This window comes from Fusarium keratoplasticum, chromosome 13 (assembly GCF_025433545.1).
Source record: "Fusarium keratoplasticum isolate Fu6.1 chromosome 13, whole genome shotgun sequence".
Lineage (NCBI taxonomy): Eukaryota > Fungi > Ascomycota > Sordariomycetes > Hypocreales > Nectriaceae > Fusarium > Fusarium keratoplasticum.
In genome coordinates, this window is record NC_070541.1 from 665,669 (window position 1) to 774,600 (window position 108,932).

Here is a 108,932-nt window from a genome sequence, read left to right on the forward strand (position 1 = left end):
TTTCCAAGACGTTGGAACCAGTGCACCAAGTTGTTCAGGTGTCGGCACTACCACCGAACCGTCCTGACCAAGGCGTCGGCGGCAATTCCAGGGCGGGGTCCGTACAACTGGTAGAGCATAATGACTTGTGTTGCGGTAATCTTGGTCGTTGGTGAGGAAGGGCAAGGCACCAGCTGCGTCACAGATGGATAAATCGAGTTGGCCTCCCAGGGTTTCAATTTCCCCTCTCACACAGATGAATGCGTGCAAGATCAAATCATGGGAAAGAGAAATATAGTAGAACTAACACGCTGTGGCCGAGCGAGAAGGTGGTGTCGATGAGATGAATCGCCCGGTGTTCCACTCGGCCAGGGGCCCTCATAAGCGAGGCAACTCCAAGGCAAATGCCGTGAGGTCAGAGCGCGAATGTGGGCCTCGTGGCGTCAAGATTCCCTTTCATGAGCCTCGCTTATCAGATTTAGCTGGGGTACGTGAGCTGAACGACTTGGCAACCATGCCCTGCGGCCTCGGCTCCGAGATTCAACTCCCGGGAACGCCGGAGACGATTTCCCAGACACTCTGTGACTCGTTTGGATTATGCAGATACTGGAGTATATCCCTCTACGATTGCTTATTGTTTGGATAACATGGAAAGGATTAACCTGAGATCCATCCCTCTCCAATATTCTAGCACCTTGACTTGGAACCAGATCAACTGCGTGAATGTTTCAGCCGGCCATGGATCTGGGTCCACCCTTGTGGCGGCAGTTCCGCACTTTAGCACCAAACCTTCATTGTGTACGCAAGCCTCATCGGCTCGCTTGGCTTTTCTCGGTTAGTGGCTTGCCAAAAGCCTGTCAACCACGATTGACATATGACTAGTAACACGGTTATGCCAGGGCGCTGCTCCCTGCGTCAAACTAAAGCTTGCTGTGAACCATCTCCACGTGCGTCTACGCGGAGGGTGGGTAAAGGTGCGAGATCGGTCACTTGTTGATTACCAAAAATCTGAGGAAGGAGAATGTGTTGGACCACCCCAAAAGGCACGTGGACCCTCCTCACCAGGGGTAAAAGGGAGTAATAAGAGACACTGATGCCTCGATCGTGCTTTCTGGGCCCAATGACATCGAGGACAGCTCTTTTGTTTGCTGAGCCGAGAGACATTCTTCATCATGTCATCTGTTGACCAATACCTAGGGCATGTCGTCCCTCAGAGCTACAATGCTGGATTCATAGCTCTCAGTTACCTGGTCAGCCTCGTCGGGGCGGCATCGACACTCGAGCTGATCAACCGCCGGACCGGATCGAGAGGGTTCTTTAACCAGTATGTCAACCTGCGGTAATACTTTGGTGCTATGATGCTGATGCGATTAGCTTGCTCTTGGTCAGTTCAGCCATCACCATGGGCGGTATATCGATCTGGTGCATGGTGAGTGACTCAACACTATTGTGGCTACCTATGTACTGATAACCCGTAGCATTTTATCGGTAACCGGGCCATCGACCTAGCGAACCACGAACGCGACTTGCAAGTGGCATACTCCAGTGGCTTTACTGCCGTCTCCTTTTTCGTCCCGATCGTTGTCCTCTTGGCCGCCTTTGTCGCCATTGGTACGAATAATTATATCTCCTGGTGGAGAATCATGATAGGAAGTATTCTCTGTGGTGCTGCTATCTGTGGCATGCACTACCTCGGAAACTCGTCCATCAAGAATTACACATGTATATATCGGCCAGCATTCATCGTTGGCGCAGCTATCATCGCCGTGTTCGCCAGCATTATTGCCCTGTCTCTGTTCTTCGTATTTCGAGGAGTATGGGCTCATTCGTGGTGGAAGCGATCCTTGTCAGCCTTCATTCTCGCCGGAGCAGTGTCAGGAATGCATTGGTGCGCGGTCGTCGGGACCCGGTACCGGCTTGTCAACATACAGACCAAGAATAACGAACCCTCGAGGATTGCAACTGTCATTGTCGTCATCTGTCTGGTAAGTGTGTCCAAGCTCAAGGGCAGAATGTGGCTAATCTTTTTAGTCACTTGGTGCTTGTCTCATCCTTGCCGGCTCCGCCGTTCTTCGTGCCCGGAAGATGAAGAAGTCGGCCCTCCGAGCTCAGCAAATCACATTGGGCACTGCAATCTTTGATAAGCATGGGAGGATTCTGGTTGATCCTGACGGTCTTATGCCCAGTGTGGCCATCACAGACTCGTTCTTGGAGAAGGTATGGGATTTTTCGGATCATTTCCATCACCGGCATTTTGTCTAACACGTGAGTTACAGAATAGTAGGGAGGGTTTCAGCAACACACATCCCATTTTCCACTGGCTTTTTCAGGCCTCACGAAACTGGAGCGGAATTTCAACTCTCTTGGACGGCATGAAGCACCATCTTCATCAGCTACCGCACTCTGGTGCCGATAAGAGCGGCATTCAATTGATCAACGAGCACGGCGAGATGATCAAAGATTATGATGCTATCTTCCGCGAACTTTTCTGTGTAGCTGCTCTGACCCTCTCTGAGCAGTTAGGTGAGCACATCACCTCAATGGGAGTTCTCTGGGATGACGTCCTGTCTACTGGAGCATACCGGACGAGAGTTATGCCGAGACTCAGACGACCACGGAGTCCCATCTCAGACAGCGAAAGTACAGCCAAGGAAGAAGACCAGGCCGGTGTCGATGCGGCCGAAAAGGGGTTTCCGGGTTACCAAACAGAATGCGGACGCGGATCACTGATGCTCTTGGTGCGTCAGGTTCATACAGGCCGTGACGCTGAGAGGTTAACATCGGCCGGTTTCCGGTTCGCCGAACTGCATCAAGTGAGCAACTTGATCCAAGCCAGCATGCAGATCCAGTCTGGTGATTTTGAGAAAACACTACGGGGTCTGGCAACGTACGCCGCCCAGGACAAACAACAATCCTCTGGATCGTACATCGGGCTGTTTGCCATTCGCGCCCGGGTTGATTCTCGTGGCTTTCAGGTGCTGGTTCACAAGGGGGCTAGGCATGTCCTCCCCTCCGAGCGTCTGCACATGGGAAGTATGGACAAGTGGCAAGTGGATTTCTTGAGACAATTCCAAGGGATGCCGGTTTCAAGTCTTGTCCCCAGGCTCTTTGACGACGACGTGGCTCCTGCATCCTCGAATGAAAAGGCCTTTGCCAGACAAATGGGTGAAACCATCAAATCTCTGCGCACGTCCATCAAAGATCCTTTATTTGAGCAGGCAGTGCTCTCCCCGACAGTCGTGCACCTACCAGGCCACGAGAGCCAGGCTGAGGCGGTCATGATAACTTTGCGACTGGTGGTTCCTATCCATTCGGTCCTATCGAGCCCCGACTGCGAATTTGTGCCTCTGAGCATCTTGAAGATGCACCAGGCTTCCGACGGGTGGCATCAAGAGTTTACCCGAGGCGTGCACCGCGAGTTCGGGTCTCTGGTCCAATCTCGTCGTGCGAATACTAGTGAACAGGGTCGTCGATCACGAGCATTCAGCTTCTGGCCGTTCGCATCTTTGAAGACTTCTTCAACAAGAAATTTGAAGAGAAATCCGATGATGGCACTCACAAAGAATCCAAGCTCACCAGTGTCGGCACGATCCAGCTCAACCGTCAACCTATGCCCACCCAACAGCACCAGCCGACCAAGATCAGTTGACACAGTGGATGAGCTCAACAAGCCCAAGTCCCAGGATGACTGGCGAACGGCACCGCCATCTTATGGAGGTATCCTGGTATTCAAGGAGGTGACAGTCAACGTTGACAAGAGTGAAGGAGGCCGTGGAGATGGAAAAAGTCAGGATACGATGGTTATTGAGACGTCAGATGGGCTTCACACAGCATCAATGTCAAGCATCGAGCTGCAACCGATGACCAATATAGGTACGGATGCTCATATCGGGTCGCAGGATACTGGAAATGTGAATGGGAACATGTCTAACACTGTGACATTTGTTGATATCTTGTTTGCGGAAGCAGTTGGGAGTGGTTTATAGTTTAATAGTAGAATAATAAGTAAAGGAGGCAACCCTCATCCATGAAAACGACGCCCTCAACAGGATTGTTATATGCTCTGGAAGACATATAATTCCTATTACTTCCTCCACGTCAAGTCCCAAGATCAACACGACCTAAGATCAAAACGGCTGTAATTTGTCAGCCTTATGCCTGAAATGCGGCCATGTTCCAACTTTATCTTCGAGACGCGGAGGAGCAGCCTCATTAAGTTCGCTTCAAGCACTTACTAACGGTGGGAATAGCTTGATAATGACCGGCGAGGTCCGTGGGCCAATAAAAGAGGCACTAATAAACTGGACTTTGAATAGTTTAGTCAGCGGCCTTCCCGGTCAGCGGGTATGATCAGTAGCATCAGCGTCACACAGCCCCATTGAATCAGGATGCTAAACTACTTCCATTTTTGGAAGTACGGGCAGCTTCATCTTCGCCAGCTCAGAGTTCCCATACATCTCACCCTATATGCACTGACTTGGATCACCTTGGCCTCGCTCGAATTGCATGAGTCTAAGGCAACGAGGGTTACAATGGAATCGTACACGATGCTATTGGTTTCACTGTGCCCACCATACTGACTTAGCGGTGACTTTAGAGTGGGACCTGGGAGGCGCACGGGTACCCGTGCGCCCGTTCGGCCCCCTTGGAAGCCCGACCAGAGTCACCCGACCGACTTCAACCTCCCTCGCCGATCGGTGAACTCACTGGAGGGCCCGTAATCACAGGACTGTGGATTGAGTTACTGTGATTTGTAACTCTCCTATCTTGTTCCTCGGCTCAAAGAAAGTAGGATCGGCTTGACAGTGCCAGTGAACACGAAAGGTCTGCAGGATGAAAAGTTAATGTCACGCAAATACGCCATCAGCTTAGCCGCCTCCAAGGAGGAGAAACAACCTGGTGAGACATTTTGAAGACGGAATAATACGCCAATATCTTCATTTCTTGGCCTGGAAAGACCTTGACAAGAAAATCCCGCCTCTCGTCTGAGTCAGATCGGGTTATCGGAGTACGGGCATCATACGATCGCATATCGCACATGGATGAACAAAGCCCTGGAAAAGCTAGATTACTTTTTAGGTAATTCCCGGAACTTGCCATGAGTAGGTTGCCTGGGCTTATTAGTTGCGGTGGGATCATATTTCGCCGAGCCTGACGAGCGGTAAGGGCTCTTCAGCTGAAGCTGACGTCTAGGGAACCTGGGCACCCCGCAAAATCCCACGCGTGCACCCGAAGGCAGTGCAACGGTGAGCCGAACCGCTGTCTGGGGTTGGTCCCATGTGACTTCCATCCGAGTCCGGAGTCTGTAGCTCGGGTGGGGGTACCGAGTTGCATAACGATCCCTACTAGTGTATAGTATTCACTGTGGAGGGATCATGGAGATGGTTAGAGAGCAGTCATATGCCCAATTACGAGGTCTGCCATCCGGAAAGGGCTGATCCTTCACGCAGCACAAGCCAGAAGATAGGTGGTCCCGGCTTCCTGCAAGGGTCGGATAGCGATTGCCGTCCCCTTTCTTGGCTGAGATGCTCAATACGACCAAAGGCCTCGATTTGATGATCCTAGAACACCCTGCCGGCCTTAGTCTCCAAATGTTGATCGCTGCATACTGGCGCCAAAAGCACCCTGGTTTCCCGCCCCCCGAAGCCTCAACACCATGATCACGGTTCCTCAATTCCGATACCAGAATAGGCATCTCAAGTAAACTAAGCATCTGGCTCTTGGCTGGATCTGGCAAAGTTCTGCGAACCATTGCCCCTGTCTAACCGGAGTTTGCCAAGCGTTGAAGGAGTCCATTGAACCCCGCTCTGCGAGGACGACATTCGCTTTACACATCCTCGGATGAGAAACGCACGCTGTGTGAACGACGTTATTTGCTTGTGAATCTCTAATATGCCTGATGAATTGATAGTAACTGACCTCAATCCGAGACGCTTCAGCATGTGAATATCGAAGTGAGCGTTCTCCAAATTGTATAAAAAGCCACGTCGGTGTTGTGTAATCAGAAAACTTCAGCACACATCATCCTCTTCAGATAGACAATCCAACTCAATCGACTCTCATATTGAGACCTCTGTCATGATGCTTGTCCTATCTCTTCTTTCCATAATTGCCTTTACGGCAGCTGGCCCAGTGCCCTCTGTTGATGAGAATACTCAGGTACTTGAGCATCGAGGTGAGCAAATTGATCGATATGAAGCTCCAACGAATACGAGCTAACATATAGCTTAGCTGTGACAGTCACGACGCAGGATCTGTCAAACTTCAGGTTCTATCTCCAGCATGCTGATGCTGCGTATTGCAATTTCAATACAGCAGTTGGCAAACCAGTCCACTGCGGTGCTGGGAATTGCCCTGATATTGAAAAGGACGCTGCTATCGTTGTCAGTTCGGTAATGTTAGTCAACTGCCCCAAGATCACGAATAGTAACATGAGGACCATGACTCACAAAGCTTTCTAGTGGTACGAAGACGGGCATCGGTGCCTATGTGGCAACTGACAACGCTCGTAAGGAGATAGTTGTCTCTGTACGTGGCAGCATCAACGTGCGAAACTGGATCACAAACTTCAATTTTGGTCAAAAGACCTGCGACCTTGTTGCTGGCTGTGGCGTTCACACCGGCTTCTTGGATGCTTGGGAGGAGGTTGCAGCCAATATCAAAGCTGCTGTCTCCGCAGCGAAGACTGCAAACCCGACTTTCAAGTTCGTCGCTACCGGACACTCCCTCGGTGGTGCCGTCGCTACTGTTGCGGCTGCGTACCTGCGCAAAGACGGCTTTCCTTTTGACCTCTACACCTATGGCTCTCCAAGAGTAGGCAACGACTTCTTCGCCAACTTCGTCACTCAACAGACGGGCGCTGAATATCGCGTCACACATGGTGATGACCCCGTCCCACGTCTTCCTCCTATCGTCTTTGGATACCGTCACACTAGCCCAGAATATTGGCTTGACGGTGGCCCACTTGATAAGGACTACACCGTGACCGAGATCAAGGTTTGTGAGGGCATGGCGAACGTTATGTGCAATGGTGGCACGATAGGTCTGGACATTCTTGCGCACATCACCTATTTCCAGAGCATGGCCACTTGTGCACCAATCACGATCCCATGGAAGAGGGACATATCAGATGAGGAGTTGGAAAAGAAGTTGACTCAGTATAGCGAGATGGATCAGGAATTTGTTGAGCAGATGATTTAGGCTCAAGAGAGAATTAGTCTATAGTCTTCCTTGCTGGCAAACAACTAGTAAACGACCTCTAGACTTAGTACTAAAGTTAGTTTTTAGAAAATATATTTTGTTTCTTATTAATATAAATTAGTAAAATATTTTATTTTTTATCTTAGGTTTATTTAAATATAATATAAAATATTATAAAAAGTCGTAATATTTTATTAAATATTAATAATATAAGTAAAATATATATAATAATTATAATAAGTTTGTATAAATAAAAAGTTTTAAGTATAATCTAAGTAATATAATTTAAGTTATATTTAATAATATACTTAAGATATAAAATATAACTAAGTTATTTTAATAGCTAAGGTAGCTTATATATAAAAAAGTATAAATAAAATTTTATTTATTTATAATTATTTGTTTAAATAATATTTTTTAAGCTTAATATATAATAAAACTAATAATTTTAATATTTAATTTAAAAATTAATAAAAATAAAAATTAATTTCTTTAATTTTTAACTTAATTAAGTTATTATATTAAGTATTTTTACTTAGCTAATAATATTATTATTATATTTCTTTATATTACTTAAAATAGGGATTAAGATATTTAATTAATATCTTAGTAATTTTTTTAATAAAGGCTCTATACCTAAAGCTAAAGGTCTTAAAAAGCTTAAATTAATAAGGTTTAGCTATATAATTATTAATAGCTTTAATAATATACTAAAGCTAGCTCTATTTATAATAAATAGCTTATATCTTAACTAATTAAAGAGATTAAAATCTAACCCCTTTGTATAATAGCTCTCCCCTCTAATATTAACCTTTTAATTACTTTTATAATTCTTAATTACTTAAAGAGGTTAAAATTATTTTTATTATTTTTACAAGGGGAGGTTTAAATATAACTAATAATAACTATAACTAACTAATCTATAACTAATTAATTAATTAATAATATATTAATAATTATAATAGCTATTTTCTATAAAGACCTTTAACTAAATAATTAAAATAAGATAACTAATACCTATTAATATATCTTTTAATATAACTAAGATAACCTTAGCGAGGAAGTTTATAAGCTTTATAGGAGAATAAAAAGTATTTATAATAAGCTATAAGAAATAATATTAAATAAATACCTTTAAAGTATTATATTAAATAAAGGCTTTAATAATTTAAAATATATTAAACTTATAATCTTTAATTATAATATTTTTTTTTATTTAGCTTTTTTTTATTTAATAATAATATTAATGAAAGGATTAATTTTATTAAAAAAAAAGCTTTTTGTATTAAAAGCTTTTAAAAAAAGGCTAAAAGAAAAACAAGTTCTTATTAATAAGAAAGATTAATTCCTTAGGGACTTAAAATATAATTAATATATAGCATAGCTTATAACTCTTATTATAAGTATTAATACCTATTATAATATTAAATAAGAGGATTAAAGAAGTCTTATTATAGCTAGCTAAGATCTAGCTATATAGCTATAGGCATAATTATATTAGAAAATAAGGACTATTAGTATTATAGGTTTTAGAGGGATTAGTTCCTAAAATTAGTATTAGAGTTTTATAAACCTAAAAAGAATTAATACTAGGGCTTAGTGCTAAACTTAGAGATAAATAGAGGCTTATAGGTTTAATTAATTAAACCTATCTAATTAAATATAAAATATATATATCTTAGCTTATATAAATATATAAATAATAATAATTTTAATATTAAAAATACTTAATATAATTTCTAAATAATATTATATTAAGATTAAATATTATATTATTAATAATATAAATTATAATAATAAACCTTATAAATAATTATAACTTATTAAATACGTAACTTAAGATTATTTTATATAGCTTAAAAAATAAAAAAATATCTTAGATTTAATAAAAGCTTATAATATATTAAATAATTAAGAAATAATTAATTAAATAATAAAGATATAACTTAAGAGATTTTTATAATATTTATATAATTATAATACTTATTTATTATATATATTAAGCTAAAAGGGATTAATAAAATTAAAATTTATTTTTTTAATCCTAAGACTAAGTTTAAAAATATTTATCTTATCTTAGATTAAACTTAAAAAACATTAATTTAAAAAATATCTTTTAATATATAAAACTTATTTATTAATATTTTTTATATACAAGCTACCTTAGTAAGTAATCTACCTTAGTTATATTTAATATATTAAATATATTATTAAATATACTTTATATTTTTTACCTTAGAGTATATAACCTAATTCTTTACTAATATAAAACTAATATAACTAGGTTTATTTCTTAGAAATATCCTCTTATTATAAGTTTAGCTTATTTTTATAACTTTGGCTTTTATAATTTTATTATAATTATAAGACTAAGTATAAGAAGTATATCAACTAAGGAAATAGCTAGTTAACTAAAAAAAACTAAGAAAAATACTATTATTTTTATAGAGATTTTTAATAAAAATAAGTCCCTAAGTTAATTAAAAAAACTTAAAAAGTCTAAAAGTATTTAAGTAACTTAAAATATAAAAAAAATAATTACTTATTAAGAAATATTAAATAATAAAGTCTTAAGTTATTTAAAAAGATATTTTTTATATAATAAAAAGTAACTTTTTTCTTTATCTAAAAATATATAAAAAAAAAAGATATCTTTTTTCTTAATCAACCGGCTATTTCCTTAGTCAACGTACCCCCTGTGCTTAGTCCTCTAAGTGCAACCGAGACCAAGCACGGGGGACCGGGCCGGTCTCTAGGCCCCCTTAAGTATTCTATAAAATCATAAGCAAAGGGTTTTTAATGCCCTTTCACCGTTTAACCCGAGTTGGTTAGGCGCCGTTGTCACTAAAATAATCGTTTTGCTCAGACGTCGCCACTCAATACACATACGTGACGTCAACACGCTCTAACCGATCCGTTGCGCAGAAGGGTAATACGTCACGCGACACACCACAAACCTGCTTACAATAATTATTTAATAAGCTCTGAATTATCTCTGATCATCGTTCGAAACATTCCTGAAGTCACACTACAACTTGTTTGTGATTCTAAGGATTCTTCCTTTGTCCTTTTGTTACAAGTGCCTTCACTATGTGGTCCTTTGTACAACGCCGCCAGATCGCCAAACAGGTGAAGCTCGACCTCGGAAAAGACCCTGCGTACCTTGAGAAAGGGAGAACGTTGGGTCAACGAGAACGACGCAAACCTTCGCCTACTAGCGAGGGACAACCCGAGAAACAGAACCGCCAAGACAGCCCTGGACAAGGAGACCGTGACTTCATCCTAGTGCGCAGTGAGGGAGACTATGACCCTCTAAATCCATTGAACTGGACAGTCCTCGAGAGAACCAAGACCATTTTCATCTTATGCTTCCTAATTATTACCCAAGCATGGGCTGGTGCGGCAGAGTCGATGGGTAACTTGGCCGCCAGCCAAGAATTCCATGTCAGCAAAGTTGCCGAGAACTTGGCAACAGCCGTTTATCTCTTCGGCGTTGGAACTGGCGCCCTCTTTGTTGGTCCAATTTCAGAAACCGTGGGGAGAAACCCAACCTATCTAGTGGCAACCTTTTGCTACCTTTGCTTCGTCCTCGGGTCTGCGCTGACGCCCACATTCGGTGGACAAGTCGTATGCCGATATTTTGCGGGATTATCTGCTAGTGCTACGCTCACCATCAACGGTGCAAGCGTGAACGACCTGTTCCGCCCGGTCAAGAGAGCCTTGGTCTTCCCAATTGTTGCTTGGGCGAACGTGGCAGGTAAGCCAGGCTTGACGTGAAGTTTTTGAAACCTTGGTTCGCTGACTGCCTTAGCCCCAGTCATCGCACCCGTGGCGGGCGGTTGGATTGTCTCTAACCCAAAACTCGGCTGGCGCTGGACCGAGTGGGTGACGTTGGTTATCTCTGGCGCAGCTTTCCTCGTCGCGTTACTGTTTCTCCCAGAGACGTACTTCCCGCTTTTGCTGGACTGGAAGGCAAAGGAACTTCGACGTCTCACTGGAGACGAACGTTACTCTTCGGAGCATTCACAGAAAGCGTCATTTTGGAAGCAACTACGGCAGACTCTGCCGCTCCCCATGACTTTCTTCCGTACCGAACCAGTCATCATTGTTCTCGGGTACTACCTGATCCTGCTCTACATTCTGCTTTTCACTTTCCTCTCGGGGTTCGACTACATCTTCAAAGAGACCTACGGCTTATCTCCTGGTCTCCAAGGGTCCTGTTTTGCCTCTATCGCCGCGGGCTCAACTGCATTCGCCTGTTGCACTCCCGGCCTGTATAGTTGGGCACGTTGGCACACAGAATTTGTCCGAGGGGCCCCCTTGAAACCAGAATTCAGACTGTGGCCTGCAATAGTTACTGCCCCATTGCTTCCAGTTTCTTTATTCTGGCTCGGCTGGAGTAACTACCCTACAATATCGAAATGGAGCGGTCTCGGCGCTTGTTTTGTGTTTGGCGTCGTGTTGACGGCTGTTTATGTTAGCAGCTATGAGTACATAACTGATAGCTACCGAGATCATTCGGCGATTGCGCTTGCGAGCATCACGATGGCGCGGTACTTGATTGCTGGTGGTATGGTCATGGCGGCACGTCCTATGTATGAGGGAATCGGAGTTCACTGGACAATGACTCTCTTGGGTTGCATTGCTGTTTTGTTAACACCAGCACCGCTTCTGTTTAGGTTGTACGGACCCAAGCTTCGGAAGAAGAGTCCCTACGCAATGACAGAAACGCACCCCTAAATCTACTTTACCATTGGCTTGGGAGGCTGCAAAACAGGTTTTTCTTTATTTTACCAGCCGTGATTGCATGATATGGTACACCCAGCCTCCAGTTATTAACATAACAGCTAATTTCTAGTAAATCTCTAGCACATCATAGCATCATATCCCAATGCCCTCCGATAATAACAACCTCGCAAGTGTCGCAGGCACCATGAACGCATGGCTCCAATCTATAAGCCAGTGACGCCCTAGGAGAGGGTCAAAGGACTGACTGTTCCACAGAGACCGCATTATCAAGCCTCTCGGGGACTAGAATTCACTTAGTTGACTTGGAAATCATGCCCCTACTAGATAACGAACCAGACAGCCACAAGCACTGCATAAGTGCCACCCCACTCAGCAAGATGATCGTTGACTCTGAGAGCTCTATCGTCTTTTGATATGTGTTTACTATGTCGTGTGGATGTCAGCGAATGGTTGCGCTATCCTTTTCCATAGCAATACTGGACTTGTGAGTCTAACGACAAACACATCGTCACCACCTACCGATTCTCTGACTTGAGGCTCGCGCATGTTTGTTGGCCTTCGCTCGGGAGCCTTTCCGATATCGTTACCGGTGCACCTCCTGCTCGCACTTCCTAGTCGTCAGAGTCGAAGTGGTTCTGGTATGGGGAACATTATCTCTCTTGTTTTTTTTTTTTTCCACCTTTAAGACGCCATTGCAAGGTATACAGCACAGATATTGCTATGCTGAAGAAGATCATGAAGCAGATGTAGCTCATGCCTACATGAGAGAGGGCTAAGCTAGACTATTAACTGGACAACCTGGAGAGAAAGATGCAAAGACTAGCTGTCGTGTTTTTATCGCTACAGTTTCCATACAGCAAGATGGTATCCAAGTCGGCTTCTGTGGCCATATCAACGCCAAAAAAAATAGACTCCAGATATCCCTGGCGTTTCGTGGCCAGTTTGACAGCATCAAACTGTCCACGCAGGGCGAGTCTCTCTCCCTCTCTCTCTTTTCCTTTCGTGAGATAGAACTCGTGAACAACGCGCTTTATGTTGCTGTTTTCGGCAAGAGTCTCTTGGGTAGATCACTGCAACTTAGCTTGTGAGAACGGAAGATTGACTGGGTGACTGAAGAACAATTACCGTGAAGGTACTGGTTTTGAGTGGTTGTCCATCTTGTCCCGGGCCTTGTTGCTCGGCGGGTTGAGTGAGTGGCTCAAGCTTCGCTATTTGCGGATTGTCGTTTCTCTCAAGAAACGTGACTTGCTGTTCTGAATGCTTATCTTCCCGCTCATCGTGACCTTCGGGTTCGGAAAAGGGGCGGGTGCTCTTGACCGGCGTCGAGGGAGGAACGAGAATCTGAAGCCGTGCCATGGGCGAAATAAAGGTTATTGATAGTGCCGTGGTGTGCAAAAAGATTGATACAAAGCTTAGCTTCATTCAAATATGTCATTAGCTAGTTTGGAAGAAGGCACATTAGCAACTGACGCCCCGTGGTTTTAGATGTTTAGGTGGTGCAGTAGTTGACTTCCTATTAAACTGCGCTGGCTCGAGACGCTATTAAATCCACCCCCATGCGCCGACTCCGACTACCTTACCGATACAATTATTCGCACTTTCAACACATGACTGTGCAATTCACCATAGTGATCGGCTTTGTCTATGCAAGTGCCTCCGACTATGCCTCCGACTAGTGACCATCGACGCGTACCAAGGACCAGTGGCCACCCTTCAACTCGCCTGAGGTTTCAAGACTCCCACTTCTCAATGTCTGCCGACATGTGTCCTTGGAATATGTATTCACATATGCTGACATTCAGTATGCTGGTCGCCACCTCGCCCGTGCCCACTGTGCATGGGCACCCGGTGCGCACTCGACACGGTGGCACCTCTCTACGTCAACTCGTGTAACAATAACACTGCGACGGCCACTTGTTTTTGTGTGCTCTATTCCGTGTGAGCATCTACGGGTGATTCTGCAACAAGACTCAACTAGCTTGAACAAATCTCAGCCACGATACACCAAGTCTATGACCAGCCACAACCTTCCAGACTGAATATACCACGCCTGAACTAAGAAGTGGCCAGCTGAGCCGACCAGACGATCTCAGCGGGCTGTTTCACTTCTTTCAATGGAATATTCTGCACTGGTCACAGCTGCAACGGATAACAACGCTGCCGTGGATCACAGCAAGGCCGTCATGCATTACACCATCCTCTATTCTACAAACAGATCCATGATGTCCATTGAGACAAAATACTCTGAACATGCCCCCTTGGGCACTTTTTACACCCACACTCTTGAGTTTGTTTTTGCATATCTTTCTGTTGCAGGAACAGCTCTACAGCGAAGCCCTATATTCTAGGACTAATGGGGCAGGAACTTCATCATCACCGACTAAAGTGCAATTTTGACGCTCTTTGGATCTTGGGTTGTGTTTTTGGAACACTCTATGTTGATAGGCCGAAAATTTTGGAATAGTCCTATATAAGTATGATTTTGAGGGATCAGTTTAGTTTCTATGGCAATGTGTTCTTTATTATAGTTGAAACTCGGCCTTTGATGGGTTAATTGAGCCAGAAGATCGTAGTTTCTATGGATCAATGTGGTGCCCCTGAAGACACCCCATTAAGTGGTCTATATTCCTAACAAACGGCAGTGGTGATATAAGCATGTGGAATTGATGGAGTGAGGGAGGAGTAAGGCAGCCCGATCTTTCAGAATGTGCGCACTTCGCCAGAGACTGGGGAATTATCAACATCATGTCATATTCAATACTGTAACTATCCCCCTCATGTGACGACTAACACCTACCTCTAAATAGTACACCTCTTACGCCTTATCTGTAATACTTTCGTTCTTGCGGATCCCAGTATCAGTCTTTTGCGAGGCAGTATCCTCAATGACACCATTCAGTATCGCAGAGCCTTCAAACCTGGTGTTAATCTCTTCAAGCTCTAGTCCCTTGGTCTCAACAAAGGTAAAGTAAGCAATAATGAGGAACGCAAAGTTCCAGGATGCGTTGATGAAATAAAACTTCCAGCCCAGATCAGCCATAGCATAGGCCATGGCGAAGGAGGCGAGAAGGCTTGAGGCATTCGTCAGCTTATGTCAGGAATTTGAGACTTCTTAAATAGTCACAACTTACCCAAATCCAGAATCGAGCATGCGGAAGATAGCAATGCCTGTAGCACGGAGCTTGAAGGGCGACACCTCTGTTGGGTACAAACTTGTCATGGGCGTGATGGAGAAGGCGTAGAAGCCCTGAAAGACAAAAATGACAGCAATGGTGCCATAAATTCCCGAGGTATTGGTGCTCTCGCCATAACCTATGGGCACGGCTGTCAGGGCCATATTCGACCAACCAGCTGAAAGGACTCACGTTTGATAAGACCGCCGATCAACAGCAGCGTTGCTGTCATACCGCCGACACCGATAAACGTCTGGATTCTGCGACCAAGGACGTCGAGCATGAAACTGCCAAAAATGGCTACAGCAAAAGACCAGCAGTTAATGATGACCTGTACTTGTGTTTGGGTGACCGGATTTGTGATGCCAGCTTGGCTGAGTATCTTTGTCAGGTAGAAGCTGGACATAATTGTCAGCGACCAAGGCACGTCGCATTGAAAGTCCTTACTCACGAGATGATAAAGTTGCCGAACATGTTAATCATAGGACCGAAGCTGCAAAGAATTGCAAGTCTCCGCCTGTTTGCCTTGGTTGCGATAATCTCTCTCCATGGATTGCGAGTATACTCCGCCGCCTCACGGACAATAGTGGCCCTGACGTCGCGTAGCTGCTCCTCTGCTTTCTGTAAGTCCACATTGTCCTTGCCTTGCATGATAATCAACACTTCTAGGGCCTCCTGGTTCCGGTCGTGTGCAATCAGCCAGCGAGGAGACTCTGGCACAAACGGAACAATGAGGACAGCCAGCGCGCTGGGGACGAACTGAAGTAGAGAAGGCAGTCGCCATGCCCAAGTACTCTGGATGTTCTGACTGCCGTAATTAACAATGGCCGAAGCAAGGCTGCCAACGTAGTAGCAGGAAAAGAAGAGTCCCAGAACGCGCGCACGTCGGTGAGGCGGAAGCAGCTCACCGAGCAGCGTCGGTGCAGCTCCATTGCTAATTGCAGAGCCGACACCGACGATAAACCTCGCAATGACAAACATGGGCACATTCTGGGAGGCAGCCTGCAGGATAATGCCCACAACACTGATGGCTGAGGCGACGTAGATGGCACGTCGACGACCAAAGTAGTCTGGGACAGGCTGCATGAGAAAGGCACCAAAGATGCCTCCTATCCACATGGCAGCATTGTTGAGGCCCTCGGTAGCGGTGTTGAGATGGAAGTACTCTGAGTAAGAGGGCAAGATCAACAACCCATTCATGACAGACGAATCATATCCGAGGGTCTTGATAGTCATTAGCAAGAGATTATATAGTAGTTCGGCTGACTTACTGCCGAATTGACAATAGTGACAGCGAGTAGCAGGGGCATTAAAACCCTATGGTCCGCAGGCACCAGCCTGGAGACATGTTTTCGCCCGAAGCCCATCCTCGTGGCGGTAACTGAACTTGGCGGAAGAAGAGTTGATGGTAGAGCTAGAGACTTAGGAGTTGGTCTTTTGCAGCCTGCGGGGATCCGAACACCAGAAGCAGAGTTATTAGAAGTATCTTATACTTCACAAGCATGACTGTTCCTATCTGTAATTTCTTATCGGTTATTGGCTACAAGGGGCGTTATTATCTCTGGGGTAGAGATAGAGTCTTATCTGACAGATGCTTATCCGCATCCGGAGTAGATCTCTGGGGAACCCCCCACAGACCCTGGCGAAGCTTGGGTGAGCTCGGGTGAGCTCGGGCGAGCTCGCCCACTAGTTTACCTTGTACAGCCTCTCCACGTACCATAAGATCTCGGGTATTTTAGGCCATTGATACGAGTCCTTGGGCATGAGTCAGGACTACACCGACTCTATTTGCTTCAGGACCATACTCAGTTTGAGTTACAAGCGCAAGCCCGCCAGTCATGCCCGCGTCTATTCGAGAGTGGCCCGCATGGGCAGAGTACACCAGTGAAGACGCTGCATCAGTTAAGGACCCAGAGTTCTTGGCTATCAAAAAGTCCATCATCGCAGAATACGGCGCCGAAGCCCTCCGCAAGAGCTGGATCAAGGTGTGCAAGCAGCTCGAGGCCATCACCGATGAGATTGCAGACAAGGGAAATACAATCATTCCTACGTTTGAGACCTCCCAAGTCCTCGATGATGGCTTCACGGCTGTTCAAGAGCAGGAAATCAAGCGAATTGGCGCCTTTGTCTGCCGGGGCACCGTTCCAGCAACTGAGACGACATCCCTTTACAGCGACTTGAAGCAATACGTTGCAGACAACAAAGACTCCATCCAGGCTTGGCCGGCAGAAAGCCCATCGATGCTTGTCCTATACAACTCTCCTACTCAGAATGCCCTACGTTCGCACCCGAACCACCTCAAGCTCCAGCGCAAGCTAAACGAATTATGGCACGACTCGACCGATGAGACATCCCCAGACCCTCTTGTGTACCTTGACGGCGTTCGTGACCGCGCTCCGGGACAGCCATTTCTTGGCTTGGGCCCTCATATAGATGCAGGGAGTCTCTGCCGCTGGGCGGACCCGACCTATCGCAAAGTCTATGGCAGCATCTTCTCCGGTGAACCAGACAACCACGACCCATATGACCTTGGCGTACGTAAAAACGCAGACCAAGAGCTCTACAAGGGCATGGCACACTCGACCGTCATACGCACGTTTCAGGGATGGACGGCTCTTACGCCCACAGCCCCGAGAGAGGGTACTATCATGGTATACCCTAACATCAAGACTGCCATTGCGTACGTGCTACTACGACCGTTCTTCACTCCGCCCCAAGATCTGGCGTACATCATGGACTCTGAGAAATGGACGCTGAACGATTCGACTGGCTGGTTTCCTGGAACAACAAAGCCTGACAGCCAGCGACTTAGCCGGGCGTCGCATCCTCATCTTAGACTGGAGGAATGCATGGTGTACATGCCCCAGATAAACCCAGGCGATACCGTATGGTGGCATTGCGATGTATGTCTTTCTAATCCCCACCTACTTGCGTCGCTGATCCTTTATAAGATGTGTCATGCCGTAGATACCGAGCACCTAGGTCAAAACAACGCATCGGTCGCATTCATTGCCGCATGCCCTACGACCCCTGTGAACGAATTATACGTCAAGAGACAGCTGGCCGCTATTTTGGGAGGACGCCCGGCTCCAGACTATGCGGAGGGTAATGATGATCTAGATGAAACTGCAATGAAAGGATACGTTGGCCTGGGAGGACTCGGAGATGAGGCACGTCGAGCATTTGGCTTTCACCTTCTGGGCACTGCGTAACCCTTAACTGGATTCTGTATATCCAATTTCATATTTCATACATCTACCTAGTCTAAGCTACCGTCCGTGTGACTGCCTTGAACCATGTTCTCTCGTAATATCCTGGCTGCATGGTAGGCCACCGCGCTGTGCTCCTTGATATTATCTAGTAATTCAACAGCGCCTTGTATCGTCTCGGTATACTCCTCGTCCTCGGTACATGGGTCGCTTCGGCATTCGGAGAGTAACGCTAGAGCAGATGCGAAGACGTGGTATGAAAGTGCCCTACTTAATCTTGAGCATTTGTTAGTCAATAGGATTGCAAACGTACCATTGCTTCCGCATTGATATAGGCTGATCCCAGTTACGGTTTATCCAAACGATGCTCATGGCGGATCTAACGCTGATTGTTCTCGCCCAGTCATACTGGCCTGGATACGAAAGCCACTGTTTCTGAAGCGTACAGTTAATTTGGAGGCGAAGATGCAACAACACGAGGGTGAGGTCGAAACGTTGCCACTTGATCCAAGGTTGTGCTAGTTCAAGCCGCCTTATCTCATCGTTTCCATCGGCATCAGGCCGCAAATGTGCCGGCAGGGTATCTATGATCTCTGCTAGCTCTTCGTCTGCCTTCCTAACAACTTGGGCCATCTCAGCCAAAGACGCTGGACCAGACCGAATAGCCTGGCGGAAGTAGTAGAAAATTGTGGATGTCCTTGCCATAAAGATGTGGTAGTGAACCGGGTGGGTGACGTTCTCCTCTTCGTCTGTGGATGTGGCGGACGGTAGTGGAACGTCAAAATCAGCATCATGAACTCTTGGTGGTCGATAAGACAGGGTTAACCTAATCATCTATCAGGAATGGGATAGAATAGAGGATATCTCAACGGTTGTAGGCTTACCAATCACATATAACAAGCGTCCACCACAGTCGATGTTGTCCTTCTGCGCTCAAGCACGATGAAGCCATCTCAGAGTAGCCCTGGTCTAGGCCAATCCTTTGAGCAATACGTATTGTAGAACTCCAAAGATGTTCCCCTAGTTCCGAATCTCCTCTGTTGTTGAAGGAAATGCCCAGGATTGCTATAGCTTGGACAGAGCGTATGCTGGGTATCCGCATGAAGTCGGCCTTGTGCAGGCAAAATATGGCAGCGTGATACCAGTTCGCTGAGGCTTCTTGGTGATTGATGCCTACCGGCGGTGGAAGACGAGTGAGTAGACGTACGGATCTGGAGCCAGAGGTGCTCACCGTCTGGGAGTGGGAGGTTCTCCGCTTCAGCGTCATCCATCATCAGAAGCGCTGTCTGATAATCATTAGCTTCTCAACCTTATGGCGTAAATCACATAGATAGACATAGGAGGCCTTACACTCAGAACGCTGAAATAGACTGCCATCCATGAAGCATCAGCTTTGTCGAGCGATGAATTCTCTTCCATGCTTCCCATAAACACGGTGCACTCATTACCAAAGTGCGGATACTCGAGTGCATAGTGCACCCACGAGTTCCAGATCCTGTCGTAGGCAATCAGCCGGTCGCTACAAGCAGGGCTTGGTAGGATAATGTCGTTCCAGTGTAAGATGGTTGAACTGGCGCGTGTCTCTGGAGTCGTGGAGATACTCTGCCAGAGTTGTTCTTCGAGACCGTTACTGTACTGGAATTCTTTGATGCTTTCAAGTGTTACTGGCCTTGCGTTGCTCTGAGGAAGCTCTCCTCTCTCAGCTCTTAAAACACTAATCTCTCGCCGTAATCGCTGATTCTCACGTCTTAGTTCCTCATAGGTGAGCACATGAGGACCATCTTGCCACCTAGACGCAGTGAAATTAAAGGATTAGCCAAGCTCAACCACGTAATTGGCTCTGGCTACATACATTGTCACCTCGCCGCGTATGATAACCATCTCCCTCACACAAGCGTCGGCTTGTCCCCGCTTGATACAGCGCGAGCATGGCACCGACTTGTCACACTTCACCTTGCGAGAGGCACACGACAAGCAGCTGCGGGGTGCACGCTGCGTCGTACGGAGGGACATTCCGGTGCTGCTCATGGCTGAGTTCTCCAAGATTAAGCAGTTAGTGGGCAAGGATACGTGAAGATAAACGACACCTAAAATCTGGGGTTCAATCCGGCCGAACTCACCCGAGGACGGTCGGTGATCTAATTGGGTGGGCAGATAAGACCGACTGCTCTTATCGAAGCCGCCGGCATCCGACCAAGGTAGCGTCGGCACATGCCGATGTCAAGGCCATCAATATAATAGTGGAATATCCAGCTTTAGTTAGAGGGCATTGATCTCCGCCTACGCCCTTCACAATGTCCTCAACTCTGGTCTTCCAGGGGACAATCATTCACTCCCTTGATCCCGAAAATCTTGAAATCTTGGAGAATGCGACACTCATAGTCCACGACGGTCGCATCACCGGCTTGTACAAGTGCACCGATGAGATGCCACAAGATGCCATCCCTTCGGCAGCCAAGCTCCATAAACTTCCATTTGGAGACTTTTTGATTCCGGGCTTCGTTGACATACACAACCATGCTCCTCAATGGCCGATGCGCGGTCTCGGCCAAGGTCTTCACATCCTGGATTGGCTTAACGACGTCACTTTTCCCTTTGAGGCACGCTTTGCCGACCATGACTACGCATCTAGCATGTATGAGTATACTGTTGAGGACTTTTTACGTCACGGAATCACTACGGCATCATACTATGGGTCGCGACATGCAGAAGCAACACGAATCCTAGCGAATATATGCCATAAAAAGGGCCAGCGCGCCTTGGTGGGGAAATGCAACATGGACAGGAATGCACCAGACTACATCTGTGAAGAGGATGCATCTGCATCCCTTCGTGAGACCGAAGAGTGCATCGGCCATATCCGATCCTTGAATGGGAATGAGGATGCTCTAGTATCACCTGTTGTGACGCCCAGGTTTGCCATCTGCTGCACACCTGAGCTACTCCAGGGTCTGGGCGATATGATTCGGGGCGACGATACCTTGGCAATGCAGACACATTTCAACGAAGCTCAACAGGAGATAGACGCAACCAAGGCGCTTTTCCCAGAGTTTGGCGGGAGCGAGGCGGACCTATACGAAAGCTACGGGTTGCTTAACCGCAGAGCTATCCTAGCCCACTGTACCATTATGAACGACTACGAAAAGGAGCGGCTCAAGGCGCTACAGTGCGGCATCGCGCATTGCCCGATTGCCAACATGACGGTTGGAGGAGGCTTCATGGTCGCGCCGATAAGGGACTTTTTGCGCCGCGGCATCAAGGTCGGTCTGGGGACGGATAGCGGTGGTGGATGGGCTTCCCAGATGCTTGCTGTCATACGCCAGGCCATGATAGCATCAAATGCACAAGAGGTCTTGTCCAAGGGTGGGGATAAGACACTATCACTAGACGAAGCATTCTACCTCGCGACAATGGGTGGTGCGAGGGTCCTCTGTCTAGAGGAAAGAATAGGCAGCCTTGAGGTTGGCAAGGAACTGGACGCTATCTGGGTGACGACGACGATGGGACTGCAGTCGGCCATGGCCCCGCGAGATACCCAGGACTCACCGAGAAGGATGTTTGAGAAGTTTATTATGACGGGTGATGATCGGAATATGGCTCATGTGTATGTCAGAGGTCGGCGAGTAGCTGGAAGTAAGTAAAAGTGCTAGTATTATATAATGCCTGTCCTAGCTGCGCGGCAGATTCATTAGTAACTCTAGTAGGTTTTTTATACAAGAATATGCGAATAAATAAATATAATGAATTTATTACATTTTAATAAATCCTGCTAAAGCTGGGATTCTTCTCCTTAAATTTCTTCTCGCCAGACAATCCACTCAGGTCCGGGGTGCAGGTGCCAATGCCCATCCTGAGACACAGGAGACCGCTTGGTGGTTACCTTTGGCACAAAGAATGGTCTTGATATTTCCTCTGTATGATAGGGAGTCAACCCGTACCTCACGCCCCTTGCCAGATCGCTATAAACACGTTATCAGGAGGGGAGTAAGCCTATAGCAACCAACTGTAGCCACATCAATTTTATCCAGGTCCCGGAGTATTCCCTCCCGGTCCCGGCCCTTGACCTCTTCATTCATGGGTTTCGAGTCTTGTGGCAGGGTCATATCGACACACAGGGATGTCACCAGTCACGACGGAAACAGGAGAAATGAGGCTGTTGTATTTTTTGGTATAACTGAAGCGCGGCCCTTGATGGGATAACTGAGTCAAAGGATAGAGGAATGAGGCGATGGCTGATATCGATGAGGTAATGCCCGCAGCCGCCGCTTCATCGGTAATTCACCATAATGAGGATAGCCCTGCTCATGCCGTGAAAGCCGTTGATGAAGAAGGTGACAGGGGAAAAGAGAGTGGGAGGTTAGCTAATGATCTATATGATTTCCGGTTATCAAGCAGGCACGCGTATGCGTCTCAAGCATTCATACAATAATAACTCCGCATAGCCACACGATCCATCCATGAGTCATTAAGGCGATCTCTGTCTTTGACAGACTTGATCATTCTAGCCATTGGGATCTGCTCAATAAGTGTCATTTCTAAGACGACGGGCTTCAAATTGGGCAAAATAAGTGTCTCCATCACAATTCCGCAGACTCCGACCCCGGGCATTTATGCAGTGAGCGATATGGCTAAAAGTCTTGACCTCATACCTAACATGCTAAGCTTCCCATGCGCCCAGTTTCGGCCCCCAGGCATCGGAGTCCAGGGTCCTCCTGACCGGGTCCATGCCACCGCAAAAGAGGATCCTCAAGGGCCCATTAAGTAGGGACCTGACAACGGCGAAACCATATCGAGTTTCGGTGTTGCCTTGAATACGGATTAATCATCGGCGATCACGGCCTGTGAAGCTTTAATGTTATCGGGCGCGTGCGTTTCCAACTGGCCGCAGCAAGTTCGCTAGCGATGTATTTACGGTGGTCTTGTTGTTGGACAATCGCAGTGCCAAGGCTGGGGACAATGACGGTGGTCAAAAGCAAAGGAAATAGGGAGACCCGATCGCAAGGTTCGCGGCTTTGTCAGCAATGCCGATCTCGGTCGTGATTGCAGGTCACGTGAGGGACAGAATCCTGTCATTCGCGAGGGCAGGTCACTCATGTGGGATGGGTACATGGCTGATCTAGAAAGGTGAAGACCAACATACCTATATGGAGTTGATCAAATAAATCTTGAACGGAGAGCCTGCAGCAACGAAAAGTCCGTCCACGCGAGTAGTAGCCTGTCTTCGTAGAGACTGACCAGCGTCAAGAGGCTGGTCTGTTGGGAGCATGTCAAAAAAAACAATCTGAGCCTCAATGATGGCATATTAGTGGCCAATCTAGATATCTCGTCTCTATCTAAAGTCTTGGACACCTACCAAGGCCAGTTCTTCATATCATTAGTCCTGACTGGAGGCCAGGCCTCGTCCTGAACAATGCTGCGGGGACTCTCATCCCGCCTGCGCGTCTTTCCAGCCTGCGAAGCATCCTCGATGTGGGCCCCGTGAGCAACGGAGGCGTCAATGACGTTTACGATTCACGATAAGGAGCATTTACCAGAGTTGTCATCGTTCACTCGCATATCGCTGTTGAAGGCGACGGATCTTGGCCAAGACCTTGAGGCGCAAGAGGCCCGTGAATAGCCTCAAGCATCATCTACTACACACATATCCGGGTTCGGGCTGGGTCTTCTCGTCGGACAAGCGATCGGTCCGTGTCGGGTTGGCATCGACGTGCTGCTGTTTGGGGAGCTGCGTACGGTAGCAATCGGGCGTTGGCCTAGCCGGCTCGCAATCAGACCTGGTGGACGGTCGGATACCGGGTAGGTGGTCGAAGCTGAGAGGGCAGCCAAGCAAGAAAGCCTCGCTGGAACTGACCGATAGCTACCGACGCGGAGCCGAAACTTTGGTCAATGTGTTGGGTGTATTCAAGAAACTATAGATGGTAGGCGAAGCTTGCACTCGTTGAGCCATGCTAGAAAAAGGGAAGCTGTTGTCATTGCGGAGGTGAGATAGAGAATGAGCAGGACGGGGCTTGCTCAAGGTAACAAGCTTGAAATTCGAAGCTTAATAGATCATGCCATATTTCTCGGCAAGTCGTAGGCCCGTCTCCAAACGAGAAACTCAAGCCCATTGCCAAAAATCTGTTTCTGGGCAACTCCCCATTGGGCGCATGTGTGTCGGCGCCGGACGACCGAAGATCGCCAAGGAGCTAATTCAAGGGGGGGTACCTGAGTCACTTCATAGAGACAGATATGGGATAGGGATATATATATGTTCTGCGTCCCCGCCGTCCATCCAGCTATGGTGGCTCGCCCATCATATACCGCACATCACCCGGGCGAATGGTTTAGTGGTATAATACTCCCTTAGCAAGTTTCTTCAGAAAGATCCTCGCCACCTCTGGGAGTGGTCCAGGGTTCGATTCCCTGTTCGTCCAATTTCAGGTGGTTAAACTCCACTGTTATCCACTCTTTTTGCCCTCCTGAAGGGAGGCGAGATGAAGCCAGCCAACATGCCTCAAGAACCTCGAACGGTGGAGTTTCTCTGTCCAAGGAGAGGTCTTATTCTCCCCTAAGGTACTGAAATAGGTTGCCCCAAATCTCTGCAATATCCGCGGACACATATTGTGAAGTATTCATTTACGCCGTCACTAGTATGCTCCCGGTGTCAGGCTCAGGATCAAGTCACTTCATCCGGGCCCCATATCAATAATGTAGTAATCGCTATGAAGCATATGGGACACATAATGGTCCAAACCAACTATTTAAGTCTTGATCTTAGGCGTCAAACTTCGATCGAGTTAACTACCCAAGCTCACTTGACCCGAGACGCCGATGGGGCCGCAGCGGCTTAAGTTTCGCCCCCAGAGAGCTTGTCTTGTGGCTAATGATATAACCCAGCTTGTATGCAGTACCTGCTGAGAGGCACCTTTTATTTTTATCGCAACGGCTTAACGACAGGGCTCTTGAAGCATGCGGTCATACTTCTATCAATTTTTGACGCTGCAATGACCTAAGGCTTGGTGAAGCATGGTTGATGGGGGGAAGCTGGCTGCTAGATTTCCATTGCAACCAATCTGCCTCCGGGCCGGACTCTATCGATGTGATACTCTGTCAAGGTGATTCCTGAACTCTCAATATCATCGAATGGCATCTTACGGTTGCTAAGCATCTTCTACTAGGCTTATCCGGTCAGACGAGGCTGCTTATCGCATTCCCCTTGATCGGCTCTCGCGAAGATACCTGGCAAAACAATTATCGAGACACTCGTGACGTGACGGTCTTCTGGCTCAGTTATCTCATCGAGGGCCGGGTTTCAACTAGAACAAAGAACAAAATTTGTTTTGAGCATGTCAATGAAGACGGCGCTGTCTGTTGGAGACGCCAGGTGAACTCTGGAAAGGCTCCCCCGAACCTGCTTATTCGCGTGTCGCGTGTTGGTTAAGATCTTCAGATTAAGAGCAAGTCCTCCAGGGGTAAATTATGAACGAAAACACGAACACAAGACGAATATACTAATTCGACCAATGGACCGAAAACATGTACTGTCTGACGATCCCTATTTCCTTCCATCTGCTCAGACCAACACGGCATCTGCTGCCAGATCACCAGAACCCATCGGTCAAAGTTCGCGCTTCCAAAAACCCACCCTTACAGATCGCGTACAGTCCAACTCGGCGTCCAGTGATGTATTGGCAGCCCATCTATTTGACCCAACTCATTGATTAGATATTCCAAGACCTCCTCGGCGTCCTTGCCCACGGCCGGCATCCCACGTGTGATAAAGGGTGAAAGTTGCTGCTCGAAGGATCCAGGTCCGTCTCCCATGGCTTGTCGAAGCATAGCTCCGAGTTCTTCCCGCTCGTCAAGCCTGGGTGCGTAGAAGTTGTTCTGGTCGTCGGCTATCAAAATGGGTTGAAATATGGACCGCACGCCCTTTAGGGCTTCGGGCTCGGCTATTGGTGCGTAGTCTTGAATCTCCTCTGCCATGATTCGGTAGGCAGTAGCGAGATTCATAACAACGAAAGCCGACCAAAATGCATTGAAAATCCCTTCACCAGTGATGTCGTTGAAATTGTGCCACGATCCATTGCCACCCGCCTCAAGGAAGACTGGCATCAGCTGCTCCCAGTCTTGAGGAGTAGGCAGCACTATTGTGAAAAGCCGCCGTATCCCCACCATGTCCGCCAAATTTGTCGGTGCCTGTGGCCCCGACGTTTTATCACTTCTGTTGTTTTGTCCGTCTTCGTCACTGTCGTCGTCGTCGTCCTCCTCCTCATCGTCGTCATCCTCATCTGGGAAGTCCTGCCACAGTTGACAGCTATTGAAATACCAAGAATACAATTGAGAGGCCACGCGCTTTCCACTTTCTTGAATTTCAACCTCTGAAGACAGATCTGTTTCATCTTCAAGTCGCACGAGCCGTGTAAGAATTTGAGTAACAAGGTCATCCGCATTGTGGTCTCCATCAAAGCGTCCTTCATTAACGGGGTAATAAAAGGAAAAACCACGGATGACGGCTGGTATGGAGTCCACAAAGATCCCAATGGGTAGCTCCTTCAGTAGCCCAAGCACGTAGGATAAATTCTCTCCTTCGGCGGCCGTCTCCAAGAATTCTGGTTCTAATAACGTCGTCGAGGGTTTAGGATATCCTGGATAGCTCCAGTGGATATGGTCTTAAAACAAACCGGCATTTTGCCAGCTTCTCATAGCGCTAAGAACTAAATCTCGGTGGGTTGTTTATATAGCCAAGGAATTACTAAAAGCGGCCGAAAACACCGTGAAAAGGTAATATCCCTAGTCAAAGCGACGACTATATATCTTACCCTTGGTAGTCAAAACTAACTCTTCATCGGGTTTATTATATAGAAAGCAACCTTTGATTGACATAGCCCCTAGTAGCTTAAGTGTCGGCTCAAATCTAGACCACCCACAAGCGTTGAGCGAGTTGGCGCCAAATACGGTATCTATGAAAAAGTCGATGGCACACCTATGTACAAACTGAATTCACTTCTGACTCCAGCATTTAAGGTGTTTGGGGCCTTCGCTAAATTCATTGTCAGGGTCGTCGAGTACCTCTAGAAGACCATGACAAACAAGCCGTAGCTCTCTCTCCGCCTTCGAACATATAGTGTGTACCTGTGCCGCCGTGATGTTACGGCCTGTTTGGGGAGTGGGAGCTGCGGACCGCTGGCCTTTGAGGGTGACAGGCTGCGGCCAGAGAGCTTTGACTTTACGGCTGGCCTGAGAGCAACGAAGGAAAGTAGCGGTTGGCCAGAGGGAAGCTGGATATCCATTGCAGATTAAACGTCAACTCGATGAGGGTCCCCTGAATCTAGTGAGGTTCTTCTGTCTCATATCATGCAAACCCAGTGCTGAATTAAGCCAAGCCCGCCGGCATACAGGGTCCAAGGATATTTAATGTTATTTGCTCTAAAAGCGCGTGGTTTATTTTCTCCCCTGTTTATCATCAGGGCCTTAATCCCATTCTCTAATAGCCCCGGGGCCCGGGCCGGCACCGCCCCCGAAGGCCGACGAGGATCAGGTGGCTTGCGGGGGATCTGGGGTTGGCGGGTCACCTCCTCATTGTCAGGATTCAGAGGTGTGGTGGAGCTACACGAGCCGGATAGTAGACTATGGTTGGGCTGGACTTGGACGGAACCGGCTGTACGTGTACTTATATAAGGTGAGATTGCTTCGACAAGTCTTTGAGTCCGCTTCGCAAGGAAGGATATCCTCTATCCCCTCTGCTACTCATATGCCTCGGTGTTTTGTTTGTGGCCTATTATCTCCTGCTGATCCATCAACAACACCAACATGGCCGACTCAAGGTTTCCAGACAACCAAGACTTGGAGGGTGAGAAGCTTGGTTCCAAAGTGGAGGACCACCAGATCGAGTCCGTCCACGACGAGATCCTGAGAGTCAACATCCAGGAGCCCTCAAACCGCGCCATCACCTGGAGGCCCAAGGCCGCTCTCCGCCTTCTTGTCGTCATCGTCATCCAAGGCCTGAATATGCCACAATATCTTCTCCGCCCTACAGAGTAGACGAGCTGACATGTATCTGCTCACAGGTGTGGCTGCCTTTGCCATCGATGGCAACATCATCGGCGGCATGTCCGCCCTACCAGCCTTTCGGGAGCACTTCAACGTCAGCACCAGCGGTAGCGTCATTGCCCTCGTCCTCGCCGCCATGTCCATAAGCAACATCGTCGCCAGCTTGTTCCAGTGGCTGTCTGATCTGATCGGCCGCCGCGGCGTCAGCTTCATCGGCAACATCATGCTCGTCGTCAGCTGCATCCTCCAGGCCACCGCCCCGAACCGTGCTGTCATGATCGTGGGCCGTGTCTTCGGCGGGGCCGGGTGTTCGCTGAGCGCCACTGTCGGTCCTCTTTACATGAGTGAGGTGGCCTCCTCGGCTCATCGAGGCCTTGCTGTTGGCCTGTACTGCTCCTGCTACAGCACCGGGTCCATCATCATCGCCTGCGTCCTGCTTGGCGGCTCCTACATGGAAGGGAACTGGACGTGGATGATGCCCATGCTCTTCCAGCTGGCGCCTCCCGTCATGGCTCCCAGTGCCGGCGTTTTGCGTTTGCGTTAACAGCGTCATCGTGGTATCCGAGTTGGCCCCAAGGGCATTTCAATTCAGAAACAAGATTGACTCTAAAAAAATATGTATTATGTATGCTTAGACATTCCCGCATCGTTAACCATATCGATCAGAGACCCCCACGTAGCTCCATCAAACATATCAAACATCATATCTGCCCCGTCAAACTGGCTTAAATTCTGATCAAAGTTCTGGCGCCTGTCTGGGAAAGTCGTGGGGATGGGTGCATGATAGGGCCCCAAGACTCGTTCACTATTTGGCATGCTTAAATCCGGGAGGGATGTGAAGGTGTCGAATTGAAAGGAGTCGTATAGACCTGTGGCTGACTGGTAGTCGTTGAGATCGTGGTTTAGCGTGTCTGGGTTGCAGCAGTCGTTTCTTGGGAAGTTGTCGTGCCGAGTATCAGGGCCGTTTCGTAGGCTTGACCTTGGGAGAGGGCTGTTCGCTGTTGATGGATTACGGGCGTTTGATGATCCTCTAAGGGCTCTGGATGGAATTTGTGGTGAGGGTTGGGTTTCAGAGCGGAGACGCGTTCTGGGACTCTCTGTGGCACGTCGTTTTGTTGAACCAGGTCCAATGCTCGATGGCCGACCACTATGAGCAGGTCTACCTGAGTAACCGGATTCAACGTCTCCTTCTGGTCGAAAGCGTTTCCGCTCTCTGGTCTTTACCTCAATGCTCCTCAATAACATGGACAAGACCTCTTTACAATCCTTTGCCATACGCCAGCGATGGGTCATAGAAGTTAAGAGACCCAAGGCGGACGATACCCCACTTCGAGAGTCAGCTAGATAGGAATAATAAAGAGAAATACATACGATATGGCCTTGGCTGGACTATATGACTGGAGCCATGTGGCAAGAGCCAAAATGAGGCCACTCATCCAGACAGCCGTCATATACCCGGGCCAGAATAAAGGTCCCCCAAGGCCCGAGTACTCTCCAACTGTCTCGATGATACTGCTCGCAGCCCCGATGCATACCTGCAAGCCGGCCCTGAATTCGGCGCTCGAGGGATCGAGGGATAGTGTAGGCCTGTTGAGAAGGAGTACGCAGTAATGATACAAAACAAAAGGGAAGACTGTTGGTTCTGGTGTAAGCTCTGGATTTTCCTGTTTGGCCCTTGAATCGAGGCGTGGTTGAGTCAAACTGTTTCCCCATGCTGACACGTCTGCTTTGAGGAAGAGGACAGTCTGATCGTCGGCTCTTCTATCTGGTATCGATTTGTGGAATATCTCGAGTAACCTTCCTACTAGCTGGGAGTACCGCACGTGGTTTTCCAAAACGGACTGGGTTTCTCGGCGGTGCTGGAGAATGGCCACTGTTCTCCTCGATGGCCCGTTTGGAGTCTCAGTTGGGTTCTGCCCTAGGTCTGCACTCTCCTCAGGCGAGGGATCTCTGCTCTGGGCTCGCAGTCGTGGAGATGCTAGACGTCTGTCGGGGTGGTTGGCCGGCAGGTGAAGAATCAGATTATCCGCTGCAGCAGCACTCGACGGTGAAAGCACCGACTGCGCAACGGGTTCATGCAAGTCTCGATGACCGGGCGCACAAACATCGATATCAGAATCCTGTATTCCATTCGGATGCCCTAGGGACTGGCTCAGAAACCGGTCAAGTACGTAAAAGCTCCAGAAGATGCGTTTCCGCATATCCCGGTCTTCAGGGGACAAGTGCCAGTACCGGAATGGACAGCGGTGCATGCCCGTCTGAAATATGGATCTTGAGATTAGCCCACCGACGGATGACGCGTGCCGGAGGGACATTGTGGATATGAAGTAGACCTGGGCGGCGAGCAGGGCTTGGATGGAAGGGATGTCGCACTGGAGAGCGAGGAGGCCTAGCGTGGGGAGGAGATCAGAAGCCGAGCGGATGGAGATGGAGGATAGGTCAGGGATATTGTCACTCTCGAGGCGAGCGATGTTGAAGATGCATTTGAAGGTGACGAGACGGCTGAGAGGTGTGGTAGATGTGTCGCGGTAGAGGGCGTCTAGCTGGGAGAGGCATTCTGGTCCATGGAGGAAGGGGACGAGGGGATGCCAGATGCGGAAATATGTCAAGACTAATTGCCTGGCTATGGCATAGTCAGGCAGTTTGCTCAAATCAAAGGATGGGCTTGCAGTTGCTGGTTGGCGTTGATCGTTCGTCTGGGTAATGCCGGCTTCGCCTGATGCTCCAGCCTCCAGCCCCATGTTGCGACCGACCTGCTCATCTCCGCCGACGATACAGTCCTCTGGTGACGGGTCATTGAGCAGCCGTTCTCCATTTTCGCTGGCGTGCTGCCTCTCTTCTGATTCTGCATCCGGGGTGGTGGCGAATGCCCTGCGAACGGTGTTGATGAAGTAGACGCCTGAGGAGCTGCCAACGTATTGGCTGTCGCCGTTCTTGAGGGCTCGGAGGCTTCCAATCTCGGGAGTCATTGCGGGTGGCCGCGGAGGGGATTGGCCGTTGAGTTTTCAATGTCTTTGGGGCTGTGAGAATTAAAGATTGAGATGAGAGGACGGTAGTTGAGAAGTGTGGGGAATTGGTCCGGGCGGCTCCGGGGCCGGCCGGGTATATGCGGTCGCTCATTGCCATGTAGGTGAAAAAGCCATGTATGAAAATGACAGGAGCTTTCTCGCACCTGGTCCTTTGGCAGTTTTATATGGGCCTACAGTAAGTGATATCACAAGGTACAGCCGGTGATCGGAGGGTTAGGGTTATGAATTATCATCATGACTGAATTAATTAGAGCATGGACTGACTCTGAATTTGAAACAAGAAACATCATTGCAGATTAATCATCCTTGACGTAAACATACAAGATCCGTCCTACTCGTGTTTCATGGCCCCTTTACCATAGGTAAGCACTCTCATACCCTCCAACGTCTCTGGAATTTTGATATCCCGTACTCCGTGTTGGTGTTTGCCCTAGATGCGTCATTTGAGACTGGCTTGTCCCTGCTTCTTGATGTATTGATAAGGTAGACTCTGCCCTCGAGCTTTCACCGACTCTGGCATCACAATCCTCTTGCTGCGCGACGGACAGCTGGTGAGCGATCGGAGACTCAACACCAGGACTCAACTCATTCAACCTAAATTCTGAGGTATCTGCATCTTGAAGCGTAGTCTTTCCATGCTCGCTGGCGACGTTCGTATCTATCAACGCATGGTCAATGGACTCATATTGCCTGGATGGCGTGTCATTCGCAGCAGTCGACATCCGATCGGCCCACCAGCGTCTGGCATCTTCAGCCGAGTTGAGGGGGTAGTTGCTCCAATATACGGGCCCAGCTTTGTCTTTCCAGGTCAGTCCATGTCTGTTTCCGACATCAGAGGGCTCGTCGAGGTTTGCACTTGGCTGCCTATCTTGCTGTAGATAGTCGTAGGCAGACATGAGCTGTTCATCTGATACTTGCGACATCAGAGCGAGTAGAATGGCTTCAGTCTCGATCAAGCGCTTCTCAATAGTCGCGGTGTAATGTTTTGGAGGACCGCTATGGATCCATGATTAGCCAAATTCCACGGTGATTTCTATACCAGACGCTGCAGCCTACCGCTTCTGTGGCTGAGGCCATTGGCACTGAACGTCGTTGATGCGGCATCGAACACACTGAGGGCTATGGAGATGAGCCAAAGGCGTTTAAAGTCCACTGTACTTGAACAGGACGAACCGATCTCCACTGCACTGTACATTATGTTTAGTGGCTGCTTCGCCAGCAATTTCGACATGCCAAAGCGCGTACCTTTTGCTTCCTGGACCTGCAGGCCTTGCACGCCCCGCTGGTCCGGATATGGTTCGGGCCCTGATTCTTCATGGGTCGTTCTGTCATTGTGGCTGCCGGCTGATTGTGCGAGCGTCTGTCGGGGTTGCGAGCGGACAGATGAAGCGAAGGGAATGATGAAGCTCGGTCAAGAGTTTTGCCGCGGATGAAGGGCTGACCTCGGCTCGGCCCCGCACGGCGATCTCGGCATAGGGTGGGTACCATTGAGCGGAGGTTTAAATGTCCGAAGAGTTCAAAGTAGGTTGGTAACAATCACGGAGCATGCAATCCCACAATATGATCCATTCTCTGCACTTTTTCTTGTCATGCGTAGATACAGAAAGCCATCGCCACAGCGGAGGCCTCGAGCAGATAGGGAAGAACCCGGACTTCTGGAGAAACTCACAAGAAATAACAGGAATACACTAGCCAGTGTGTCGTTGCCGAAACTGATTGTACCTCTACCTTGGAGGCAAGCGGAAATGTTCTTTTTTTTGGCTGGCGTAGTGGATAGCCTTGACAATATCCTACAGCCACGATCCTCGTTAGACATGGCACTCATGTATACGAAGAGAATGTTTGTGCGAATAGTGGTCGATCTTGATCCATTGCAGCTGCTGTCTATATCTGGCTAATGCAATAGTAGAATTAGGGTGTGTAGATGGAGGGAGTACGTCGTCTCTGCAGAAGAAAGTAGGTTATGTGTACTTTAGCACGACACGTCGTAGAGGTCACCTTAGGCCTTCACTGAGCCTCAGCCATGACATGCATAACCTTTTCCCTCTACGGCATTCCCCTGTCATCCTATCTACCCTAACTCACCTAAACAACCAGCACAGGATTTCGACCTCACATTCGATTCTGACCTGAAAGGATAAAATCGCGAGCTGGCAGAGGTTATTTGGAACCATTTCCCGCCAAGCCGGGAGGGGTCCAATCTGGAATAATAGACCCCCGTACCTCAACATTAGGCCACCTCATGGGCTAGACTGCACGAATTCTACACCCTTTCTCACGTTTCCTCTTAGTTCTTCCACCGCAATCTTCAGAAGGCCGGCCTCGTAGTCTGACAACGACCCAACTGGATAAACAGATGTGGCGCCGTTGGGCCCAAAGCTGACCGGAAGAGCAAAATAATCGACGCCAAGCTCACCAGCAACCGCCTCCCCTCCGGAAATACCAGGAAGATAAACATACGCAGGCTCTACTACCCCTGATTGGCCTTGAGAGGCCTTGATGATAGCCTGGGCAAAACTGTGTTTCCATTGTTAGTAATGAGTGGCATTTGTATCGAAATAGGAGGATCCCACCGGAACCCAGCGTAGGCCATACACGTCGTTGCAGACCCGGCGCCAGCTTTGGCCTTTACGATCTCATCGCCGCCAAATTGAACCCCTTAGCCGATTGGTTAGCTATAGTCATTTTATCCCATGGTGATACTCACTGTATGTAATGGCCTCAATTTGCGCCTGGCTTAGTTCCACTGGAGGTTGAGATTGGCTAATCAAGGGGAGGATGGTTGCGCCGGAGTGGCCGCCCACTACCGGAACCTTGAGCTCCTGGGGGTTGATATTACGGAGGATATCCGTAACAAACTTTGATCCACGAACAACATCTAGCGTGGTTACACCGAAGAGCCGTGTGGGATCAAAAACGCGATGCTTTTTGAGCACCTCGGCTGCTATCGGAAGCGTACTGTTGACCGGGTTGGTGATGATAGAAATGAAAGCCTTGGGGCAATAGCTTGCAGCCCCAGCCACCAGGTTGGCGATAATTCCGGCATTGGTCTTGAAGAGATCTAGTTTCTAGTTAGCCAGGTCAGAACATATTGGAGCCTGTTCCATCTCACCATCACGTGTCATGCCGGGTTTTCTCGCAATTCCTGTCCTGAATCAGCCTTCTGATTTTGATTTGATAAAGGAATAACTACCAGCTGAGATTATGACAAACTCGGCGCCCGTCAAGGCATGAAGGAGGCCATCATTGTCTGGTAGATACCCCTTAACAGTCGAGGGCGTGTCAATGTGACTCAAGTCAGTCGCCACGCCAACTGCATGGACGACATCATACAGCCTCAAATCAGTGACGAGAGGGGACTAGGGAGAAGAGCCCATTAGATTGCACTCTGTTGCGGGAAGGGGAGAGGTGAAGGAGGTGAACCGTACAGACTTGAGCAGCAGGCTTAGCGGCTGTCCAATCTGTCCTGAGGCGCCCAGCACAGCGACCTTGACCATGTCGAACACAGAAAAAAAAAAAAAAAAACGCGGAGAGAGTTGGCTGTTATTGTGTCGTGTTTATTGAGCTCACAGCTCAGAGCTTGCTCGACTCGTTCACCGTGGACTGCCGAGCTTTATAAAATTGACATGGAAAATTCTAAAAGCGTCAGAAGCCGTGCTGCGCATGCATGCAAGAGAATATCAGGGCCGGTATTTGAGACAGAGTCATTTGCTTGGTGGCGGGTGAATATTTGACCGCAGCGGGAGATGAAGGAACTATCCCGGCTCTACTATTTGGCCGCCGATTAATTGTTTGAGCGCCCCAGGTTCGGAAGATGAAATGAAGAGGCAGCTTCGTCTTCGTTGTTTAAAAGAATGGCAGAGCAGATGACCCCCAGGGTTTCTCGGCTCAACGAATCTCGACAAACAACCAAAAAACGGCACTGAAGTCATGCCCTGGGGCGTCCGCTGTCTTGAAGAAGTTGCCAAGGTTTTTAGTATCTCTCTATAGTTCATAATGAATCCGAACACAGGGTTAGAGAACAAGTGTGAATTGTCGTGCGTATTCCTGTGCGATATGGTTGCTTCATTCACATCAGCTTTTCCACATTAACGTCTAACCGCTATGATGACAAGCCCTCGGCCAATTGCTCGGGGACAATCGTCAGCAGTTCCTCCCCACATACTCCTCGCCTGGCGTTTTCCATAGCTAGAGACTCCATCTCGGTCAATGTCTCGACGGTGTGCGTACCCAAATGGGGTACCAATATCGCTCGGTCATTCCTGATTAACCGTTCATTGATTTCTGGTTCCTTTTCGTAAACATCAAGACCAACAGCGGCGATGCGGCCGTCTTCTAGCCCGGCCGCCATCGCTGCCTCGTCGATAATCGCCCCGCGGGCTGTATTCACGATGACCACGCCTGGCTTCATCTTGGCAATCTCGGCCTCACCGATCAAGTGATGAGTTGCGGCCGAAAGCGGGATATGGATCGATATGATATCGCTCGTCCTCAGCAACTCGTCAAACGATACGTATGGACAACCGGCAGCAAGGCCAGCTGACAGCGGTTTGCGGTTATGGTAGATAACCTTTAGACCGAATGGTGCCGCTCTATGCTTAACTGCCCGTCCGATCCGACCCATGCCAAGGATTCCCAATGTTTTCCCTTTGGGGTCATGGCCGACGTCGATCCCTTGCTTAAATTTGCCCTCCCTGAGTGATTTCAGAGACGGATTAAGTCGTCTAACGGCGCCCAGAAGGAGGAAGATCGTCAAGTCCGCAGTGGCGTCAGTGACGGGGTCCGGAGCATATGTGACGGTAATGTTGCGCTGAGTACAAGCATCTATATCAATTTGGTCGTATCCGGCACCGGTATGGCAGATATACTTGAGAGATGATGGAAGATGGTCAATGAGCTCCTTGTCGAAGTTTCCAGCAACCTGTCCCAAGATTATTCAGGTCCTGGTCGCACACGACGGATTCTTAGCTCTTACCGCTCCGCTGGCAGAAGTCCGATAGATGGCCCTAATGTCTCCATACCGATCCTTTAGGTCTGCAAAAAGCTCTGCCCGAGACTTGCTTGTCACCACCTCTGGTGCTGCAACGGCAGAGAGGGCCTCGTATGCGGCCAACGCATGGCGCACTGGGTTAAAGAAAAGAATGCGGGGTTTTAAAGGCGTCATGATTCGTGGTGTGCGTGTGCTTCCAGTATTCATTCAACCGACAGGGACGACTACACAGGCTGGGGAGGTCTTTTGTCAGTGATATTTGAGCTTGACCAACGGAGATGTCACTCGGACAGATGAGCCGACATACTGCGCAATGAAGGGACCCTTTCCATTGTCGGCTAAACTATCTCGCGATGCTGACGGGCTGCAAATGACACGGGCCCGATGTTCGGGAAAAAGATCAGCCGCGACTTACGAGCGGATGCTTGCTCGTTCGACCAAGATAACGTCCCGAAAAATGATTTCTTGCTACCGCCCGAATGCCTCAGATGGAACTTCTCTCTGGTCTTTTTTGCCTGAGAGATGACTTGCCTTCGCCTAATTTACTGGCATTCTGTGTAATGCATCCATGCCGTTTTGGCGACCGCGTATTGATATTAGTGAGGTTGACTTGCTCCGGCGTTTGATGCCGCACGTCGCAGGCATCATCCTGGGTCCTCTGGTGTCATTGTAAGTCGGGCCGCGATGAAATCTGGACAGAGGGCCTCCTTGAACGGCTTAGGGGGGCCACAATTCCCCATGGGAAAGCTGCCAAGTGTATGCCAGTCAACTTCCGTCGTGGTGTGTGAGGGAGAATGCTCCGATACCCGACCTGGAGATAAGGAGAGAGCTAACGCCTGGTCGTGTTTCATACAATTCTTTTCCCTGTGGTAAGGTTGGTCAGCGCTCCTGATTTCGTCTCCGCTCTTTTTCGTCAAGCTGGCGACCTGAGCCGAAACCAGCGTGAGCTCAACCTGCCCCTTGAACAACCTAAGAGGCATGCCGCAGAATCACTGTAGTCTGGAAATCACCGGCCAAGTTCTTGTTCACGTCTATCAAAGGAGTGTCTGCAGAGGTATTGCGTTTGACTGCGCCGCCGAACGGAATTTGGAGTCGTTTCAACGGGAGCAGTCGCCTTGGTGAAGAGAGGTAGAGTCTAGTTTCGCGCCAACTTCGAGATAAAAGGACCTTTGGAAGCTAGCTGCAGTCCCGGTGGCTTGTTCCCGTGGAGGCTGAAAGTTGCGGATGGGGAAGTTAACTTTTGAGACCGTTCTCTTTGCTTCCCCCCTCTCTTGCATGTCATACACATATCAGATGATTCTGTATATGAGTGATTAGGCAGTGCGGAGTTTACGGCTCAGCTAGCCAACAAGGTTGCCATAGAGACTTGGCTTGGTTTTTTTTGCGCACAGCCTGATGGCAGGACCCAGCTATTCGCTTGAGCTTGTAGCTATGCTTCATACTTCAACAAGACGTCATGTCCTTCTTCGAACTACGCTAGGGCAGGCCTTTTGAATACCACTCGCAATGTATGGCAAAGTTTTGTATGTCTCATCCTTGTTGAAGTCCCATTATCATGGCGGTCGCTTATTCGTGTGGTTCTTGAGGCTGAGAAGGGCGGTCTCGATGTTGACTGCGCACATTGTCCGACTCCGGGCGATCTTTTGGAAACGCTAGAGTTACTCCAAGCTCACCCTTCGGCGCCAAATTGAGAGTTGTCGGAGCCATACCCAGTACCCGCTCGTCCAGTCTGTGATGGTGGCGCTATTGCCCTATTGGGTGCTGCCGCTATCATGGTCACCTCGAAGCCTTCGTCTTGTGGCCAAGCCGCCGTAGACTCGACATTTTCGGATGCCGAGGACACCTGATTTACTTCAACACAACACAGGTCCTGGAAGCTTGAATACGGCCTCATGATGAACGTGATGCAAACTGCGACGTACATGCTTCTTCCTAGCCATGTTCAAGACACGGGGCGGAGGAGGACCACTCAGGGCTGACGTCTCAGACAGTGGCTCGGAGTCCTATCAGTCTGAATAACACCATAATTGGAAATCCCCGGAGAATCCCTAAGTCTTTCGCGTGACAGGACCAACAGCATGCTTTACTGCCAGTCCGACCACCATTGCCAAAGTCCACAGCATTCATCATGTCCTCGACTGCAATCTTGCAGCTCATCCACAGTCCATTAGGCGATGGAGTGCACTATACATATACTTCATCGCAGTGGCTGGATCATGCTCCATGACCCTTTCGGTTTCGATCTCGTAGAGTTGAAGACATCAAGGGCTGGTGGTGAGGCTGGATTGAGGCGTTGATGAGTTCTGGGAATGCCATATCTGCAAGAAGGAAGCTTGATGGCCGAAGAAGTTAACAACGGAAATGAAGGGCGATCGATGTGTGGCTCTATCACTTCTGGGTGCTGTCGCTCTCTAGTCATCACTTGACATATCGAGAGTCGCTCTCAATGTGTTCTTTGTTATAGTTGAAGCCCGGCCCTCGATAGGATAACTGAGCTAGAAGACTGGAGTGTTTAGTATGCTTCACACTGTTCGATTAGGGGAGTTAGAGCAAATGGGTTCTCAATGGTCAGCATGTTTCAAATCGGTAATCGCCAACATAAATGCCTGGGCCTACTAGGAGAACACGTCCCATAACATTATCCTACTCTTCTAGAAGAACCTCCTATTGCGGACAAAGATATTGGGTGTTTATGTCAATGCCTCGTCGACTAGACCGAAGAGTCTCAGTGTTTGTAGAAAATACATTGGATATGGTTGGTGTGTTGAGCCATGAACATGGCCGGCTTCAACCCTTTCTTGATCAACAATATCCATTTTTGCTTCCTTGGGAGAACACATCTAGATAGGTCTCCCAGTTTTACACTTAAGATGTCGCCGTTGATCTTAGGGCGTCTCCGAAAGGAGGCACTGGGGACGTGCTTGAGTCGTCAACACATTCCATTCACGCCCTTTTTAATCAAGTAATCAGCTGCGAGCGACGTATGAGATATAGAGCTTTGATTTCGGGAGTAGAGGTTTTGAAGTTATCAGATTGCTCGCCTCTAGGAACAATAAAGTCGCCGGGGCGCGTGTTGGCAGAGAACCCACGAAGAAGGCGTGGCCATCTCGCAATCAGAAGATTACGCCCCTTTCTTTGCTGCTAGGACAGTGATACAACCACAGCTGCCATTTCGTGGTTGAAATGGGTCAGATGTATAGGAGGTGTCGAGGAATTTAAGTGTGATGGACAGGCCATTGTGTTAGCATTGGGAAATGATGCTAGGATGTGTTGAAAATGTGTTCTTTATTATAGTTGGAGCCCGGCCCTCGATGGGTTAACTGAGCCAGAAGATCGCAGTCTTGACCGAGTTCTGCAAGATAAAGGGTTGAAGACAAAGTCACAATAGTGATAGAAATTACGGAACCAGGAGATTATGGCGGTGCCAACCAAGCTACAGCCCCTATGCTATAAGTAGGTTCTCATATCTTAGCTTCCTAGGCTTGCTATTACTGCCAACTCTGGCCGAAGGCTAATAAGAATAGATGAAGGAGCCACATCTCCTCAGTGGTTATCAAGACACTTTGAAGCACAATAAGACAATACATCGGGCGTTACTCATGGAGCGACAGCGGGAGAGTGAATCTGCCTTGTTCAGGACAACTAGGTCATGTCATTGAGTGATTCGGGTGACTATAAGCTTAGCTTGGTTAAGGGCGGGCTTGGCCCAGCGACGCTTAGACCTGTGTCATCAGGCTCGTACTATTGTAGTTATTGTGGTGATGAGCCTACAGAATGATGACCCTGGCTGTGTTAAGATCACCTACTGCTAGACGATCTTGATTCTAAACCTGTTCAATGAACGCTGCGTGTAGTTGGGGCCCGGCGCAGAGTGAGCTTCCCCAGCGACGGACGTGCGTGAGGGCCAATTGCTGAAGGAGTCAAGATGACGTTCCAGGGTGGCGACGACGTTAACCCTTCTTTGCTACTCACTAGCGTTCTCAATCTGGCTACAAAAGTTCTGTCTAACTCATCAGATCCCTCCAGGCAACCAGTGACAGCCACTCACAAGGACCTATAACGAAAGTTTGAATCTTTCGCAGTATTTGGTTGGTGTATCAAGGCCCTAAAGTCACGCAAACCCTTTTTTCTAACACCTACCCGCCCCCAACTCTGTTAGAGAGTATCCTCTGCCGGTTAAGCGTCACATCCACCGCAGCAGCTCACCCCTATGTAATGGCAGCTAGTCGGAATACTAAGCGGATAGGTTTCCGTTCCGATATCTTCTAAGCAATAACTCCTGAAATGTGTGAACTTAAAGCTCCATGATCGAGTCACGGCCTGCGAATCTCTGCCATCATCATTGTCTGGGTGCCGTCAACACTGAGCCAACTAGCTGACGAAGTACCTCGACACAAGGTTTCCTGCCGTGCCACTACGTTCATATTGCAAGTTTAAACGCTGGCAAGTTCTCGCCCACTGGTGTTCAGGGCGCCATGGTCTATATGCTCGCTGTCCTCTGTCTAGGTAAAGAGCGCAAGGCTCTGTAGCAAGTTAACAAAGTGGCGCTCTTGGGCTGGTATTACGTCTAGGTTCCGCTGCACTTCGGAATGATGCTCTTAGCCCTGCAGCAGGGAGGGAGCCGCCCTTTCTTTGAGCCCAAGTACTCTTTTTGCTGGGTGTGGCAATTTGGAGGGAATGCCCACCAGGTGTACGACTTTCGAATGCTTCGGGCACTCTCAAACTGGGTGGTAAAAGTTGGCTCTTGCTAATCGCGGGTGTTTGCACAGCCTACTTGCAATTGTAGGCGGCTCTATAGTGGTCTACCATTTGATCTCTTGTTGGGATCTCTCAATGGCTAGACAAAGTGGATTCCTCCTCGAGAAAGTGCGGCGGGTTTACGCTGCCACAAAGGGCGAGGGCACGCACACGAATATGGACAACCGGAGCTTGCCACGAGAACCCAACTGGCAACGCTGCAACGCCCACACTCTTCGGCCTCATACCGTAATAATTCAAGCTCATTTATACACACGGTAACAAAACCAATTATTCACACCCTCAAGCCTTTAGTGCTATTGTCAAGGAACCATCTAATCTCTATTGGCAGCATCACATATATAGCCATTAGCTCATCAGGGGCCACCTGAGGCAAAGGGTGTCATTCTCTACTCTCACTCCGCGCTATGATCCTGTCACATCTGTGTGTCGTCCTGTAATGACTGATAGCATCTTTTGGAGACATCATTGACGATAAGGATGGTTCTGTTACCTTACTTCATGCCATATTTCTATGCTTCACCTTGCTCTATAAGCGAGTTCCCCGCGCGTTCGGTATAATTGGTTGTTTTGTCATCTCAGGCCGAGGGTAGGCGGCATCGTTGAGAGTATTGATTTTCTGATAGCTTCTGCGCTCGTACTATCACGGTAATCAATTTAGAATGGTTTATTTCTTCATTATATCATCATTACTCCATGTAATTAACATATATGAATAACACTTGTCCTGTTATGTAGCCCCGAATGCGTGGAAACCATCGCCTTCTACACACAATTCGACAATGGTGGAGGTATGAGTGTTACAATGGTGGCCCTACGTGAAGATTTTCGAACAGCAATGAGTAGGTTGGCTCAAAAAGTTCCTATAATTGTGATGTTTGAGGCTTACACTGATTGAACCTGACCGTACGTCTGAGCCAAAACGGGTGTACAGTTCGTGTGGCGCTGATTTCTTGGATCCATAGACAAAGTTTACACAGCTCCATATGATACCATTTGCAACCGTAAACTCGATTTCAATCCGGGCCCCGTTCTAGAGACTACCGATTGACACTAGATGAGGTCCACTGGAATGTACTTTGTCCAGTCACCCTTGACCTTGAGGAAATCCAAAGGTTCCATGTGCTCCACGGCTCCTCCATAAGGGCGACTGACGGAGTAACCAAGAAACCTCTGTACCTCGGTGGGATATTTCTCTGCCACCTCCCAAGGAACGGCAAGATACTGGTTCTCTTCCTGACGGCGATAGCCAGGCGTGGAGAATGCGCTGAGCAGTATGCTTGTCTTGTCCGTCCTATTGGGCGCCTGTCCATAGTAGACTGACCCCAAGCTAACGATAACCCAGTCAGCTTCCTTGTTTGGAAGAAGTCATAGGGAGGTTACAATGGATTTTACTTACCACATGATGGTATCGCCCTTTCGAAGCTCAACCAGAGTCTCGTCTTCCGGGAGTGGATCGCGATCATCGGTCCAGTGGTTTGAGCCTACAACCACACGAATGGCTCCATTCTCAGTCGTCATGTCGGTGGCCGCATATAGAATACCCACATCGGCCTCGCGCTTGGCAGGATGGGTGATGTGGTGGCATTGGTCTTGTCTGCGGAGCCCCCATGGTGCAGAACCCGGCTCAGCCGTGATGATGGATGTCTGAGAGACCTGAGGAGTCGATGTGGACACTGTCCTCTCCTTCTCGTAGTAGATGATGCAGGTATCCGTGAGAAAGCGGTCCGCGATATCAAGGTACAAGGGGTTCATTAGAAGGTCTCGAGCAAAGGTGGGACTCTTGGCGGCGAGGCTAAAGGCAACGCCACCCGATGTTTGGCCAATTTCGGTCAAGGTAGCGTCGATACTTTGACGAGTTGCCGCGCCCTCGATCACGACGACGCCGTCAGCCTTCAGATGCTGAAAGACGTCGCTGGCGCTGGCGTTGGCGCTGAAGTGCTTGACTTGAGACATGGCTAAGTTAAGAAGACGGAATATATCAAGGAATAGTCGGGAAAAAGTAGGAGAAGCTCGTTTTGTTGTGTTTCTTAACGCAGATGGCAGTTAAGGATCAACGGACTGGCTGGCTGGACTGGGCAATCTTGTCAAGCGACGCGATATTTATCTTGCTGAGCAACGTCAGTCGCTAATATGCTGGTTGTCAAACATTATGTGTATCAGTGTCTTGTGGTAGCCGATACACGCGGTAAATTCAACTAATTCGGGTTCCTGGTTCCGAGGCTATCAGCGACGTTTTAGGCTTAGGCTTCTTAACTTACCACACCCATCACATCCACGCTAAACCAAGACTGATGTTGTCAACCTGGCCGAGGTGGACTCTGGGAAGCGAAAAACATTGATAAATAGCCATGATGATTCCATCAAGTAGGAATAGCCTTGAATTGTGCAAGATACTCCCATCCCAATCTTATAGACCATCTTCTTCACCCCAACTGCAGCCCACAAGATGCCCAACCCTCCTCACCAGGCCCACAATCCCGAGGTTGTCGAGCTTGACGCCTCAGCACCCATCCAGGATATTGTGGAAGTCATCAAAAGGGACGGCGGAATTATCATCAAGAATTTTCTCAGTCCGGAGACCATCGACAAGATCCACGAGGAAGCTCAACCCTACTGGGGAAAGCTTGGAACCTACCAGGGCAAGCTATTTGACGCTGGCGACCCCCCGTTGAGGTATCTGATCACTGATTCATAAGTACAAATGACATTAACTGACACACTTCCAGCGGCTTTGCAGGGAAGTCACCAACCTTTTCTCACAAGGCCATCAACCACCCAACCTTCAGGGAGGTTGCCAAAGCCCTTCTGAAAGAGGAGTCGTAAGTCTTGACCATTTTTCTCGTCATTAAGAGCAGTTGTACTAAGACGCATCTACACAGAAACGTGTACCGTGACGGAAAGAGATACACTTGCGTCTCGAACCCCGTCTTGGCTGTTTCTGAAGCCTTCAATCGCGGCTCTCCCTCAACTGCTCAGCAACTTCACCGAGATGACATGGCGCAGCACTTTGATCATCTTGAGGGCAGTGGTGAAAGCTCACTGCTTGGACTTTTGGTTGCTGGAGTGGTAATAATCACCCCTGTCTCGACTCTCGTCCTGAAAACATACTGACACGTGAACCACAGGACACCAACTTTGTGAATGGCGCGACCCAAGTCATTGTTGGATCTCACAAATGGCCCGAAGCTGCCATCAAAGGCCCTGCCGATAGGTCCCTCTGCTCGACATGCGAAATGAGTAAGGGGGATGCTGTTTTTATCATTGGAAGCATCTGGCACGGTGCAGGGGAGAACAAGACAAACCCCCCCGAGCGACGAATCATTTACTCATGCCACATGACTCGCGGCTCCCTCAGAGCTGATGAGAACCAATATCTGGCCATCGAACATGACACCATCAAGACCTACGATCCCGAGGTTCAGGCGCTTCTTGGATATTCAGTCAGTCATCCCAACTGTGGCCACGTGGACATGAAGGACCCCATCACGCTGCTCGGAAGCAAGAGTGATCCCTTCGGATACGGCGACTTTGGTGGGAAGCAAGCCGTCAAGGCTGCTTAGATGTGTGCGAATGGCACAAAGTATCAGCTTCAAAGACAGCATATGAGCTTTTTTACAAGTATCACCTTATGAATGACACAACGCTTCCTGTGTTATCCGATAGTTGTATTGATTGAATGTGATTACATCTGGGAATCGATTCAGAACCAAGCCCTTCCTGCCTTCGGTGCTGATACCCATACCTGACTTGTATTTCAACCTTGATGACTCAAATCACAGCAATATGTTTAGCTCGATCGACAGGTTCTTAACCAAGTCCCTCCACTTGGAGTTGCCAGCACCATGTGAGTCGGAGAACTCCCAAATGTTCTTAAGGGAGAGTAGCATGGAAAATGGCGTCTGGAATGCCAGCGACGAATGCATTTTGTTAAGGGCATTTTCCGCCGCCAACCGCGCCTCGTGTGTCTGGGCATGCACTGAGAGCATGAATAGGGGGAAAAGACAAGCTTGCAGCCAAGAGAGCTTCTTCAGTGGCTCAATGGCGGCGTCTACACATCTTTGGATACGCATGTCCTCGGACCTGAGCGCGTAGATCTCATGGTAGACGAAACAGAGCATACCCTGTTGCCAGATGGCGTTGAAGTGCTCGACCGAATCCACAAACTCGAGATCTACCATGGAAACATCTGGATCCCAGTTCTTCAATCGCTCCACGAGGTCGCCAGCTTGAGGCATGAGCTGCAGGATATCGTCTACTGGGCTGCAGGTTACCTTCAGATGATGAATCTGGCTGGCGAGATCTGTTGCCTCGCGGAGCATCAAGTGCATGGTATGGTCAGGGAGGTTGTGCCACCAGAGGGATTGACTCTTGGCCCCCTGGGTACGTTCATCATCATCCAGCTGGATATCAGACGCTGAGACGTGCAAGTCAGCATGAGTACTTGGAAGAATTGCTAGGCGACGAAGGCACTGACCACGAACAACGGTGCTCAGCTCGTCAATTACATCCTTGGGCTTGACGTCCCTAAGGAGTGTACGGCTCATAACGGCAGCCCAGTTGTACTGAACGACCATGCATTGTAGGGAAGCACCCACGGTCCCATTTGACCTGAGAATGGCACTCTCCAGAAGTCGCCTGCAGCCGACGAGCTTCGAGCTCCAAGCATCCAGGCCAGTCCCAATAACCTGTTCATGTTAGACATTAACCAGAATAGATAGGGATTGGCGGGCGCGCGCTGTGCTTTCATACGTCAAAGACCACCGATAGCAGAGCCGTAGCGGCGAGTCCCTCAATATCAGTTTCCGCGGCCAGGGCTTTTCGGAATGCCTCTCTCATGGCTTTACGGTATGGCTGAATTGCAAACTTGGGTAGCCTTCCCAGGTTTGCGAGATGGAAAGCTGAGGCGAACATTATCGTGCTTCGGAGCGGAGACGATCGAGCGGCGAGGGCCCCGTATATCTCGCGGTATGGATTGAGATCTGGTCTGATAGGGTAGAGACACATAGATAAGTTTTCCATGTCTTGCGGCCGGCTTGTTAGTCTCTTTATTTGATGATCAGGACAGTGTTCTTCTTACAATGGCAGAATAAATATTGTTCGAAAGGGTCACTTGGCGTGGGTGGCAGAGATGAGCTGCCGCTGAACCGTGACAATATTCGGTCGGCCGCCTGTGGCTCTTCGGCATCATCGAACCCTAGCTCCCCTTCTTCTTGGTCATCTTTCGCAGGATCTAACCCAAAGTTAAGTGTAGGGTCATCAATGAAGTGGTCCACTGGATCAGCATGCACAGCCAACGACCCGATGACGGCCTCAAGATCAAGGGACGGTATGTGGGCTACATCGCCAGGGAACTGTAAGACTACATCATCATACGTGTCCGGGTCATCTTGGCTCTGCCACGTATCTTCAGCGTCTTGTGTGACCTCGTGAACACCAGCGGCCGACTCTTGTGTAGCGGAATTAATCTGACTTTCATCACTGCGTTCTGGAGAGAGATTAGCGATGGAGTGATGGCTAGAAGTTGAGATATTATCGGCAATCTGGGTCAAATCCTCTTCTCTGGCCACTCCCAGGTTCGACTCCAAGTTTGCCTTGGGGTTAAGGGGCGGATTGGTCGGGTCAACTCCAGGGCTACTCGATGGAACCGAGCCATCATTCATCGGCGTGCCTCGATGACTGATGTCTTGCGTCGCATTTGACGCACATTCAACATCACCCGCCTCTGATTCTCGATGCTTTGGCTTCTTGTTCGGATTACGGTCCCGGTCCTTTGACTGGCGAGGGCCTCCTCTAGTCATCTTGGACACCATTTGGCCATCGCCGCGGACAGTGAACTCGGCGAGACGTATGCCGTAGCCCCCACATTCAGCACCTCGTATGCGGCAATTCAAGCATGCCGGCTTCGTCTCGTCACATTTCTGATGGCGTTCGCGGCATGTCCAGCAACCTAGGAGGAGAAGGTATCAGTCTTGGATCGATGGGGGGTCAGGGGGATCAGATTAAATTACGAACCACTTCTAGAGCGTTTTGTTCCCATGATTTCCAGGGGTATCCTTCAACAATGCTGGTTACAATGGCAATCCAGTGTATGTGAGTGAAGCGTGGGCTTGACGCGGGGAGGGACATCCGCTTGCTGGGCGGCATTATGGGTCGGCAAATCAGCATGGAGCTGAAGTAATCAGTGGCTCGCTGATAAGATATGAGATAGTGGCAGCATCCATGCTAGTGGGTATCACAGCATTGGTACCAGGAACGACCTGCTATAACATCAAACAGCGTAGATGTGTTGATTTGCTTGGATACTGACTTCTACTGCTTCAAGCATGTCACTAGGATCATTGACTCGGTAACCGCGACAATTGTCTCTGCTGCGGGCGTCGGGTCTAGAGCTTCCCACCGCCGACTGAAAGCCAAGAACGAGTCTGGAAAAAGAGATTCTAACACCCCAAATGTGAAAAGACGCCGACTATACTAAACTTGGTCTTTTTTCCCTAGCTAAATATTCCTTCTTTGTGTGGTTTAGTATGACTTTTCTTATCTCTTATCTACGCGCTTGATGATAAAGGCGAGTACCCTATCGCCTAAGCTCTGAACTCTTTTCCGTTATCTCTTAGTTGGTATCGACGCCTTCCAGGGCGCCATGCCTGGATTCATAGCCTGTAATGAGCTGGTTGATACGCTCTCCTATCAGAACCATCATCTAAATCCATGCCACTCTGGCTGAATTGACGCCTCATGACCATGTTAAAAGCAAGAGAGTCGCACAAGTCTGGCACTCTGGATAACAGACTCAAAATTTCCAACATCACTGCCAATCCTGTTTGATATACTCGCTACAACTTGGCCATGGCTTCCCAAAAACAAGAGACCGAGGGTCTGCACCAGTCCTTTGGACTTTGGAGCGCCATTAGTCTGGGATGGCTTACCCTCAACGTGTTTGGCGGCATGTCATTCATCATCTTCTTTGGTCTCTCCGCAGGCGGTATTCCGGCGATCCTTTACGGTTTGTACGTTCCCCGACTATATCGCAGGTTACTCTGAGCAGGTTTTTGACTCTTTAATTCTCAGCATCGGCTCCTGTTTGGCCGTTATATGCATCATTCTCACATTCGCACAGTGTGCTTCAAGATTCTCTACTGCCGGTATGCCAGCCCGACGACAGCTTGGGCAGTCTGAACATAACTGACGAGCTGTAAAACACAGGCGGCGCCTATCACTACGCGTGCTTCCTGGTCCCAGACAAGTATAGACGTCAGATAGCCTACCCCCTTGGCTGGCTCAACTGGCTTGGCTGGATCTTCACGCATGCTGGCTGCTGTGCGATCGTTGCGAATCTCACTCTGGGACTCGTGAATCTCTGCCGCCCCGATTTTGACGTGTCGACTCGATGGCAGCTGTTCCTCGTCTATTTGGCCATTGTCGCCACGTGTTGGTTGATCAATCTGTGGGGTCTCAAGGGCATCCCGACTTTGGAGATACTCGGATGTATGTCACCACTGAAGGTCTCTCTTCTTCATCTTAACACTGACATGGAAAGGCTACGTCACTGCATTTGGATTCATCGCTTACACAATTGCACTTCTGGTCAAGGCACCAAAGGCCAGCCCCAGCTTTGTCTTTGTGGAAACGCATAATTCGACGGGGTAAGTCTTAAACATTTGAGGGCAACTATTAGGCGTCTCTAACTATAGATCCAGATACTCATCCACTTCCTTTGCCATCTTACTTGGCTTGTTCAGCAGCTTCTCAACCCTGATGGGTCTTGACGGCCCTGCCCACTTGGCAGAGGAGATTCCGCAACCCAAGAGGCACCTCCCGCGGGTCATGCTTATTGTCATCATATCACAGGCTGTCATCGGCGTCGTGTGGATTCTGGTTCTCGGCTTCTCCATCACTGACATGGAACTGGTTGTGCAGACCAAGACCGGGTAGGTGCTTGCCTGGAATTGACAAGAAGCGATTGGTGCTTACCAAGAGTCCAGAATACCCGTCTTGGAGCTTATTAGACTAGCAACAGGGAGTGATGCCGCTGCAATGGTATTCTGCATCACCCTACTCATCAACAACGGTACCTCGGCCCTCGGGAGCGCTGTGACTATGAGCCGACAAGGTTACGCTTTCGCCAGAGATGGAGGTCTGATCTGGAATGCAAAGTTAGTGTGTTCTTTTCTTTGGCCATTAGCTTGCTTGACTGACATATGCCAGGCTTACCGAGCTAAGTCCAGGATCGCATCTCCCCTTGTGGTCCATCAATTTGCCATCCCTCATTGTCGCTCTAGTTGGAGTCATGTAGGTGCCCAACCAGGGACTCTGTCTCAGCTCTGTGCTCATTTCAGCTTAGATACTTGTTTTCAAACGCCGCCTTCAATGCACTTGTCGGAGCCCAGGCTACGTGCATGATCATCAGCTTTGGTACGTGACCATCTCTGCTCGTCTAAAGACTAAAATCTGGCTAACGAAACGAAATTAGGCTTCCCTGCACTGGTCCTTCTGGTTACCGATGGGAAGTTATTGCCATCAAATAGTCGCTGGAACTATGGCATCTTTACCAAGCCTATCTATGTGGTATCTGTTGGTTATAGCATCTTGGTAGTTATTGTCTCAGCCGTAAGTGCTTTCTTGGGAAGTGAGGGAACGAACTAACAAGACACGCAGTTGCCGCAATCCCACCCTGTGACAAGCTTGAACATGAACTACACGGTTCTGGTCATGGGAGGCTTTTCGATCGTCATGGGTTTGGCGTGGGTAACAGAGGGCCGCAAACTCTTTAAACCACCGGTCAACGATGAGAACTTGGTCAGAACGAATGAAGTTATCGTTGGGGTGAATGTGGATCTGGAGGCTGAGGAGCAGGCATCCAAGGGAGAATATGGCTCGGGATCAAGTGGCTACGACAAGAATCAGTCGCTCACTGTGACTGCAGATTGATGTGCAAATTGTCCAGCACCTATCAGCCACTACATCTAAGCAAGTTATAAGACAAGAAGGTCTCAGAGACCTAACATTAGATTAGAGACGAGAATGTCATTATATATCTTTGGCTACTTGCCTGACTCCTCGTATGCATCAAGTATCCTCCTTCTGGCCACATTGTGTTTCTTACTGCTTCTGAGCAGGACTGGTTTCTCTCTATGGTCTCTTTAGGTAATAGGTACTTCCTAACATTTGCATTTTAGCTACTATGAATCTCCAGGAAAGGTGGTGTTCTACACTGCAAGACTCATCTTCCACTATCACGTTTATATGGCTGCTGCTGTGAAAGCTCGATTTCATCTAGGTTACGGTGTTTTATGGGGTTAGGCTTTGATACTGTCAAGTGCTGTTCATTGTGTTATTTCATATTGTTCCCGATGACTCCTCTTGGAGACGTCATTGACTCATTGATACGAACAATGCATATCGCTATCCTTACTTTTTCAACTAGACTTGTTATAGACCCTAAGCTCTACATATATCCCAAAAGACGACGCTCAGTAGGCAGTGAGTCACTTCAATAACAACCCTTGCACGTTCTTGGGGATGTTTCGCAGGTCACCATATCCGAGTTATGGAGGTGCCATGTGATGCCGGTTTCTTGTTCTTGTCATCAATGACGTCTCCAAAAGAGGCCATCAGCCGCAACAACAAAATACGCCGGTATCAATACATGACGGTGTGTTTCCAGCTCACAAGAAGACGTAGTCCGCATTGCCCCCACGCAAGTCCAGAAGTACATTTCGGCCAATATCTAGAAAGGATCTCCTTTCCGAGGGACAGATTTCCGCATACAGTAATACAAAGCTCGCTAAACATAACCGCATTCAGCTCACATTACGACACTCCAGTTTTGTTGTGACATCTGCCTACTTGGCCTCCTTCGTTTTTCCATTAACGCCCTCAGGGAAATGCTTGTTCCAAATGAAGGTGGTTTACATTGTCACACACCAGCACCCAAGAGCCTTCACACTCGTACGGCACCATCGCCGTGGCACGCATATCAAAATGAGACCGCTCCATCAGCCTACTAACACCTCTGCGGTAATCAATCAGGTAGAGACTGCAGAAACCTCGGAGCAGCTACCAGGGTTGTTGCGGGTTGAATCCACGGTCACTCTTAGCAAGGCCAAGCGGTATCTAATCACGATTCTGATTCTGATATGCAATTTGACCCAAGTAGGTTGATACCAAAGTCAATTTGGTTTCTGATAATCTCCGAGCATCTGTTGACATCATGTCAGTTTATCTCCATGTTCTCGACTGTTGCGGGAGGCTTCGAGCTTAGCAAGATTCTGGGGCAACCTGTAGGCCCAGGAAAGGCCAACTGGATGGCGGCAGCCTACTCGTACGTTCATGACCGAATGGCACTACTTACCGAGACTGACCCCCTCGTTCAGCCTCACGCAAAGCGCTTTTGTTCTCATCAGCGGCCGCCTCGGGGCTGTGTATGGTCATCAAAAGCTACTACTTCTTGGCGGCGTCGTCATTGTCATCTTTTCGGTTGCCAACGCATTCTGTACCACGTATAGCTCGTTTGTGGCCATCCGCGCTCTCACAGGCGTGGGTGGCGGTATTTTGATGCCCAACGCCGTGGCAACTTTGACGATTATGGTTCCCCCTGGCAAAGCGCGCAACTTTACTCTGGCCACATTCGCGGCATCACCTCCAGTCGGCGCTGGGATTGGTGCTCTGATGATGGGCGCTTTTCTTCAGTATTCTGAATGGAAGTGGCATTTTGTCTCAGTGTAAGTTGTAAGCATATCTTTGAACCACTTTCCTTAGCTGAAGCGTTTCCAGGGCATGCATCGGGGCTGCCTGTTTCGGGGGGCTCCTCTTCGTTTTGCCTTCCGAAACGCCCGTCGACAAAGGTGGAAAAATTGACTATATCGGCATCATTGTCGGTCTAGGAGGCCTCCTGCTGTTCTCTCTAGCATGGAAGTAAGATTTTTCTTTCTTTTGTCTCTTTGTTCCTTTTTCCATCCCTCTCCCCAATCTCTCTTATGCTAACGAACCTTTTAGCCAAGCTCCGGCAGATGGGTGGGAGACTCCCTATGTCATTGCCATGCTTATTCTTTCTTTGATCCTCATGGTGTTTTTCTTTTTTTGGGAAAGCAGATGGGCTGACGAACCCATCATGCCTCCCTCTATCTTCCACGGTAAAAGCTTCAAGGCTCTCACCGTCGTGGTTCTATTCATATACATGGCAGTGGGCATCACACTATGGTATATGGTTGCTTGGCAGCAACTGATCCGGGGGTGGTCTGTCCTCGAAGTCGCGGTGGGCTGGATCCCTTATGGGCTCGGGGCATCCTTCGCCGTCATTTTGGCTGCATGGCTGATCCCGCGACTTGAGGCACAATGGATTCTAGCCATTGGATGCGTCACCTCGTTAACTGCAACACTTCTATTGGCCACCATGCCGGAACAGCAATCATACTGGGCCCAAGTTTTCCCTTCTACCTTATTCGGCAGTTTCTGTCCCGATTTCGTCTATGTTGCCGCCCAAGTCATTGCTAGCAACAGTGTCAGCAAAAAGGAGCAAGGACTGGCGGGCAGCCTCATCGGAACGCTCAATCTCTACGGCAATAGCTTAGGATTGGGCTTTGCCGGAACGATCGAGGCCAACATGGCCAAACGCCACTCAAGCGAGGTGTTAGGATTTCGGTCAGCATTATGGTTTGGGGCGGCTCTGTCTGCTGTTGCGTTGCTGCTGGATCTGTCCCTCGTGAGAATGGAGAAGGAGGACCAAGAGGGTTGGAAGTCGACTGAGGGTGAGCTCGAGACGGTTGGCAGGTGTTCGTTACGTGGAAGAGAGGAAGGGACTGAGAGCTGATTCCTCGGGAACGGTTCGGGGGTCATTTCTCACACGTATGGGGAGTGGGTCTCAGGTTACCGTCAAAAGGGAGCTCTACGGTAGATCCCATAAGACTACTTCCAAGTCAGAGCACTTCATTCTTATATTAGAGGAATAGCAGCTGGCCGGGATCATAAAATGTCATTTATTCGCGTTACAAAAAGGGGACATTTTAAGCCTGTATCCCTTGAACCTGATCCTTCCACTAACAATGTCTCTTCCCAACTCCCTGCCAATCGAGATTTCTATGGCCTGCCAGTACTCGGGCCTAAGGTTTGTTCCATGCCAATTTTGCAGTGCTCCTGACCCTCTCTTCCTCTGCCAAAGATGTTGATGTCTTGAATGTCAATGGTGTAGTCGAGGGTGGTCCAGCCATAGGCGACAGCGGTTTTGGAGAGCGGCTTTCGTTCCATGATGCGACCAAAGCCTTTGAAAGATGGGCGGATAAAGTGTGAGTCGTGGTCATGGTGGGGCCAAAACCTGATCTGATGTAATATCGCGCCGTTGCTTGCACGCTTGATTATTTAAAGATGGAGGCGCAGTTCAGGTAGAGCAAGCAGCTATGTAGGTGGTTCATCAGCTCAAGCCCATAGTAATAGCTTGCAACCTCCTCCTGAGTGATTCAATTCCAATAATATGTAGTCATGAGGCCCACTGCACGGACGAGTTATCCTCAAGTCACCAAGAGGAGCTTCCGATAAGAGAGGTGTGCTTCCCCACGGGGTTGTCCCTTATCAGTGGGCAAGTAGCCGAGCTTGTGAATACTGCATTCGGCTTAGACCCTCGGGGGCCCTGATAACGTCCACCTCGCAATGAGACCTAATTCTAATGACCCTCGGGTAAAAGATTTGCATATGGCTGAAGGTTGTAATGGATTATCAAGAGTGTGGTAATGCGTTAGGCAACGGAGGGTGCCTTCCTGTTCGTTGTTTTGACAAGAGCTTTGAGAATCACGGTGCAAGGTGATTATTGTCTTGCATGGTGTGTGAGGTTAAAAAACAAAACGGCTTAAGCACTCGTTCTCCGAAGGGATAAATGAAAAGTAACTAGAAAACGTTTGAATTAATTAAACACAAGCTTTACGCCTGAATGAAAACTCAACTTGAAATTGATTTGAGCAGTATTTGGTTCAGCATTGTGGTGAGTACACGTACCTACAGAGTGCAAAATTTGACCTGGGTAGTTACCCTAGGGAAGGATCATCTCAAGTTGAGCAATGGCACATGCGACCGGCTTAACTATTCCCCCGAGGAAATCATGTGAGCACGTGAGCACGGACTAAAAATGGTCCGTCGCCACACCAACCGGCGACACGTTGCGCGTTATGCGTGATAAGTAACGCGTCTTCCCATCTTGTGTGCAGCCGCTGGACCTTCGAAAAATTAGTTACTCCATAATCTCGAGCAGTCTCGGATTTCGCCCAGTTCCCAATTCATGCCAACCTAGCTTGAAGGCTTGAACCTAGCCCTAGAGCCGCATTGTTACAGGTTGTAAAGTCGATGGTAGCACACCCGCGCTCTCTGAGACTCAAGAGTGCAAAGTTTCAACATAGAAGACCAGAGGCTAAATGCCGGCTCACATCTCAGAGCGACTGTTCCCCAAGCAACCAAATGGCGAATTAGAGGAGGACAAACGACCGGCCAAGCTTTAGTTCGAGAGCCCAACCTTCTCCAGTCTGAGAGCCTGATCAACCCACATCTTCCTGGTGCGTCGATGAAGCGTAATATAGCCTGGATGACGCGATTGGAAGCAGTTACTTGGAGTATCTTCGGGAATGGCATCTACGACCGGCTGTGGGAGATTTTTTATTTGCATTCTGCAGTTGGATACAGGTTATCAGGGAGCGACTGGGAAGTTGGCCAAGTATGTATTCGTGGCTGTGAGTACCGCTCATCTCAGATTCAGTTCACATATTGGTGGAACATATACCAATTTGGTGCCAGAAGCTCGACGAGCTTCTCAACGGGCCTTCGGATTGATTGGACGCGACCTAGACGCACTGGCGCGCTAACTTTGTAGACTTTATATGCAAAAGAAGTAGATTCAAGGTCTCACGTCCGAGACGCTGGATAAGAAGGTACAGAAGCTAGACGGCTACGAGCTAGATCGGCAGCTATGGTCGCAGATGATTGAGGAGACGACGTCGGTCGAAAAGCTCTTGACACACTGAAATGTCAATAGTCGGCCGCGCTTCTTCTCCCCAAAACGAAAGAGGTATCAGACTTGGCTAACTTCTCAAAGAAAAATCTGGATAGAGAAAGATAGCGGGCCTGATTAAGCCAAGTTACCATCTTGACGTTCGTACTCACACGGGACAGTGACAAGTTGAAATCTAAGAAACGGGACCTAGAGTTAGGACTAGCCTAACGTCATCTGGGTACCAATCTGCAAACCTTCTATAGGCAACTGGAACAAGTGCTACGTGATTCAGATCTAAACAGCTAACATGGCTGATACGACCCAGGAAAGGAGGGATTCTGTGCACAGGCAAGCAATCGATCAATGGCCATTTTAGTAAGAAAAGAAAGAAGCGAGAGTATGTGGAAGCGAGCCCACAGCCTGTCTACCTGCATCGCGTTTGTTTCGTGGACAAACGAGAGAGTGAAGGCATCTGGTGCATCTCGTTCTAGAGTTCTAGCGATCGGTACGAGAGCTGAAAAGCTGGTGAACGAGCATGAGAATTGATGAAAAGGTGGCAAAGGCTTGGAGTCGGACTCTGAAATCAGATTTAATGCGGCAATACTGTCGAACAAACGACATGGAGTGCGAGCGGAAAGGTATTAGGAACTGCGATGCATTAACAGTATTTGTGGAATGACTCTTCGGTTGTCGTTGGATTGCTCAACCTTTTCTAACTCAGCCAAAAAGACGGCTAGATGATAGTATGCCGACGTTGGTCACCGCAAAGGATAATTACTGGGTGAGCTTGAGGGTGTGGTGAAGAAGCCTTGGAATACTGTCAGTGAATGATACTTGAAGTCTAGAACGGCCCCTTTGACCCCTACTCTACTGCATACAGGCAACGGAAGGTTGGCCTGATTGTCGATCCGGCGCCCGGGCAGTACTGCACATTCTGAGCTGAGAAGGCCCGAGCCAGTGAATGGGAAGAGCCGATCATCCTAGGATCGCATGCCACGAACGTGCTCATGGAATGCTAGCCTATTCGCCCGTTGCGCAAACAAGCTTTCCTGATATTGTCCTTGAGGAGTGTAAGAGGGTTGCAGGGTGCATCTTCTCCAAACATAGCCCTGGATAAAAACGTAAAAGGTGTAGTGGGTCGGGTCACTCGATGATCAGCTTGACCACCCTGGGCTTCGAAGGGAGATACTAATAAACCAGGGTTGGATTAATAATGGCAAAGTATCATTCTATGACGGCGCAGGTGAGAGGCAAGATGAATCTTGTTCGTGCGCGTTGCAAAGTAATTGAAATGTTATTATGCGAGGGTGCGGCTCGTCTGACGAACAGGTAACAGGAACTTGTTTGTTATTGAGAAGAGACAATGCGTTCCTTCACTTTGTCATGTAAGACAGATCCCTTTCTAAAAGAGGAGCAATGCAGGAGTGGTTGACTACCTAGCTAATTACGAGATCAGTGCTGTCTCAAAATTCAATGAACTTTCCGTTCCAACCAAGGCACCGCCATTCCTTGCCAAGCCTCAGTATTGGAATCCAAATTCTATCGCCATAATCTAAGTGATCACGGTTCTGACATGCTGTCGGTGATTGGTGTAGTCATGTAAAATGTCTTAGACTGCCTTACCTAGTAAAACTAGATTGTTCCCATTGAATCAGGTTTTTTATTCTCCCTTTGAGACAGAGAAAAATCGGCTATCTTACCAACTAAAAAGTAGGGAACCCCTGGGAGTGTTGTAGATATCAGAAAGTAGGCTCGTATGTTACATGACACCCTTGTTTTTTGTCACCCCTTTCTGTTCGTTGAGTCGTCATTATGGAGATGCTCGTTTTGGCCCTCGCTTGGCTTGGAGGCATCAACGCCGCCACCGCCAATTCGCAAAGTGAAGGTGCCAATTTAACCCAAGAGAACCACAGCGTCCAGTGCTTTACTTACCTATCGACATATCTGGCCCCTGTTCGCTCACGAGTTCAGTCCCCCATACCTACATGTTAGTTGTATCCCCTCATCCGACGATGTCATTTCTAATATCATTTCTAATATCATGATAGTTGAGAAGGATGACGGGAGAAACACCCAGACGACATTTTACACAAGTATGATTCATGTGGATGAGCTGGATGACTCGCCTACTTTAAATGGTCATGTTGGCTACGAGGTAGCGTCAGGAACATTCGAGACTCTTAATGCAAAAACATCCCCTGTTCCGTCGTCGTCAGAGACGAACCGGCGCGACCTAGGTAGCAAGAAGGGCGCAGAGATGGCCTCTGGGACGCGCAGAAGCTTCTTCACCGACACGCCTCATGCAGGGCGCATTTCGCCCAACTCAGACAGCCATGACGGACCCTATATAGCTTCGGGAACATATGGGCCCCTTCCCACTGACAGACGGGCACCTTCCACCATAGCAATAGGTGATTCCACTTCGGGCAACCCGGGGGGAGCCGACATAGCCTCTGGAACATATGGGCCCTTCTACACAGACACGCCGGCACTTCCTACATTCGCTGCAACTTATGACTCTACCTCAACGGACCAGAAGGGACCTGATGTGGCCTCAGGAACATACAGTCCATTTTATAGAGACACACCAACCTTACGGAAAACAAGGTCCACGGGTGATGGTACATCGGCTACAATGACAGTAGACGAGTCAGGAAACCTGGTCGCCACGGACACATCCTTTAATTCAGCCAACTAGTCATCTGGTCAATGAGGCATATAGCCCTTGAATACTTCTATGGCATGGGCCAACAGTCTTACCTTGGATATTGGAAGTGGTTGAGTGTAGCTTAATGAGGTAAAAAACACAATACAGAGGGATTGTTTAGTTGAAAGGCTAGTCACATTCCTAGTGCAACAGAGCCTGACTAAAAGTCTTGGCGTTTTCTGGGAGTATAGGGGTCATTAATCACTTTGCCATCACTGGAAAGTTTAAGATACTGAGGTTAGATATGATACAAATTGCAGGCCGCTCCGCAGCTTCTGGACAAACCACAGCTAAAGTGGCGGAAGCGTCTGTCCTTGGGAGCGTGTGTATGGGGTGTGAAGCTTCTACCAACAACTAATCTTGATTCGGCGACTTTCGTAGGGGAGTTTCGTCCTTTCTATGGGCTTAGAAATGCGCAAGTAGGGAGTTCACATGACCAGATATCATTTGACAGCCCTACCCCATGTCAACCACGACCTAAGGATAGGACGTGTGTGACATTCTCTGTCTGTAGGCCGAGATGCGGCGCTGCAGCTTCATAGATGCTGAAAGCGAAACATATTTTACCCGTCAAGCAGCATTATGTTTTTAATGTTGCCCTGTATTGATAACTGTTCTATTGCCGTTGTGGCTGGTGACCTATTTTGGAGTCATCATTGATGATAACAGAAATCCCTAAACCGCCGTGTTCTTTGATATTATGTCTATGTCTTCTTTTGAAGACGTCATTAGGACCACCAACTCTACGTATCATGTTTAGTGATCTACCTCACTTCCACCTTCGCGAGGGACCAACCAAAACTCCAGCTAAAGCGGATGCATTGCTGTCGTACACAATTACTGCAATTCCTATTGTCTTTATCATCTGAGATGATGATAAGGGGATAGTCAGGGCGATGTCTTGATCTAGGCGTAAGGTAAACGAGTAGAGTAACCAAGAAACTTGTCTATGTCTCAGTATCCGGCCTGATGGTATGCCAGCTCGAGGCATCATAGGGTGCCAAAATTGCACTTAGCGGGGGCTTCAAAATAGTCTGGCACTTGACCCAGCTATACCAGAACTTCTTTTGGCGGTTTCCTGGAGGGTGGTATACTCAACGCTGCGTCTGTGTATTAAACTGAACTTGTGATCCTGGACGCTGATTATGTGCATGCTCGGAAAGCGGACGATCATACGATTCTTCCCTACCCTCAGCTATCGACATAGCCGGGTTCTTTAAACAGACTAACAGTATATTGCAATTGTGGTTCTAGGGCCAGTCTGAACACGCCTACCTCACCAAAGCCGACAAAAAGTGTTTTCAGCAGCCGGCTGGGTTGAGTAGCGTGTTGTCACTAACCAGTTTGCCGAGGGACCTCAACGACACATTCTCCGCTGGAGCGTACCATCGCTACCAGCGCCAAAGCTCTCCTGTTGTTCAAGTCCTGTGAAGATCCTTCAAAGATCTAGTGTCGAAATAGTACGGCCTCGCCAAGGCCCCCTGAAACGGCTGATTAACATCTCACGAAAACGAAGCAGTAGATCCGGCTGACATCATTCACGCACTGGTTTCACTAGCGTAATTTCATTTTGGCATACTCCGAAAGTCCCACCTCGTTATACACTACTCAGCGAAACAGATCTAGTGCTACATCCTAGTCACTGGCTCAGTGGTCGTACTGAGGGACTATAGTAGCTGGGCCTCTTAATACGCACCTTATCCATCTTGATAGTGCTATTAGAGGCTCATGTGTGAAAGCTAGTTGAAGCTAAGCCTTTTAACTAGCCGGTAGAACTCTGATGGGCATAAACCGAGCTCATTCCCGGTGCCCGGTACCATCTCAATAGTGCCAACCGTAGCTTACTGAAAGGCTTTGGATCTTGGGGGATGCCGAATTCAACATGACCATGCCCCAAATCCTGCCATGTTTTGGAACCCAGGACGCGAGGGGCCGCGAGTCGGTGGCCTCAGCTGTAAGCGTCCATTACCGAACCACATTCTATTACCACCTGTCTTAATTGCTGACCTCTCTTTATGAAGCAATCGACAGCTTGCTTCCTTTCTATTCCGTTATCTAATCTCTACGACTACTTGTTCTCTGAGCCCATGGTACTCCCCGTTATCCCTCATCCTTGGTCTTGTACTGTATTTCCTCACCTTGTCCCCTATCCTACAGAGGCTGTTGACCTCTCTGCCCAATTGGAAATATCACGTTTCCCTCGCCCTTGACCTCCTACATTCTCGCTGGAGGACTGAGCTTCTCGGGTCCGACACTGAGACTTACTAAAGTAATGCGAGATATCTCAAGCAACAAAGAGCATTTGAAAGGATTGAAGGCATCGACCGATATCAAGGCACAAGTGTGAGGCTCTCCTTAGAGCAGCTAACTAAGTTTCCAATCGAGCTGGCCTTGCCGAATATCTCTGGGCGGGGAGCTTTTAGCCGAACTACTCTGCCGGGATGCGCCACGTGCTTCCTGAGCTACAGAAAGAGCCATCTCTTCGGTGGCGCGGCGTCTTGTTCACTGTGAGAACTAGATATCAAAGAGTCTGAGGCAGCCCGCTGAGAGGCATATATTTGCTACTGTATTCATTTTGACCTGGCCACTGTATTCACGACCTCTAATTTCTTTCTTTCTCGAAAGAAATAAGCGCTTCATATCTTAGTTCGTGACTATGTTCTCAATGAGAACACTGTTTGAAGCCGCACACGGGGTGGGAAGATATAGCAATAAGAATAACAACCAGTACAACAGTTGTTGAGCTACAGGATCCAAGAAAAGGCAGAAATGGAATGCCCAATATATCTCACACCTCGGAGCTTACCATAATAGTGCAGTTGAGTGAATTATCCACAATGATGCAGTTACGCACGGTTCAGCCTGTTCGAGATGAATCCTTCAAGGCTGAGCATTCTTACCAACCCACCAATAGGCCGATGACAGGTAAGAACGTAACGAAATTTAGGGGACCTTTAGTACGTTACAGAATCCCTGTTGGTTTTGCACGGATGGAGATGGAATGCCGCATCTAGAAATTGCCGACTTCATAACCAACACTCTTCAAGCAGGCTTTTCACCAACGCTCAGTACTTAAACATGGATCCGTCCTGACCCACGGGCATTGATTCCATCCGGGCTTCGATCACAAACCACAAAGTCAAGGAAACCACCAGAAATGGATGCACAGGCCGCAACTGCTCTAGACCTCTGGCTATATGCTAGGAATGCCGCTCAATTCGTGGTATGTGTCAGAGCCCCATCAGAGAAATATACACTCACAGAAAACCTAGGTCTCCTATCCTTACTTTTACCTTTTCCCAGTCCTCACAATCGCCTGCAACTCGGCTCTTGCAAACTCAGCCGGGTCCGATAGGCTCCCCAAAGACTCGCCCAACTTTTTCACCGCATTCATATTTCCATTCAAGCCATTCTGTGTCTGGGTCGTTGAACAAGTATTCCGAGAAGTCCTGACAACCTTTCTCGGTCGGTATCTTGGACATTTCGCCAAAACTATCATCACCATTGTGGTTTGCGCCCCATTGAAACTCTTGCGCACGTGGGCAATTGTCCGAGGCAATCGCTCCTCCCTGCGAAGCCTGGCCTATTCTATTCGCTCTGTTAGTTTCGCTTCTTGGGGCTACTATGTCAGCACATTGCTAGCGTGCGAGGCAGTAGAACTACTAATCATCTCGCCCGCTGCCCTACCTTTCAGACAGACCACCCAAGACCTGGGCGCCATCCCACAACAAACTGATGAAGCAACTTCCAACATAAACTCGACTTGGGCATTGGCTTTGTTCGCTGCGATTATTGGCCCAGTTGGGATAGTCGTTTTCCTGGAGTGGTTTCCAGCTACCGTGATCTGTGTGCGAGCCGCTCTTTCACTCCTAGATCCAGGGTATGGTGGCGGGCATGGATTACGGTACGATATTCGGTTGTCATTGAGGTTCGTAACCCCTTCGCTATGCGGAAAGTTGGCACTGTATTATTGTCTCGGGATGATTGCTACAGCCTGCACGAGAGTCTCTTTACTTGTCATTAATTGGGTGTTTAATCTTATCCTGTATCTTAGAACGCTGGAAAGTTAGCTATGGGTTTTTAACCCCCAACAGGCTTGAACCAACATGTTTTTTTGTCTTGCCCCTTGAGGTTGTCAATGTCACACGGGTTCTTCCGAAAATGTGTGTACGGTAGTGTATGGGGCCTTCCAAGCCACAGAATGATTCAAATCACTCCGATCATTGAAATAAAGCTTGTTCTAGTCTCGACTGTTCACACTTTAAATAGGCTTGCAGTGCTTCCTAGGCCATGCTCTTTCCCGGTATCCACCCTAAACTACTGACATGTCGGGGCCGTAGGCAGTGGGCAGGAACGTAACCACGCCGTCATCGAGTAGATCTCTCACAAATATCGCCTTTTGGTCTAGGGGATACGGCATTGATCAAAGGAATCGTAGATAGTTCCCTCAAAACAGATATTTGAGAACTCCCTTGGTCGCTCCGTGCTACCATGGGAGTAAAGACTATCTCTTGGCTCAGTTATCCCGTCAAGGGCCGGGCTTCAACTATAACAAAGAACACAACATTAACACTTCATAGCATCATATCCCAGTGCTAAGAAAGTGGGAGGGTAAGAGCGTTCCTTAGAGGTCATCGATGCCTCCGAGGGCCCCAACTAGCTGAGACCGAGCCTCGACGAGAAAAGTGAACGTCAGAGACGTCGTCTTATTGTTTTTGCCAGCTCCCGACCTTGTGTGCTGTTTATGACCAGGGAGTCCGGTATTATGGGGGTCCAGCCTTCAGCTGTCGACTCGCCAGCGGTACAGCTCCTCTCACTCACTGAGATGATAGACAGACCGCGCAAGGGTGAGGCCGATAAGGTTATGGGGAGAGTACTACCAGGCCCCTCCTCATTCTGCACGCGTCGACGCTTCCTTAGGCCCCGTTTCCAGGAAAATACGGCCATCGCGAACAGGGCCCTCTCCATGCCATTGAGGAGGCGGTCCAATTGCTGAGTTCTTATGTCGTAAAGGATGTGAACTATAGTTATGTGGTGCTAGTTATATTATGTTCAAAGTTGATATATACTAGCCAAAATTTAGCAATTCGCTGAGATATTATATTTAAGCTCTAAATAACCTAATCCTTACTATAATCCATTTCTATAACTTAAACCTTTCTATCTTTATAATTATATCCTTTTTTTTAATAGCTTAAGTTATTTTTATAACGTAATAACTTAAAAACTTTAATTCTTTCCCCTTATTACTAATTTCTTTATTTTATTTATATCTTTTTTCCTTAGATATTTAATTATTTTTAATAAATTATTAATAACTAAATATAAGTCTTTTATTATTAATAATAAAATTTTTACAAAAAGCTATTATATTAAGATTAATATATAATATTATAATATATTAATAATATAATTTTTATTATAATTAAAGCCTTACCCTTCATAAGTTAATTACGCTATATGATCATGGTGCTAGTTAAACGCTGTCTTTTACTTCACTCTGATGGCTTAAAGTCGTCTTGGTTCTCTACCAGAACCGAGTTGGTCATGGCATTGATGCCTTATGTGGAGCGGATCTAGATACGCCCTTGGTGTCCTTAGCATTCCGGTTGGTTGAGTAACTACTTCTTTGTTCCCGAAATCAGGTCGTTGATAGTAATCTGGTGCCACCAAAAAAGAGGCCAGGGATCGTTTCTCATGCGTGCATCTTTCTTGCAGTCCTTTGAGATGTTGTTAAGAATGTCGCTGCGATCCGAAAGAAATCAACTCAGATCTTGAGACGGAGGGAATATAAATGCATTTTTAACTTCTCCCAGGCTTGTTTATTCAGAAAGCCCCCCCAAAAGCATTGCACTTGTCCCTACTGCATCGTCAGCCAGCGAATTCTTAATGATACTCTTCTCAATCTGGTCTCGACCTGGTCGATATACGCGGTGAGTTGGGATCTCTTAACTGTATAGATTTCGTCATTGAGGCACACTGGCCGCCTCTCCGCTTGATGTTTATGTTGGTGCTCGAGAGGCCAAATCTTATTTCCACGAGGATACGCGAGATGTTGATCACCTGTCGGCAGATAGGTTGAACGCGATGACCAGTAGTCGTGCCAAGTAAAGTGACAGGCGCCCTCATGATGAGTTCCCATTGACACCTAGCTCAGCCACCTTGCGAGACATCTTTGAGTAGACGAGATATCAAAGAGGGCGTATGTTGAAGGGATAAAAACTAAATCAAAAGGAACAAAAGAGAACAACCCAATATTATTATAATCTTTAAATCCTGGATGTAGAGTATACAACCCATTCACAACCAGTACCAATGTGTAGTAACTCCGAGATAGAACAGGTCTCGGGGTATAAGTAACATTCTCAAAAAGTCCGCCTCGGGGTATTAAAGCGGGAAGATACCCTGGAAATCAAGAGGGAAATCATAGTATGTAGCCTCGGTGATACAAATAGCCGAGCAGTGACTCCCATATTCATACACACATAACCCTCGTTGATTATATGCGAGAGCTCCCGAGTCTCTTTTATACGGAGACTAAGACATTACATCCTTCCGCCTCCGCGTTCTAGCTGCTACGAGAAGCAGTAGTACTGCTCCTTTGGCCCAGAAGATTTTGCTCCGTGTGGTGAAGCCTAGCTCAAGGGACACTCGGATCGAAAGTTTGGTAGTATCTTAGTATTAAATCCATCAGGGCAGACCTGAGCCCGCCGGCGAGTGTGTCTTGCTAAGTCCTTCTCATGGAACAGTCGAAATTTACTCGTTAGGCACTACTCAATAACAATTCAACAGTCTTCTAGTACCAGCTTGCTCCATCATATACATTTGAGGTTGTGATTGTAGACCTCAATATTAGCAGTCCTCGCTCGAACATGCACTTGGCACCCCGGAGAGACCTTTGCTATCTCAAGGTGGAATCAGCCCCTACGGACTGGCTTTCTATTATTATTATCTGCAATGACAAGTCCACAAAAGGTTTTCAGCCACGACGTAAGGTACTGGCATCAAGGACAATCTCCATACAGCATTTTCTGCTGGGTATCGGAATAGTTCACCTTGAAAAGTAGCAACCCCAGCGAATGCGGCTCAGACGTCTCCCTGACAGACCGATGCCGTCCAGACCTTCCAATAGAACTTTGAGGGAGGTCGAAAATAGCTTATTGTCCTTTGAGGTTTTAAATGCTAATATTCTGATGTCTTTATAGCTTTCTTCTTCGTCATTGTGGCAGGTTGCTTCTTTTAGATCCGCCCCGATGCAAACAGTGAAGACTGCTAAACACTGGGATCACGACTAACTGATACTTCCCAAACGCAAAACCTCCAGCAGTGCGCGTTTCCAGTACCTTGTACCAAAGCTTTTGCATATCCCGTCATGGACCGGGGTTTTGAATCGACCACTTTGCGGCTCGATGGCCTTTCGCTGATGGCAGTACCAGATCATGTATTTTATCATGTGGTAAAGCAGTCATTAGGTCATTGAATCTTTCTATAGTAGCCATTTGCTATTGGAGTGTGGTGAAACCGATAATTTCGCTTGATGGGAGAAATCATCACCAGGTTTTCTCGGAACCAGCCACGGCTGGGAAAACTGCAGCTAAAGTACCTTCCAGCCCTCCCAGAAACCTCTTGTGTACTTATCTAGCTCCTGTGACAGAAATGATAGTTTGCCATTTTGACCGTTTCATTAATCTTTGTTCTCTTTAACGTCCAAAGATCGATCTCTATGTAAACTACTCCTAATGGTCCTTTGTCGAGGGCAGCTTCTCGTAGACTCAAGCGGCAGTCTGACCTATAACCCTAACAGCCAAACAAGGTCGAGTTCAGTGTCAAGATTCAATGCCCCCCTAGCAGTACCCCAGCGCCCCAATCTGCCCACCTCACCGTCTTCACTAATGGGCAATCGCGGCGTAAAATGAACATCAATAACTCACTAGGCAAGGGTTAGTTACTTCTGGTAAACCTTGCGCTTGGCCTGCTTCTGTGGGTACCTGTCAAGCGGGCCGGAATCCCTGGGAGGCCCCTCGTCTCGCATTAAGAGGACGAAAGGGTGTGAACCATCCTGACAATTCATTGCGCTTTCCCTTCGCGGCACTGGCTAGCTGTAAATCTTTTTATGGCAACTGTGTTGTTCTTTTCATTGGCAGTAACCGCAGCCGAAATGGCAGTGTGAGTTAGTTTCAGGTTTTATTAATCAGGGTCCTTGTCTTGACGGTAGCGGTCGGTTCGGGTATCTCGGCCGGAGAAATGTCATGTTTCAGACCCCAGAACGGCAAAATTAATTTTGTAGGCGTTGGATTTCGCATAAATACTGGTCCAACACCTCTTCCTTGAGCGTGTTTCTCTTGGCTAGATATCCATCACTCGACAACAAAGATGCTTCTCCAAACCGCCCTTCTCGCACTGTCCATTGCGACTCCATCCCTCGCGCAGGTCCGCGAGAGCTTTGAGAGCGGATGGGACAAGGTCGCATGGCCGACCTACGCGCCGGACTGCGACCAGGGCGGCAAGGTTACTCTCGACAGCACGAGCAAGGCTCGCAGCGGCAAGAACTCGATCAGAGTCGACGGCGCGGGCGGTTATTGTGGACACAAGTTTTTCGGCACCACAGCGGTACCGGACGGTGAGGTCTACGTCAGGGCGTGGATGTGAGTTTGATTACTCTGTCTGGAAGAGTCGACACTGACACCCACTAGTAAGCCCTCCAAAGCCATCACCGACGCCCACGTCACATTCATCACCATGCCGGACTCTGCTCAGGCTGCTGGAAAGCACCTCCGCATCGGTGGACAGAGCAAGATCCTCATGTACAACCACGAGTCCGACGACGCCACCCTGCCCGATCTCTCTCCTCAAGGCATTGCCGCCTCGGCGACCCTCAAGGCCAACGCTTGGCAATGCATTGAGTATCATCTCGGTACTGATGGCACTGTCGAGACCTGGGTGGGTGGCAAATCTGTCAGCGGTCTTACGAGCAAGCCGAACATCGCGAGCGACTTTAACGGCCAGTGGAAGAGGGGCAACATTAAGCCCAAGGTCTCTGCCGTCTACTTCGGCTGGGAGTCATATGGTGGAGAGTCCAACACTGTCTGGTACGATGATATTGTTGTCGACTCAAACCGCATTGGATGCTACGCCAAGTCCAAGTAACATGTGCCAAGTCTGGATCTCGATATCCTTCAACCGCCTGGAGCGCCTTTTTTTTTTTTTTTCCTCATGTAATTTAATTCGCCGCACGGCCGCTGAATTGCAGTATATACACATCATGAGCCCTCATGTCAAACCTATTGGTGTGGAAAGTAAACAGCCGTTCTCGAATCTCACTGCCCAGTGGGCAAGTATGAGCATGTTCCGTAGCACCCTGAGCAATCTACTCGAGCGCCAGAGTTATAATTGCCTCGGGGCTGCTAACCTTGAAATGCATCGTGTTGTAAACCACTGGGCCGTTTTCCAAAGCAGAGACTATACTGTGGCGTTTATATCAGGTTCAGCCAGTCTCAATAGCGATCGGGGCTTGACTGAACTACCCTAGATAACCTTCAGAGGAGCGAAGAGAGGGAACGTACTCGAAAGAATAAAAACGCAGAGAAACTTCTGACTGTGGCTGCCCTATCACTGAAAATTCCGAGACTCAATGTCAAGTTTTTTGGATTGATTGTGTTCAAGCGGTGACGGGGAACAACAAGCGAAAATCACCATTGATCAATTCCTCTGGTCTTAGAGTAACACGGCCTGATTGGACAACTTGTCAAGAGAGCATGGACAAGTGTGACACTACTAACGTCGTTAAGATCTAGGAATATAATCATTATTGTTCTGCAATGATGACAAGAAGCCATCAGCCACAACAGCAAAAGACACAGTTATTGATACATGACGGCATCAAAACCCAATACTGTTTGGGAATACATAGTATAAGAAGTGTAGTAGAACAACATAGCATCACTAAATGTTAGCCATATGCCATCTGTCATCTGTCGGCACATGGCAGACAATTTACGAGAGGGGACCGATCGTTCTGGTGCCTCGCATCAGATCCAACAATCAGCCTAGTTTAAGCATGTTTGAAGCCCGACCCTTGATGGGATAACCGAGACAAAAGACCGAGAGTCACTCACTGCAGTTTGGGCAACTTTGTCAATTCCATATCGCGCAGAGGCGGGTACCCGCAGCTGCTGTGGTCCGGGGTTCGGTTACTGCTGTGCCGGCATTTCAGATGTCAGGTCGGCGTTGTCGGGCTTACGCGTTCGGGATTCCATCTGCCACTACTCAGGCTTTCGGCATTTACTGACTGTGGTGCCTTTCTTTAGGACCTGTAACGTGTTTGCGGGTTTCCTTCCGACTTTCCGACTTTCCGAAAGATTCCTCTCTAATTCTAATGAGTAGCAAGGAGAAAGTGGGAAGCTGTCGATCGAACGAATTAATCCAAGAGCTTATTGCAGCATTTTCATTATGTGTTTAGAGTCTTGTCTCGTCTTTTACCCATCATGAACGCCCCAAGCTGGATCTCTTGCCCCTGCTTCTTTCCTGACTTGACACTTTTCCCCTCTCAAACGTTAAGTCTGTTGCTCCAACCTGACAACGAGCTTTTTGCAGCTCGGGCTTGGGACTCTCTTCTGTGCAGAGCATCAGGCTGTGATCTTGTCATGTGTTTATCATTATGTCATCTGATATTGTGCACGCTAGAGACGTGATTGATATCAACAATTCTCTTTTGCACTGGTGATCTAGAGTCGTCACCTGTGTTTTTGGCTCTCATTTACATGTGAAATTGCAGACCCGACTCGTAAGCGATTAACCAAAAGCAACAGTCCCCGTTACTCTAGGTTCTTGATCCTGAGATACTTGCCTGACTGTCGGCGTCAGCCAATCTCTCCGTGACGGGCAGATGGAACTGGTGGATGCTAGGTGCTAATGGAGACTTAGTTATGTGCCTTCAACCTTAGGCATGGAGCCGGTGATTAAGCTCCTGGTAGTGGCACCTGTTGGTATGTAAGCTACAAATTAAGGACGCTGGTTGTCATTTTATCCATTTGTTTCTATAGCTGGAAAATCAATGGGTCAGCAGCTCCAACAACATCATTGTTGGCTGCGCAGGCCGATGGTCCTGAGGCCTATTAGTATACAGAGGTATAATGCCCAGAGTGACAGTCTAGACGCGAGTCTTCCTGTAGGCGCCACCAAAATATCAGTTGCAGCGGCAGCTGGAACTTGCTTCGAGATATCAGATATTCAAAGCCGTGGCACACTGCGTCGTTTAACAGCCACTGTTTAACGCAGGGTTGGATGTTTTGTCATGTCCCGCAGCCAAGAAAGGATCTTGTGATGGAAATAGACTACATGAGCCCCTACCCAAGTGGCTGGACTTAGGTGGCGGGAAAGATAAAGTTCAACATTTAATTCAACCCATGACTTTATCTCGATAGAGACGGTAACATCTCCCGGGCTCTGAGCCACGGAGGCACACATATGACCAATGAGATTTGGATTGGGCGGGGACTCTGGTGGTACAACTTCGGTCCAAAGTATTGAATAGACACGAGGGGGGCTTATCTTCAACATTGGTATCTTCAGTAAACCCAGCAATATGCCTCAAAACTAAGGACCAGCCCAAAAGGGGTTTTGATGGCTGATATGGGAGTGACCGCCATGTCGGCGGCTTGCGCGCTGGGCCTGTAACTCATGACAAGCCTCGAGCCAAGCAGCTAAACCGTACTCCCAACTGAAACTTTATTTACCAAATGTTTTGAGATTCTCATTTTATAACACTCATGTTTCTGATTCAGGCAGGACCTGGCAAGAAGTATACTAGTCTAATAGTTAAAGGATGACGAATAACCTCCGCCCTAAATAGGGTCAACATAAATTTGATCTAGCCCTGGGGAAGGTTCCCTCAGTTCCACCATGACTTTTCTTTCGTCATATAGGTTCGCGCTTGCTTAACAAGTGGAATAGCCTCGTGTCAGAACCTACAGGTACATCAATCAACTAATCTATGCAGGTTTTACAGGTTTGGTTTGAAAGGTTACACTAGACAATGGACGATATTATCTGACTGTCTTATTGGTTCATGTATGTTTCAGTGCAACCTTCTGGCAAGAACAAGGTCTGTCGCGATTGACGATAAAGCGTACAGATACATTATGACTGTAACTCGGAGGTAGACCATCGTCCCAACGATAAGATGCAAATACTCCAATGACCAGGTCCTACCAAGAACATACCACAAAGATCTCAGTGTTGGCACAAACTGCCACTTCGGATATATGATAAGATGTTCTGCTTCCCCGAACTCAGGGGCGTCCTGGCCTCCTACGGCGTGAACAACACGTTCTTCCTCCCATCTCCATTCTGGTACTTTCCTCTCACAACCCGGCGATTATGTGCCACGTAGACAAGAAGCTGGATAACGGCAGAAAAGATCCCAATGGCCACCATAATTATCATCGTACGAAGACCAACGTGATAGCTTCAACACAGTCTCGTCAGCTTCTAAATGCTCTGCCAATGTGTTTAGCTCAATAGACTCACAATGGCCTATCCTCTGCCTGGAAATATTGAGTTCCTATCATCATCCCGGTGGTCGCAGACATCACCCACATCCTAAGTATCTCGTTAGGGTCACTGTTTCTGTGGTCTTCATGGGTCGACGTACGCCAATGCTATACTTCGCTCGCCTGTGTCATGGCAATTAAGCTGCGTCCACGAGTTGTGGACGGGATGGTAGCCAACAGCTACACTATTCACAGCGGTCCAAAGACCCCATCGCGACCACTTTCCCGATGTAGGATGCACTTGTCTAGTCACAATGAGGACAATCAAGTAGCAGACCTGCGCCAAAATAACAGTGGCTCCGCGTTTGTTGGTTCGGTCGCTAAGGTACCCGAAGAAAAACACAACAGGAAGAGCCAGCAATGCTCCAACAGCAGCCAGAGCATTGGCGACAATACGGTCAAAGCCGAGCGACCTTCAATCAGCTGTTAGCTGCCATATTTAAGACAAAGGACCGGACCCTAGCGCGATATCAAGCTCTGACCGAGTAACTACTCACATGATGATGGAAGGTGAATATGTTGACAGAGGAGAAAAGGTCGAGAAGACAGCGAGGGTAGAAACGTAGTGTGGCCACCGACGATACTGTAGCACAGTTCTCAGAACAGTACCTAGTCCAATAGCGTTATTATTTGGAGCTATGCGTGCCGATGCGTCAACTCTCTGTTGTAGTATGTCCTTTTCGGCGCTCGACCAGCGTACCAGACCTGGACCAAACAGCGGCTGCGGAGTGTATGGGCTCTCTGGAAGAAACAATAGCAGTAATGATGAGACAAAAACCGTCAATAAGCCCTCCACTGTGCCGTGAATCAGTATTACGGAACGTAGCCAATAAGATCGAGTCCATACCTAAGAAGAGCCACTGCCATCCAGTCATTCCTCTGGAGCCATCAAGTTTGAGGATACCAGTAGCCAACAAGGGGCTGATTGCATTCCCACCAAACATGCCAAAGAAGAAAATAGACACTCTTTTGGCTAATTCGCGACGTTTATACCATAGAGACAGTATATACATGGCTCCAGGGGTGTAGCCTGACTCTGCAAGCCCAAGCATTACCCGACTTACCAAGAATCCTGTTCGGTTGCGGACAAAGGTTTGCATTGTCGCAACAAGGCCAAACATGAATACCTGGCCTGACATCCACTTACGGGGACCAAACTGTTTTGTTAATAAGGAGAGAGACCAGGAAAGAGTGCAAAATGCTACTTACACGCTGGAGGGCCATATTGCATGGGATCTCGAAGACAACAACAGCAGCAAACATAAGCTGGTTGCCCAAATTGATTGTCGCCTGGTTGACTTTGATATCTTCGGCGAAACCGCCAGTTAACGCGCTTGCCAAGTTCATACGATCGAGCTGGAAGACGAGAAATCCTAACACCAATAGTAAGAGCACGGAGAAGTCAATTCTTGTCTTACGTTAGTCAGCTGACACTGAATTCGTTGTGTGATCTTCGACACTCACTTCCTACGCGCCTTGGCCTCACTGATTGGATCTATCAGTTGATCTTCCGGAGACAAAGTGAGTGAATATGTTGTCAATGACTCGGCGCCAGACGGGTCACAAGTAGTCTCCTCATATGCTTCTTTTTGATCACTTGACAGCCCATCGGGCCCAAGAATTGCTTGGCTCTGGTTTATCATGTCGAATAGATCTGTGGCAGAGCAGCTACCCAACAGTTGTTGGAAATGATTAATCAGTGTCGCGACGGTTAACTCATCGAAAGGTAGTCATAAGGCCTTGGAAGAACTCAAAGGATTTGGCAGCGTTTGAGGGATTTTTGTTTTGAGAAGTTGGGGTGTGCTGTGCGCTGAAAAGTGATGTATCATCAGGGTTCTCATGCGGCTAGGTATTATCCCGGGGCTGCTGCCGAGCTTTGTGGGCAATGACAGTCTTCCTGATAAGCAGATTGCAGAGAGGTAAGCCCAAAACGGCGAGATACAGGAAATCTCCCCCGGAGACTTTCTTTCTTTCTTATCATTTACTTCTCTAAATGAGGGGGCCTCAGCCACGGTATCAAAGCCAATACCACATTCATGTAGTCATGACCCTCAGTTATCCCATCGAGGGCCGAGCTTCAACTACATCGAAAAACACAATAATGCAAATAAATACACTGTTTGACCACATAATGAATAAAGTGCCACGATTGCAATGATGAATGCCAACTGAGGCTGCATCCGCTGCGCAACGGACCTTCTGTGTTTATGGCGAGGCCTTGCGACAACCATACGGGTCCACCAGAATGTACTCAATGATGCCAGAAACCTCCTTATTCATAAACGACGAATTAATTAATTTAATGGCTTCGGCTGGAAGGGTGTATCCTGGCAGTGGAGTGATCGATGGGATACTAGGTAGCTGCTGGAGTATGTCGTTTTTTGAACTTGAATTGTCAGCGAGATCAATCTCGCCTCTTGAAAGTATATCGACATGGTCTTGCAATGGTTCATGAAGAGGCATAGCTATGGTTGTACTGTAGTCGCTGCTTACAAGAGTCGCCTGGCTGGCCAGTAGACTCCGCAGTTCTGATGCTGAATCACTCACTGCAGCTTGCCTATCTTTTCCGTCCTTGACCACTTTCTGCCGCCACTTTCGGCGGCACATAAGATTGTCTAACCCTTCCAGAAGTCGATGCCAGGTGATGAAGATATGACTTGGATGTTCTGGGTGTGCAGCGTTCCACGGCTTGCCATGTAGTGACGCAAACTTGTTTAATCATTCTATTGTTTACCAAAGAGCCCAGGCTTTGGGGTAGCTCTCAAAGTTGCGCTACCTCTGAATAAGGAGGGAGGCTGGTGCTCTGGAGAGCCTCGCCTAGATCCGCTGAAAGATCTTGTATCGTCTTGACCGTTGCGGGATCCAACAATGGAAATTTACCGCGCAGAGATCACAGAGGTACAGACTCCAACATGAGTTTTTCGGATGTGATCATTCTCATCAACCTCATCTGTCCATGCAGATAGCAGATAAAGTGTGTAGGCTGCAGTCACTGTCATAAAAATGGTTCGCTATGTCAGGTACCAAGAGTGCAAAATGTCTTAGTTGGGCGAAGTCCCGCCGATCAAGACTGGGCCAGGCCAGCCTAGACTTAGGCAAAAGATGTAGATCTTAGCTTTCTCGTCCCAAAGAAACTCACTGGGCTAATAAGCTTTTCTTTTTGATGACTAGAGTTGGGATTAAATGAACCATTGGACGTGATATATTGGCGATCCCAGGGGAACCTGGCGGTGGCGTGGCCGACGCAATGGCTTGTCACACTCTGAGTGGCGATCCAACTCAGCATGTCTTAGGCAGTGCAAATTCGGAATGTGATAGATTATGAGGGACACAGAAAAACAAGCTGGGAGCAATATCTTGCCGGATCAGTTTCCGGTACACACTCCGAAAGCATCCCAACCTCCTGTCTCGCAAGAGCCGAAAGAGAAAGCTGTTTTACGTAAGAATATTAGCTACCTATAACTACGACTCTTCGTAGGCCCCTTCATCCTTATCTGTTTCATTCCATCTTTCCTACAAGGGAGAGGTTATTTCCCCACGATAATATTACCTCGCCTTCGTACATTGTCCTGAACTTATCGGACATACTTTCCCACGACTCCGGCTATTGTCTCTCACAATGAATATCACACTATTCGACAGATTGCTCAGGGTGCAAATCGACTTCAGCTCACCTACTGGGTTAACTATCGTACTTTCAGCGTGTAGGGTGAATATTTAAAACAATAGCTAAATACTTTTAACAGAGTTTAAAGCATTTCTTTATGTCTACATACTTACCCAGTAATAATGTGGCTGGTATTAAACCAGCGTGCATGCCGTTGGGTTTTATTACACCGAATCATACAACCAACCCATCAAATCCGCCTGTTGACAACCTACAACTCAATCCAGTTCATCATTCGATCTCTTCTTCCAGAACCTACACACAGACAAACATGGCTTCTCACCGTAACCCAACGACCCGGATAATCACTATCGACTTCGCTCCTTTGTCATGGAAGGCCCTGAAGGGGATTCAAGTCTTCTACTACCAATGCGACCTGAGTGACTCTGCGGCCGTCAAGCAGCTCTCACAGCGCATCAGAGACGAAGTTGGCCATCCCACAGTCCTTGTGAACAATGCTGGTTTGATCCGGGGCAAGTCGATAATTAAAGCTGAATATTCCGACATTGAAATCACGACCAAGACAAACTTGACTGCACCAATGCTCATCCTCAAAGAATTTCTCCCCTACATGGTCAAAAACAACCACGGGCATGTCGTCAACATCAGCTCACTTAGTGCCTTCATCCCTCCCGCAAAGGCTGCCGACTATTCAGCGACGAAATCCGGTATCGTTGCGCTGCATGAGGTAAGAAATCGAACCCCCCACCGGCGAATATACTGGCTCTTGTAAACTGATCCTTCGATGGGGGTTCAAGACACTTCGGGTAGAGCTGAAATATACGTGGAAGGCGCCAAAGGTACGTACGTCGCTTTGCGCGTACTCCCATCATGTCCGGAGACATCAAGCAGTCCAAATTTATCTTCCCGGTGCTCGAAGCCGATGCTGTGGTCGAGGCTATCAAGAACGCCCTCCACAGCAGCCGAGGCAAGACGATCTATCTGCCATGGATGGTCCGGCCCTTGACTGCTATGGTTAGTTTTTCATGACTGCCACTACAAAGGGTCTCACACTGACGCGATACGAACTGTGCAACGAGGAGCTCCGGATTGGGTCTTAAGTTATATACGGCAACAAACCGAGAAAATTGGGTACACGTTCTACGGAAGGCAGACCGTTGATCTGGAGACAGGAGGTCTCAAAGCTGCACGAAGATGCGGATTCGCGGTTACACAGGCCTTAGCGTATTTTTTTGACGAGGTGTTAAACACAATAGACCACTACGCCATTCGGCAAAAGTGTAAAGTATCTTACATCAGGTACCGAGGCAATCGGGTCATTTATGCTGCTCCACACGAGGTCTAAGTCGGCGAGGATGATACAAGGTCAGATGAGTTGAAACTCTTTGAGGTGGAGAAAGTCAATCAAACCAGTAAATGAATGTCAAATTGCGTGCCTGGGGCGCTTAGAGATGTAGTCGACTTCCAGAGAAGATTCTGATCCCTTGATTACACCTGACCGCTCTCCTCGGTGACGTGCTGGGGGAGGGCCAAGCGGCATACCGGCAGCGGCTGATCAAGTGCGTCGCTGCTGGAAAAAGGGGCCCAGTTTGCCAGCATAAAACCTTTCGTCACTTCGTTCCTCAAGGCAAACCCCTCCCAAAGAAAACTTCTTTACACTTAATCTCGGGGAGGGGTGATTTCAGAGTTCGTCCGCATGTGTCCATGAGAGTGGGAGGATTGGAGCCGTTGAAGGGACCTGGGTGTGGTATTAGTCCGGCCCAACAAGAGGTGCGTTTGCGCCTCCAAATTCGGCAATCACTTGATCCGGTAATTTTGTGAAGGGGGTTCTTTCAGGGTGAAAAACCCCAGAGCTTAAGACATTTCGTACTGAAAGGCATTACTACGTTAACGCAAGGCATAAGTGTCGGGCTTAGATTATTTCATCCCTATTCTAGTTTGTTACTTCAAATTCAACATCGTTCATATCAGAGTCAGGAAACACCCAGCCAAACAAGGCCCTTAAATCTCCTGAGCCCAGCATCGGAGCTTCGGCAGGCGTATCGAAAAAAGAAGGGGTAGGGTAGTTCAAGGAATGCGAACTGCTTAACTCCTCCATCGAGCCGCTTGAGAAGCCTCGAGTGTCCCCTAAAGGCTCCAATTGAGTCGAATTCTCCTAGAGCCAAAGTTAGATATATACACTAGTCACCCAAGACATACTGAATGATTGGCTCTCTTACCACGAAAATGGCATCTGCCTCAGACGCTATATCAAATCCCTCCGTGTCGTGTTGGTCCGGAATAGACGCACTACCCCCTGAATTGGCGGGCTCTCTTTGCTTCCGGGGATCAGCAGGCCGCCCCTCATTGGCCCGGCAGAAGTACTCCCTGGCAATACTGGAGAATCCAGAGAGGATGCCTGCTGGAAGTCCTCCCTTTGAAGCGCACTCCACAAGGCTAAAGTATCCAGCAATAGAATCTAGCAGTGACAAATTGGCCCTGGTTTCACCGTGGTTGGGGTTATGAATGACAAAATCAAAGAGAATGAATAGAGCTGATACCGGGACCAGGCAGATTATGCTGAATCAAAGCGTCAATGCTTTGGGTCGGTATGCTTCAGGTGGTCCAGACTTACAATAAGGGCACGTGAGGTTCTAAGTCGATGAATCGAGTCAGTTCAACGATGGCTTTAGCTGTATTCATCAATCTCAGCCTGCTCTCCTGTTTCCTTGGGCCTTCCTCCTTATCAAGATGGAGGGTCAGCCGCTCGAGACCAATAAGAAGATGGTAATATGAGAAATGCGTCTGGAGGGCAACTAGTGTCTCATTGGGATCGAACACGTTTCCAAAATGCGTGGAGCCACCGGGCTGGTACTCGGCGGGGATGGACAGCCTCCACTGCTCCAGCAGGTTACGGACGTGGTGAATGGCAGCGAGATATGACTCGGCGGATCGCAGCGAGGCGCTCAACGAGAAAAGGGACTGGTACGCAATGGTTAACAGCCGTCCAAAGCGGATTGTTGACAAGAACCAGTTGAATTCCCCGAAATGCGATTCCGGAGTCGCAGGAACCATGCAGCCGATGTCGTCATCAGAGATTATCTGCAACCCCTAGTCAGCTGGGGGAACAAAAGTCATGTTAATGGAAGACTGTCGCACCGAGTTGATCCGGTTTTGGAAGCTGATCTGCTTTTCAATTGCGTAGATGACCCAAAAGGTTTTTAGGTGAACAGGTTGAGCGTGGGAGGACTTGTGATACCGCAGGCCCTCTGCTATCCGTGCGGCCTGAGAAACTAGCCTGGCCTCGAGTTGGATACAGCAGACATTGTTCGCGAATATGGACTGTGGGTGTTCTTGTTAGGATCCATAAGACAGGGATATGCCACTATTAGGTAGGGCTTACCATGGCGGTCAACGCCTAGTTACTCAGGTGGAGGTTTTCAGCAATGAGATCAAACAAGCGTCCCTGCACCTATGGAGATGGCATACCTGGAGACTTTCAAACGACTCCCTTGGAGCAATGAGGTCCGCCATGTGTCCCAGGGACATCTGGAACAGTTCCCATGCCTTGCCAACCCCAGGCTCGAAACTGCCCTCTTGGCAATACTGACTTCCCAACGCCATTACAGCATGGTAGAGTGCAGAAAATGCCGGGCTATCTATGAGAAGCTGGTCAAGGCCGGGGCTCAAAACCTGATCTTGGAACTGTTGCCTATCGAGGAACGGATGAAGAGGGTGAACCCGTGTGAAGTATGCTTTTGTTGTGTTTAGTCTTGTTGGAGTCCCCGTGCTAGCCAGAAAGGGAGGCCAGTGGGGGATTATCTAAAGCTCACCTTGAACGAATAAGTGCACTTCTTCCGACGAGAGTGGTGCGGTGTGCGTTGGCTTCCTAAAGTGGATGGGGCTCCAGCGAGAATTGTTCTTGACACTGAGCCGCTCCACGATGAGATCATCCAGGGTTTCAATGAGTTCCCGGAGTCGAGGCGTCTTCAGCCTGTCCGTGAGCGAATTGACTCGCTGTTCAGAGAAGAAGGCGAAGCCGGAGCTCGGGACTACAAGCCTGTGAGCATCCTAACGTGCGTGCAGGCCCTGACAGTAAAGCCCACCTTGTTTATCAGGCGCCTGGTTTGAGTAGGAACGCGTGATCAGTGAAAATGGTTAACGCTAGGGCTATTTACCATTGCTCACCTTTACTACAAACGGCTCGTGGCAGAGAAGAAGATCCTGAGGGCCAGACTGCAGTATGCGATCGATGCATGCCTCACCAGGGAGCACTCGAGGAGGCTGTGCGCATGAGGCTCCCGAAAGGGACTCGGCAACTGGCCCTATGTTAGCGGTATAGGACCTTGGAGTAGGTAGGATATCTAGGAGTTGTGAAAACCTTTCGCCTGGACTTTGCGTCTGAAACGGCTGAAGTGGCAAGAATCATCTCGTCTCTTTAAGAAGTAGATCGTCAGACCACACCAAGCCTCAAAAGTCTGTGTTGTTGAAGATGTCTTACGGCACAAGAGACACATGTTGGAGTTGTACCGCGCGGCGCATCTGGGACTGCAAACACAGATGGCGTGTCAGGTTGAGGAGCAAGAGAGAGAGAGAGAGGTTGGTGGAGGGGCTGGAGTCATACTTATACATCGAACTTTACGATTCCTGCATTGATCGCAAGTTTTGTTGATTCTCACCGCCGTTTCTACTTGGTTTGTCGACATTCTGATACTGGTGGATTCGGTATGGGAGGGGACGCAAGCCTGGGGTTCTCCATCTTAAGCATAGTCTCCAAAACAACGGAGCCCCGCGGGACCCGAGAATAAATCTTATTACCTGCCTCGGGGCTGCTGCCATTGCAGCCCCCGAGCAAACCCCTGCTACATGGGCCCAATCAAATTTAGGGCATCAGATGCCCATGGCACTAATGATGGAATGTGAGATATGGAACAGGGAGAGTTCAGGGGTAGCAGAGCTCTTACAATGGAGAGATTCAACCAACTACATGTGACCTTGGATCAAATAGATAACCGTGCTGTATTTAAAGCTTTACAATTCTCATTCATATTTAAGTAGTGGCAGTCACCTGCTTGACGAATGATACACTCCTCAGTGACTCCCACGTTGGAAGCCTCGATGAAAGTTGTGCCAGAAAAGCCCTGATGCAGGGCTGGATATATGAAGACTGGTAGAGCAGACGACCGACGCAGAGCCCCACCACGAGGCTGGCTAGAGCTCCCAAGCACTACCCGAAGCGTCTGCCCTTTACTTGTTTAGTCATCTCCGAGTATAGATTCTTTGGGCGCCCAATGACGTACCGAATATTCCCAGTGGCCCCAGGTGGGAAACAAGCTCTGAACCAGAACTGCACCTGAGAAAGGGGATTGATCATGGAGTTCCACTTCTGTCCGTTCTTGGTTGTCTTGAAATACCAGTTGACGCATCCAGAGTACCAGACGGTGCCTATTGACTTCTTCTGGACTCGGTCGGAATACCATTCCTCGGCGCCTCGCTTGACGTTGATAATGCTTGCTTGGCCATCTATAACGGGTTTAATGACCTGTAGCGCGAAGTTGATGGCATTTTCAATGTCAGTGGTGGTCGATGTGTGAATAGTGCCGGAGTTCGGCCCTATTGTCAGTGTCAGAAAAAACAGGTTGAGGCTCGATTCGTCTCGCATGAGACTGCCATGCTGGAAGGCTACCTGCCACTTACCGTACATCATGAAAAAGTTGGGGAATCCACTGAGTGCGGCGGTATTATAGGCTTCGGGGCCTCCGAATTCATCCCAGTGTTCCGTGGCGGTCTTGCCCCTCTGCCAACCAGTTCCACGCCGCTCAGGAAATGGTTGGTCTCGAAACCGTTCGCCATCACGATCACGTCCGCTTCAACAAAGCCTCTCTCCGTGCGCACTCCGCCCGGCAGGATTTGAACGACCTTGTCGTCGGTCAGTGTCAGGTTCTCTGAGTGGAGGCTTTCTACGTAGCTCGAGTCGAAGATGCGGCGCTTCTAGCCGATTTTAAAGTCTGGGATTAACAGATCGTGGTATTTAGCCGGCGCAGTCTCCCTGATGTACGTTTCGGAAACCTTCTGCCACCGTTCCCGAAATCTCCGCCCCGATTCGGTCATGGAGACTGCCTTGGCCTCGCTTTCCGTGAAGAGATAGACAGCGAGGCGCAGGACGAAGTTGGCCCCCGGAACATGTCGAAGCATCCACTGAGCCACTGGTCCGATGGTCCGATGGTCCGGTTGGAAGACGGAAGGATCCAGTGCTTGGAGCGGATAATTTGGGTCAGGTGCTTTGCCTTGCCGAGAATACTGGGTACAATCTGAACAGCGGTGCAGCCGTTACCGAACAGAACGACCCTCTTGCCGGCCAAGTCCACATCGTTATCTCAGCGGGCGGAGTGGATGATGGGCCCGGCAAACCTCTCAGTGCCGGGAACATCAAACCCGCGTGGGTTCACCAGTAGACCTGCCCCGGAAAAGAGGAACTGACACTCATGGAAGAATTAAGTTCCTGTTTCGAGGTCCAGGACGGTCAACCTCCAACGGGCACGCTCTTCGATCCACTCACACCTCTTTACGTCAGCCTGGAAGGTCATCCTGTTAATCAAGCCATACTTGTCGGCGACATTCCGAAGATACTGGTGGAGTTCACTGCTGTCCGCCAGGAGTCGGCTCCAGCCCGGGTTCGGCGCAAATGAATAGCTATACAAGGCGCTGGGAACGTCGCAGGCGCAACCTTTGAGCTGGCATTAGGGACCAGTGCTAGGGCGTGTTTCTCAAGCTTGACTTACCAGGATACTTGCTGATCCACCAGGTGCTGCCAAGCTCTCCGTGCCGTTCGAAGAAACATATATCGTCCAGGTTGTATCATCGCTTCAGCTGCACCCCAAGCCCAATTCCGGAGAAACCAGCACCGATGCAGGCGAAGCGAGTGTAGGCTGCGTGCTCAGCCATTGTATGAACCAACACGAGTGTCAATTTTGGCTTGAGATTCAGCGAGGGTTGACTGGGTCAGGAATACAGCTAAATGTGGAAGTAAAAACCAACCTTCATTGTCTCTTTATATTATTACAGCTGATGTCTTTTAACTGGCCTCAATTCCCATCGACTACTAAGTGGTACGCGCTTGTTTTGAGTATTAGTTCCGTCGACGGATTCGATTATTCCGACCCTCCTTCTCCGCTCGGTCCATGGCGCTCAGTGCTCGGTCCTCCTGGCGACCCATCAGCCCGGCTCCCCTGCTTCGGTCTTCGGTCTTCGGTTTTCGGCCCTCGACAGCGCCACCAGGGAGCTTGCTCTACCTTTATCTCCCGATTGGCCCTGCTCAGGGCCAGCTGAGCTGTTCGGGTCCAATTAGGCCGATGACTTGGCTACGTTCAAAACATGGGCATGAATAGCCACGGCGACGGAGGCTCAATTGGGTGAGATATCGTAGTCTCTAGCAATGGTAAATATACCAATGATGGGTGAGACACAAATTTCCTAGCTATGACAATCAAACGAATGGGACGACCTTGTATGGCTTGTTTCTCATGCCATGAGTCTTCCTGCACAAGCAATAGACAGGAGTCACGATGTTGGGGAAGCTACCTGGAAGAAGCGGTTCCAATCACAGAAGCCCTGGCAAAGTGTACAACAGGCCGTAGTTTGTTGGTTTAAGTATCGCCGTTCTTTCGCAAAGTTCAACTTCCAGGTCATCGGCCACCAATTAGAAGTTAAACGATTAGCTGAATTGCCTGAATGTCGAATCCTTCCTAGCTCTCGCGTAACATTAGAAGAATATGGAAATTTCCCTATGGAAGAAGGTGGCCGAATTGAGGGGATCTGATATCGCGAATCGAGCCCTCTTGTATGCCTGATGCAGGCTGATCAGAAATTCCTCAGCTTCCCTGGTCTCACGGGTCCGGTATGTCGCTAGCTTGAGCTTCATCAGGTTCGTGATATCGTTCGAGTCAAGAGTGAACCAGATCGCGGGGACCCCGTACGAACTATCAGCAACTTAATCCTCCGCCGCATGGCCAACCGGCTCTCCCTCGACATCGTCTGACGGTAGTCGTACAGCGACAGGCTTGTCAGTAGCCGATTGACGCCTGGAACTGTTGTGTTCCCGAAAGCCTCCAGTTCGACCCTCGCCTTTTCAGACCTCGACACGGTCAAGTCTTGTATGGTGCGCTCCACGTCTGGGAAATTACTCTCCCGCACCGCCGACGACCTCCCTTGACGAGCCCCACTCTCACTCGACAGTTTATGGTCTCCCAGTGTCGCCTCAAAAATGCCCGCCAACGTACAAATGCCCAGCGCCGAAGTGTCAAGGGCCCCTCTCCAACTCGGGTTCGCCATCACCTCTTCATATTTCGCCTGTATAGCCTCGTGGATCTCTGCTGCCACACGGATCCACAGGTCCATGTCCTCTCGACAACCAGCACTCTCGAATCTGCCTGAGAAACATGGTCCACCATCCTGGCCTGGGAGCGAAAGCTTTGATATCAAGCAAAGCTTGTTGAGGGAGGCGGCTGCATATTTCATACACAATTCAGTATTAAGACTATCATCTATACATGGCAATACTGGCGACTAAGCCCCAGTATACCGCGCTCATCTTCTATGACCAAGTATGGCGCCTAACGGCGTTGATCTGGGCCTCTCATGTATATTTAGGTATATATATCATTCGGTATACAAGTCAGCTCTTCAGCAAAGTTTATCTAAAATACATATCAAGAATAAAACAGAGACGCCGATACAGGCGTCAGCAATAGTAAAGTCAAAGACTATATGTCCGCTTGCCCAGCGCTTTGATCACCTCCTTGGCACCCCGGTCACCAGACCGAACAGCTCCCTCCAGATATCCCTTCCAAACAAAAGCCGTCTCAGTACCGATAAAGTGAATATTCTTAAAAGGAGCACGAATAGACTTTCCCGCTCCCGTCATAGTACCGGGCAACATAACAGGGTTAGGGGCACCCTGGAACCAGTGGTCCTTCGTCCATTCCTTCTCGACAATGCTGATAGGTTTGGGAATATGATCAACGACGCCACTAAATGCGGCATTAAACTGCTTCAAGACAGAGTCTTGTCGTTCCTGAGCAGGCAAGGCGGACCATTTTCGCCCAGGCTCACCAACATGAAAGCAGGTGATGCTATACTGCTCATCCTCGGGGACACAAGTATCTCGAGTAAACACAATAGGACCGTTGGGCGAAGTAAAAACGCCAGATAGACCAGCCTCACGCCACCAGGGGCTGTCAAACACAAGCACAGTCTTGGAATAGTAGCCCAGCTTAGTAGACTTGGCAAGTTCTCTCTTCTCTCGCGGGAGTTGGGGTTGAAACTCGATGAGAGGGTATAGGGATGTCGGGACCGAGACGATGACCTTTTTGGAGTAGAACCGTTGTCCGTTGCGGGTCTCTACTGTGCATCCTTTTGAGGATTGTGCAATACGAGTGACAGGGGTGGAAAGCTTGACGCTGCCCTTTCTGAGCTTTTCAGCCAGCTTCGTTGAGAAGTGTTGATTGCCTGGGTATACCGTCAGCCTAGTTGCTTATAGTTGTGTCAGAACTTACCCTGGCGGTTTCGCAGATATTGGCCTCCGTCTTTCAGATCCGACGATATATTCCCTAACCCAGTACCACTCTTGACATAGTCAATAAGGTATAGTGCACTGAGCTCGTCTGCATCCACACCAAGAATCGCCCTAGTCAAGGTAGTGACCAGCATCTTAGATAGATCAGTTCCGAATTCTTCCTCAGCAAACTCTAGGGCGGTCAAAGAGTCGAGGCGCTTGGCATCAGGACCAAGATGAGGGTTCTGAAGATCAGATCGGTCGACATACTCCGATAGCTTGGCCATGAGAGCTTGGGCCTCTTTGAGTTGCTCGTCCGTAAGCTATGAAATCAGATCAGCAATGCCCAGCTTCAGAATCGATACACTTACGGCACCAGGCAACCCGTATTCAATCGACGTGACTTTACCTTCCTCATCCTGGAAGAGAGAGTTACCTTCAGCCCTCTGCACAATAAGATCAAAGTCAAACTCCTCAGCCAAGGCAAATATCTCAGACTGATTACTATCGTTGATCCAGGCAGCCCCCATGTCGACCAGACCGGTTCCGTTGGAGCTTGCAGGAACAGAAAGTGCCTTTCCTCCAACCCGATCCTCTGCTTCGAGAACAACGTAAGAGAGTCCAGCTGAGTGGAGCTCAGTCGCTGCACGAAGGCCGCTGAGGCCAGCACCGACAATAATGACGTCCACGAAATGAGCGGGAGCAACCATTATGATGGCGATTGCTCGTATAACAGCAAAGTGATTGCAGCTTGTGATTTTTTTTGGCTCTAGGTCGTAGGCTCGACTTTTTATACAGTCTGAGCTGTTCGAGTCTTTGCGCCGCCATCCGAATACTAGTTGTGGAGTCGTCGGTCTCGGTCTTCACGGCGGTCCGACCGAGCATTTACTAGTCTCCCGCGGACCTAGTTCGTCCGGCTCGGCACTTCTATACGAGATGGACCGGCATGCTGCCTAGCTAATTAGTATCGGAAAGCACGTGTGGCACTAAGATGACTACAATTGTGTTGTTGTTCTTATTGGGTTTAATCTGACTGTCTAAGGTCATCGCCACTCACGATACACGCCCTCCTTCTTGCCTAATTAGGCTAATTTGCTTCTTCGGTTTCCACGTGAGCTTGTTGCGTACAGGGTCCAATTCAACAAATATATGCCTTCTTGCGAAGCTATTAACTTAACTCCCTTTCTGGATTCACCTTAGGATCCATTAACGATAAGCCTGTTTAGAAGATGGCAGCAGAGCTTAAGTCTATGTGGCTACCAAAAATTCAAACCCGGGATTTATTTTTAAGTCCTACGGATATACGCCAGATATGCCCTGCTAATCCGGAATAAAATGCCTCGAAGGCTAATAAGATGGACCTCGGTCTAGAGTCGGGACCCGAGTTTTCCATGTGGTGGAACGGACACGGCGCATCTCCGTCGGTATACAAGTCTACTCCTCCGTCGGAATGCAAATCCATTCTCCGTTGGGCTTCTATTGAGGGTAACCCCATGGGTCTCACTATTTCGGCCTTCGCTGCCCGCGGAGGCCGTCACTAGACAGCTCTACTCGATCTACTCTCCGGGAGGTCCTTTGAATAGACTGGAGGCTTTCTGTATACATTGTAAAAGATGGAAGCCATATTAGCAATGGTGCCATACACTCCACCTGATTCTACTTTGTTGTTCTAAGCACTCTTTCTTGACTTATTCGTCAAATCGTAACTCACCATGTCACCGATATCGAACAAGTTATCCGTCTTCAAGACTATTCCGGAGACCTTTCCTGAGGCCGGTGTCCACGTCGTTGTTGAAGACCGTCCCATTGATATCGACACCGTCTCACTGGGCGGCGGGTCCTTCCCAAGGCTTACTATCTTTCCCTGGACCCTTACCTCTGCGGCTTCATGCGTCACTCCAGCATCGAGTCCTACATTCCACCCTTCGTTATTGATGAGCCAGTTGCCTCTGCAATCGTTGATAAGGTCATCTGGTCCGAGACGCCCGCGTTTCAACCAGGCGATATCCTCTCCTCCTTCGCCGGTCCCAATGCTGAGTACGCTATCGTCGCACAGGGCCTCCTACAAACAGCAGGGTTCAGAAAAGTGCACAATCCCAATAACATGCCTTTGTCGTATTTTATCGGCTTCCTCGGCATGCCGGGCTCTACCGGATCGGCAAACCTCAGCGAGGCGAAACGATCTTCGTATCGTCGGCTGCCGGTGCCGTTGGTCAACTTATAGGACAGCTTGCGAAATCACAAGGGCTACGTGTTATTGGCAGCGTCAGCAGCAAGGAGAAGGTTGATTATGTTAAATCGATTGGGTTTGATGAGGCTTTCAATTACAAGGAGGAAAGCCCTCGCAATGCGCTCAAGAGGTTGGCATCTGACGGTATTGACATTTACTGGGACAAGGTCGGCGCCGAACACCTGGAGGCAGCTTTAGATAGCTGCAAGAACGGCGCGAGAGTTATTGCTTTCGGCTCGGTAAGTCGTTACCCGGACAGAGCTCTCGGTGGGATGATCAGATACTAACTAGTGAGGAACATTCAGATCAACGATTATAACCGCAAGCCTTACGAGACTTATGGTATTAGAAATACCTATAATCTCATTTCGAAGAGAATCCGAATGGAAGGCTTCATTGTCGATCTCTCGCCGAAAAATTATCATGACATGCTCACCAAGCTGGCGCCACTCTTTGCAATTGGCCAGATCCAAGGAACAGAGGATGTTTACAATGGGATTGACAGAGTTCCGGAGGCCCTGGTTGGTCTCTAGTTCCGTGCTGCGCCGGTCCCGGAGCAGATGCGCGACTTTGCTGTATTTCTCAGCGCATCTAAAATTATGCTCTGCACTCAGCTACCAAATAATCCGCAGCGGCTTACTGAGGCGCTAAGGCAGGCTAGGAGGGCACTGCCTCTCTATTGGCCGTTAGTTATTAGTTGGTCACCGCCAACATCTCCCCATGCTGATACGATATTTTACGACCTTAGTGGTTACGATACAATAGGATACGCGAATTGGGCTCCCCCTAGGGCTTAGGTCCGCGCGGTCTCAGTTGTGACGGTTTAGATTCCTCAGGTAATAAACCTAGCCGTGCTAGTTTATGTTAGCAGGGGATCAGGGCGATCTGCTAAGCTGTGACGATCATGGAAGGTCCCGAGGGATAAATCAGTCGTGTCGGATTTGTGTTGGCAGAGGGGGTACTGGCGTTGTCTTGAGCAGGGTGTAGTAACGTTTGGTAATATGCTCAAGGTACGAAGTGTAACTAGGTTGTATTAGTAGCTGGGGTAGCTACTACATAAGGAAGTGCAAGTGAGTGTATTTTATATAATTGTGATGCAGTTTGGGGCCAGGGTGTCGTGAGTTCGGTCTAGGGTAGGACTGAGTCGAGCAAAGTTCGGTCCCCTCGGTCCTGCTTAGTTAGGGAATTCTGCCGGCCCCTACCGCCTCAATCTTGCCATGGCCGCGGCATTAGCAAGAAGGGTGTTATTGTTAGATAAGGTCACGGATATAGAATTAGTCATATCTGGCAAAAGGCCGCTGAGATTTCGGCGAAGCCCTGGCAAGAGTGACGCCCTTATGACTAATAGAGGCAACTTAGGGCACTAATAATAATATACAATATCTTTAACTTAACCCTGCTTTCTAATAAGAATAAGTATTTTAAAATTTAAAAATTTTTATTATTTTAAGTCTTTATATAACTTTTAAGTATTTAATTAAAGTTTTAAATAATATAATATATAATATTTTAAAAAATATTTTATATTATATTTACTTTTTAAAATTATATATATTTTAATTATAATTTTAATACTTTTTAAAATGTATATTCTGTTATATTTAAATGCCTCATACTATGGGATGTTATTAGACTTTTAGCATAGTATTTTACATGTGATAATAATCTGCTAAATGCATACCCATACATTCACTTAACGGGTCACCTCAGGCGGTAGGCACCCCGCCTCGGCACAAGGGAAGACAGGCACATCTTTGTTTTCTCGACTTCACCTTTCTTTTGGCTTTCTCTCTGTCCGTCGTATTCTTCTCGTTCCTCTGCATTCTCGTAATCATGTTTTTCTTCACCAACCTGCTCCGAGAGACCCCATTCCTCCATACCCAGACCCATGATATCGCGCTTGACCCACTCACCGTTGACGCCAAAACCCTCGCGACCGAACTTGGTCAAGGACACCTGAGCAGTGTGGACTTGGTAGAGAGGAGCCTGGACATGATACAGAAATACGATGGCTATCTCCACGCCATGCTGAGCATCGTGCCAAGGGAGAAGCTGAAGCAGACGGCCGAAGCATTGGATCGCGAGCGGCAACAGGGGAAGCTGCGTGGGCCATTGCACGGGATTCCCATTGTCATCAAGGTTGGACAGACTCTCCACGGTTCGGTTGTCCATTTCACTCTTCTTACTGTGCTAGGACAATATTACGACTCATCCCGATCTCGGCATGCAAACGACGTGCGGATCTTGGGCTTTGCAAGACATGAGGCCCCACGCAAATGCCCCCCTTGTTGACAACGTCGGTCTCGAAAAACTCCATTGAGTACAACACATAGTAACTGGGCTAACGGACGGATGCTTAGCTCATTCAAGCAGGGCTCATCATCATTGGGAAGACCAACTTGAGCGTGGGTTCATCCAACACAATCCTCGATGCGAATCTATGTTGACTTGGGGGGGTAGGAATGGGCATACTACCGGTAGGGAATCCCTTGAACCAGCTGCCTGCCACTGGTAGGTGTTAGTGGGCATGAAGACGGCTCATTCTCTGCAGAAGTTATACGATCCCGAGTGGTTGGTCAGGGAAAGGTGGCCAATGTCAGTCCGCGTACGTACGTGGTGGTGTTGACCCAAGTGACACCAACAATGGTCACAGTGTATGTATCATCGATGCTGTACCCATGTTTGAGTCTTCGTGCTAAAATTACCTCTCTTCAGAACCCCTGCGGATCGTCAACGGGGTCGGCTGTCGCAGTCTCTGCCGGATATGCACCGCTCTCTATTGGGACGGAGACGGATGGATCCCTCGTGTCTCCAGCGGCAAGGGCAGCTCTGTACACTATCAAGCCCACCATTGGGCTAGTGTCCCAGGACGGTGTCATACCTATTAGCCATACCATGGATTCCGCTGGACCCATGGCGAAGACACCATATGACCTTGCCACCTTGCTCGACGTGATTGCAGGGCCTGCTGCTGAGGGCTCGGGCGACTCGTTCATCTCAGCCCTCAATGGTTCTTGGGGTGAGCTGTCCATAGCCACTATCGACTTCAAGAAATGGTGGCCAGGAGAGGATTATCTCAAGCCTGTGGAGAGTGCAACCAAACAAATGGTGAGGGGGTTTTTCATGTCTCTTTATCCTGTCCCGGGCTCTTTAAGTTGTTTCCTCTTTGCTTGTTTAACCCCTATCTCCGTCGCCCTGGCTGCAGAATCTTCTTGCTAAACATAGCAACGTAGCACACCGAGATTCAGGCAGCTTACGACAAGATGGAAGACTTGGCAAAGAGATACATCGGCGACGCACCACTTCCGCTGCCCACGGCATTCATGCTTGACGGGCGCGACAGCGAGGAAACCATTATGAGTAAGTCACTCGCCCATTTTTCATTTAGCGCACTATTTCTTGTGCGAAATCGCTTGATGTTAACAAGACCACACACACAGTGGCCGACTTCAAACAGGACATTGACAAGTTCTTGAAGTCGGTGGAGTATTCCAAGGTTCGTAGTCTTCGGGAGCTCATAACCTTCAACATTGAGCATGCCGACGCCGAGATGCCGGCTGGTAAGCTTCTCCTCCAGGCTTCCCAGGGCCGCTCTAATCTTCCATTCGCGCACCCAGGCTTTCATGACCAGCAAATTCTGCTCGAAACGGAGGACCTGGAGCTATCACCCGAAGACTATGACAAACATCTCTCTCACCTGAGAAAGGTCTCGCGGCAAAAGGGACTGGATTTCATTTTCCAGAAGTACGAAGTCGATGTCATCATCGGATCCAGTGACACACCCATCACGACTTTTGCGAGTGGAAGCGGTAGGTGTATCCTATCCATTAAAGAAACATCGATCGCGGAATAATGCTAACGGCGATGGTTCCTGCAGGCTATCCTGTCGGATCGGTGCCTTTGGGATACCTGGACTTCAACGGAAGACCATTTGGCCTGGCGGTGCTGGCTGCCAAGAACCAAGAGGCCAAAATATTGAAGTTCATGAGTGCCTGGGAGGCCACTTTCGGTCCCAGAAAACCGCCACCAATGCTCCAGTAGTTGACTCGGCGTCAACTGAACTGCCCTGGCCCGCCGCCCCCTGCTCCATCCCCTCGGTTGGAAGGAGAGCAATCAATGGAATGACAAGCTAGTACACCACATCAGGGTCACTCTTTGCTGCCACCAGACATCGATTACCCTCCTATTGTACCACATGACTCAATGTGTGGTTGCACGGGGCTGTCGCATCAGGCCAGGACATCTGCGCAGATGGTGAAGGATTGGGTTGGCGGTGTTCCGCGCCGGCTTCTCATTGGGCTCAGGCAAGTTGCGTACTGACTTGCCGTAGCGCAGGGGGAAGCAAAGTGCGGGATGTGCACGGGGAAGCTGGTGAAGACCTACGAGGCTTTTCGAAGCGCTATAGTACACCGGTAGACCCTACTTTGCTTGGAGTCTCGGATCACCTGCCTATGACTGGCTATAAAATCGAGGAGAATTCGGTCACTTAGAGTCTTCTGCTTGGCCGTGCCCTGATTGCATGTAGGGCAGTTCAGTTCAGAACCACCATATCAACATGACTCAAAATACCATAGAACAGCACAGTCCACGCCCGGACACCCCCCAGCCAAAGGAAGCTGGGAATCTTGCGGCGCTTCATCTATCCCACAAAATGACTACCCTTCAGTCCTGTTGGTGCCCAGATTGGGATCATAGTACAGACATAATACGACATGGTGATCTCCCATGTACATGCTTGTATCAGGAAGTTACAGAAATAAAACAAGGCTTGTGTGAAGGTGAGCGACAAGTGTTTTGCTGTCGCCTGACGGCCTGAGGCAACTACAGGGTCCACAACAGTGGTGATGTTCAACACTGCTCTCTGGTTGCTACACCAGTAATGAAAACAGCATTGACCTGTTACTAGGGACAGGGCGACATCAATTAAGAAAACAGCACCTATGGCCTTCAGTCACTTAGATCTCTCTGGAAGCCCTTGTCGCTAGCTATCCTGAAGCTGCTTTGAGATTGTTTCACGCCGGATGTCATATCGGACAGCTCACAGTAGAGATGCTCACCCGGTTCTTCAGAGCGCGAGGAGATTTCGACCGGACGGCCTGAGCTGGCTAGCCTGGTTCGTCTGAAACTGGACGGTTGGTTAGACGGCACTGCTGTTCGATAGCGGTCGCGAATAGGAGTCTCAGCCCGGCGGCTGTCCCAGCCAAACCGGCCGAGGGCCGTTCCTGTCCGTCGTGTGAAAAGAGGATATACCGTCTGCCGAAGTCCGATTTGGACCGGCCCAGGTACCTAGCCAAGCTTTCTACCTCATTATCAAGTGTCCTAAAATAACTGTCGATTTCCCATATATACTTAATTCGACTTGCCCCTAACACTCGCTGCCTCTCCTCAGGGTGGATTCGAGGATGCATGTGAATTTGTGATTTCGAATTACAGGCATGCCAAATGACTCCTCACGAGCTTGACTAGCTGAATGATGGGAGCATGGTAACCAACAACCAGCGAAGCCTTAATATTCGATCTTCAGGCTCAGTTATCCCATCGAGGGCCGGGCTCCAACTATAATAAAGAACACATTTTTAACACATCATAGCATCATGTCCCAATGCTAACACAGTGGCCTTTTTTTTTTTTTGACCTTTTGCTGCCGGCAGTCAAAGAGTCATACCTAGTCACATCATCATGAAAGGTTAAGCCTCTCATGGGGCCTTACTATTCCTTACGTTTAATTCCCTTGTACTGTAGTCAAAGGTGGGAGCGACAAGTCCTTGGCTTCTTAGGAGCACACACTCCTTGCTCAGTTCCTCTTGGAGACTAAGGCAAGACAACGAGCCCGGCTCTCTGACTCACGACATAGTGAGTTCTTATGCTTGCCCCTTAGTGCGGCTCGAGGGGAGAATCAGAGAACCACCGACTTTATCTTAGGCAAGCACGTTCGAGAAGCATATGCCTTATAATATTTCACTCTTACCAATTCAACCTTCAGATCCGGCTGTACATGTATGAGGAGCCGAGGGGCGGCCTATTATTAGTCAGCCCCCTGGATAGAGCTTATATAAGATCTACTCGTATCGGGGTAGTCCCCTATCCTTCTCGTATCGAGGTACCTGCTTTCTTAACTTCGTCGCTTCTAAATATGCCGCGCTGAAAGCTTTGATAGTGTGTTGGGCTGCAACCTGTCTAGTTGGCTACTGTACTGAGACGTAGAGATTGTTTAGGGCTCTTGCAACCTTGTGATAGAGATTTGCCCTCATTCATAAAAAAAAAAAAAAAAAAAAAAAGAAAGAAACTCAGCAAAATAAGGGCAAGGTCTTCCAGGGACAGGTTTATTATCGGTCGGCCATCATTCAGTATGTATCCAGTCGTCTGTAAAATGATTACCACGCCGGATGACTCACATGTGTGATACTTAGCTTTTTCAACTAGCCACAGACGCTTCCTCATTATACTACGCACAAGCAAATTCCAACTTTCGAAGCACCTCAGCCCTGAATTAGCCATAACTATACCATGGATCAACGTCTGTATCTCACCGACGATGCCGTTATCGAGCTCCTCGAGAGTCTTCCGATGGTGCCCAAACCGGTCCACGTGCAACGCAGCACCGAGGGCGGTGACCACATCGTCTGGACTGTCAACGAACACTTCATTCTACGCGTGCCGGCGTACCAGCAAACGAACAAAGAGTCGCTGAGACGAGAAAAGGCCGTGTTAGAATTGATACAACAAAGCATACCCTATGAGTTGAGAAAGGTAGTCCCTATCGCTCTTTACCTGGGCACTGCCAACGGAGGATGGAGATATGGGCTGTACAAGAAGGTAGATGGAATATCAGTCGAGCATATGTCGCAAAGGGTATCTGCAGAAACCGAGAAGGATCTGGCCAAACTTTTGCAGGCATTGGGACACTTGGATATCTGGGCAGCACAAGAGATCGGAGTACCGCATAGCGAGGATGTGAATCAACAGGATCTTTCAAGGAGAGCTTTGAAGGCATGGAATCGTATTAAGGGTAACAGACAGCTTGGAGACTTGGCAAAGCTGGATATACAGAAGTGCATGGCTTCTCCTCTACCAGCAGACGGAAGCGAGGCTGTCCTGTCTCATGCCGACCTCAAAGGCGAGCACATCTTCATCGACCCCACGGCAGGGAAACTCACCGGCGTTATTGACTGGGGTGATACTCAAGTGGCGCAGCCGGGCATTGATATCGGGGGGTTGGCAATTTCAATCGGTGCACTGGCAGCAGTCCGTGTTGGGGCCATGGCGGGTATTTCTGATGCTGCGGTGCAGAGGGGGTTGAGGGGGGCCAGGTGTGAGAGTATAGTGTTGCTGGATAAAGTGATGAATGAGGGGGATGATTCGCCGGAGTGGCTGGTGAGGAGGCAGTTGGAAAGGGCTCTGGAGGGTCTCTGAGCAAAGGCTGTAGTTCAACCCCAAGGTCGATCTGCATGGTCTGTCTGACCAGAGAACTATATAAAGAATTCAATAGGGCGGTGCAATTTGGATGCAAGTCGAAGCCCTCCATCAGCGAGGCCGGCGACGGACTGGCTGAGCCCAGTCTAGTTTCGAGATTTCGTGTTGATTGTTTCGAAGTCAAGTACCATACATGGTTTTTTCTTCTTCTTCTTTTTCTTAATTTCCCCTTGACTCATGGGGCCCGAGGGTCAGCGGCTACAGGTGGCAGTGAGTCAGTCGGTGGCTACTGAGTCAGACGGCGACCACCCTTCTTATGCCACATAGGTAGGCTAATTAGTTACATTTAATAGATGCCCAAATAGTCAACAGCTTTATATTCTCGACGTTGGCCCAACTACCTATTTGTTGATGCCCGCTTCAGGCCTGAAAATATGTTCCATCTAGCCTGAAGCTTCAACATTATTTAATAACGGTTATAAATATCCATTACGCAACCCTAGCTCACGTTATAGCCATGCATCCGTCGCTCCCAAAAGGGCCGCTCTGCACCAGGTCCTCTCTGACCAACAACCTTCGCAGTCTCGGCCTCAGCCCAGGGGACACAGTTCTCGTCCATTCCTCCCTCAGTCGTATTGGCTGGATTAATGGTGGAGCCGAAACCCTCGTCCACTCTCTTCTCGATGTCCTGGCTCTCCAAGGCACTCTTGTCGTTCCCACGCATACCAGTAGCAACTCAGACCCAGCAGGATGGGTTAACCCACCTGTTCCCCGAGAATGGTGGCCGACTATTCGAGATACTATGCCTGTATTCGACGTGCGAACCAGTCGAACCGAACGTATGGGTGTTGTGTCGGAAACGGTTCGAACTTGGCCAGGCGCAGTGAGGAGTATGCATCCTCAGACATCATTCAGTGCCATTGGTGCGAATTCGAAAGTTGTTACGGAGGTGCATGCACTGGATAGCCTGCTCGGTGAGGAGAGTCCCCTGACACGATTGGAAGACGTGGATGCGAAAGTTCTACTCTTGGGAGTTGGGTTCGACGTTTGCACGTGTTTTCATCTGGCCGAGTATAGAATCAATTCACGAAAGGCTGATAACTCGTTTGCGGCTCTGGTGGATGGAAAGAGGACATGGATGACGGTATTGGACGTCGCTGTGAGTAACGACGATTTTCTTGAGCTAGGGAAGGATTTTGTCGCGGAAATCGGCCTCACCAATGGTAAGATTGGTGGAGCAGAGTGTTGGTTGTTCTCCCTGCCGCAGGCAGTCAAGTTTGCTGAGAAGTGGTTTGCATCGCATCGAGTGCCTGCTGAATAAGATACTGTGGTTATTGCTAGAGAGATTTATAGGAGAGGATGAATAACTTAGGCATCAGGTTCGTCTTTTCTCCGAAAGTACACGACTCGAGCGATAAGTGATTGCTAGCAATGGAACTTTGCATATCTATACGAATTGCATTACGCCTCAAATTTTGCAGGGGCGAACTACGGACATCTAGATATGAGGCTACTGAAATTATTGCGAATAGCGTCTATGACAAAGAGCCCAGAAAAGGGAAGCGAAAAGACAGAAAATCAAGCGACCAGAGCCGGCGTCTGATAGTAGAAATACGAGCAATGTAAGACTATTTGAGTGGATAGACGGCATTCAGAGGCATAAAATTCTCACCGGATCGAAAATCACTCAGGCGAAGCCTCTCGAAGAACGGCGTGCAGGCAGTATCCAACTTTGAAGCGGGGTATCGTCCATCAATGGCTATCTCATGCCTTTTTGGACCTTAGTGTCTTTGGGGAACTTTTGTTCATAAGGTTATTCTTATGGTTTCATATCCCTGTCAGCCAAGGCCTTGGGATGCTTTCTGACCTGCCAAATCAGTCTACAAAGAAACTGATCGCCATTGATAGGAGCTATGGCAAGCTCAATGAACAGCGTCTCACGATTACGGCTCGCTTCTCATCCCGGTTACACTTATCTCTTCGGAGTATACACGAATCGAACCCATGTCAACGTTCGGGCACATGAGCCTGCGTGTAACCGCAAACAAGCCGTTCCTGACACCATTTCTCACTAATCATTGCATTTCTCCGCCTCTCGACATTCGGATCGCTGGGTAGTAGGTGGATAGAGCGGAGAAGCCCATGCGATCCCGACAAGACTAGATGTCACCGCTCAACGATAACATCTCCTCCTGGCCACTAATCCCTTCTTCATGACCAGCGGCCGAATGGTACATGCCTACTCGGTGGGTTCCAAAGCTCCCGCCTTTCTTGGCAAGGATTATGGACCTTCCATATCCGATATGAAATTCTTGAACATGCCATCACTCGCGTAGAGGACAGAGGAGACCTTTTGTACGAGCCCCTCCTTCTTTTGCTTGGTCCTGCAGGTTTTGAGCCGAAATCGAGACTTACGATTGCTGAGTTAGTATCAGATTTTGGTGCAAGCATGGCCGCTGCCACGGATATAAAATGGGATCCCGCAACAGGGCAATATTTTCTCACGCCTCTAGCGATTGCGTGATCGAATCTCTGTAAGTGCACGATCATAGTGTATTCTTAGCCATGAAGTTCGGTACCACTGCAGCGGCCTTGTTGTCGCTGACCCCAGGTCTTACTTGGGCGAAGCCACGGCACAAGCTTGATTCCAAGCGGTTCCAGTCCGACATCAAAACCAAGAAGTAAGTTTTCAGGGCCAGATCTGGGTCTTATGGCCCCAAAAACTCTGCTGGCTTTTACGGGCTGACGATTTGTGAAGCCTCATGGGCAACTTGGAGGCTCTGAACGACATCGCTTTTGACAACGGAGGAAACCGTGCTTTCGGACTGCCAGGATACGAGGCATCGGTTGACTACATCTGGAAGCGCATCTCGAAAATCAAGGGAGCAAAGGTCTGGAAACAGAACTTTCCCGCACTTTTCGCGTTCGTGGATTCTATCGAGCTAAAGGTGGACGACGAACCAATTTACGTCTACGGCTTGACCTATTCTCCTTCGACCAGCGAGGAGGGAATCACTGCTGAGATCGTCCTTGGACCCGAGGGTGTCGCCGGATGTGACACCTCCTCATATGACAACTTGGACGTCAAGGGCAAGATTGTCCTCGTCCAGCGTTTCCGTTGCCCAACTGGAGGCACTCTGGCCGGTCGGGTGATCCCTGCTGCCGCCGCTGGTGCGTCTGCGGTAATCATTTACCATGATCTCACCACCAATGTCACGGCTGGCTCGCTTAGTGAGCCCAATCCCAAGAAACATGTGCCTGCAGGCTTCATCACCCTTGCCGATGGCGTCAAGATCAAGGAACGACTCGAGGCTGGCGAAACTCTCACTGCCCACTTTCAACAGTCACAGACTATTGAAGAGCGAATTACACAGAACGTTTTTGCCGAGACACAAGGCGGTGACCCTCGCAATGTGATTATGGTAGGCCAAACGTCACCATTGTCCTGTTTCAGAGAGCTCACAAGCGTAGTTGGGTGCCCATCTCGACAGCGTCCAAGCAGGCCCTGGCATCAATGATGACGGTACTTGAGCCCCCAAGCCGCGACTAGAAACAAGCTGACTCGCTTAGGCTCCGGTACTTCCCTCATCCTTGAGCTCTTCTTGGCCCTCTCAAAGTACAAGACCAAGAACAAGATTCGATTTGCTTGGTGGGGTGCGGAAGAAAACGGCCTTTTAGGCAGCAAATACTACTGCTCCAACCTTGCAGCGAAGGAGGTCAACAATTTGCTCGTGTATCTCAACTACGACATGGTGGCCAAGGGTTTCTTTGGCGTTGCCGATACCGACGGAAGTTCTCATGGAGTCCGAGCTCCGGCTGGTTCTGAAGTCACAGAGAAGCTCTTCGTCGACTACTTCAAGAGCAATGGCCTCGAAGTTACCCCTGCTTCCCTCACCAATGGAAGCGATTATGCTCCTTTCTGGCAAATCTTGAACAAGCCATTTGGCTTCCTCCATACCGGTAGGATCTCTCTCGTTTTTCTTTTCCTTTCTGACATTAGCAGGTACCGCGGTTGAGCAGGACCCGTGCTATCACCAGGCTTGTGATACGATTGAGAACCCCGACCCGAAGACGCTTACCATCAATGCCAAGGTTAGTCATGGTTTGGGTCCTTGTTAGCTGCTCTCTAACATCTTTACTCAGGCTGCTGCCCATGTCCTTACTGTTCTCGACCAGAAGGGGCCGAAGTTGATCCCAAAGACCAAGGTGAGCGAGACGTCACTGAGGAGTCTCCAGAAGCGAAGCGTTGGCCCGGATTTGGGACAGATTCATGAGTTGGAGGCTATGGGCATCAGGCATCTGGGATGTGGTCTTCACGAGGTCTAATGCAATGATAACTCCTGGGAGGTCACATGTCCAGTGAAGAAATATTTCGAGGATGGTTTCAATTCAATAGCTAGCCCAAAACATCTCAAACCTCGGGTTCATCGGCTATGCTTGTGTGTCAATATATCTCGATGATCAATAGCTGATGATCAATCAACTTACCAAAAGAGCAGTCGAAATTAAGAGTCAGCCTTTTCGCCGCCGCAGCTTCCAATCATCGTCACCATCTCCCACATGTGTCCATCCAGGTCAGCAAAGCTGCGAGTATACATTCCGCAGTCGGCTCCGTAGTTTGGATATGTATAGGGGTCCGCAATACCACCAGCCTCAACCGCTCTGGACAGCCATTTGTCCACCGCCTCCTTGTCTTGAACAGCAATGGAGAAGAGGCATTCGGTCACCTTGGTCGCGTCGGTAGCTTGACTGCCAGGGCGGATAAACTCTTTGAAGCGTGCGTTGGCGTGGATCATCAGGCAGATGTTATGGTTGGGGCCTGGCAGACGGAAGGCCCTGGTTTTGTCGTCCGAGTACTCCTTGACAGAGACAAAGCCAAGTGCAGTGTAAAATTCAAGGCCGGCATTGGGGTCGGCAGTTTGAATGTTGAGATAGAAAGAAGGGGTCTGGGGGCTGTCGGGCTTCATGTTTGGCGTTGTACACTGATTAGCTTCGTGGGTAGTGGAATGAAGAGTGATTAATCGATTGGGATTTTTGCCTGGGCAAGAGGCCTTGTTTATTGTTGGGGTGCTCGCCACGACACCTGAGTTGCCGAAGAAGCACGTTGGCAATGATTGGAGGCAACGTCCTCGCCTGCCTGAAATGCCAAGTGCGGCAGGTCAGTTGAGGCGTCGACTCAAATTCACGAAGTGAACGCGATATCACGGGACCTTGGTGGCAGTCAATTGGAGGCAGTTGTTTGCTTGGCCAGTGACGATCGAGCACTTGACGCACAATGAGGGATGCCAAGGCGAGACGTGAATTGGTTCGGGGTGACTCGGGTTCCGATCGGTGCTTGGAAGAGGGGTTGCTGACATGTTGTGAAGCAGCTTTGAGGAGCTTCCACCACAACATGGGCTCTCGTTCAGTAATCAACTTTCAGAGGCTCAATTTCAAAGGATGGACTAAAGCCACATGTCATGGGCAAGGATCATAACGACCGTGAATAGCTTCACGGTCAGCGTGAACGCTACACCATACCTATCACATTGACGAGGTATTTTGACTATGCGTTCAAGCTCTTAATTTCTAGGTAAATGAGTAACTAAAGTTAGTCCGCTTTTTCCTTCCTTAGATCCTCGTATTCGTTAGCTATGACGAAGTTTTCCTCACGATCTATTTCATCCAAGTTTTTGGCTGCCACTACCTACCCAAGAGGAAACACAACATTCTAATATTTACTTCTCTTTTTACTTTATTTGCACTTCGACTCTCTATTTATTCAAGAGAGCATGGTATCATATACTCTTTTGTATACTCATAATTGTACCTTGATCTTTCGCCCTTTAGCGCAATGTTGTGTGCACCGCTGCATCTGGCACGAGTTCCATATCGCTGCGCTTACATTGGGTATCACGATGTCCCTCAACGTCCATTCTTTGGTCCGGTGGAGTGAGGTTATAACGGGGTTCAATATTTGTTACTTATGATAGACTATTACGCCTTGACCCTTAGTGCTTCGTTCTTCAAGTACGCATATACCTGATCAGTCGCACCGTTTGTAGTGGCAACCTGCGTCGCTTCCGTCGCAGCCGCGATGTGAGGAGTCCCAACAAAGCCTGGACAAGCCCAGAGGCGCTCATAACGATCCTTTGGCGGCGGCTCTTTTTCGTGGCAGTCAAAGCCAGCGCCAGCGATGACACGCTCCTCCAGAGCCCGCGTAAGGTCGTCCTCATCCACGATACCCCCTCTTGCTGTGTTGAGTAGGATAGCTGAGGGCTTCATCAGCTTTATGCGATCATAAGAGATGAGGCCCTTGGTGGATGGTGTCAGAGGCACGTGGACGGAGACGATGTCAGACTCTTTCAGCAACTCCTCGAGTCCATGAACGCGTCTGTGTGCTATCTTGGCCCAACCAGGGCCAGAATCCTCGGGGAAGTGAGGATCATAGGTGATTATAGGTGTCCGCAGACCACCTTGAAATATGCGGGCCGTCTCTCGTCCAATGTTTCCCATGCCAATAACCCCAACTGTCTTGCCCATGATGAGCTGGCCGGTTATGGTCTCCTTGCGCACCGTCTCACCATGGACCTTCTGTCGAATGATAATGTTGGGGACGTCCCGCGAGACGCTCAGCGCGAGGCATAGCGCCATCTCAGCCACGGCCGTAGCATTGACCCCAGGGGTGTTGAAGACCTTCACACCATGGGCTTCACATGCCTTCATGTCAATGAGGTCGAGGCCGACACCCTGCTTTCCAATGACGCGGAGCTGCGGTGCAGCTTGCAGATCCTCCGCTGTAATGGTGTAGTTCTTGACAAGAATGGCGGCGGCGTTCTTGCGCCAGTGTGCGGCTTCAGGGGACGTGTGCAGAACGCAGTCGAACAGGGATTGAGCGTGCTTGACGGCTTTTGGGTGAAATTCGCTGAGGATGTAGAGCCTGGGAAGACTCAGGATGCCGTTTGTAACTGGGTCCATCTTCCGATCACTTGTCGACTCTCTTTTTCTTTTGTTCTTTTTCGTGGAGAGGTGTTGGGGTGAGGTTGATTCGTTTATGCTTCGCCCTTGATCACTTTATGTTTTTTTAGGTGGACTTTTCTTGCTTTCTCCTCTTTCCCCAATCTCATTAACCCATTCCTAGGCCACAAATCTTGACCACCAATACAGAACTAGATGGGTAAGAGGGATGCCCGGTTAACTACGGCGGGTTGTGGACCACCAAAGCCGGCGCATCGGAAGCGGTGAAGTAGCCGGAGAGCGGTTCGGGAAACTTCAAATGCTCCGGATGGTGAGATACCGAAATAGCCGCCCCACCGCCACATTGGCACGCCCATCAGGATTTGGTGTTTGATCCGGTCAAAGTTGGGCGGAATCGGTTTTGGGATTACTACTCTGAGCTCTGATTGATACTAGAAGGCCGGTTGGAGCGTGGGAGAGCCTTGGAAAATAAAACGGCAACTCACACCAAGTCCTGAGCAGCAAGGTTACAGGCAACAAGCCACTCATATGTTACAGCAAGAACGGAGTTTGCCCCCGTTGAAAAAACAACCATGGCTCCATCTACAATCGATCCGGTCAGCTCCCAGTCGAACATACTGAATGCTTCCAAGCTCACTGGCGACGAGCGCGCGGCTGCCCTGAAGAAGAATGGCCAGGACCGCCCCTTGAACGAATTCACCTACGGCGGCCATCCCTTGTCCGGGCCCCAGACAAAACCCGTCAAACAGATTAGAATCCCCAGATTCGCGTCCCTGGAGGACGAGCGCGAATGGCGCAAGCTCCATCACGCCGCTGCTCTGAGATGGCTGGGCCTTAACGGGTACAATAACGAGGGCGCAGGTGGCCACCTCACGGTCCGTGATCCCCTTCTTCGTGATCACTTCTGGATCAACCCTCATGGCGTCTCCTTCTCATACATGAAGCCGGAGGATCTTTGTCTCATCAATGAAAATGGAGAGGTTGTGGGGCCTGGCAACATGCATGCTGTCAACCCGGCCGGCTTCGCAATTCATGTTGCCGTTCACAAGGCTCGTCCGGATGTTGTTGCCGCCTGCCACTGCCATTCGGTTCCAACCAAGGCCTTCTCCGCCCTTGGGTGCAAGCTGGAGCCCATCAACCAGGATGCGTGTCGCTTCTACCAGGACCATTCCATCTATGAAGGATTCGGCGGCATCGCCTTCGCACAAGATGAGGGAGAACGAATTGCCAAATCCATTGGCAACAATAAAGCCGTGATTCTGGCAAACCATGGGATCTTGACTGTGGCCAAATCGGTTGATGCTGCGACATTCCTGTTTGGCGCAATGGATAGGTGCATCCAAGCTCAGCTCTTGGCTGATGCGGCGGCGGCTGGCCGAGGAACGCCCACTATCAAAGTCGGACACGAGGAGGCCCAGTTCACCCGTCGTCTCTATACAGATGAGATGGAATATATCATGTTCCAGTCTTGGTACGTTTGGATGAGACTACCTACCGCCATGGATGACGACTAACTTTGTTTCTGCAGCTTCGAAGACGTTGTTCGAGCCTCAAATGGGGAGCTTCCCATGTTGACAGGCAAAGAACTCCCCAGAACAGGGTAGAAATAATATATTCATGTGGGATTTGAAATGAATACAGCGCTGGACTGTTGGCATTTGTCAGCTTAGGTTGGCTTTATTTCCCTGTAGCGACATGGCTACGAAGGAAGAAATAGCTTTCAACAATTTTGCCTACATATCATCACATTTCCTATTGTACATTTGCCAACTTCTTGACACACGAATGACACCCGTATTCCTGGATTTAAACGTCAGGTCGGTCACGTGCTTAAAGGATCATCAGAGATCAGTTCAATAGCCGACTTAACAAGTCGGCGTGGAGTCAAGTCGGCGTGGATTTCACCCCGCATTTGGAGATTTCAGGTCGCTGGCGATGCACCTATGCCAATAAATCAACCTGCATGACCGACAAGACCACGTCCCTACCTTCATCCTTGCCCACCCTCCACAAACCCCATTACCACTGAGATTGTGAACCCCAGACGTCTTACTACAAGCCCTATCTTTGCCTGCCAGAGGGTGGACAACAACTTCTTCGAAATCCATGCTCTAGGCGATCTCGGCATGATGAGTCCTTCTACCCCGAAGCCTCTCAAGGCGCGACAACGCGTTCGACGGGCCTGTGACCTGTGCAAAAGGTAAACACATTTGGATGCCATTGTGCAGTCATTTCCTTAAGGGGAAGCGCGCTGAGAGATGACATATCTGTCTAGAAAGAAGATACGCTGCACAGGGGATATGCCATGTGAGCTATGCATACGGGACGGCCTAGACTGTACGTACATGGCACCGTACTGCCGAGGACGACGGAGGCGGAAGGCAACTTCGAGTACCTCTGCCACACCCTCTCTGATGACGCATTCCGTATCGTCTGCCAGCGATTGGCCATCAGAGCCTCGAGCCGACGGGCAGGATGCTATCGTTTTGCAAGCCTCTCCGGTTGAAACAAACAGCCAAAACCTGGATTCCAGCGCTTATCTTGCCCAGAGGGTAACATCTCGAACCTCGCCAACACCCGGAGAGCGTGACAGACAGGGACATTTCATAGGTATTTCATCAGGCCTCGGCTTCTTGTTCCGATTACATCGTCGCCTGAACCAGAATACGGGAGGAGCTTCGTCCCAAACATCCATCTTCACTCTTGGCGATCCGGCACTCCCACCGTTTGATGAGATGAGTTTTGCGGTACCAACTCTCCGTGACGCTCATGAGTTGACACGAACTTACTTTGAGCTTGCTTCTCCAACGTACCGGTTTCTGCATCGACCTACAGTCGAATCCTGGATCAAGCAGCTATATGACAACGGTAGCATCACTGGCCCACATAGCAATAGCAAGTATGCCGTTGTCTTGAGTATGTTTGCGCAAGCTTCGAGATACCGGGGTGATGTGGTGTCAGCAAGCTCACTGGAGGGGTAAAACATGCCCAAAACATCCCTCAAATGCGGCACAACGGGGTTCATTGACTAACTTGACTGTGCCAGGGTCCAGTACTTTCAGGCAGCTGAACAGCAGCTGAATTGCCAGAAAGAATCTGCATCATTGACAAGTGTTCAAGCGCTTTTGGGATGCTGCTTCTTCGTCCTAACTTGTTCACGACTCAACCATTGTTGGAGCCTTTTCGGGACGACTTCCAGACTCATCCTGGCACTTGGCCTCCATCGCCGGAAAGCTCAAGGTGCACAGCTGTCCCCGGTCGACCACATCGAGTCAGAGTCTCGGAAACGGCTTTTCTGGTGTGCATACAACCTAGACAAACACCTCAGCGCCATATTCGGTCGACCTTGCGCACTCCAGGACGACGATACAGACCAGGAACTGCCGGCTCTTGTGGACGACAGCGAATTGACCGTGAGCACCATGAATGCCACGACAGGAAATAGTATGAACGTAATGCTGTGCCCCCTTCACAGTCAAAAACTCGGTCGGATCTTGAACAAGATCCTGCGGCGTCTTTATGGGATCCGAAACCTCGATCGGCCGATGCGGGATTTGGTAATGGCAGAGCTTGGCTCAGACGTGGATCAATGGAGGGCTGATCTGCCTGCGTTCCTTAATCCGAACAAAGTGGACTCGCGTTTGCTCAGGCCTCTGTTCCAGCGGCAGAGCAACCTTTTAACCTTGGGAGCCAGCCATGCTGAGATTCTCATCTATCGCCCGTGCCTGCTGGACGACTACAGAGAATATGATGTATTCCAAGACAATCAAGAGACTGGCGCCAATGTCCAGCGGTGCTTGAGCGCCGCGCTGAGCATCGTCTCGGTCATTACCATCATGGCCGAAGCTGATCAGTTATTTGCGGCATCATGGTTTACACACTACCAAGCCTTTTGTGCTGCTGCTGTGCTGTACACGTTCACACTAAGGAACAGCTTCCAGGATCCTTCTGTGTGGTCCAAGTACTTCCAGGCTGCTGAGAAATGTCAGGGGACGATCGCAGCGATTAAGTCAGAGGACTCTTTTGCACGACGCTTTTTGCTCATCATGGAGGAATACCGTTTAGAGGTAGTTCAAAAGGTTCAGCGGGACTCGGATAGTCTAGCGCTTTCGTCAGAACTCCTGTCAATTGATGGCAACGGAGTTGGAAATAATGGTCTAATAGAAGGTGGGAGAGCCATGGATAATGTCACTTTTCTCATGGATCTTCCTAATTGGGAACAATTGGATTCCCTGGTAAGTTTCTACAGCATTATCCACCACTCGAAAGATTCAAGGCTGACGTTATGCTACAGGCTCTAGATTTAAGTGAGCTTCTCCCCGGCATGGAAACGGCCATGGAACCAGTAGAATAAAGAGGAGAATCAGTGAGAAAGCCGGATCGCTCCTTCGACTGGCCCTTCAATCAGAACAACTTGTTGCTGGGCGTTCCCAAGTCCCACATGGTAACCATGACTGTCATCGAAATTGAAAGCATCTAATCTGCTAAGTTGTTATGCGATCATGTGCAATAGCTTTACCACTGAACTTTCCTCCAACTCCTCAACCAGGGCCTTGATTTCCCGAGCCTTCTCTTTTCCCAACACCGGAACCACGAGGCTAAAATACTTGGCCTCCGCCTGCTCTCGGTTGAATGGGTGCTCTGGTTCGCCCAAGGGGAAAGGTATGTCTACATCCTGGCTCTCCCCATCTGCATACTCAATGTGCAGCTTACTACCCATTGCCGTGACCGTGTCGTCGGTGATGCATTCTATGTTGTCCGACAAGATGTGAATGGACTCATCTTCGAGCCGTTTTGCAAACTCAACTCCAGTTTCAGGTCCATGGAGCCAAGCATGGGCCAGCTGAAAATATGCGGAGAACTGAGCATCGACGATGTTGTCGGGGTGCAGCTTGTTTGGAATTCGTGACCCCACCACTAGGTGATTGGGTGAGCTCAGAGAAATGATCATCCTCTTGACCTCGCGACCCTTGTTCTGGAGGCCAATGCTTCCTCCCACCTCGATCAGGCCGTGCGTCATTCTGCAAGCCGGATACGGCTTCAAGGCCGTCTTCAAGAAGTCCCAGCGCACTCCAAGGTCAGCCGTGAGGGACGGTAGATCGTGGCCAGTTCGCGGAGTGTAGCTGTGCAGAAATCCATACTTGCCCTCGATGCTTCTAGCCGCCCCCACGACGCCAGCTTCGGCAAGAGATACACAGACGAAAGCGTCGTGAACGGCGAATCCCGGATGAACCCGCTTGTTCCAGCTTCCATTCTCCAAATACTGCATTGACCCAGCGGCCTTTGACAGGGCTAACCCAAAAGCGGTTTCGATGGTTGAGGCACAGAGTCGCTTCAGAACCGATATCGCGGCAACCGCACCAAATATGCCCGCGGTGGCCGTGTTATGGAAGCCTCTCTCGTAGGCATCGTTCCGAAGTTTTCCTCCCAAGCGACAAATGATTTCATAACCTACGGCGGCAGCCAGGAGAAACTGCTCGCTGGTAGCGCCCTCGCTGCCAAGAAGTTCCGCCTGAGTGAGAGCTGCAGGCCAAGCACAGGTTCCAGCATGCAAGGTGCCGAGTGCGTAGGTGTCGTCAAAGTCCATAGTGTGACCAAAGGTGGCATTTAACAATCCTGCGTACTGGGGTAGGAAGTTGCTGCCTTTGAGTGGAACAGTGCTAGATCCGTTCCGGGCGCCCAGGGCAACGATGCCGTGAACGATCTTTTCCGTGGACTCCCACTCGTGTGATGCAGCAATCGTAACCCCAAGGTAATCCAAGAAGTATTCCTTTAGTCGAGAAATGAGAGTGGGTGGGAGGATCGAGGGCTCAGCGTTGGCGATGAACTCAGCAAACAGTTTGGTCACTGGATGAAGTTCACTCGCCGAAAGGGCGGTGCCCTCGTTGGAGCCAAACTGGACGGTCATTATAGTGTTCTTTGGGGGTTCATAGCGACAGGTGTCCAAGATTGATGTTGAAACTAATTTAAAGAGATTCAAGCGCTCTCGGACCCCCTTTGGTAGTTTCTTCTCGAGTACCGCATCTGGTAAATATAGGATAAAATGGTAGGGAGAAGAACAAGCAGAAACAAGCGTTCGGCTATCTCGGCAACGTCATGAAACACCCGGCAACCGGGAGATATATTGTTAGCCGTTCCCGGCTAACACGTGAGAATCCCATTGGCCGGCCACTATTACTCGGGTCTTGTTTTCTCCAAGGCTGTGCCTCTTCTTTTCCGTCCTTTCCGGGCGTTGACATAGCCTGGCTTCCGTATGGGGCATCAAGATTGCATTTCCGACCGACATTGGGAGTGGCAGCTTATGTCTTGGGAGCTGACCATCTGGATACAGTCATGGTAAATAACCATTTGTCATAGAGCACTGGCCACGAATACAGGATCTTCTTAACCACATCGTTTTCTTGTTCGGAAACGTGTTACAGCCTTTCCTGTCCTCGCTGCTGCTATCGGAAAGGCCGAAATGACTGACCAACTGATTGAACCGGTGAGCGGCTGAGTGAAGTTGAGTTTGGGTTAAGGGAGGCTGTGTAGAGACATCGATGATACCTCCAAGCGAAGACTGATGGCGGTGAAGTGCTTTAGCCGGTGGCATCGCGACAGCGCCATGAGATGTCTTCATAATGGCGGTGGTGTTTGTAAAAGAGATATCCATGTCATAAAATGCCGGGTCATAATATGTTAGGTAGGCGGCGAAACTGATGAGCGGGCAGAATTATCTTATCGTTGTCAGTCATTGCCCACTCGGCCAAGCAAGAGAGAATGCTCTATTCAGGTAGAAGTTAATATTAACAACCACCCTTCTTAACTCTGGACACTCATCCCACTTCCCTTGCTAAGGCGTCCCTCTGAGTATTCTGTCGAGCCTATCTTTAATAATTTTGTATAATTTCTAAGATATAAATTAATAATCTTTTTAAAGATTTTTATTTTATTTATTTATTTATTATAACTATAAAACCTTCCTTTTTATCTTATTCTTCTTTTAAAAACTCTATTATATTATTCACATATAAGCTAGTATTCTCTAAATGCGCCATATGTCCGCAGTTCTCTAGAGTTACCCACTGCACAGCCGGAATGTTTTTACACAAAGGCTCTATAGTTACCTGAGTTGCTCCATCCCTGTCGCCACTTAGGATAAGAACCGGTATAGAGAGATTCACACAGTCTTGTGACACATCTAATGCTATTCGAGTCGAGTTAGATACCAGGACTGACAGGCTTTGTCTTATGAGGCTTACCCTTCATACTCCCCCCTGTAATTAGGTCGCTAGGCCCGTTGGCCGTCAAGACAACCGTGTCATCCTCATTCAACCAGTTCAGGGACTCCTGGAGTTCCTCGGGGAACGGTTCATCCATCAGAGTTGTTTTCTTGTTCAAAGCTGCCAAAGCCTCCAGGTAATCGTCATCGCCCTCAAGTTCTTCCCAAGGTTTTGTCGTATCGAGCCTTTCCATCATGTGAGGCGGGAGCTGTTCCAAGAAGCCTCTCGCGGCTTCTTTCCAAAGTACCATACTTGCCGGACCACTTCCTAGCACGAGCTTGCGCAGTCCCTTAGGTTGATATCGTGAGACATAACTGATGGCAAGCATGGCACCCCAGCTATGGCCGTAGAGATTGAAATCGCCAACAATGTCAAGTTTGGTCAACAGATTGTCAAGCTCTTGGGTGAAAATATCAACAGTCCAAAAGGATTCGTCAAGCCGCTTTTCTCTCAGGTGAGTGCTGTTTCCATTGCCAAATTGATCATAGTAGATAACAGGAGTTGAAGTCGTTCGAGAGAATAGATCAAATGCGGGTTTCAGATAGGCATGGGTGTAGCCAGGTCCACCGTGCAACACGACGAGTGGGGGGCGGCCATTGCCAACTCTTCCGACTATCCGGTACCACGTCCTTGCGACAATGCCCGACGGCATGGACTTGTGGGAGAACGCAACTGTGCCGCAGGTTTCATCCATTGGCACTTCCATGGGGCCGGGAATATGTGTCTTTATTTTCGGGACTTGGGTGAAGCAGGACTGTTGGAATGTCGATGCGGTTCAGGAAGGTCGGAGATCAATGCCGGTCAAGTTTTTTATAGGATTGAGACCAAACCCCGTGTTCTTTCGCAAGTTTCCGGGTGGGAGAATCGCTTGAGAGTCAAAACCAGTAATGTGCTAAGTGCCTCAAATGCACTAAGATTCTCCTCCGCATTTGCCCCCGGTCTAGGCCGGTTACAAATCCAAATGGGTAATTTTACGGGGGGTCCCCAGGGCCGGCTATCTGGCTTATCGGCCGCGTCATCTAGTATTTTTTTTCGTCTGTGCTCTCGTGCCCTTTTCTCGCCTCCGTGCCAAAAATGGAAATATTACAGCTTGGCCAAGGGCTCGAGGAAGGGGTAGGGGCTGAGCTTCTGAGCAACCCAACGGAACTAACACAGCCGTAACACAACTAAAGGAAATATTACAGCAAGAAGTGGTAGATTGGCTAGGTAGGTAACTGCCTAACCTCACACTAGACAAGACCTGGAGACAACTTGCCCAATTTCTGTTACCAAGTGCCTCGCCAGAACGGAAGAAAGGCATTGGCTCCCATCGCTGGGATAAGGCATCAGTCAAAATCGGCGGTATCAGAGCCGCGATGCAAGAAGGCAGCAGTCGAAATTATATCCATCAGTCAATCAAGACAAGCAACTTTTAGCGCACCAAGAAAATTCCCATCAGCCCGTTCGTTTTCACATCGGAAAAATTGCCCTTCATGAACAACATCAACCCAGAAGCAGCGAAAACTCCAGTCCTGGAATTAGAAAGCTTTTAAGACAGTTCGACTACAAGACTGGATATAAA

General features: G+C 49.0%; 31 protein-coding genes and 2 pseudogenes across 33 annotated transcripts, besides 2 other annotated features; 18 read left to right on the plus strand and 15 right to left on the minus strand.

Moving 5' to 3' along the window:
• Positions 1-1,151: 1,151 nt before the first annotated feature.
• Positions 1,152-3,965, plus strand: NCS57_01456800 (MHYT domain-containing protein; the record flags this gene model as incomplete). Its single annotated transcript, XM_053064168.1, has 5 exons — positions 1,152-1,303; positions 1,354-1,408; positions 1,458-1,964; positions 2,011-2,196; positions 2,256-3,965. 5 exons carry the CDS (start codon positions 1,152-1,154, stop codon positions 3,963-3,965), a joined length of 2,610 nt encoding a protein of 869 aa, XP_052906451.1.
• A 2,092-nt stretch (positions 3,966-6,057) lies between these two features.
• On the plus strand, positions 6,058-7,179 carry NCS57_01456900 (Lipase; the record flags this gene model as incomplete). Its single annotated transcript, XM_053064169.1, has 3 exons — positions 6,058-6,154; positions 6,211-6,376; positions 6,441-7,179. The coding sequence occupies 3 exons, from the start codon at positions 6,058-6,060 to the stop codon at positions 7,177-7,179; spliced, it is 1,002 nt and encodes a 333-aa protein (XP_052906452.1).
• A 3,090-nt stretch (positions 7,180-10,269) lies between these two features.
• NCS57_01457000 (MFS domain-containing protein) lies at positions 10,270-11,919 on the plus strand (the record flags this gene model as incomplete). Its single annotated transcript, XM_053064170.1, has 2 exons — positions 10,270-10,936; positions 10,991-11,919. 2 exons carry the CDS (start codon positions 10,270-10,272, stop codon positions 11,917-11,919), a joined length of 1,596 nt encoding a protein of 531 aa, XP_052906453.1.
• Positions 11,920-14,743: 2,824 nt separating this feature from the next.
• NCS57_01457100 (MFS domain-containing protein) lies at positions 14,744-16,468 on the minus strand (the record flags this gene model as incomplete). The annotated part of the gene is made up of 5 exons (XM_053064171.1): positions 14,744-14,999; positions 15,060-15,240; positions 15,294-15,499; positions 15,553-16,325; positions 16,373-16,468. 5 exons carry the CDS (start codon positions 16,466-16,468, stop codon positions 14,744-14,746), a joined length of 1,512 nt encoding a protein of 503 aa, XP_052906454.1.
• A 471-nt stretch (positions 16,469-16,939) lies between these two features.
• Positions 16,940-18,313, plus strand: NCS57_01457200 (uncharacterized protein; the record flags this gene model as incomplete). Its single annotated transcript, XM_053064172.1, has 2 exons — positions 16,940-18,004; positions 18,053-18,313. 2 exons carry the CDS (start codon positions 16,940-16,942, stop codon positions 18,311-18,313), a joined length of 1,326 nt encoding a protein of 441 aa, XP_052906455.1.
• A 47-nt stretch (positions 18,314-18,360) lies between these two features.
• Positions 18,361-20,359, minus strand: NCS57_01457300 (Zn(2)-C6 fungal-type domain-containing protein; the record flags this gene model as incomplete). Its single annotated transcript, XM_053064173.1, has 6 exons — positions 20,163-20,359; positions 19,661-20,099; positions 19,542-19,596; positions 19,195-19,483; positions 18,624-19,136; positions 18,361-18,577 (listed from the first exon to the last, which is right to left on the minus strand). The coding sequence occupies exons 1-6, from the start codon at positions 20,336-20,338 to the stop codon at positions 18,361-18,363; spliced, it is 1,689 nt and encodes a 562-aa protein (XP_052906456.1). The 5' UTR covers positions 20,339-20,359.
• Positions 20,360-20,604: 245 nt separating this feature from the next.
• On the plus strand, positions 20,605-21,951 carry NCS57_01457400 (Guanine deaminase; the record flags this gene model as incomplete). Its single annotated transcript, XM_053064174.1, has 1 exon — positions 20,605-21,951. The coding sequence occupies one exon, from the start codon at positions 20,605-20,607 to the stop codon at positions 21,949-21,951; it is 1,347 nt and encodes a 448-aa protein (XP_052906457.1).
• Positions 21,952-29,244: 7,293 nt separating this feature from the next.
• Positions 29,245-31,311, minus strand: NCS57_01457500 (Fungal-trans domain-containing protein; the record flags this gene model as incomplete). Its single annotated transcript, XM_053064175.1, has 3 exons — positions 29,245-29,505; positions 29,567-29,669; positions 29,714-31,311. 3 exons carry the CDS (start codon positions 31,309-31,311, stop codon positions 29,245-29,247), a joined length of 1,962 nt encoding a protein of 653 aa, XP_052906458.1.
• A 413-nt stretch (positions 31,312-31,724) lies between these two features.
• On the minus strand, positions 31,725-32,703 carry NCS57_01457600 (Zn(2)-C6 fungal-type domain-containing protein; the record flags this gene model as incomplete). Its single annotated transcript, XM_053064176.1, has 4 exons — positions 31,725-32,367; positions 32,428-32,490; positions 32,545-32,558; positions 32,617-32,703. The coding sequence occupies 4 exons, from the start codon at positions 32,701-32,703 to the stop codon at positions 31,725-31,727; spliced, it is 807 nt and encodes a 268-aa protein (XP_052906459.1).
• A 908-nt stretch (positions 32,704-33,611) lies between these two features.
• On the minus strand, positions 33,612-34,868 carry NCS57_01457700 (malate dehydrogenase; the record flags this gene model as incomplete). The annotated part of the gene is made up of 6 exons (XM_053064177.1): positions 33,612-33,888; positions 33,945-34,029; positions 34,079-34,432; positions 34,484-34,516; positions 34,565-34,730; positions 34,800-34,868. The coding sequence occupies 6 exons, from the start codon at positions 34,866-34,868 to the stop codon at positions 33,612-33,614; spliced, it is 984 nt and encodes a 327-aa protein (XP_052906460.1).
• A 605-nt stretch (positions 34,869-35,473) lies between these two features.
• Positions 35,474-36,568, minus strand: NCS57_01457800 (uncharacterized protein; the record flags this gene model as incomplete). Its single annotated transcript, XM_053064178.1, has 2 exons — positions 35,474-36,292; positions 36,347-36,568. 2 exons carry the CDS (start codon positions 36,566-36,568, stop codon positions 35,474-35,476), a joined length of 1,041 nt encoding a protein of 346 aa, XP_052906461.1.
• Positions 36,569-42,172: 5,604 nt separating this feature from the next.
• NCS57_01457900 (uncharacterized protein) lies at positions 42,173-43,075 on the minus strand (the record flags this gene model as incomplete). The annotated part of the gene is made up of 2 exons (XM_053064179.1): positions 42,173-42,449; positions 42,519-43,075. The coding sequence occupies 2 exons, from the start codon at positions 43,073-43,075 to the stop codon at positions 42,173-42,175; spliced, it is 834 nt and encodes a 277-aa protein (XP_052906462.1).
• A 493-nt stretch (positions 43,076-43,568) lies between these two features.
• Positions 43,569-44,682, plus strand: NCS57_01458000 (uncharacterized protein; the record flags this gene model as incomplete). The annotated part of the gene is made up of 4 exons (XM_053064180.1): positions 43,569-43,795; positions 43,849-43,941; positions 44,002-44,188; positions 44,248-44,682. The coding sequence occupies 4 exons, from the start codon at positions 43,569-43,571 to the stop codon at positions 44,680-44,682; spliced, it is 942 nt and encodes a 313-aa protein (XP_052906463.1).
• Positions 44,683-44,895: 213 nt separating this feature from the next.
• On the minus strand, positions 44,896-47,159 carry NCS57_01458100 (uncharacterized protein; the record flags this gene model as incomplete). The annotated part of the gene is made up of 5 exons (XM_053064181.1): positions 44,896-45,536; positions 45,597-45,807; positions 45,872-46,143; positions 46,200-47,069; positions 47,135-47,159. 5 exons carry the CDS (start codon positions 47,157-47,159, stop codon positions 44,896-44,898), a joined length of 2,019 nt encoding a protein of 672 aa, XP_052906464.1.
• Positions 47,160-47,968: 809 nt separating this feature from the next.
• Positions 47,969-50,050, plus strand: NCS57_01458200 (uncharacterized protein; the record flags this gene model as incomplete). The annotated part of the gene is made up of 10 exons (XM_053064182.1): positions 47,969-48,129; positions 48,191-48,264; positions 48,326-48,607; positions 48,660-48,765; positions 48,820-49,050; positions 49,105-49,275; positions 49,328-49,411; positions 49,464-49,534; positions 49,593-49,729; positions 49,778-50,050. The coding sequence occupies 10 exons, from the start codon at positions 47,969-47,971 to the stop codon at positions 50,048-50,050; spliced, it is 1,590 nt and encodes a 529-aa protein (XP_052906465.1).
• Positions 50,051-51,103: 1,053 nt separating this feature from the next.
• NCS57_01458300 (MFS domain-containing protein) lies at positions 51,104-52,931 on the plus strand (the record flags this gene model as incomplete). Its single annotated transcript, XM_053064183.1, has 5 exons — positions 51,104-51,274; positions 51,340-51,443; positions 51,496-51,843; positions 51,896-52,036; positions 52,118-52,931. The coding sequence occupies 5 exons, from the start codon at positions 51,104-51,106 to the stop codon at positions 52,929-52,931; spliced, it is 1,578 nt and encodes a 525-aa protein (XP_052906466.1).
• A 3,972-nt stretch (positions 52,932-56,903) lies between these two features.
• On the plus strand, positions 56,904-57,275 carry NCS57_01458400 (uncharacterized protein; the record flags this gene model as incomplete). Its single annotated transcript, XM_053064184.1, has 3 exons — positions 56,904-57,078; positions 57,140-57,184; positions 57,247-57,275. 3 exons carry the CDS (start codon positions 56,904-56,906, stop codon positions 57,273-57,275), a joined length of 249 nt encoding a protein of 82 aa, XP_052906467.1.
• A 3,668-nt stretch (positions 57,276-60,943) lies between these two features.
• On the plus strand, positions 60,944-61,974 carry NCS57_01458500 (annotated as a pseudogene). Its single transcript has 3 exons — positions 60,944-61,027; positions 61,071-61,678; positions 61,893-61,974.
• Positions 60,944-61,974: a sequence feature.
• A 4,197-nt stretch (positions 61,975-66,171) lies between these two features.
• On the plus strand, positions 66,172-66,945 carry NCS57_01458600 (uncharacterized protein; the record flags this gene model as incomplete). Its single annotated transcript, XM_053064185.1, has 2 exons — positions 66,172-66,443; positions 66,492-66,945. The coding sequence occupies 2 exons, from the start codon at positions 66,172-66,174 to the stop codon at positions 66,943-66,945; spliced, it is 726 nt and encodes a 241-aa protein (XP_052906468.1).
• Positions 66,946-70,107: 3,162 nt separating this feature from the next.
• On the minus strand, positions 70,108-71,992 carry NCS57_01458700 (MFS domain-containing protein; the record flags this gene model as incomplete). Its single annotated transcript, XM_053064186.1, has 7 exons — positions 70,108-70,264; positions 70,327-70,398; positions 70,451-70,762; positions 70,847-71,144; positions 71,197-71,506; positions 71,559-71,757; positions 71,814-71,992. 7 exons carry the CDS (start codon positions 71,990-71,992, stop codon positions 70,108-70,110), a joined length of 1,527 nt encoding a protein of 508 aa, XP_052906469.1.
• Positions 71,993-74,287: 2,295 nt separating this feature from the next.
• Positions 74,288-75,006, plus strand: NCS57_01458800 (uncharacterized protein; the record flags this gene model as incomplete). The annotated part of the gene is made up of 1 exon (XM_053064187.1): positions 74,288-74,749. One exon carries the CDS (start codon positions 74,288-74,290, stop codon positions 74,747-74,749), a length of 462 nt encoding a protein of 153 aa, XP_052906470.1.
• A 1,151-nt stretch (positions 75,007-76,157) lies between these two features.
• Positions 76,158-78,473, minus strand: NCS57_01458900 (Fungal-trans domain-containing protein; the record flags this gene model as incomplete). Its single annotated transcript, XM_053064188.1, has 7 exons — positions 76,588-77,058; positions 77,116-77,298; positions 77,360-77,374; positions 77,446-77,711; positions 77,790-78,008; positions 78,135-78,275; positions 78,458-78,473. The coding sequence occupies 7 exons, from the start codon at positions 78,471-78,473 to the stop codon at positions 76,588-76,590; spliced, it is 1,311 nt and encodes a 436-aa protein (XP_052906471.1).
• A 694-nt stretch (positions 78,474-79,167) lies between these two features.
• On the minus strand, positions 79,168-79,732 carry NCS57_01459000 (uncharacterized protein; the record flags this gene model as incomplete). Its single annotated transcript, XM_053064189.1, has 3 exons — positions 79,654-79,732; positions 79,257-79,569; positions 79,168-79,201 (listed from the first exon to the last, which is right to left on the minus strand). The coding sequence occupies exons 1-3, from the start codon at positions 79,661-79,663 to the stop codon at positions 79,168-79,170; spliced, it is 357 nt and encodes a 118-aa protein (XP_052906472.1). The 5' UTR covers positions 79,664-79,732.
• A 2,979-nt stretch (positions 79,733-82,711) lies between these two features.
• On the minus strand, positions 82,712-84,219 carry NCS57_01459100 (Amine oxidase; the record flags this gene model as incomplete). Its single annotated transcript, XM_053064190.1, has 3 exons — positions 82,712-83,463; positions 83,511-83,832; positions 83,881-84,219. 3 exons carry the CDS (start codon positions 84,217-84,219, stop codon positions 82,712-82,714), a joined length of 1,413 nt encoding a protein of 470 aa, XP_052906473.1.
• Positions 84,220-85,221: 1,002 nt separating this feature from the next.
• On the plus strand, positions 85,222-86,272 carry NCS57_01459200 (PKS-ER domain-containing protein; the record flags this gene model as incomplete). Its single annotated transcript, XM_053064191.1, has 4 exons — positions 85,222-85,346; positions 85,412-85,717; positions 85,774-85,978; positions 86,045-86,272. The coding sequence occupies 4 exons, from the start codon at positions 85,222-85,224 to the stop codon at positions 86,270-86,272; spliced, it is 864 nt and encodes a 287-aa protein (XP_052906474.1).
• Positions 86,273-87,572: 1,300 nt separating this feature from the next.
• On the plus strand, positions 87,573-89,780 carry NCS57_01459300 (Amidase domain-containing protein; the record flags this gene model as incomplete). The annotated part of the gene is made up of 10 exons (XM_053064192.1): positions 87,573-87,878; positions 87,934-88,035; positions 88,100-88,144; positions 88,200-88,216; positions 88,291-88,393; positions 88,455-88,847; positions 88,973-89,099; positions 89,180-89,299; positions 89,357-89,548; positions 89,617-89,780. 10 exons carry the CDS (start codon positions 87,573-87,575, stop codon positions 89,778-89,780), a joined length of 1,569 nt encoding a protein of 522 aa, XP_052906475.1.
• A 3,889-nt stretch (positions 89,781-93,669) lies between these two features.
• NCS57_01459400 (SPBc2 prophage-derived aminoglycoside N(3')-acetyltransferase-like protein YokD) lies at positions 93,670-94,473 on the plus strand (the record flags this gene model as incomplete). Its single annotated transcript, XM_053064193.1, has 1 exon — positions 93,670-94,473. One exon carries the CDS (start codon positions 93,670-93,672, stop codon positions 94,471-94,473), a length of 804 nt encoding a protein of 267 aa, XP_052906476.1.
• A 1,244-nt stretch (positions 94,474-95,717) lies between these two features.
• NCS57_01459500 (Peptide hydrolase) lies at positions 95,718-97,478 on the plus strand (the record flags this gene model as incomplete). Its single annotated transcript, XM_053064194.1, has 6 exons — positions 95,718-95,833; positions 95,911-96,574; positions 96,624-96,675; positions 96,723-97,112; positions 97,156-97,244; positions 97,296-97,478. The coding sequence occupies 6 exons, from the start codon at positions 95,718-95,720 to the stop codon at positions 97,476-97,478; spliced, it is 1,494 nt and encodes a 497-aa protein (XP_052906477.1).
• A 179-nt stretch (positions 97,479-97,657) lies between these two features.
• NCS57_01459600 (uncharacterized protein) lies at positions 97,658-98,119 on the minus strand (the record flags this gene model as incomplete). The annotated part of the gene is made up of 1 exon (XM_053064195.1): positions 97,658-98,119. The coding sequence occupies one exon, from the start codon at positions 98,117-98,119 to the stop codon at positions 97,658-97,660; it is 462 nt and encodes a 153-aa protein (XP_052906478.1).
• A 1,009-nt stretch (positions 98,120-99,128) lies between these two features.
• Positions 99,129-100,109, minus strand: NCS57_01459700 (uncharacterized protein; the record flags this gene model as incomplete). Its single annotated transcript, XM_053064196.1, has 1 exon — positions 99,129-100,109. The coding sequence occupies one exon, from the start codon at positions 100,107-100,109 to the stop codon at positions 99,129-99,131; it is 981 nt and encodes a 326-aa protein (XP_052906479.1).
• Positions 100,110-100,681: 572 nt separating this feature from the next.
• NCS57_01459800 (Aldolase-II domain-containing protein) lies at positions 100,682-101,713 on the plus strand (the record flags this gene model as incomplete). The annotated part of the gene is made up of 2 exons (XM_053064197.1): positions 100,682-101,580; positions 101,638-101,713. The coding sequence occupies 2 exons, from the start codon at positions 100,682-100,684 to the stop codon at positions 101,711-101,713; spliced, it is 975 nt and encodes a 324-aa protein (XP_052906480.1).
• Positions 101,714-102,550: 837 nt separating this feature from the next.
• On the plus strand, positions 102,551-104,410 carry NCS57_01459900 (annotated as a pseudogene). The gene is made up of 2 exons: positions 102,551-103,086; positions 103,156-104,410.
• Positions 102,551-104,410: a sequence feature.
• A 191-nt stretch (positions 104,411-104,601) lies between these two features.
• Positions 104,602-106,017, minus strand: NCS57_01460000 (uncharacterized protein; the record flags this gene model as incomplete). Its single annotated transcript, XM_053064198.1, has 1 exon — positions 104,602-106,017. The coding sequence occupies one exon, from the start codon at positions 106,015-106,017 to the stop codon at positions 104,602-104,604; it is 1,416 nt and encodes a 471-aa protein (XP_052906481.1).
• Between the last annotated feature and the right edge of the window lie 2,915 nt (positions 106,018-108,932).